We start from the raw sequence: 144,179 nt of genomic DNA, 5'->3' as shown, positions 1-144,179 counted from the left end.
GTAGTAAAAAAAAAATTCTAATTTTTTTTTTACTAATTTTCACCACCGCGACTCCGCCAACCACACGCCTGTAAAGTCGAAGCTGTAATGAAATAAATCTCAAGCACTCATCCCTTTTATACTATTTTGATATCACTTCAATATCCGCACCCCTAATAAACATCGAAATCGTGATTTTGAGGGGACTGAAACCTAGCAACGCCCTAGGCACCCTATTTTGATCCAGACAAGCCAGACATGTATTTATTATGTACCAAATTAAAATGTATATTTGAACGTAAGAACATAACCAGCGTACATAAGGGGGAAAGCAGGATGCTTTTTTGATGTTGCAATAATAGGATTAGTTCGGACACAGTGCATTGTACGTACCTGAAATAAAATTTTACAAAAGATGTAATTACTTTTGTTAAAAACTTTAAGGGGATCAAGCAAACATGATATGACTGTTTACTACATATTACATTGTAGATGAAAGTGGAAAGGAAAGCAAACAAAAGGGGTAAATAATACTAAGTTTACGTCTTTTCCACCGACTTCAAAAAAAGAGGAGGTTATTAATTTGCCTGTATTTTTTTTTAATAAGGGATTTTTTTTAACTTTTTATATATTTTAGACAAGAGTATTTTATGTTCTATTTTTTTATCTATATCTAAGTGGATTTAAATGTAAGTGATATCATATGACACTTTTTTTTTATGTCACAAGAATTATATTGTAACGTTTATTTCAATAGTTTTTTTAAAGTTTTTATTTATAAATCATCATAGAAGAATGTGGTGAATAACGACATATAAATAAAATATATCTATAGATTCGCTATTGCCACGAAAATTTAATATAGAGAGAGGTCCAATAATAAGGTTATTACAGATGAGAGTAAATGTTGTCCAGAGCTGCTGGGTCTCCAAGCCCACAACTGAAACTTATTCGTATTAACAGCTCCAGGGTAATCCCATTTGAGAGGGTGATTTGCACAGCAGTAAGTAAAATCTTACTTAGAATGAAAATAATTCACTGAAATCGGATTTTTAAATTTGAATCATTTATAAAAATCTTTACAGAAACAGAGATCCTAGATAAGAAATAAAAATTTAAAAAAAGCGAAGAATCCGAAAAACTTACTTCCATTTAAATATTATTCGTAGACGAGGTATTATGAACAACAATTTTATAACATATAAATAAAAAAATTACCACCGTAAATTAAACTATAGTCTAAGAAGAGTTTGTCCATATGCCAATAAGATCCATAAATACATATCCCAAGGACTGAAATTTTATTAGTTATTTTAAACTTTTTAAATCTCTTCAAAAACAAAAACTATTATAATATTTATTTATTTTCACACTCAAAACACTAAATGAATTTTAATATGTTTTGAAAATTATTGTCCACGGTATTTGTTTTATTTCCCTACCGTATATTCATATAATAAATTTAACATAGAATTGTTACAGCCGGTGACAGAACCAATAGTTCTACATTTTACATTGTTAGAAGGGCATGACTCAAATACTATTAAATAAATAATATAATCCTATGTATCACTTAATGATATACTGAAGTGGAGGGCTGCAACGCTTCAGTTTCTTTATTGCGGCACACCACGTGTGTTTGACACATGGTCGTTCCTTTGTATCAGGAAATAATGTAACGAGGGGAAGCATTGCCGGATAATGCCAGTGTAGTTGCCATGTATCGGTCATTTCATTTTAGTGAATGCTTAAAAAATACGCTTGACGATATTTATTTACTCAATGCTGTTATAAATGTCTGTATGTATTTTAAGAAAATAAAAATAAACGAAATATACTAAGTCTTTTTTTAAAACTTCAATGGACGATTCACAGTGATACGGAAGATAGATATAAGAAAAAAAACACTCATTTTATTATAACTCGTTTAGAATCCTGCAGCTCAAACGTTTGCCAAGCACACAGATGGAAAAAGAGTAACAAAAATGTTTTACTAGACTTAAATATCATTGAATATTGTATAAAGAAAATATGAAACTTGCTATTTGTACATTTTTTATCCTAGTGGCATGTTAGGAAGCGCAACTTTTAAAATAAACCTTTAATCACTTTATGGTTTAAAATAGCAGCTAAGTTTCTTTAAAAATATTCTACTATAAGACTTTGAATATAAAATGTTATTTTTTAATAAAGAAATATACCAGATTTTTTTAAAACGAAATTATTTCTTGTAGGTACTTTGAATTGAAGATTGGTCTTAAAGGTACTGTTATTTCTACAGTACGAGTTTTATTAAATAATAGTATCAGCTTTCATTCATCCGTTGCTCTTTTAAGATATCCATTTGATTACTAACTAAACTGACGTTTTATGCCATTATCCTTAAACCGGTATAAAGTATTACATATGTTATTTCTATACATCAAAGAAAAAGAACTGGTTTTAAAATAGGCTATATAAATATGGTATGCTCTTTGAATTGAATGAATTAAAAGTATTCTAAGCTCAAAATATTATAATATAAATATGTATAAACGATGCTTGAAAAGCTGTTTTTGTTCAGCAGAAATCTTTTGTATCGTGCGGACATGTGAGGAACGTTGCTTATACCATCTAACACGTGTGAATACTGACAAGATATTATTCACAAAAACGTAAAAAATTTAGAGCTTTTATTTATTCTCTTTCCCTCTGAAACTATTAAAACTCGATCAGTTTTATTGAGGAACGTGTCGAATGGTAATTTTATAACATCACGTTTGAATATAAATGTTTTTGAAATCTGAATTCCAAAGTTTAAAATAAAAAAGCAGTCTATCAGACTGACTTTTATTCTTGTCGGTAAAAAAAACTTTAGAAAGTTATAAGCTCATCAAGATTTGTAAGGATTCTTTGCTTATATTACAATTGAAATTATAGCTGGAAAACAAATAATTTTATTCGAATCATAAAACATTGTTTTGTTTGTGGTAATTTTTCAGAAAATAATTTTGGAACTGGCTTCACAGTGATTCTCAAATGTTGGATTTAAGAAAATTTTAAATTGATTAATTTTTTAAATTTCTACATTCTGATATTTGTTTTCACAGCTTTAAACGTAACCAGTCCCAATATTACTGTTGCCACCTAAAATATTATATTATTTACTACTTTTATATTAAATAGTGACGTCTTAAAAAAACATTTTTTTTTCGATATTCATCCTATTATATCTTGGAAATTTAGAAAAACCATAATTTAAACACCCGATGGCGATACTAGAAAGAAAAAAATATTCGTTAAAAAAAATTATAGTTGGACGTAAACACCTTATATATTCCTGAAAACAGAGCCATTTTAGGAGCTTAGTTACTCATATAACCGTCTGCTTCAATTATCGTGACCCTACTGCTTTTATAAGTTTTATGTCTAAGAGAAAATTAATAAAACCAGGATCTTTTAATGTTTAACGTCAAATTGGATGATCATGGAAATATTAATTTGGTGACTGTTGCCTTGCTAACAGTTTCTACTTGTATTAAATTATATAAATAGAGCGGAATGTACTAGTGTATGCCTCAAGTATTGAGTTATAAACAACATTTTGTTGTGTTTTATGTATATTGTATTATTTATTGTGGCCAGTATCACCAATATGTAATACAGCTTATGTAACTAATTTGCTATGTATTATTGTTAGACGATTACGATTTAAGTGTGTTCAAGAAAGATATCGCCATAAAATATTGGACTCGATAGAACAACAGTTCTATTGAGTTCTATAATCATACAGGATTAGTCACCAAGCTGCCGTTACTTTTGCATGGCCGTTATAAGCAATATTTTACTCAAGTAACTGAAAAAGCATACATCAGTATTCTAAAAAATTTTACCTGACCGTTAATTATATCTTTTAAACTAACCGGTTTCCTCATAACAGAGTAAGAATTAATTGATTTCCTATTACATAAAAGCTATTTGAATTTCAAGATTCAAAGTTTTATTACGTCATCAACTACCTCTCGATAACTTAATTCACATCCATAAATGTGAAATGCGATAAGTGTCAATAATTTTTTTGATACCTTTTTACATTCACTCATTACATTTGCGTAGTCGAATCGATAAATTGTTAAAGCCTTAAAAGATACAACTATTTTCTTAATTATTTTTCTTTTAGGGCCTGCAAAATTTTATTACTTTTTTTGACCTACTTTATGCTAAATAACGTTTTTGTTATATATTTAACGATAAAATTATGTCAAAAATGTTGTAAACCGTTCAGAATGATAATAAATTATTGTTTTAAAAACGTGGAAACTCTTTAAATTGAAAATATGTAGAAGAATGTACAATTTTTTTTAATGAAATATAAAAAGATGATATGAAACACTTTCTGTATTTGTACTATATTTTGTCATTAACAGCTTATCCGGAATAATCAAGGTTCTGAATTATTGAATTTAGAATGACGTCATTTAGCGTGAATATTCAGCTTGACTAAACGTATCAAAGGTTAGCTCAGAGAGTTGAATGTGACTGTTTTAATTTCAATTACGAGACAGGGAGACTGATAAACCAAATTCTGGTTATGAATCACATATAATGAATATTTTGTTCTCATTAAGTTAACTTCTCACATTAACGTTTGCACATTTTTATTGTTTTCTCTGTCTCCCTCTCTTTTACTCAATCTCGTTGCATATTCGTTTCGAATATAAAGAATAGAAAATAACTATCTCTAAGTGTTTAAGTCTTTTTAGAGTTCAAATAGATTCTAAGTAAAAGGTTTTTATGTCACTTCTTAACATCGATGATGCTAAGAAATAAAACTATGACCTCACAGATTTATAACGAAATAATTACAAAAAGTGAATAAGTATAAAAAAAATTAAAGGCATTGTTTTCCCAAAATTCCACCATATGACCTATGACATCGTTTAAACATTAAATAGCCTCTTTTGATTTCGTCTCCACGTTCATTACTTCTGGACTTAAACATTCCACGGGCCAGCATCAGTACGCTTAGCAAAAAGGCCACTTACGACTACATGTTTTTTGGGTAAACTGATAATATCACAGTTATAAAGTACTATCTATCCAACTTGATAGCTTGACAACTTGATAACTTGACCAAGCTGGGATCAGATTGAGTTGGAGAGAGAAACCATGGTAAATCTTTAATTAGGCTTTCGTTAAACACTGTTATAATTATTGTTATACATTTTTACTTACAACTATTTTTGCAACCCTTTCTATAATGAATCACAATTTTATAAAATGCTCAACCAGGATTTTTTTGCTAAATTTATGCTTTAAATTTTGTGATTTGAAATAAATCATTATGATTTGTTATAAATCATTAAATAGACAATAAAAAGTTAAGTCATATAAATCAAAACATGTAACAAAATTCTGCAGGTCGTGAGGAAGAATGAAATAATATACCAAGTTACTTATTTAGCCATGATGTAAACAGTGATTTAATGCATTTTTCTTATTCATGAAGCAGATTTACATGTTAAATCTTAAACAGTTTATCATTTAGATTTAGAAAGTATATTAACAAAAGGAGATAAAATAATAATTTCATATTCAACCAAGTATGGTAACAGTAGTTACTAGCAGTCTATTTCTACATTGGACTCTAGTGAAACATAATGATGTCTGAGATTTTCGCTAGTACACGTAAAAAATTAAACTATTTTTTTACGGATATGACGGCGATCCCGCTTGCTGTAAAATTATAGAATCGTCAGGAAAATAAAATAATTAATTATATCGCGTAATCATATCCGAAAAACCTAACTTCATTTTAAACACGGGTGAGAACAAAAATTTAAGCCGATTTTTAGTTATCTCACAGCGGTGACCAGGTCAGGACTTGATTATATCAGATATATTGGCGATGTGGTTCTTCTTTGGTATCCTCCATCGGAGCCGATTGCTTAGACTTTCTGATGACAATAGCCTTATAAATAACTGAACAGTGTACAGGCTATGCCTCATTTATTTTTATAGCTAGCAATACCCGCTGTTTGAAAACTGAAACGTTTCCTAGAATTTAACCAAAACCTCAGCGTTTCTTTTCAGATATTTTAGCACCTTGATGTTTGCAGTTAACAAGAAATTGATTAAGAGTCCAACACAGTTATATAGTAGTAAACCAATATCGAAACCGGACGAGTTTTCAAAAATTGTTCATCGAGTTTTTAAAAAATTGACTTGAAAAATGTTATCATAAAAAGAGAGCAGAATTATTGAACCAATTTGATCTAAGAATAAGAATACTTTTCTATTACTACCTCGTTATCGTTATCATAGACAAATGCTCATTGAAAATGATTCTTTTAAAACACTAATGACAAGACGGGCAATTTATACGTTATTCTTTATTTATTTTATATTACTCTAAAAGACTATTGCTTGCTTATTGAGTACTTGTTACTAGATAGCAAGGCGAACATGCCTTTTTTATTTTTGTTACAAAATAAAAAAAATATAGCTTTATTTAAATAAACGCTAAAATAGCTAAGTTTTGAAATGTAATCTGGAACGACAAATAAATAAAGTAAATATGACAAAATATTCTTAAAACGTGCATCTTGCAAGCTTATTTTTAAACATCATACTTTAGTGAAAGATGAGGAGAAAACAAAAACAAATTTCGTACTACAGCAAACGCTAGAGGGAATCCTGCCGTCACAACAACCCCTTTTCATTTGAAGATAGAAATTTAAAAATAATAATGTGCCATCCCCTACGTGCTCAAAGCTTCATATTTACTGTACATTGTGAGTACTTAGGTAGATAGATATTAACGCTGGAAGCCTTATTGTTTCAGTGCCTTATCAAAGAAATGAAGAACAGCGTCTCAAAAGAATTAGCTACTCGTTTGTGTATGTCTCATTTGTCTTATTATTGTATTTTTTTTTTAAACAAAATTTTTAATATATGAAAAGTATTACTTTTATGCAACACTATAATATGTTATAACATACTATGCTGGACATTAGAAATTTTTTACAGCAAAAACCAGAACTTTCAATACAATAATTTTTAAATAGTTCTTATAATTAAAATAAACATATTTTAATATTTATATCTGTGCCATATATTAGTAAAAATAAAGTTTGATTATTAAAATGTATTTTGAAATTTATTTTTTTTTTTATTTGTGATAGGATTACTATTTTGTGCGAGGAACTTTATTGCAGATTTCTTTTATAGGGAATAAATATAAAAGAATGCTCATGATATTTAAAATAGATCTGTATTTTTTTGGTTCTTACAAAGCTTAAGATAAAAGATGTAGCTAAAAAAAATAACACTTTGGACTCATAACTTTTGCAACGTGATTACCTATGATTGGGCTCTGATCTGTTTTGGTTTTGATAAAGTTTTACGAGTATTTGGAACATTCATTTCTTATTACTATCTAAAAAAACAAATACCCTCAATTTCGCGAGGTGCTCATTCGCTCAAATACACTACTATACGCTCAAAAACAGTGTCACTACTAATATCATGCATGAAATTTTAATTGAAAAGCTTACGTAGAAATACAACATGACCTACTATGTAATGATAAAATACAAATCAAACAATACTATATTACATCCAATTCTGTCGAAAAAAGACACTTCATGCGAATGAACCAGAAGTTTGGTGTTTTCGCATAGTAATTTATAGTACAAGATAGTCTTTCGATAAATTACAAAAAATTCAAACAAATTTGCCAAAAAAATACGTTTTTTAGTGTGATACTAGAAACAATAAGAGATTGAGTTATTGTGTAGCCATCAATAAAAGAGACTTGGTTATGAAATTAATAGCCCTAAATAGATTATTATTACTAACAAAAATAGAAAAGACCATATAAATCTGGCTTATCCAAGACAAAACATTTATTTGAGTGAAACCATTAAACACCTGTCATGAGCACACAAAGGCAGTTGTAATATCCGCTCAGCCACAAGTGACAACCTTATGTGCATCAAACGCACTACTCAAAATTGATACCTTTCCATAGTGTTACAAGTCTCACTTGAAAATAAACTATTAAATTGAAAATTAATCTCGTATTATAGAAAGTGCTTAACGTTTTTTAGTAACTCAATCTTGTAAAATTTATCGAACGAATTTGAATAAAATTTTGCATTGATAATTTTAAGACCTTGCAATGAGCTGAATTTTAATATTAATGGGAAATCAATTACATAAAATGAAAATGAATAAAACAAGAAGAAATTTACAAATTTTATAAAAATTTAATTAACAATATATTTACATACGATAAATTTATTAATGATTTAAAATAATTTAACAAATGTTAAACATTAAAGATTTATTTGATACCACGTGCTCATTACTAATTACAAACCGATTACAATACAATAACAAACACTATGGTCCAACACAATTAGTCGGGCTAATATTTAATTATATGAATAATTTACCGACACACGCAAATATATACCTTTAAAAATATATTTCAGACTATCAGTTTTATACTAGTAGTTACTCTAAAGACTAAAAATAAAAATATTTGAATTAAAGGGAGCATTTTAAATATATACACGGTCGTACTATTCTTATGATTATTAGTTATAAGTATGTTTTACCTTTCGCTTTGACTTTCCTTTGTTGGTTTATAAATAATAACCTGAAACAGTAATACGACGAAGAATTTGTCTGTACCAGACAGACATTTAAAACATAGTCGCTCTTAAACCTCACAATGACAGAAATAGTCACAATGTCCAGTATCTAGAGAAATAAATACAAAACGTTGTTTATTATATTTTATAAAACTCCAATTTGAGGGAGACATTTTACTTTACCTCAGTCAATTGCCTTACTCTATTCAGTTTTCATCTTATTTATAAAATAAATTCACACTATTTGTAGTTTTTTATTTTAAAATCTTACAATACTGAACGAAAGTACAACATTTTTTGCTTAGATACACAGAAATAAACTTATAATATGAGTATTTAATAAAATTTATCCCTACAAAACTGAGTTCTACCCTTAATCACATATGTCTGTCTGCGAAAAAGGATATTGTCTTTAAATTTTCTATATGAAGAGATTGAGATTTAAAAGAAAGGGATTTAATATCCGTTAGACTCTTCTTAATCCAAACAAACTTGGAATTAAATCACCTAAATTGTTAAATGTCTAAGGTAAGAATTTTATTTATACTTATAAATAAATTACAAAAATATGATAAAAAGGTTTGCATAAATTTTAAAAGTCAGTTTAATTTATATTCAAAAAAAAATTCTTGAGATCACAACCAAATATTAAAGGAATGAAAAGACTCAGAAAAAGGTGATGTTAAAAATACTGACAAAAAATAATTTAAATTAACACGAAAACATTTTTTACGTTTATATAGTTTTGAGATATAGGCATAATGCATGGATAAAAAAATATTCTTTTGCCAGTGAGTATCCATTATAGTTGTATGTCTTTGCGATAAGTATAAAAAAAAATCTATGCATAGCTCTTTAGCTATGCATAGAATAATATAAGAATCTTTGTTCTTATAACGTCTTCATATATTAACATCCTCCTGATTGAAACATAATAAAAATAATTATAAATTTACAGAATCTTATATTAAAGGATGATTATTTTTTTATAAATCAAACTTAATCTTTCTTCCTATAAAACGACGCATGTTTTTTTAATATTACGAATAATGCTTGGAATTGACAACGCTTACATACTCGTATTATACAAATATTACGAAACAAGAAAAATTTTCTATATGTATATAAAAAAAAAATTATCCGTAATATTTAAACTCTGCCGTAAATTAAAGCCAAATTTATTAATATATGTATAATCTACATGTGTTTACAAATTCCTAATATTAACTGATTTTATTTTTCGAACCTATTTTTGGACTTCGGCAGACTGATTTCAATTTGTATTCCATCGTAACACAGTCACTTGCATATTAATTTACAACAGCCAATTGTTCAATCAATGTTAATGAGGAATCCTTATGGCCATGTGGACCTCAGAGACTAATGCTGTGGTTCACTCAACATACTGTCTACCTCATAAGTATCTTTTAACAATGTGTATCTGGGTCGAGGCCAGAACACGTTTTTATTTCACAGAATGTAATTATTATGAGAACGAATACCTACAATTATAAATGGACTTGATTGTTTTATAACACCATATCATTGTAGCAACTTTTTATATTATATATTTATATATTTACACTATAATCACCCCTCATCAAACATTAAAAAAAGATGACAGTTCAGACTTTTAGTTTAGCTTTTCACGCAACTTACAAATTTTAGACATTTAATGAAATATTAATCGTTTTGTTTAAATACATATATTAATCTTGTATTATACGTCTTTTTGACATTAAAATGGAAAACACCAATATTTTTGTTTTTAATAAAATATAAGTAGTTTATTTGTAAATATCGGCTGTATTAAATATACCATAATTTTAGTCTAGAATAACCTGTGGCAGTTTATAATTTTAACCTTTAATGAATATTTACCCTCAAGTAAAATTTCATTTACTTAGGCCTCCTATTCATTTAAAGTAACGTCCTCACATTAATATGTTTAATTAAAATTATGTACCCTTTTACATATGGTAACATAAATTAGTCTCAAATTATTTAAGAAATTTAAATTTCTCTTTTTTCTATAGTAAAACTTAACGAAAACAATTAAATTGAGACAAAACCCCCAAATAAAGATAATTATTATTTAAAAGGCAATACAATATCTTACCAAAACTTGTTTTTTTTATTTCCTACATTGTATCTACAAACAATATAGTCGTATTCTTTGGGATCTTGCACGTCCTGCAACAGCAGACACCGCAATTTGAAAGCCGTTCGTCCACCAATTTCCAGCTTCAAAGTAATAAAATTTCAAACACTTATTCAAAAATTCAGACATTCCCTTAACGAGCAATCGCTTGAGGTATATACATTGGACAATAGTTTAATTAAGAATGACAATTTGTAACTTAAATAATATAACTCTTATTCAATAAAACCTTTTAAATTTGATGGAATGTATGAAAGGGAATTTCTTTAATTTGTTTTCATAAATAATACTTTTTGCTTCTTTAATTTACGCAAATAATTACAACAAATACATTATTGAAATTAGCAAACGGGGACGTTTACGTTACGATGATTGATTAGATTTGAGTTCGCACGCAACAAGAAATTCTTAAAAGCGTTTCGATCTATTTTAATGGTAGCTTGAAAGGAAATCTACTTTAGTAAGGGGAAATATAAGAAACTATCTAATGACTTCCATGAAAATATAAAAGCAAACGAACACAAAATCAAATTTGCAATACCGGACGGGAAAACACTCATTAAGTTGAGATCGAGTTTGTAGCAATTTACTTCAAACTAAATAAGTTTTAAAATGCTGTTGAATATTGTTTATGAGTACAAAAAAAGGAAAATAATTTTTAATATCTGATGTATTTTTTAAGCACCACATAACTATGAAAAGTTAATATAATTCGTGCTTCTTTAAATTGGCCAATTCTTTTGCGAAAAACTTTTATTTTAAAGACGCGATATCTCTTTATACTGATTATTTTATCCGATAAAGTTCCAAACGAGCGAGTATAACAAGCATCTTGTGGTAAATTGTTCCCGTTGCCCATAGACATCTCCACAAAAGGAGAATAATTATTTTTCACTTCTAAACAGATTGTTATTATTACGGATATTGCTTTTGCAGGAGAATTTTGCAGGATTGTCAATGATTCAAATTACCTGACGTTGTACTGAGTCAAGTGGATGTAGTTGTGGGAATTGAGAACAGAGATGAGAACAGTACTCTTCCACTTTTTAAGCACAATCGTGGGAACACCGACTGTAGTGATAGATTTCTTGACCTCAAGAGAAACCAAACCGAACACACAGCACATATTATGATCTTTGGCAACGCAACTTTGGTAGGTAGTTTACCCTTGTCGTCAAGTGTTAGTTGGTCTCTAAAAAAATCACAGAAATTTTGTGGATGTGATCGTTCTTTGATCCAACTATTTGTGTCCTATCAAAGCTGGAGGCGGCGTATTAACCTTTCTCAAGGCCAGATGCGTCTAAATCTTTCACAGTAAGAGACACTGACCACTTTGTCTGGTGGAAGCATCCAAGTGGTCGGCGAGGCCTAGTGTGAACTAACAGCGCCTCGAAGTTAACAAACAAATGAATAGACAACCCAAATGATCAACGTATTAATAGTTAGCAGAAGATCCAGCAAAGAGTGAGAATGGTCAAAAACGTCAGGGATCCTGGAAAACACCAAAACCACTTGAGACAGGCCATAGTCTAAAGCAACGTTATAAATGGTTCTCCATGAGTAATATATGGCACGTGATCAAAGATATAGTCATAATGATTGTCGTTGAAGTTGCTTAGATCATTACCTAAAATCTGTAGTCTCCTGAAGGTATCTCAAGATGTTCATATTGACATTAACCTTTATGTATTTTGTATATGGAGAAAGCGTCGGACGTCCACCAACGAGATGGACGGACGATTTATTCAAGGCCGCGGGTTCACGGTGGATGCAGGCCTCTTACGACGGAACCTTGGAAGACGATGAGGGAGGCCTATGTCCAGCAGTGGATCTCACATGGCTGAAGTAGTAGTAGTAGTAAATGGAGAAAGGAGGAAGAAGGATGTTACTACCATAGAGAACTTTCTGTTTAAGCATGTCAACCTTAGTTTAAACTGAATGTCGAGATTTATATGTTCCTGACGAAGGGTACGGAAGGAACCCGATCCAACTAACAATAGCAAGCTGCTTTCATCTTCGGTTTCTTACTTCAGCATAGTATAAAATTACAGGGCTTTTTTTGTTGGTAGTAGATCAGCTTCCTAAACAGCAAAGGTCCAGATTCAGGGTCTTTAGACGAGTATCGTATATTGTTTCATTGGAACTCCCTAGACTCCATGTTAGTTAAACACGCTTAACAGCTTTGAACTAATTTAGGCTGATACAAGACAAAAAAATACTATCGCCTACAACAATATACGGGGAGAGAAAGAGTAGGATAAAAGCTATTTTGTCCTGATCTTCTGTGGGAGGGTGATAGTTGAAACAGTCAAAATATAAAACTGGCATCTACTGACTACAGCTAGGTTGTCCCAGCAATAATATAAAACGATATCTTATATAAAGTTTAAAATAAAAATTAATCATTAATTTAAATCATAAACTCCAATTAGATAATATTAGTAAATATTTGTTTTATAATATATGCTTTCAATTTTATGTCAAATATTTCAAATAAGAGTTAAATATTCTCATTACTAAAATCAATTGTAGAGTACTTTGTTTGCATCCTATGATATCGAATATTTCGCTTTTAATGTTTTCTTACATTTGATCCCGATTGTTTTAGACAGAGGAGCCATATTTGATGAACGGCAATTTGACGCTTTGTCAGCGTTAAAATAAGCGAGGACTTTGTACCCTCCAATTGAAACCTCTTGAGATTTGTTTGTAATTTAATTTAGATTTATTTATTAGATGGAACGTCTCCTTGAAATTGTTTTTGAAGCGTTCTCTAAGATGCCGTGTATACGTATGTATATTTAAATGACCTTAGCCTCCAACGACAATATTTCTAAAACAAAATAGTATCATAAATCAATAATGATGACATTTATTTAAAATATAATAGAATAGAATAGATTTCTGTGTTATAAAATTGCCTTAATGAAACTTGCAATCTTTAAGGAGAAAATTATATTTATAAATATTTGAAAATGAATGGTAACGTGAAAAATATTTTTCATAACTAAGATAAAATGTTGGAAACGCAAGTAGGATTAGTTGAAAACTAAAACAATTAAAGCATTTCACTACATTTAAGACGTTAGTGTACGATGATATATAGTTTCATGGACATTTTGGAAAATGTGTTTTACTTGTAATCATTTATTACTAAAATATTTAAGAGTTTTATCTTAACATATTCTTAGATCATTTCGAAACTTTTAAATTTTCCATGTTTTATTATCAAGATGAAGATTTCTCCCAAACAGTTTTCATTTCAAAATATCTTCGGACTTAAATAAATACATTAAATGATTTAATCCCGATATAAAGGAACCCGTCACCCTCCTTCTTAAATCTTTCCTTGAAAATAATACAGCGCTACTAAACTTTATCGCCAAACGTCCGTTTTGCTAGTTATCCATTGTAGCCATTCATGACCCTTCTAAATAGTTACGTCATGCGAACAGACTTATTAACTATCCCGTCGGCATCGGAATAATCTTTAGACTACGAATGGAGGCCGACTGCAATTAATGGGAAACGATTGGAAACCAGCTATTCGAGCAAAAGCGTCTCCGAAATGTATTGACAGACGAAGTAGCATATTTGCGATTGATGACCAAAGGAAATGTTTCTAAGATATTAAATTATTATATAACTATTTTCAGACTATATCTTTTTTTATTTTCAGTATATAAAGCTTGAAAGTGCAAGTCATTTAATAAATCAACGAGCCGCAAAATATGTTTATTTTTTGTTGAAAATTGTCCCGTAGCTGGAATGAAAAAATGTCCTGTTGGCTAGATACAGTTAAATCACCGATGTTTATAAGCGTTGCATAACTTGGGCTTGGCTACTTTAATGGTGTTTCATATAATCTGAAAAAAGCCCATAGACCTTCTAGTTCTTTCTCTTTCAAAGTCTCAGACCTATTGTGCTGTGTCTCCTTTTCTAAATTTGAACTGTCTCAAAGAGCTGAAAACTGATTATACTCCCGTGGGCATGACCCGTTATATGGATTTCAGTAGGCACTCAGCTCTTTATATGTTACAACCTTTATATCTTTAAAACATTGCTTCGTGAATAAAAGACTGAAAAGAGTAGTAAGGAAATGTTATTTTTTGTAATCAAGTGAAAACCAACATAGTGTCATTTTATTATTTCAACAATTAAATTATAATTATGTAAATAAAAATATGATTTGACGAATATAAGATATTTCCGTATGTAGCGTTTAAACATTTGTAAACGATTTTGTAAATTTGTATAATGTTTTGTTTTTAAATATGACGAACAAAACATTATTATTGTTCCATTTATAAATGTTGCTGATATACATTATCTATAATTGTATTACCTTTTAATAATGCATCAATAAATCCAAGAAGTTTCAAGAGGTTATAAGTTATATTAATCCAAAATATTATAATAACACGATACAGGATAACTATTGTTATATAATTCTCTGCCGCACAGTATTAATAGACGACGCTGACGAGACAGAAGAGTAACTATGTTCTGATATTGGACGAATTTCAAAATTGTATTTTTTTTTATCGGCGTAATTTTACATTTTAAACTATTTCATTATAACATTAACACATAAAAATATTTATCATAGACGAAACTATATTCCATGCACTTTCAGGCTAAAGTGATAAAGATCTGCTGTCGGCCATTTAGAGAATAATTTTTTTTTTCTTGCAATTATTTCAAGAGTTATTATATTTTAAAGCTCATTATAATAATATTGTTAAACTTACTACTGAAGAGAAACATAGATTACAATTTGTTTTACTTAAGTTCAGATTAATTTGAGTATAGCATTCATGAAATCCTGAAAACGCATCTGTTTCCTTGCTCTCTAAATAGCCTAATGGTTTTATTTTTATCTTGCATTATTTGATACAATTTTATACTTTTGGCTCATTTTAATGTACTTAAAAGTTTTGTAACATATGTATTTTAATTCTCAAAATATCAATAGTGACAAACTACAGCCCCTAGGGTGCCTTTATTAACTTCCATAGTAATTATTTAAACTTAGACGCAGTATCAATCCAGCGTAATACTGGGTATATGATATTTAAGGATGTCACTTGGGCTTTGAAGCCTGACAAAACTAATATATCACAGCCTCCTTTGTGTACCAAGTACCTCTTTAAAACGACGCCAATATTGTTAAAATAAATTTCGCGAATTTATTACCTGTTCAGTCAAGTTTTAATATAATTTAATTTAGAACAACTTTATAAAACCCAATTTAACTTAAACCTTTCTTTGTTAGAATCATCCATTTTTTTATGAAACCTATTCAAGATTTATAATTCTTAATTTAAATCAAGAAACCCTTGCAGGACATTTTTCAAGCCTTAGAAACTTCGAGTTCTTAGGGATCTTTATTTTGTTTACTTTTTATAGTTTAATGAAATCTAAGACTTTCGCGAGTTTTATTCATTTAAATGAAACTTATGTATTTCGGATATACTACGCGGATTTTATTATTTTAAAACTACATAATCCCGACGTTTCGGTTACCTTTCAGCAACCATGATCACGGGCAGACGGTTGCTGAAAATCATTGGTTGCTGAAAAGTAACCGAAACGTCGGGATTATGTAGTTTTAAAATAATAAAATCCGCGTAGTATATCCGAAATATATTAGTTTTTATAGTTTCCTCATCAAATATACGTCATCAGTTTGTAATAATTACTTATCTTAAGAATCTTGTGACTACTAACTAACATTTGACAAGAACAACCGATATAATATTAATACACTGTTTTTATAAGAACTTGGTTTGAAAATTTCTATAAATCTCTAAAATATTTAAAAAATTACGGGAATATTAATACAATTTCACGTTTAATCATTATAAAGAAATGAGAAAAACGCAAAGAAGATGGTTATTCAATTATAAAACAGAAGTGGTTGTGCTCCAAAGACTTTGTACTTTAACCGTGTTATAAAATTTATTATTGCTATATTTAATATAATGGAACATAGCAATTTTATAAGATTGTACTAGATGGCTAGAGTTCAAGTAGATATTTACAATATATGAATGTAATAAGAATTTGCTTATGAAACAATTTATGACATACTTGCAAATATTTTCAAACATTTTATTGTCATTTCCGTCATAAAAATCTACTACATACATTTATTGCAAATTCTTCAGATGAATAAAAATATGTAAAATCCTTTCGCAAGCGATTATTGCGTAGAATAATTAAAATAGAACGTTGTTATATAAAAAAAGATTTAATAAAACAAGTTGAAGATGAAAGTCACAAATGATACAAGCGTACTCAAAGCTACTAAAGATAATATAAAGAGCTCTAAGCATGCGTTATGAAGTTAAAAGCTAACACTGAAGCTTGTGTCCAAAGAGTACACAGACATAGACCGTGTTTTTTTTTTTATTTGAACAAGAAAAAACATTAAAAGACTATCCTATCATAACTGCTGTAGCAGTCAGCACGTTACTTAGCAATAGAAGGTAGATGCTCGGAATGTGATTTTTAGGTGACTTCAAAAAGTAATTAATAAATTGTATAGATTTCGTTTGTCAGGTATTAAATTAGATTATTGGATAGTAAAATAAAATAGTTTTCGTTTATCTATATTGGGTATTTTGTCGATTTTTGTGCAGAAATTTTCGAAAAATGTGAAGAAAGACTTTATGGAATGCGCATTTACAAAAAATAATTGATTTCTTTAGATTTTAGAGAATCTCACTACAATTATCTGACTTGATGACCGGGATAATGCAATCATTTATATAAAAAAGAATTTCTTAAATCGTTCCAGGAGTATTCAAGGAATATTGGACTGGGTAAAACTAAGAGATTTAGTGAAACTGTTGGGTAGTTCAAAAAGTTCTCGTGAGCTGCCTTTTGGGGTCTTGTGAGCCACATAACTATTTTCATTTTAATATAAATTAGGTGTGAAGTAATAAAGTACAGATATAAAAACATCTCTTGTTTTTCTTTTATTGGCCTTACTCTGATTTATGAAAAATGTGGATCTAGTTACAGTGACAGTGTAAAATCTTCATAAACTAAAACTTATTTCACAATTTATTTTTTCACAGCTTCGAGGTCAAAAATCAGAATACGGTCAAAAATGCTTATAAAAATAGTGATTATCGTTACTATTAACCTGCTACATATCGGACTTAACTAACTAACTAAATTAAGTAGTAGATTGTTCTTTTGTTGTATTCATTTCCTTCAAAACTAATTTAGCACGGCCTTGCATATTTTATAGAATATTTAGAAGAAATATATACTAAGGAGTTATTCATAAAGTGATAAAAAAATACAATTAACTATAAATATTGAGAACAAATTTAAAAGTAAACTAATAAATTAAAAATTCAATTAAATCAAACCCATCAAAACATTATTTAAAATTTATTGAATGCAGAGTGCTAACTTTATCGCTGTATATATTGCTTTATTTTTAGTTTTAGTTAAAATATTTGTTTTCCATGGAATAATATCCAAATGCAGTAACATGAGGATTGAAGTCTTGTTTATGAAAAAATAAATCCCTATTTGTGATTTTACACAAAGGAAGTAATCGAATTCACAAAGAATTTTTCGTCTTTCGGAATTAACTTGTCTATGAACTAACGATATATTTTTCTCGAACTAGACATGGATATTAAATCGCATCTCAGTATTTTTATCGCAATTCTGGAATTTACAGTATATCCTTCCTTCTTATAATAATAATAATATCAGACTTCTTTCAAAAAATTTTGCAGAACCGACTTTTTTTTTCTAGACATTCAAATGTTTCAAATTAGAACAGTGTATCTTAAAGTGTGAATCAGTAAAAAACTTTATAGGAAACTTGCAAGAGGTCTAAATACAAAATTAATAAAAAAATAAGATTATTAATATAAGTAGTAAGTTTCCACACATAATTATTATTCATATCAACAGCTAAAAATAATTAACAAATAAATCTCGATAACAGCTCAATTATATTGATCAAACTAACAGAAAAAATAGGTCTCTAAATATTTTTTCATATTAAAGAAGTCGTCTCATGTAAAAAGCTAAAAAACACTGAATTGGGGAAACACAGAAGATCTGCCTTTAAGCACCAACAGTAATTTTATTTTAGTATTGGTGATAATATACGGTTAAGGTTGAAAATACCTTTTTTTTTCAAATATATCACTTAATATTTTTTGCACTAGAGAGCGATACCCCTGTCTGTGAAGTAATAAGATAAAAATTCGTCCCGTAGAGCTGTAACGTCATTGTCGGACTGCAGACTGCTCAAAGAGTGTTTGTTTAAGCAACATACACTTGGTCAATGTTCACTAAGTATAGATTGCTTTAGAAGTGTACTACCAGTATTGCCAATGGTGAGTTTATTATAATTAATTCTAAATGAGACTATATGCACTTTTTAAGTTAATGCTAAGTACTAAAAAAATTAAAAAGTTATGATCTGTGTATGTCTATAATGCTTCAGATGAAATTCCGTCTATGATAATATCTTATTTAAAATACAGCTACAACAAATTTGGACGAGATATTTACGACCTAAGCATAAGACAAACTATATTACTATTATTTTTATACTTTTCAGTGTGGAATATTCCGAAATCAAGGGAAAACCTACGATCATTTTTCATCTGCAAGCAAATTCCGTTTGAAAATTGTTCTTTTGTAAGGAATTTCCTAAAAATCAGTAAAGAGATGAAGAAAAGAGTGAATTAGACAGGTTTAAAAGATTGAACGAATTAGTCGTTGTGGGGCGGAGTTGATGTTTTATATGCGAAACCCAGAAAGACTGATGAGGCGGTGAATTTTTGAATTTACATTTAAAATTCCGGTCCAATCTAACGCAATCTGTATTTATAACAACAAAAAAAAATAATCAAAATTCCATTCTCTCTAGTTTTTGATTATTACAATCTAAACAAGACTATAAAAATTCAAATTAATTTAAAGCAGATTTTTTTTTAACACAAACCTTATTTTGATTGAACTTGAACCAATTTTGACGTACGAATGTAATTTGCAACTTTTTGATCGACTAAGAAAAGGAGAAATTTAAAAACTATTTTGTTTCTTTTTCAAATGAGTATCTTTATACAGCTCGAGCAAAACTTAATTTTTTGGAGGATTCATTATAATATTATTTCTTTTTTTCCAAATAAAAACAAATTCATGAAAACGTTTTCTGCGAAATCGTATTAAAAAAGATAAATCGAATTTTTTATTAATATAATTAGACAAAGATAAATTGATTTTCATAATTATATATCACTTATTTCTTACAACACCTTCCAGTTCAAGATAAGTTCACATATTTTTGTAACTTTTAGGCTGTTTACTTAATCCTGACTGAATTGGCTTTTTGACTTTGATTCATTTGTCATTGAATCAAAAGTATCTCTATTAACTCGTTTCAATTAAGCGCTTCTGGTCTATACAAATATAGCATACATATAATTATCTATTCATTTGTCATTTAATCAAAAATATCTCTATTAACTTGTTTCAATTAAGCACTTCTGACCTACACAAATATAGCATATAATTACCTAGAATTTCCATAGAAGTAAATTCCGTATTTTTTTGATGATATTAATGTGACATTTCGGGAATACATTTTAAAAATATATTTATGTTAAAGCTATTAATTTATTACATATTATATTATTTATAATTCTGACCGAGATCGTGAAATATTCAACATCATGCCACGTATACAAGACTATGTTTAATTTATGATTCCGTAGCACTTTAAATAACATACAACAAACTGTTGTTTAACAAACTAATATATTGTTTTTAAAACATGTTACAATATTTTTATCTAACTTAAAAAATCTACTTATTTTCGAAATAGTTTTATATATATTATACATCTATTGCAAAATAAAAAAATAAATACGTTAATTATATAATAAAACATTTATTAGAACAAAATGTAGTTTACTAGATCCCAATATCTGAAAATGAGTCTATTACTCATATTACCTAACGTGCCGTAAGTATATAAACACTAATAAGTAAACAACTGTATGCTTCAATAATAGAAAATTGGATTTAATAATAAATGCTGCACGTAACAACAATAACTTAAGACAGTAAAATCCAATGGCCAATGGGGTCTGCAGATAAATAACTTCATTCTATCAAACAGATTTAGTTCTGCATATGCCATTAAAAAGATAATACCGCTGAATGTTATTCAAACCGCTAAGGTGTTCTGATATCATATATAGGGATATTTATACTCGTAAAATAGAGCACTTAAAACCTTATAAGAATAATTAATTTGTTAGTATGATGAAAATGCTCACACAGTATCATATGACGGGCCAGATACAAATTTCTTTTATAATTTCCTCCCTAATGATTACTTATAAAGTACCTCAGGAAGTGGTACTGTAAAGTTTCATTTATTTCAGGTGCGATACCCTACGTATGCCTCCCACGCATTTGAGCTAATAATAATCATTTTTATTGTATTCTTCGTTTAATATTTTACCTAACATTTTGGATTAAAATGTAAAATAGGTGGAAGTGGCAAATAATAGGTCAAGTAGTTACTCGAAAACGATATGTTATTATATTATTCATATTATACTGTGCAAATATATGTATCATAACGGTAGTCAACTGCGCTCAAGCGTGTAACGTAAAACCCAGACAAGCATCTATCGGCTATTTGAATGAACAAGCTAACGAATTTTCCGTCGGCATATTGCTTTATGATTATTTTGGTAATTTACAGAATCATATTAAATATCAGCGTACTGATTCTTATGCATGAGCAAATTTTTTTTTAACGCCTAATCGTGTATAAAGACGGGGTAATATATGAATAAGTGTCAGATCTAAAGCATTTTATATGCTCATTATATACATAAGTCTAAGCATATAGTCACCAGCTTTCGTCGGGGTAACTTGTGTAATCGTTTCATTTTAAAATAGCGTTGATAACTTGTTTACAAAAAGTTTAACAATTCCAGTCACCTCAACCAACAAACGTTGACAACATGACAACTCATATAGTAATGATACTTTTTGTCACGTTATATAAAATACTAAAACTTACATTTTGAAGGCGAATACAAAGTAAAAAGTAACGTACAGAGTTATATAGGTATTTACAGTGTAATTTAAAACGTGTCATTAAAAGTCTAAGGAGGCCCGTTTTCCAAAATGAATAGTTTTAAGGAAGTTATCAGGTGTTTCATTTAATTATAAAAGCCATCAGATAGCAGTGAAGACATTAATTATCAACATAAAACGGCTGAATAGCTAAACGAACAGCCTCGAGGTGGTATTGTTAGAAAAAACATAAATATTTTTAAATTAAGAACTTCTCGTCTGTCCGTGATCACGGTTGCTGGAAAGTAGCTCAAACGTCAGGAGTTTGTAGTTTTTTAAAATAATAAATTAGGTGGATTATAATCCAAAAAAATAGTTTCATTTGCATTTAAATAAAAACTATAATTTTCGGATATATTATTTGTTTTTTATCCTGACGTTCCGGTTATTTTAAACGTGTTCTCGGGCAGACAAGATGTGTTAAGTGGCTTTTTGAAAAATCAATTGAAACGTCATTTGATAAAAAAATATAAAGAAAATTACGATATTATTATATTAATACAGATGCAATATCATGAGACAATTATAATGTAAATAGACAGTAATCAATGCAAAAGGTTAAATTTACTACCCTACATAAAAGAGTGTATAAGGTCTGTACCTAGAAAATTAACATTCAGTGCATTCATTACTTAACCGTTAAGTTGCTCGCCATCTGGATAATATAATAAAATGAAAAAAACACGATTTACTCTTAATTTTAATCTGAAATTTCATTCTTTCTAATTTCCATTATAGAAAGTGACATGTTTAATATATGTATAACATATATTGCAAAAATATTAAGTTTTAAAGTATGATTATTTTCCCACCACAAAATCTGAGTCGGAACTAATCATTTGTCATTTAATATATTTAGAAAACCCTTTTTCTCCAAGAAACTATATATCCGATTTGTATAGGACCTTCAATCAATGACAAGTATCTATTAAATCACTCCTAATAACTTTTTCTTTAATTAAATGGCAATAGTTGAAAATCACCTTTGCATACATATTTTTCTTAAGCACCATTTTTTTCTTTTTGATAGGACAGATTAACAAACACAAAATGAAATGAATAACTTTTGCCCTTAATCAATGTTTCTACACGCAAGTATCACTGACTAAGTTAGATGAAGACATCCTTCCTTTTTGAATTCATATTATCTTCCTAAAATATCACAATTCTATAAATACCTAAACTTAGAAAATTTATATCTGGAGTTGCCTCTAAAAACACGTCTTTTGTTATTGTAAAGTGTAGATAGGTAATCTAGGCACCAAGCTCTTTATCATGCTGAGCTCGTTAACTCCAAATCTTGTTTGCTTTTAACTTTGTCTAACGTATAGAGTCGAAAGCCTAACTCAGTTTCAAAAAGCTAAGGATTCTGACCTGCCCACATGTTGTTTTTGACCGAAACAGGTTCTCGGTTTGTAACAAACAGCCGTCCGATCATGTATGGAGTATTGTTCTCAACCAACAACAATTCCCATTGTTATCTCAACTAGTCGTAACTAGCATATTCAGCCGTCCGTTATGCAATTTCGTATACATCCCCCTTTCAATTCAAAAGTATAATTATTCTCAAGTACATTAAGAACAATCATAAAAGCAAGCAAAACTACAATGTAAACATTAATTGATATTTGTACATACTTTTTAAATTTTAAGGATATCAATCAGATTTCGATGTAGATTAGAGGGGCAGCGGTATTATTCTGTGACTCGGTAATGTTCTAAAATTAGTCTGTTTCAGATGCAATGCAAATGCAATGTGCATTTCACGGCACGATACTGCCATCCACTGGGACAAATGAAATAACCTGTGGGAAATATCTCGGCTTATAGTCTTCGGAAAGCATCTTGATTGCGAAAGAAGGACAGCGTAGAGTTTTTGGTTATATACCGGTCACTCTGGCAGATATGTCTCATTCAATCTACCCGATTCTCGAAGCGAGGGTATGAGTACCGCCATTTCCTGCTTTTAGAAGGAAAAGAGAACTCCCATACTGGAAAATGTATTATGACTACTATAATTCTTAAATTGAAACTCACCGCGGTGATAACTTAAGCGGACTTCAACTCCGAAGACTTGTGCATAATTAAATTTTCCTAGTCTCGTTGTATTACAACTAGTAAACATAATGAATAATGCCATCTAACCTTGATACTTGTCAACAAACCCAGTCATTAACTTTACTATGGACGATACCATAATAAGAAACTGACCAGGATAAAATCATTGAATAAACTTATAAAATTGGACCCGTCTTTTAACTCATTACACAATGTTTTCCCTTGCCAAAACCTGAACAATTTTGGCAAACAAAAAGAGGTATACTAACTAATCAGTTATGACGGATAAGCCTTTAATCACAAAAAAAACTTCACTTGAAAGAAGTAGCCTCTTACAGGGTAAAGCTTAACAGAACACCTGTTTACTTCTACTTAAAGTATTCTGGAACGTTCAATCAGAACTGTAAATTGTATACGTTTAACCACAATTGAGGACTTTAATTATAAATAAATATTTATTGATAATGCACAAAGTGTGAAGACACTGCCAAATACCCACTTTCATATTTGCTTCGAAATCATATTAATTTACTCAGTATAGTCTGCATAATGTTTAAGAAAAATAAATATTTAGGTCATGAAAGATAATATGTTATATAATCTCTTTTTTTATGACTCATTTTAAATTTACAGCGACATCAATATCCTTTGATAAAATATTACAGGAAAAAAAAAGATTTTTAAATTGCTTCATTTACACTATGCTCATAAATTAAAAAAGATAAAAATCAACAGCCATTACAAATAAAAATCGCATAATAAAGCGTTAGTAACATTATATAATTTTAAATTACTTAAACCAATTTTAATTTATGTTTAAGTTAAATGTTTACTTAGGTCTTCTATTCATTTAACATAACGTCATTAAATATGCTTGGGATAAATTATTTGTCCTTCTTGATAGCCCTGTTGAAAGTGTTGTGAAATTTTAATAATTTACCTCTAATATTATTTTATATATACATATATATATATATATATATATATATATATATATATATATATATATATATATATTAGCAGCATATACCATTCTATAACAACGCTTTAAAAATTGTTTTCAAACACGAGGAAAAATTTTCCGAATTAGAAAATAAGGAAATCCGCTACAGTATTGAGGTTGTAATTAGAAGCCTGGCGTTGAAGTGATGGAGCTGGGTGGTTTTCTGATTTGCATTTGAATCGATGTCGCGCCATGTTGCCGACAAAGACAGCGCGTAATTTACATTAATACTCTAAACAACGCACGATGTATATAAAAGTGTTCACTTCTAAATCTATCATTCCGTCTTCGTCGTTTTTTCGTTAAAAAAAGTTAAATAAGGCATATATACATACAGACACATATATACTATTAATTTCTTTCTACATGAGTAATTACTTTTAATAAAAAATTTACTCTGTCTCTAATTTATATAAATATAAACGTTTTATAAATTTCATATCTTAAAACAATGTCCCGATATTGAAATATCTTGTTTCCTAACCGCTTAAAATTCTCTGATAGCTTCTTCGACGAACTTCATATTATTCTTCCAATTAAATACAAAATCTTTTGGTTGAAACTCCAGCACTATGATGGCAGACCAAAACGTTATGAAAAATATTTCGTTTTGGTCTTTGATAAAATCCATTCTTTTAAGAAATCATATAGCCTTTCTTTGTATTCGAAGTTGGTGGATTTTCGTCTTTGAATTGATCAAATAAACATTATTGTTTTATCAGTTTGATAATGCAAGTCTGAAAGTAAGTTAAGGATAAAGCATTTTAAATCTAAAATCCTCACGTAAAAACTAGTTAGTATCTCGGATACGTTCTTGGACGGGTCGATGTATTTCATTTCTGAAGTTACTGTGAAAACGTGTACGTTTCCTCACTATATTTCCTTTTAAATTTTTGTTCGACGTGATTGTAGCTGTTAGCCCTATCTTATTTGACAGCGTCACCGATGGGAGTTTTAAGGATTTATACATTTCTCATATCTTATTTTCTTGTCCAAAAAACACTTATCCCTTATATGAGGTTCTTCTTAATAATATTGCCAACTCAATTATTGCGGAGTATTTTTAAAATTTGATAATAGTCCTGGTTTTTGTATAAATTTTTTAAATCTAATAAGTTAAAACTCTAGTTGTTTTTAATAGTAAATAGTAAATACTATTATTACTATACAGTAATAGTAAATACTATTACTGACTAAGATCTTTGGATTATTGTTTCTATATTTTTTGTTTATATAAGTGTTGGTGAAGATATACTAAAATTCTTTAAAGAAAAAACAAATAGTAATAAAAAAACGCGTTTATTCCAATCGAACAAATCCTTCGTGTTTTCTCCAAACAGTACTCAAGATAAAAATCGGTCTAACAAATAAAAACGTTGAAATTGGCAAAATATTCCAAGATTCCACTACGAATGAACCCATAGCATTAAAAAAGGTGTTATATCTATCCCCCATTGGTGAAATCAATTGGTTTTTAAGATCTTGGCCACTTTTTAACATCGAGTCATAGCCCTATATGAATTATAAACTGCGGTACCAAACTCAAAAACGCAAGATTAGTTTATATTTTAGGCACCAGGGTATCGCTTGTGAATAACGAATATAGAAATTCCACATCGAAGAAAAATGTGCATCTTAAAAGAGGATGTCTACTAAGTAGTCCCGTAGTGGTATGATCCATAAACTACACTTGTTCATTTCCTTTTACAGACAACATCTGTATAAGTATATGAATCCATCATACATATTTTTCATACCCATGAGCCAAAAATTATATAAGCGTAATGTCGTACTAACGCAAAAAAAAGGTTAAGGTTAAGGCAAAACATCGTTCATGTCAATTCAGTGGTAACATATAGCACTATATAGTATTGATTTAAAATTACATATTTCATAAACGTTATTAAATCTTTCCATAGTAATAAAGCATCTGATGTCTAGACGTAAAATTTAATGGCAATCTAAATCCGTTTCATTCCAACTTCATATTCAATCTGCTTTATTATTCAAAGGTAACTCAATGTAGGTATAATGAAATAAATTATTTTTTAATTATAATACATTTGTCTCAATTAAACCAAGGAATTGTATAGCTCGATCCTACGATGAAAGACTGAAAAATTCAATAACTTTGTGGGTGTAAAAAAAGACAAAATAAATATAGAATGTGCAATAAAACTAAGTTTATATTGTTTTAATTATTTATAATAAAGAAATATTTATACATGCTTATTCTATATTATATACGTTAAAATTTATTTAATTAAGGCCCAATAACAATTTTTCTGGTCTTTGCTATAGAATTAAATCACAATTATATAATACATTTATGGTGATTCATGTGTTTTAATAGAATATTCGCAAATTAATATACATAATAAAAATCTAAAACGAGAATTCTAAGTTAATTCAACAAGATTTACAATTATGAGTATAAAAATTTTGAAAATTTTACGAATATATTATAATAACCAAAAAAATATTAATAAATACCTTTCAATTCATATCAAAATTGAGTATACGAATACGTTAATCTGTTTCCCTACTTCCACGATAATAGTGAGACTCATGCAGGATTATAGATTGTCTTAACTAAAATATAACTTATATATTAAAAAAAAATCATAATATCGGCATATAATTGAAGGAGTAATAGTGTAAAAACCAGAGAGTCGAACTGGAAATTTCGTCATTTTTTATCAGTTAGAAAGCAGCCTAAGTCAATTGTACCCATACAGCCTCATAACATTACCAACCTGAGAATTAGAATTCCGTCGAAATCGGTCAAACATATTAAACATTGCTTTTTTGATGTAGGCACTGTATATGCTTTTATAAATCTTAAATAAAAATCTGTTTATTTGAAGTTGTAACCTCTAATAACTCATCCTTTAAATCAACTTAGCCCTTCGCGGTTCAGAAAAAATATCTGAACTAACAGTCTAATAAACGAGCACAAAGTGAATAAGAATTCCTTTTCCCTTTGATGTACCGAAATCTTAGTCACTAATAGATATCCCAGGGATCATTTTAATTAAATTATACAACAATAAGAATACAAAACATTTAAATGAATTCATTATATAATTTAATATAAAGATAAAGCTTAATCAAAAGTTGTATATTATTTTTCTTTAAAAACAAAAATAAATTGTTTCACAGTAATCATACATTGTTTTAGTTGATATATGTTTATTATTAAAATAATATTCAATCTGATATGAATAGAAAACAAAAATAGTTGAAAACAAGTATAAATAGAATGAAGGATATGTAAAAAATATTAGTTCAGAGTAATTGCATTGTTGGCAGCCCTGTTGCTGAAAGCAAGGCAAGTTCGCCAAGTGAATATAAATCAGAATTTAGCGCTTTACTGATAAGCGATGTTCACCCGCCTGTACCAAAATAAAACGACCTTTGTGGTTCATACTTTTTCTTACATCAAAATTGCTTCCTAAATTTCTCTTTATTTTACTTATTTATAGCTAGGTATTATCTAGAATTTCGTTTGTATTTAATGAGTTTTATAATCATTTTAAAGTTAGTATTTAAATTATAAAGTTGCACGCTTTTGCAGACAGACTTTATACATATAAGGATAGATAGATATTGTTTTTATTTTCATAAATTATTCTAGAAATTCGAGATTATTGAATAAATTTTATAGGTGGTAGAGTCTAGCTGTGGTCAAGTAAATACAGATCGAACATAGACTGACTCGACCAGGGAAGTACCACCCTCTCACAGAAGATCTGCGTGAAGTAGTCTTAAATGGCTGGGTTTCGTCCCTTGAGTGAGAGAGCCGGTTGTCCTTTTCTTATTCCCACCCCTCTTCCTAAATAACCAAGGTTGGCAACGCATCCGCAACAGAGATGTCAATGGGCGACTGTGATTACTGCCCATCAAGTAGGCCGTCTGCTCGCTTGCCACCTTTCACATAAAAAAAAAGAATAGCTATAGAATATTATGATTGATTTTTATTTAATAGTATTTCATGAATATAAAACTAAATGAACATGAAATCAAAGTTTAATACCGGACGGGAAAACACTTATTAAGTTGAGATCGAGTTTGTATAGTAACTTACTCGAAACTAAATAACTTGTTAAATGTTGTTGAGCAATGTTCATATGCTCAAACATATTTTAAACTATTTTGAAAGTTCATTTAATCTAATTAAAGATATTTGATATACAGTTTTAATAGGATATTGATTAAATTTATGGTTCGTTTTATTGTTACAAGAAATCATTGGAAGCCGGCATATTATTACGGAATACTCTTAGTATTTAAAATTATCCGAACAAAATTTTCTTACATCTAAACATTAATTGTTTTAGTAAGAAGTGCCGTACTTGATGAAAGGCAATTTGACGCTTTGTCAACGTTAAAACAAGCAAGGGTTTTGTACCCAAAAGATTTCAATTTTGATTTGTTTAAAAAAACTAATTCAGAATTTATTGAGTATACTATCTTCTCCGAATTTTCTTTCCAAAAAACTTTATCATTGATATATAACATAATGACACATAATGATATTAAATAATCTTTTGAATAAAATCTTATAAAAAAGAAATATATATTTTTTAAGAAAATTTTATGTGTGTATATGAGTTTTAATAATGTTTTAGATGTTGGACCTTAGACTCTAGACGTTCAGTATTGCAAAAATGTTGGACTATCAAAAACAGTGATTTGCTAATGGTAGATAAATAGCTAGAATGGTGATGTAATGCTCATTGGGAATCGTATACGTGAGTATGTATGTGTTGGTTTTCTAAAAACAATAATTCAACAGTATGTCTGAAAGAAGTATCAGGATTGCTAGTAAGAAGCATATCGAGAAGCGAACGAAATGGTTACCCTCCAATTATGAACACAATTCAAAATTAATATTTACAGTATATTGATATTGAATTCGTCAGTGGTATCTAGAGACCCGCCTCTAGTGGTGGCTAAAGGCCCGCATCTAGTGCATGAGAGTGTGGGTTGGAAACCTGGTAAGTAACAATATGATTTTTCTGAGTCATATGTACTTTCTAAGAGTTTAGACACCACTGACAGGTGGTAAATGAAAACGTCGTGAGGAAACCTGGACTTGTAATTTAAAATAATAAGTTTGGAATCGCCAATGCACCATCTCGGTATGTAAAGAGGCCTTTGCTCAGCGGTGGGCTCCGATAGTTACACATAACAACGAAGTCTCCATTAGAGAGAAGGGCTTACGCCTCGATGTCTTCCATGCACATACGAGTATATGTATGTCAGCGACAACTGATAAGACTAGGAAATAAATTGCAACTTCAGAAACTTGTATCTTAAATTTATCTTTAATTCTTCAACAATGGGCAAACTTGTAAAAAGCTACTTACATCGAAACTGATTGAAAGGTTTTCTTTGAAAATTCTAATGTTTAATGTGATCATCAAAGTGGTAGATAAACTTAACATATGATTTTGCATATCCCCGGAATGGTGATATATGTTTGTAATAAAATGGGGCAGTTTATATGTTGATGTATCAATCTATTTTAAGCATCGGCAAAGGTTTTATACCTACCTACATCTCTGCTGGAGGGAAAAGGAGAGTGTTTTTGTGGAATTCGCTAGCCCTAGTAACCAGCGTAACCACAAAGACTTAGGAATGACTCTCGTAATCTTAATGACATCTTTAAGGTGGCCCACACAATTTGGACGCCTTGAACATAATAGTTAATCAGAGCTTTAAATATATTTATTAGGCAAAATTCTTACTTCTTCATTGATCCATTTTTTACATCCACATATTCACGAGAATTTCTATTACCTTCTAATTATAATCAGACTTATCTACATTACAAAGCTTACGTTGCTCTTATTGGCAAGGAGAATAAATGATACTTATAAAATAGTCTGATTACTTTTTTCAAAAACGGTACTTTAATAGTTTTTAGTACATTATTATTTCTCCTCACTTTTGAATGATTAATGGTGATCAATTTATTTAGCAGACAGTCGATCGTATGATATTACACTGTGCATAATGTATAAGTATATGAATAGAGCTTTATTTTATTTTCATTCATTCGGCTATTTACCTGTTCATCTTAAATGGTACTGCACTCAGCTGAAAACATAATGTTAAACTGAAACTATAATCATTACATTCGTTTTCAAAAAGTAGTTATTATATAAATCTATTTAAAACCATTTGAAATTGTACTAGTCAATATTGTATTTAATCTGGTTAAACAAACATTAAAACAACCTATATAAATACTTTTTTAAATAATAAATTAAATAAAACTTTGGCTACGTTAAGAATTAACATTTTTATTATATTATATTAAATGACGTCTCATGACTACGATACATCTTATTGTAATCCATAATCACATTTTATAAAATATATATATATTTAGTTGTACAAAATTATTGGAGGATTAACAATAAATTTTAAAAACGTTTACAAAAGTAGTGTCTATGCCAGAGCATTTTTATTGTACAATGTATATTTTTGCGAGAATTATCAACTCACCGGTCCGCGAACTCGCTAACGAGAAAAAAAAATAACGAATGTTCATAATTGTTATTAAGTTTTAAAAGTATTTTCAGACATACATGTAAATTTTATGTTTAATATGAGGGCAGAAAAGTGTAATGTATACTATTTAAACCAGCGTCTGATTTCTCCTTCTTAGGAATAAATATTCCATGTCGTTACATTTATTCTGCATGCTTTAACTCTAATTATTTTCAATGCGATCATGTGTATCTGTGAGAAAATTTATTCTTATTTACAGGTTATAAATCTGGAAAACAATTTAATGCCTTACTTATCGCTTGATTATCTAAAGATATGACAATTTTTGTAATCAATATTAATTTGTATATGATATCTAGAATATTGTAAAAGATTCTCCGTTACATAGTTGCCTCGAGCCTGTCTTTGTACAATATCTCTTTTATTAGTTTAATGTTTCGAATAAACCAGAAATAAAACTTCTTGATATAAAATACAAGAAATATTTTCAAATATTAAAGAGGACGTCGCTGCCGTACTGAGCTATGGACCATTCGCGTATATTTGACTAGTGAAATTAAAAATTATATCATTTTATTTTTTTAAATCTTGAAAGAATGAGCTTTTAAATTGTGTGGACCCGTAATAAGCGAGTAACTTTAAGCGAGTAACTTTAGACGGATTTACACGGAGTTCATTAAAAGTTGTAATCAAGAAGGGAATCGCACTATCTGCAATACTTTTCATACACGAGCATTACAACTACAATATTTATAATTCACAACAAATTTTGTAACGAAGAAGATTTTTATTTAATCCATTTTTATATCTCAACAAACTTTCCGATATTAGTCTCTCAGTTTCAATGTCAACTATTTAAAGGTTGATTATAAACCAGCCCACCATACAAGCAGGCTGATGGATTGAGGTAGTTAAGTTGGAACGTTTTATTCATTGCCAAATTAAGTAATGTAGTTACTTTCAACGAAATCAACACTACAGATAGTTTTGACATTTAATGGATACGAATCTATAGGAAGATAATATGTGCCTAACCAGATCATAGCGTGCCTTAATATAGTATTTAGAAAACTGCACGCAATGGAATCAGGGATAATTTAATTGTAACTAACAAAATTATTTTAATACACATTATTTAAGCGCTCATCGTATTTTGTGAATGTAAATCGCGGCCCCATTTTCTAAAAAGTACACGATAACCAGTACGTTTTATTGAGATGTAGTCGAAGTTTGCCGGAGGCTCTGTCAGGTCTGGGTCAGTTAAATATAAAACGAGAAAAAGCTATAAATGAAGAATTTATTGATTTGGATTTTGAAACATTTCTAGCTTGTCTAAGATTATACAATCTATCTATCTGACGGTTGTAGGTCGTCGAGGTGACATCACTCAAGAATTTTAAGTGTTAATATTGTGTGAACAATTAGTTTTAAGGAAATTTTAAGGATATTACTCTATAAGAAGTTTATTTGTTATTTTACTGGTTCTTGCAGGTTATTATTTTGTTCCTTAATTTACCTTTTAAAATTATTGATTTAAATAAAAATCTCATTTTCAAATGTCATATTGTTATTTTCTTTTTAAAAATTCGCACGAAATTCCTAAATATATACACATATATATATGTGTGTGTGTGTGAGTGTTATGAGTATTTTATACAATAAATTCTCATACACTTATAGTACATCGGTTTATAAAATGGGTATTTCTTCAAAAAGTTTTTCGTATTGTTTCTCTGATAAATTATTTTAATTGTGAAGACCTGATGTTTTCTTTATCCGTCTCCATATCTAGCATTTTAGCTACTATTTTTAAAATGATATACCTAAAAGATATTATCAATTAGCCGCCTTCGGGAGGAAAATGATGAAAATATATATATATTTCGTAGTGTAACATATTACCCTAATTACAACTCATACTCATATTACCCTAATTACACATCATATGTAGGAATACGTATTGCATATCTACAGTAACGTAATACATACCCGCAAACAAACGTCATCAACCTTCATAGGCATTGTATTAATTGAAAACTAAGCAGCCTATATGTTGAAATGTTAATATATATAGCAATGTTACATTTCAACAATATTAAATTACAACAGCAAAGTTCCCTTAAATGCTTAGCTCAACAAGTAAATTAACTAATTGATTAAAACATAAATAATACTAATAATAAATAAATAAATAAAGATTGTTTTGTAAGTTATTGCTTACACTCTAAATGTTTTTATTTAGACATATTTGCCGGAAATCAGAGCTTTTTTTTTATTAAAAACTGCATAACTTAGTCTGTTGTGGTCTTAGTTTTCTAAATGATAAGATTATAGACAGACAGACCAAATTTTTAATACATCACTGTCTCTTAGATCTTAACCGATTACTTATAAAATAAAAATTCTTAATTGATGGCACAATTATTTCTTTTAACGTAATACTATAATAAAGTTAATTCAAAAGTAACGTACTATTATATAATAATAAACTATTTTTGTAATGACTTAAAATTAAGCAATGTATAGATTTTGTCCAAGATTTTCTGAAAACAAAGACTAAAAACATATTTGTTGTTATTTAAAAGAATTTAAGTAATCATTTTATTACCTTCTCATTTGATATTGTTAAAAAAAAATATGTTAAAAATAGTCTTATCTATATCATTATAATATTTTGTTATATGAGAATGAATATTTAATTTGTTCTATCTAAAATATTTTCAATTTTGTAAAATAAAAAGTATACTCATACTTTTCCACAGATGCCCGTGCTAAAAAAATTTAAGTTTATAGAAAAAAATATGAATTCTCTTGTAAATTCTCTCGCAAAGATATCCAAGTAAAATAATAGTATCGAAGTTATCCAAGAAATGCTACGTTACCAGAATGACAGTTGCAGTTTTCAAATACAAAACGAATGCCAGCAGTTGCTCATAAGATTAAGTTATCGAGAACGTCTAGAAGTTAGAATTCGTTGACAATTCAAAGGTTCCAATGTTGAATACAATCAATTACCTGGATCGTTATGAGTTGTACTTTATACTTATAGAGAAACTTAAACGGTAAAAACAGGTATACTATCGTTGTAAAACACCTACATACTCGCTTAGAACTAGAACTTTCTAGACACAAACTTAGTTTTCATATCCAACAAATGCCATCTTTCTGGTAGTAACATGATTCTAAGTTTATATAATTTTTGATCTTAGCTATCAAAACCCTGACCTAGGTGATTTTTGACGAATTCATTTGAGGTAAATATTTTTTCGACCAAAAAATGTTGTAGTGTCCGGAACAAATAGTAATCCGAAGGCAATAGATCTGAAGAATATGGTGGGTGGAAAAGTGTATCTCATTCAAGGTGTAAAAGCTTTTGGCGAGTGACTAAACTTGCATGAGGTCTCGCACTATCTTGGTGGTAACTATACCTTTTCCGTTCATTGACACTTGCCTTTTTTTCGTTGAAGTGCATCATGAAGTTTATCCACCTGATGTCAGCAAACTTCCTAATTAATTGTTCTTTTATCCAGTAAAAGTTAAAAAAAAACTAATTACTTCAAAATCCCGCCAAATAGATAGCGTCATAGCATCAGTAGATATTAGCTTTGCCATTATGTTTCCAAACTGGGCCATTTACGTATCATTTCCGGAGCGAATCACAGATGTTAACTCAAATTCAAGTTTCTCTACATCCAATCCATATATGAAGCTATAAATAGACATCTAGGTTATCATAAACAATTGAATTGGATAAATTAAACCTCTCAATGATCTCACTGTTGTTATTGATCTTTTTGCATCAAGTAATATTTTTATACTTTCTTTATCATCTTCAAGCCGTCATCCAGAATGCAGTGCATTATCGGCATCAAAATTGCGGAATCGATATTTTGTTCTTCCATTTGTTTATTGTCAACAGATCTCCTCCACACACATTGATTAATTTAATTCTGGCTTGAACTGCATTTTTAGCTATTCTGTAGTAAAAATGTTAACCATCACGAAAACGCTGCTTATTATTCTCTATATTTAATAAGGGCAGCAACCGAAAACTAAGTAACCACGACTTAAATGCGAAGCTGGCTTCAAAAACTACAATTACATACTCTGCCAAAAAAAAAATGAAGTTACTTTTCGCACAATATGTTTATAGGTAACTTCGAGTGAACTGAATCTAGTGCTGTATATTGTAGTAGGAGGACAGTTTTGCTGAATTAATTTAGTGTTATTGCCAGACAAAATGATAAACTCTCATTTTCATTTATCAGCATACTTCAGAACAAAAATACTTCCTGGAGCAAAAACACTAACACAATACTCTATTTATGAGATTTTCAGAATAGACTAATAAGTAAAGTTTTATCTTAAAGTTTTTGTTTGATGCGGCACTTAGATGGCCTGTCCAAATACTCAAAGATTGCAATGCATCGTATTAAGTTCATTAATTCATTTAAAATAAACAACACTGCTAGTTACAGTATGGTGTTATGAAAGATGTAAAAAAAAACTCAATCGCATAATGAGATCTAAGACTTTCGCGAGATTTATTCATTTAAACGAAACAAATATATTTCGGATATACTACGCGTGCTTTATTTTTGTAAAAGACTACACAATGACGACGTTTCGGTTACTTTTCAGCAACCGTGATCACAAGCAGACGAGATGTGTCTCGTCTCAAATCAATCGTATGTTGTTCTAAAATGAAAAATATTCAAGAAATTGGGAAACATTATTGGATTTTTCATAAACAAAATAAAGTAAAGAAGACTAGTTATATATAAATTATTTTGGTTTACGGAGTGAAAAAAAAGTTCAGTGTCATGGAAAACAAAGGGATGGGAAATGAAGCTTCAGAGATCGTGAAACTTTAAGCAATTTAATTAATTTGCTCTGGTGTATGACAGTGTTATTTTGATGAACTCGGAAATGTCACGAAATGATATCTTCTAAATGTTTTTTTTTTATAAACAGTTGTATTTTAGGCTTTTGTAAATTTTTCATTTCGTCAATACATAGATCGACATAACTTAATTGTCTTTGAAATGACTATATAGGTCCTCTGTCCTACTTTCTTTTGTAACAGTTTCCAATCACACACAGTCACATTCAACTGGTCCCTTGCTCCCTAAAGCGCATAGAATTTACATTTGCTATTGGATCTACAAATACATTAAATATAAATTGTAATACGATATCATTCTGAGTAGCCAAAATGTAAGTTGTTTAATAATAATATTTGACTGTCCGAACTAATAACAATGTTCTTAGTAGATTCTAAGGGCACTTAAGTTATTTAAAATATGTGTATTAGACACATCCCGTGGGCTTGACTTTGGAGTTCCGCAGTAAAATTTGCCTTAAATCTATATATCTTTGGCGTTGGGATTTTATTGAGAAAAGGGCATAGATATTAAGTTGACATGACAAAGATTTGAAATATACAAAGGAGTTTATTATGTATTCAATTTTTATTACTCATCGATCATTTTTAAAAGCATATATGATTTCACCTACACAATATATTAATTGATGAGTTAGTGAGTTGTTTAGAAGTTTTTAGAAGTCAAATTAATTATTATATTTTGCCTTATACATCTGAGGAATTTTTTTTTAATAGGTTTACAAAATAATCCCTTTAAATAAAATTAGTATGGTTTTTAAAAATTCTTTTTTTAAATGATTCATCACATTTTAAACGTAAAACAAAATAACTATGAATAGGTAATCAAATATAAAAACCGCTGCTTTTAAAATTATATTAAAGTAGGTAAAAAAATGTCAATATTTTATAAATTTATCTGAGGATAGACTTAGTGAAAATATTATGAGATAATATTCGCCAATAGATATTCAATGTGTATAAATAAAGCAACAATAAATATATTATTTAAATTTAAACAAAAAGAGAATGCGGAAGACCTCATTGACTTCTAACTCTTAGAGATGATGGAAACACTAGAAACTTCAGAAGGAATCTTGACCAAAGATAAAGCTAAAATTAATTTACAGGTTCATAAACTTGAGTTGTAATTAAGTTGCCGGCTATCAGCCAGTTAAACAAGTTGTCGTGAACTTAACAAAATTAATGGTTCTTGGTGGAACTCAAGTCGTAGTACTAAGCGCTCTTGAAAGTTAAATCTGAAAGCGAACTCATTGGCATAACTAACATTGCATAAGTAACAAAATCGTAATCTACATAAAATATGTGCAAAAAATATTATAATTTTATGAACTTAGCCAAAAAAAGGACCAATGAAACAATTTTTCCCTCGATTGGGTGACTAATACTCTATTATTAACCGTAGTTATTATTTATATTAACCTAATAGATGAATTCTATTTGCAAAATAAATTAATTAAGCCAATTTTTTCTGTTTATTTTATTTCTTTGTATTTAATTTTAACAGCTATAAAGGAATGTTTATCTTTATTACCTGATTACAAACATTCGACCCAAGAAAAAAATTGAAATTTAATAAAAGATTCACGTTCTCACATATAACTTTGCGATCCCTTTGTTTATATAACACTGACCATTTTTTCCGGAAGTCAGCCCCTGGGATATCTGACGGGAATTCAAAAACGTGATTTCAAATTAAAAGTCTGTCCGTGACTCCTAGCAACACCGCAGTGATGAAGATTAATTAACAGACCAAAATAAGACAGTTTTTATTGAACGTCCTTGATAGATGGTAACAGAATATAATAAAATGACGTTTGTGACAATAAAATATAATTAATAATTCACTTATATTCTCTCTCTCCCGCTGTCACGTGTATCTGACATCTAAAAAAGAAATCTGTTTTTGACGCGGGTAATCAAGAAATAAAATTGTGCTGTATTCAACAAAGTCTTCGAGATCAGAGGATAATCAAATATATTTCACATAAAAGTCAGATGTAAATATTCCGATATATTTTTTGTATGTTATGATCAACAACATTGTTTTTAACAAAAGCAATGAATTATGAAATACACATCACAAGCGCGAATCTAAATTGGCGTAATGTTTTTTTAATTATCATATATATTCGAAGATTTTACAAAAAGTTATTTTTAAAAATGAAAACACTGTCCGATTACTTTTAAAGTAAAAAAGGGTTAAAATGTATGAGGTTTAGTTTTAAAATTCTCCTACTAAGTTGTCTCATTTATGGCTATGATTTAAATCACCTGTTAAGTTCAATTTACGATATAAAGTTTAACACATCAAAATCCCAAACGACAATTTCAAACCCAAACCCAGTCAATATCCTTTCTTCGAAGCGTTGTCTATTTGTTCGTCTTCAGATTATTCAATTTATCGACAAACATCTCGTCAAAAAACAAAGTTGCCTGGATAAAGGACGTTTTCATTCAGAATTTCTATATATCAAATAATTTTATTAAATTGGTCTATTTATTGGAACAAATATACACCAGTGTACCAAAAATATATTAAAAAGCACTCCTAATTGTAATTTAAACCTACAAATATTACATGTCACATCATAATTAATCCCGGGGCTACATGGAGCCTAATATATATATATATATATGTGTGTGAGTGTGTGTATAGGCTCCATTAGATTGAAAGTACAAGTATAGTGACGCTTAGCCAACAAAAGTAAATAAGTACAAAAACTATAAAAGATCTCTAAAAACGGCGAGTTTTAGGTCTTTTCAAAAGTAAACTCAAAATGTGTCTATTGCTATATTGTAGCAAGTCGAAGGCTAATATTTACTCCAGTATGCAATAGCTGTGCACACAGGTGCGTTTAAATAGTAGCAATGCAACAAATTGATTTAGATAGAATTGTTTATTCATTGACCTACACAAATACTAGAAAGTTAATGAAATAATTTGATGTCGTATTTACCGATCACGTACGTGTTTAATCCAATTGGTGAAACGATCATTGTTCACAATACTAATTCCACGGAATTATGTTAATGCAAATTCCGTGCTGAAGACAATACATACACAAATTGTTATTTTCATTCACTTTGATACAGAGAAACAAATATAATATACAACGAAAATGATATGCTCGACCGCTACTTAATATCATTGAAATTCAATGTTGTAATTGAAAATTATTTGAAAAATTATAAACCTAACTGCTTAGTTATGTAAAAGAAATAAATGAAATTGATAATTTGTATGTAATTTCAAATTAAAAGCTTTCTATTAAACTCAAATGAAACTATTTCACGAAGCTACATGACAAATTATATTTTTTTCTGACATTAGCCAAAAGCTTTATCTTTTTAAGGGATTTCTCTTAAATGGCTGGACCAATTCCTAGAGGACTTTCACTCGCAGGTAGGTAATGGCATAAGTAGTAATGTGCAAAACAAAACAAGCCAAACAGTTTTAAATTATTAAGAAAATAATGAATGTAACGCCATAAAAGCGACTTTAAAAATAAAGAAAACTTATATAAGATTAATAAAATGTTATATGTATATTTCCCAAGGATCATTATACAATACTATTAGATCATAAAAAAAAAATAGTTTCTATTTATAATTATATACCTATATATTTTCTATTTTAATAAGCAATAATAATATCCATTTTCCAACTTTAGAAATTCATTAAAAATGTTTTTCATGTTTACTACAATTATGCAAAAATTAAAGTCACCAACACTCAATTTAAATGACTGTGGAGATATTATCAATGCACAAAGACGATGTTTCTGTAGCTATGAAGCAACGCAAAAGCCTCAGTTGCCTCATTATATTACACAGAGGGTGTTGTTAGCCCTATAAACACTTATGAAATTGAATGCACGTCTAACATGACATTAAAAATTTCAGAAATAAGCACAGTACATTGTACAATAATAATTCAGTATAATAGTGTTAGCGACAACTGGTAACAACATGTACATACCGTGCCTACGTTAATTTATTTATTATAAGCATATTAAATTTCTATTACATATTAATGTTATACTTAACAAATGTGTGGTGATAATACTGCTTTGAACAATTAGTTGAAATAGTTGTATAGATTATTTTGATTAGCAAATATTATGAGGGTTGATGTTGCATATTCGTTCGTAGTTTGATGATTATGAAAAGGTTAGATAAACATTGGCTAATGGGTTTTGGGAAAGTTCTCTTTGTGAGTACGTTAGTGCGAGTAATGACGCTATGCAGCTCTAAAAAGGACCATCAATTAATTATCTACGAAGCATAAGTGACTGTTATTATTGGTAAAGAATCTAAATATCTCGATTAAATACTTCATACCCTACAAAGCAGTTTTTAACTACGAGGTATATGTTAAGAAAGCAAATGTTGTATTATATTGATACAAAAAAAAATGTCTCATTTCATTTTTAATACTTAAGCCATGGTTCATATGGTGATGAAACTTTTTCAAAGGAATGTTTTTCTTCACGCAAAAAATGTCCGGTTTACGTAAAAGTAATTATCGTCATGATCTGCACAATATGAAAGATATCTCTAATAGCATTTTTGCAGTGTCCGTGCCCGAATGAAACTAATGCTAAACCGATAGTTGAAGTTCCAGACATTTTAACTTAATTAAAAAAAAAATTAAAGAACAATTTACTTAATTTCGGTCATTAAAACGATTTTTTTCACATACATTTATTTTGTCTTACATGTTACATCTCGTTTTGAGAATTTTAAAAAATAAGTCAAGTTTAGCTTCACATTCCAAATATCTGTCTTTATTATGGGACATTTGATTACGGTACAAAAAATGGATCCAATTGTTACAAAACTAACTGTAATATATTGAAAAATATATAAATTAAAAAAAATAACAAACCGTTATAAGAATAATAAATTTGTCACGCTTGACCACGTAATTAAATTTGCTATTAGTTTCAAGCAAGTTATGTAGTGAAATGGAAATTTTGTGTTTTAGCGGTTTTCCTTATCATTTAAACTTTCATTGTAATTTTCATAGACAAAAAGCAGTTTACAAAGAATAAGTCAAATTGTAAATATATAATGGTCTAACAAGTTTCTGTCCGCTATTTTATTCGCGTACTCTTCGAATTTGTAAATGTAGAGGCTATTAAAACAAAAGGTATGGTAACCGGCACTGACTTCTAAAAGTTTGTGTAACATAACTTCATACAAAAAAAAACCAGCAAAATACAATTGTTATAGATACCTTGATTCCGCGGGAATTATATTGAGTTTGGAGATAAATTGTAACCCGTCTTATTTTTGTGACTATAGTTTCAAATATACATATCATGTGAGTATAGTCCTGAAGGACTTTATTTTCATATCGGCAGGCAAAACAGTCCTACTACCAATCAGAATAACAATTTTATGTGATGATATATATTCTGTGTAATTCTTTTTATTATTATTTTTATCTTCAAATAAATGACATCTTTAATATAATTTGGAATCAAACGGTTTCAGCTAAATAATACTTCTGTTCATAAAATTTTCCGCACTACCAGTAGATGTCGTGACTCAACTTAGTAAAAGTCAATATAGTGTAGGAAAATAATGAAACAACAATTTCTACCAGTTTATATAAAATAAAATTAAAATATTACATTATAACATATTTAGGAAATAAACTTTAATACTTTAAATTTCTGAACGTACATATGACATATTTCAAGTGTGTATAGCACATACAAGTTTTTGTTTAGTCTGTGCTCTGTGTCTTGTATTCACAATTCTGCCAGCTGGGCGGTTCCTAATTTTTAATATTTATATTTAATTTAAGCATTTTTAAAATAATTGCCATTGTGTGCCTCAACAACCAAATGTAAGTATTTTAAATTGCCTTCTGGATAAATTTTATTTGCTGTACAAATACATTTTTAATCTTATTACATATTGTTACTAACTTTGTTGCGAAACTATTAGTAGGAATATGTTTTTTCTGACGCTTGTTAACGTGTTAGATTTTGAGCATTTAATTGTTTTGAAACAAAAACTCGTAAAAGATTTCTCTTCCTAAAAAATTGCATAAAAATATAATAGAAATGTTTATTTCTCTTCACATTACATAAAAACAAATATATCTAACTAGTTTTGAAAGGTATTGTAAACATAGTTCCCTATTTGATTTTAGCTTTTTGAAACATTGTTATTCCTCTTTAACTAGGTATAGATAGATTGATTATAACTTTGACTGAACTTTCATTAACTTGAAAACCATATTTTTAGTAAAAGTTATTATTTGTACTTCAGATCTAAATATTTTATAGGTGAAAAATTAGTTAGAATCCTCTATCACTTTAATCAGTTTTCATAAGTTACCAAAATAAAAAAATATTCATAATCAAAATTAACGGCTAATATTAGTTTGTATTTGTCACAGATCTTAAAAATGTTTATAGATTTAGGCTGCCTAATAACTAAATGGTTTTATATGAAAGGATTGATACTATATTGTAACAAGATATTATATTTTATTACTAGAAAATTTAAATAATTATATATAAACACAAAAGCACTGAAAATCACTTAACTTAAAAAAGTTACATGTAATTAGTTTTTAATGTTGGATTTTTATGTTAACCGTATTTGTAATTTTTTTATTCTTCAAAATAGCTTAAGAACAATAGAGAATAAATAAATATATTTCAATATCATTAATAAATCCATATTCAAGATAAAAGTGACACAAATGGAACATGTTAAATTTTGTTCTTAATGTATTTTGCTATACATTGCTTTTTTCTAATCTCTCTTCCCTGTAATGAGCCATCTCACTTAAATGTTTTGCTGTTTCTTATGCCAGAGCATTATACAATAATGCTATGCAAGAATACATCCTTAACAAAATGCCATTGAAGACCTCGCTATAATTATATGCCCCTGGAATCTTCAACCAGGTTCGAGACATTTCGGGATCCATTTTATATACTTTTGGTTAAACAATATATGAGTATTTATTAATATTTATCTTAGCAAGGTATAATAATAAGATGAAGTTTTTTTAATAATTTCAAATCTTTCAATTGGGTCAACAAAAGAAGTATTCCCTGAATATTTTGGTTATATATTTTATTAGCGGCTTTATTGTTTACATAATTAAATTTCTCAAGCATTAAATTTGTTTTGAAAATCTTTATCATACCTAATATTTTTATTAAAATAGAAAAAATTTGGAAACAAAAGAACATGCTTACTGTTGAATAAGCATTGTTCATATTATTAATTTTTGTTTTCTTATGCATTCAAACCAACAAGAACTGTGTCTACGCTGGAGACCTTTTACGGCGGCTCATTGATTCCGTTAACGTCACTAGTAAAAGATTGCGTGTACTCTAGCAACGAATAACAGTGGCAACCGTGCGGAAATACGTATCAGAGAAAAAGTTATATGCCACACGAAAAATTAATTGGTTAGAGCGAGATGGTTATACATTTTGCAGGCGAGTGTGAACGGAACAGATTGTGTTGCAGGTCGATGTACCCGCGCTGTTATGACGACGATCTCTCTATAGCTGATCGAGATATGGCATTAACACAAGCGCTTGAGAAAATTAGGTCTTGTGCGAACGGCTTAAAAATGCCGCCTCTTAACGGCATATCAATAAACACACTTCTTATAGGACAGTACCAACTATAGTTTTTCAAATCGACTTGAAAATAAAGTTGTCAGCTCTACCTATACCTATATAATATATTACATTTAATCTAAGCTATTTATTATTCGTCTGGACAACAACTTTCTTTACAAAGAATGTCAAAAAGATATAAATTTTACAAGCAACACATCATCTTTAAAGCCACATATGATATTTTTTCCACGTATCGTCAAATTCATCTTTTTTATATTAACTTTACTTTTATTTATTTATTTTTCAATTTTAACACATGCATCGAATGACTATGAATACATTTAAATTGTCATAAAATATAAAATAAATTTACGCTTTATCTATAATAAATATTAATGTTTTTAGAAATTTAAAACTAAATCCTATGTGCTATATAAAACATATGAAATCCTAATAAATCAAAATATCAGTGAAAATTTAATTTGCTATTACTAATTATTAATTCAATAATTCTCAATTAAATTGCTTGATCAAAGAATTTAACAAATTGATTTTTATCACCTTCTCACTTTCATTTCGACGTTTTTCATTAAAATTGACTATCTAAATAATTTACTTTCATTTATTGTTCCTGCAATGCGATATTATTAATTATTATATAATATAATAATGCTGTTATCACACTGCGAATGATTTTCTTGTTTTGTGATAAGGACATAGCAAGAGTTATATATTACCTTCGTTGCGAAACACATGTCATACATTGTTTTTATAAAATAAAATAAAAACCATGCGAATGAAGTCAAAGTATTCTATGTTAATTAATATTAGGTAACAGTAAACTAATTATTTATAACACTTTATACGTAGGCGACACTTGCCGTAATATCTTACGTAATTGTGTTTTTAAACGTTTTTAGTTTCTGTATACAGACTTGATGACATAAAATAATAAAATATGTTTAGTATGTGTCAATCTTTACATCTATATGTATGGAATAGATATGTATGTAATTTGAGAGAGGATCAATAAAATTTTCTTACAATCTATTGCTTATCCGATCATAAGACACCTTACAGAATGAAATAGAAATTTTCTTCCGAACAGCGATTCATTGGAAACTTTAAAACATCTCTCGTTTCAAACCTTTGTTGTTAGCAAGAAAAGAATCAATTTCAAATAACTGCAAGTTTTGAATCATCTTACTATCATATTTTTTTTTTCAATACTGCCAACGCTTTGTATCAATAGACGTTATAATTTCACCGGTTTATCTTTCGACGAGGTTCAGAGAAAACTTGGTATATATAAATGCTTTAATATTTTTTTTATCGCATCTAACATTATCTGATTATTGATAAAATGCGAAGAGAACGTAAATCAGATGTTGATATATATATAAAGTAACACCAAACACTATGTGTTTACTAAAATAATTAAAGTAAAGATAAGTAAAACATATACAACCTAATTTTTATTTTTTACAAAATAACAAGTAATGTTAGCTGTGGTCATTTTTTATTGGTGATTCACGACATTACCTGCTCTTTTATGTGTGATTCATTATACGGCTTTCATCATCCAACTAGCAGGACAGTATAATTTACATAACCAAGGCCATCTATTTGTTTCGAAGGGATAAATAGTATTTTATTAACTATGATGTATGTATGCTTTGCAACTTTGTAAGTCAATGTAAATGAAGATTGTAGGTCATTAAAGGAAAATACTATTGAATTAGTTAAATCGAAGACATTGTTTTGTCCACCCTCAAAAATGCTAAAAAGCTTTATATTAGAAATATCTAAAAGGTATATGTTTTAATAATCCGGTTCGTGTGATGCAAGGCCAACAAGTGAGCCCTGCTTGGTCGCTTTGATGGAAACGAGTTAGCAAATGACTCATTCTTCCCACGTGCTCGGTTAAGCACAAAAACATCATTTGTAGATCTGACCACCTTTTACAACTGTTTTTGTCACTTGAACGGACGATGTTTGATGTTGAACTGAACTGAGATGAGATTGGAGACTGGATCGTTTTTCAATTATAATATGATAAAGACTTGGAATGAGAAGTATTAAAGTTTACTATATTAATTTAAAATACAGCTGAAGTAATAAAAAGCAATGTTTAAACATTGTTCTTTTATTTATATATATTCTATTAAAAAGAAGATTTTTTACAATCTCACTATTTGTTTTTATTCTACCAAATTTTATTTATTCCAAAATTATCGGTATTAAGGTTAAATGCAAAAACTTACTATGCCCAAAAAATATATATTATTCGTTTTTGCAACTGGAAAGTTATTTTAAGATTTTATTATTATTATATTTTTCAAACATTGACTTATAAGTCCAAAAAAGAAAACAATAAAATAATTATACCCAGGAAATAATTACCGTGTATAAAATATTTTAAATACTCAGTACTAAGTGTCATTTGTATCATTATTCATTACGGACATATTTTAATTGAAAATTATTTTATATGGACAAATAAATATTCTTATAATATAGAGAGCGTAATTTATTCATTTTCATGTTCGAATAGGGAGGTACTATTTTTTACATATATGTATATTAAGATACTATCCAAGGAATGTAAACAGTTTCGTGTAATTCAACTGTAATTTAGGTTTGTCCTTCAGAACGATTTCTACTACTCCGGCTCTTATACTTCATTTGATGTAGACTGAACATTCTAAAATTGAAATAAAATGAATGCAACGCAATGTTGTATTCTATTCAATAATTTTTTCTTAACGTTTGCATTTAAAATACAAAACCGAAACAAGATTTTTTTAAGTTACTTTATTTTATATACTCACAAAAGAAGTGTAACAATTATATAGACGAAACCTAATACATATATATAATAGCGCTCGGAATTATAGGTTTTTAAAATAAAGAGGATAGGTTTGTTTTGTTTTGTAAAATTGTAGGTAGTTATCAAACATGCCAAATCGGATATAACTCTCGGACAATTCGATGAATTGCAATTTTATTTCCTTATAGATATTTAAAATAACAATTTTACATATGTATGTCAAATTGTTTTTTTTTTTTATTGCAGTTAATGTTTGAGTCAGTGCCAGACGCGGCGTGTACATCAACCTTTACACTAATTCAAGGTAAGTTGTAAGAATTTAAACTCATCAAATACAAGAAAATATATATACATAATGACCAAATTGTTAACTTATATTTATCAAATATGTTGGAACGTTTTCCCTTAATAATTTTAAAAAACGTATTTTTTTTATTTTACTTAACACTTAAGCGTTATATATAAACGAGTTCCCTGAAAAACTTATAACCTACTAAAGCATGACTAAAGCAGCTGTTATGACAATTAAATTTAAATAATAGATTTCCTATTTCTAAGTTGTCAATAAATTTATACTGACTGTCAAAAAAATTGATATAAAAAAATTAGAATTTTTTCTCTTCTCTTCGTCTTTATTTGCAATATTTCATTATAAGTGTTAGCAGAAACCAGATTTAATCAACATGGGACTGTCTTCCTACACTACATTTAAAAGGAATCTTTAGGATCTGACGAGAATGTCTTTGTTACCAGCTTTTAAAATGTAAATTTCTTTTTAAATTGTATGTGAGTGTGATTTACAGTAATGTCCGTTTCTATCATATAATCTCAAAAGATTTGATCAATATCAAACCAAATAATTAGCCATACAATAACGTATATAGACAAATAATTAAATATAGTGAAGTGATATATTGCTTTTATCTTATGTCGATTATTTCATTTAAACACGTTCTTTATTTGATAAAATAATAGTACTTTTTTTTGGTTTCGCTTAAGTAAACCACAGGAATTCACGAGAATTACTACCTTGAAATGTATCACTATTTTAACAGTTTATAAATAACACTGTAGATTCTATTACAAAGGTTGAAATAAGTTATTTAATTATTTCTTTGTAGGCAATAAAATGTATGTCAGGTAATTTATTTGCTTATGAAGTTATGTATGCCTAACGAATTGTCATAAATGTTTTTTTTATAACTTTCGTAATATTTAAAGCCATTGACTTATAAGAACTTATATATGTATGTACATAAGATTCCCAGTGCAAATTTCGTATCTATTAATTTGGCATACAGCATTATGTACAAAGCGTCAGGTCGTAAACAGCTACATATATTGGGTATGAGTATATATATATATATATACACATACATTTGTAGCCGCAACCTTAACTTACATTGTTAACCTCAAATACATAGCTTCCAGTATTTCATTGTTACAGCTGGGTTGAAATTGTCTGTCTTTAGTTTAATGATGCAAATGATGGTAAGATTGTGCTCTATATTTAAGTAATACCTACCAACTTTAAATGTGATTTGCCAATTTGGTCCCTGAAAAAAGTTTGCGATCTTGGAAAATGTAGTATGAATTTTCTTCAAATATATCAAAACATTATTCTGTATAAGCGTACTTGAAATAAAATATAAATACGTACCTGAAATGTCAAATAGATTTTTTTTTCTTAACAGTTTTCTGTATTAAAAAAAAATAACAAGCAATTTCTCTCCTTTATCTCATATAACGTATCTAGTCCATAATCACATATTAGAGTGACAATAATATATTAGCATCAATAAAATTTATTATGTAATAATTCATAATTTATAACCAACGCTTGTAAAAGTTTGTAGAAAACGCTGCGTGTCATTTTTAATATGAAAAGAAAGTTTATGCATATCAATATTTTATTCATAAACTGTTATTTATATAATTTAACTATTAAATAACCATTTTTCGTGATAGATCTGTTTTGTATTAAAGTTTTATACTTATTTTAACATTTCCAGTTTGACTGCAAATAAATATCAATAAAACAGAAAAGTTTGTATTTGGAAATCACTGGTTTTTTTTTTTGGGTACGTACTTTATTGGTAAAAGTGACAATGAAACCTAATTAAATCTGAAGTTATAAATTGTTAGGAAGCTTCAAGGTAATACAGATTATAATGTTTTAAAACTGCATCGGATCCCAACTTTTCATTCTTTATATCTCGTTAACGTCGAGCTAAGTTGTACAAATGAATACTTGAGTGGAGTACGTATTGAATAACTGTTGCAATGCGCTAGAATTTCCAAAGAGAGCGAACTATTTATGTTGTCGGCAAATTCTTTGCACTTTTACTATTGTACAAGATATCTTAAATACCGTTTGAAAGAAGATACCGTCAAGCAATTCCGTTCAATTACACTTTTCTTAACAGATTTAAACTTGTTTGGTCTGCGCTACTTTAAATAGAATCTTCATTGAAATACGATTGTAACTAATGCTTTTAAACAACTTGTAATATATACCGGATGCTCTCAAGAATATCCAGATGTCTTCACAGTTGAGATATGAAAAAACACCTCCGATTCAATTATGAATCAAAAATCTCTTAAAAGTTTAAGTCTCGTAAACCGAGATACTTTACTTTACTTTAAAAAGAAACATCTCGTCAATCTTTATTTTCCATGTTTTAATAAATATTAACGCTGAAGAATAATTTATTCAGAAATATTAAAAATAATTCATTATTTTATTAGTGTAATGTGAGTTTCTAGAATGAAAGAAAGGAATAAACTATTTATATAAATGTGTAGTTGATTAAATACTGTGTAATTTTAATTTATCTACATAAATATTTTTAAAACCCCAAATATGGAAAATAATTAATTTTATTTAATTAGAAAAAAAAGCTTAATATAATAACACGAGAATAAAGCGATTGTACTAAATAATATATAATACAAGAAATCATTCAAATTTTAATGATAAAATTGTTAAATTTATCATCCATTGTAAAATTTAAAAATTGTATTACGTCCCAACAGACGTTCCTAGATATTTGCATGATTGTTTTAAGAACTTCATACTCGCCAGACTAGACATGCTCGTGAATATTTTATGCAAAATATGCCATAAGATCAACCACATTATACCGCAAGCAATAATCACTGCTAAGGGAACGTTTGTGGCAGAACCATTATTTCAAGAGACCACAACAAAAGCTACCGGATACGTCGAGAAATTGAAAGCAAAGCTTCAGCATAAACTCAGTTCAAACTAATATTAAACAAATGGAATAAAAGACGACTGAAGCTGAGCAGTAAAAACCATATATATATTTATCATAATATAATATTGTTTAACTTATCGTTTCCCCGGACACAGCGCACTAGACATTTCCAAAAGGAAAACAATAAATCATCTTCATACTATTTGCAACAGAAAATCAAATTTGTTTAACTTCCTTTCACCGACAGATGACTTCCACGGTGAATGTCGGTCTATAAATAAGCTTGGAGAGACACATTTCCTCCGGGGTTTTAAAGAGACAACTGTATATTAGCAAATCTCTGTCAACTTCATTTTATAAAATGCTCTCATATAAAAAAATATTCGAGATATTTAATGAAATAACTTATTTTGTATCAGATCAATTTTACCTTTAATTTCCTGTTGTTATTGAGTAAAGATTGTAATCTAATATTTTGGGGTACATATACATAGAGAATGTAAAAAAAAAAATTAAAATTCATGTGAAATGACAACTTTTGGAATAACAGCGAAACACTATTCGCTTGATATTAAATATGATAATGATATTAAAATTCAAAGTATGATATTTATATGTAACCATTTCATGATTTTACTATTCTACTTCTTTTTTATAATAAAAAAAGCTATTATTATTTTTAAGTTAAGTAGTTTAAAATAGATAGACTCAAAAAAATAATTGATAAAATCAGGGAGGTTAATACTTCGCTTTAATATAAATTTTATTATCCATCTTGCTTAAATCCCTAGGTAAGCCTTAATGAAATTTTTACTGAACTTTTCAATATAGACTTTATGATTTTTTTTTCATTTTACGTAAACCGTTCCTTTTGAGATGTTTTATTGCCCTTGTTCTCACTTTTTAATCATCTCTCACTATATGTTAGCGGTGAGACGAAACAGGACCCTGCTGAGATGTCCATGTTTTGACGCACACGAGGAAAAATGAAATCTCAAATCTACTTAGAATTCTTCTTAATCAATATAATAAGGATAATTTGATATAATCTTATTTCACCTCATTTTGGAATATTGCTCTTACACTGCCGAATAGCCAAACATACCTAAACCCCAACGCAAGGAAACTGGCGTTCAAATGAAAAAAACCCGTCAAACTTATAATATTCTTCATTTTGGGTTAAAAATTAAAACAGTCGTTCATCAATACAAAACTCGATCAGCAGGATGATATCTAAATAATATTATTTTGGATTTAAGAAAAAGGAATTGAAAAATCTAACAAAACTATGTTGTATTTTACAAAATTACAAACTTATGGTCTGTTTGTATAGAACCTTTTAAATAAAATACTTCATATATTTAATAAAAATATTTTGTCCTTGTATGTAAGTATTTAAAATGCAAAAGATCTTTGAATTTGACTTATTTTTATTTTTTTATATTTTGTTTTCAATTCATGTATGTGTTTCACTCACTTCTTGGCGCCTTTGTGCCTTTAAAAAATGCATTGTTTATAACAGTTTTTATTTGTTAGGGTAATTTATTGTCGGACCCATCTTTAGATATTTATATCTTGTGCGTTAGGCATAAGCTTGTCCGAACAATTGTGTTATTACAGAATGAGTTATATTGATATGTGTACCTCGCACGTCCCGCCGTTCATAGGTGGTGACTAGCTTTAGCGCGAGGACTCTTATAGGAAGTGTAATTTTCATCCATATTTATTATTTATAAACAGTAAATATTACATTAAAATAAATATATAATTTTCAAAAACGCATCCAATTGAATTTAACGAAAATGGAAACAGCTAAAAGAAGTACTAAAAGTTTCGGATTTTAAATAAAAACGTCAGCAACATCCTAGCTTGAAAGCAGTTACCACGTAATTACCACCCCTACAGGGAGTAACAGTCTGATGTTTAACTTTTTAAATAGCAAACTGAAAAACTTGTTTTCTTCTTTCAAGGTTTAAAAGGTTTAACTTTTTTACTTTGTCATTAAACAGCTTAATAGAAGCATTTTTTTTTTACAGATTTTCCTTTAATTAAACCTTGGTACCAAAGCTTAAAGAGTTTGAAATAAAATTGTAAGAACAATAATTGAGTGTTGGATTTAATTCGAACCGTTTTTTATTAAAAAATAACGATTTATTTGAAATGAAAATAAAAAATTGCCTTATTGAAAATACTACCCATCGCTTGCCACCACTTTTTCCCATTTTTCAGGTAAATGTCGAATACCCCGTCGAAAAAACTCTTCGTCCTTGGAGGCAATCCATGAATTGATCCAATTTTGGCAATCCTCTTTAGATGTTAAGTTTCCCTGATAAACCATGAACCATCGATCGAAACAGGTGGTAATCCGATATACGGCGGGTGGGTTAAAACCTCCCATTTCAATATTTTCAGGTATGTTTTCACTGGTTTCGCCACGTGAGGTCGAGCATTGTCGTGCAGTAAAATAACTTTATCGTGCCTTTTGCTCCATTCCGGACGTTTTTCCTTCAATGCATGACTCAAACGCATCAATTGTAACCGGTAGCGATCCCCAGTGATGGTTTCAATGGGTTTTAACAGTTCTTAACAAACCACACCTTGTTGAACCCACCAAATACAAAAGAAGGACATTAGATCCATGAATATTGCGTTTTGCCACTGATGATGATGGTTGTCCGGGCTTAACCCATGATCTTCTGCGTTTCGAATTGTTGTAATATATAAATTTTTCTTCGCCAGTAACAATACAATGTAGAAAACTTTATCTTTTGGACCCTGCAAGCAGTAGTTCACAGGTCATAAAACGTCTTTCAATGTCACTCGGTTCTAATTCATATGGCACCCAATTTCCTTCCTTTTGGATCATATCCAAAGCTTTAAGGCGTTTTCCTATCGTGGATGGATCAACTTCCAAAGATGTAGACAGCTCTTGAAGTGTTTGACATGAATTTTCTTCGAGTAAATGTTCTAATTCTTTATCTTCAAATTTTGTGGCTGTCCAAGTCGTTCCTGTAGTCTAAATCAAAATAACCACTCTTAAAACGCGCAAACCATTTTCGACGCGATTGGTCAGCTAAAGCATGTTCAGCGTAAACTTCTACTAAAATCGTAAACTTTCTTTCAATCTTTGCGATTTCGATGGTAAAGTGAACGGAAAAGATAACTAAATAAATTTATACTTTAATAGGTACATAAAAATGCTGTGAACTTTATACAAGTATTTAAAGTATGTCTTTATTTTAATTCCTTGTGTTTTGCAAAATTTTTTTTTTTACGTTTTGTAATTTTGCGACTGAGCGTTTTAAGTAATTCAGCTTAGTTTCTAATAGAACAGTGGCCTACTAACACCTAATAAATAGTGATACGCCCTGTCTGGTCGCACCCATAGCGATAGCCGCCACCCGCCACTCGCCCAAACTATTGACGAAAAACTAAATTGGAGTTTTAATCAAGACTGTTTCAAAAAAAAATTCAAAAGTCAAATAATTTTGACCATCTCATCAAAATATATTGTTAACTAAATTATATATATTTTATCATACGAACTACATTTTTAAAGCTTGTTTTAGCTTGCTTCAAACGAAGAAATTGAAAACAATTCTTTATCTTTTATGACGTTAATTTAAGTTTTTTCTCACTTTCATATATATGAGTGTGTACATCAAACTATAAAACTAAAACCACAATGTTAAGTATTTTATTTTTCTATTTTATACACAAGTCAACCAGGCACAATTTGCTTAGATACGCAATATAGTAGAGTTTCATTAATCATGAAACCTGTTCAGAATGCTATGACGAACGTATCGTATTTTTTTTTTCACCACAAATTACAAACCTGAAGGGCTCTTGAATCGTCTGTATTCCGAATGGCAAGTATACAACTTGATACATGTAACCGCTATTAAATGTATATCAAATTGCAGGTCGGATGAATGTGCAATCATACATTATTTATCATGCAGCGTTATCTCTAAATAACTTGTATATTGTAGCAGGTACAGTGTAAATATTGAAATAGCTATGAATGTTCACAGTTCATATTTGAGACAAAGTGAAGCCTTATTTATATACCACACTTCTTACCAAGTTTTGTATAAATCGCATTTCATTTTGAATAATTTGTGTGGCTCAACTGTCTGTCTAGGTAGACTCGTTCTGTCTGGAATTCTGAACTGTGGAGAGAGCCCTCCGCGTAATTGTATCAAATTCATATACTTTCCTGTATATAATTTTCATGGATTCTCTTGTACATTTTTATTATAAATCGCAATAAAATAAATTGTTTAAACAGCATCAACTATTTGTATTAAAATCAGTTTATTATTTTAAATGTTCAATAGAGGTTAAGTGGAACATTAAATTACTTCATTCTTATTAAATTAATTAACCGTCATTAAAAATTAAATTACTTTGACCGAGATTGTGTTTTCGCTGGTTTATTACAACGCTTCACAATTTTTCACATTAATACTAATATTGATTTAGCTTACCTCAATTAATTAACAAAGGAACAGAATTTTAACTAAACATTTCAAATGAAACTATTCCAGTAAATGGAGTTATTTTTAAACATTATTATAATAACTAATGAAATAGGAAGATATAATAGGTGATGCATGGTGCGCGCGCTTAACGGCCGCGGCCTTCATGCTTAGTGGTCTGCCGACCGTCGCGCATATCACCAACTTTCTCTCACGCTACTTAAAACTTGTACGATCTCATAATCTGAAGTTAAGTCTGTGGATATATTATTTTATAATAGTAATTACTTATTATAATGAAAGCATATTATTTGTATAATTGAAATCTTATTCCCTCTCGAGGCTCTCGAACTAATTAGCTCCAACTCTCCTACTGTGAGTATCCTTAATTGTATTAAAATTTATTTCATGAAATGTGATAATTAATCAGTTTTCATTTTGTAACATTTTTTAAAACTTGCGCCAAGAATAATTTTGTGAAACTCTTTTGATTTATAATTTATCTATTATCTTATGTATATTGTGTATGTTTGCCTTATCCTTTATCATGTCCATCAATATCCAAAAGCATGATTATACTAACGAATGCAATTTTGATACCATTAGGCAGTTAAAGTCGTTACTTCCAAGAAGACAGATAACAGAGACATTAGAAACACAATATGGGTGAACTATCTAAGTGTTCATTTAGTCTGTACTGCCCTCATATGAGTCATCCTGTTTTATTTGGATGACAAGTTTACCTTATCTCTTAACTAGTGGTATTTAAAATAAAAACTGGACAGAAGTCCAATAATCGCGTTGAATATTTTTTTTCTTATATTAGCTGATCTCTTTATGTATAAATAAGGGGTAAATAGTGCGACTAAGGGTCTGACTTAGTTGGGTTGGTACAGAGAGGCGAGCCGTGTGCACGCACTATATGGCAGAGGCTTCATCATGAAGGTGGACGCAGAAGCCAGGGAAGCAGTGCCGGCCTGCAACGTCACCCTGATTGCTAGTAATACAGAATCGCCAGTGTCATCCCTTGATGGTTTGTTTACTGACTAACATACTAATCTAAATGAGGATTTCGGTCTGTCTGACTAGTATGAACAAGGACTCGAGGGCGTCCCAGAGCAAATACAGATAACAGTGTGGAGAGCATTCTTTAAGGAACAGTGTTTAAATAAGAAAAGAAATATCCTATGTTAAATATGTTTTATCGTAAAAAGGAACTATTAGGAAAATATTCACCCTTTCCTTTGTTGCTAATGGAAACTGTAACATCGCTTTAAAAACATCATGTACACATAAAAAATCAAAAGTATTTTTTAATAAAGGAGTCACAATGTTTAATATAAAAGCTGTTTCATGTAACACAGACGCAGACAGAAATTCTCATCATACTCACAGTGCACTGTAAAAATATCCTGTAAGTTGTAACCGACAAACGCTTGAGCCTGCACCTGGCCCCTAATACAAATTAATATTATCTATCAGTAACGCTCAGTACTCTGTAGGAGTTCAAAATATATTGTAAGACAAAGAAAATGTCAGGTATTGGAATATATTATTTAGAAATGTCACATGTTTGTAGTCGTGTGGATGTTATTGTCTTGTTATTAGTTATTTGTAACTTTTAGTTGAGGGTCAATAAATATGGCGCAGACATCATATACATAGTTTTTTTTTGTTTGTATTATGAAAGCATTTATTAACAACTCTTAGGTGAAATGTAAATTGTCAAATACAATAACATTATGGCTATAGTCAATGTTAATATTTAATTAGATGGTCCTGCATGAAGATTAAGTTAACTTCGTTGTGAATGCTGTGTGTTTTAGTTTTCCTCTAGGGAAGTAACTAATTAATCATGTTTGCATCCCAATAGACAGTCGGGCAATGAAAAAATATATTTCTGAAATTAAAGTCATGAATGCACTATCTGACGTGTGCCAACTTTGTTTCATGATATATTCAAACGTTCCATCCCAGAAATTAATGTTTTAATTAAAACTTTTTTTAATTTTCTTCTATATGTAGTACACTTATATAAACTTTAGAAAACCTAAAGACTCCATTCCAAGCAGCTCCCCATTTAAGACAATAGCAACAGTAGAAGAATCTTTTAATTTTAATCTAACAAATTAACTTTGCATTAACCATTTTAATAATCTAGTATTAATCGTAATCTATTTTTTTTAATAACTAGTCACTCCATATAATTATTATCATATTATATAAGACATACCTAGATCAGTTTTGGTTAATTATACGCAACATCATTATCAATACGTAATCATCGTCAACAGACTGCGGTGTGAGTGAGACAGAGGGTATACCGACACCTCAGAAGGCGCTACTTGCCAAGCTGGAGGAAGAAAATAGAAGAATCGAGGCGGACGCTAAGAGCCCCTCGCTCACAACTGTCCACAGCCGCAAGAGCTCGGACACATCACAAATATCACTGGCCTCTGGTAAGTCTAAAACCACTTTAATTACAACAACATTAAACGATTCCGAAAATATTACATCGCGAATCTTTATATATATTACCGGCTAAGGCTTGCGTCACTCACTTGATAGTGCATGGATTTACCTAATGTACATTTACTTTTGTGCGCAATTTTAAACTTTCATTACTGGCTATGACCAAATTCGGTCTGTCTATGAGCATGTTTTACTAAGCGTGGCATCTATCTTATCTCGTTTTGACAACTATATTGATACTGAAGATATATCATGTGCAACATCTTAAACTGTTTCATACGTCAGCAATGAGTGAAAACAGTGAAATATCTAGTTTAAATGTTATAGACTTTTATATAACCAGTATCATAGGAAATCTTCTAGGTACGTACAGTATTCGAAAGTATGTCCTATTTAAGATATAATGAGAAAACTAGTATAACAACGCTTGGGTGTAAGTGTAACTAAAGTTTTTGTTGCTAGATTTTTTTATTGTACTTCTTGCGATTGCTTATATATTTTTAGGTTATATTAAAAAATTACAAATGGCTAAAATAAAATTTTCTGTTAAAGTAACCATAGTGCATTTGAAGCACATTTTTAAATGACTCATACGCACATTAACAACAAATAGTATTTCCATATAGTGCTATGAGTGTGATTTAAAAAATATCTGAATTCAGAGAAGATAACTAATAATGAATATATATGTATAGTGCCTTAGAATAACTTAATAACCTTACCATTTTACGTAAGAAAATAAAATTTTCTTACAAATGAGTATAGTTAGTTTAAAAAAAAAATTATTTCCTCATCATTTACATGAAGTGTTGTGATATTTATAATTTAAGCAATAAGATCGTTTCATAACTTTAATGTAATAAATTTAACGTAATTAAGTGTTTTATAGTTAACGTTGTAAAAAATTATATTATGATAGCATATCGAGGCCAAACACGCCCAGCTCCTGCGATTGTAACTCGATTCAAATGCTGAAAACATTCACGTTTATTCTTGTATCGGTAATAAAATTGCGAAGGAATTATTTTGAAAATTTTGTTCTTGTTTTTTTTTTTAATTGGGCTATCATATACTTTTTACTTCTATTAATTTTTTTTATCTATTGGCCACTTTTTGAGTTCATAAAAACAAAAGTTTACAACTAGAATAGTTGTTAGAAGTGGAAGTTTTACATTTGGTTTAAATTTTATGTATAATGTACTCACATTTAAATATTTATGATGATATTACTGCAAAGAACTTCATTGCGACCGTCTATGAATATACCATAATTTTGTTTGCAATTAATTAGCAACGTGTTTTCCTACAACAACAAACAAACAAACAATACACAACAAACAGTACAACAACGAACAAACGACCTAATTCAATATCCCTACATGCAAGCGAACGAGTACATCTAATTTTGTTATATGTTATGTCTTATTTTGTGTGATTCATGTATAAGAATTGCGATCAAACAGAATAACTATAACAATCGTACCATAAAACTGATTCCAGCCACAAGTTCAAGTCATGAAGAGGCACGGGTTGCTACAAACGGAGAGGAGGATCTGTGGGGTTTGTGGGGCAGATTAGTCAGCAACTGGGAGAATGAATGGCGGAGGCGCAACCAGTTTGTGAGGGATCTGGTGAGGCAGGGAGTGCCTCATCATTTCAGAGGGATTGTATGGCAGCTGCTGGCTGGCGTCGATTCGTCGCCGGAGAAGAAGTTGTATGCGTCTTATATTAAGGTAGCTTTCAGTTATTTTTATTATGTTCAAAATAACTTCTACCATTCTTTAATGTATGCTTCTATAATTGTGTGTATTTTTAGGCCAAATCAGCTTGTGAAAAGGTGATTCGACGTGACATAGCCAGAACGTACCCAGAACACGATTTCTTTAAGGAAAAGGACGGATTGGGGCAAGAGTCGCTATTTAATGTGATGAAGGCGTATTCGCTACATGACAGAGAAGTTGGCTATTGTCAAGGATCTGGATTCATAGTAGGATTACTTTTAATGCAGGTATTTTATTTTTATTTTTTTGTATTCCTCGCCAATATTAAACATAAAATATGTTTTCCCATAGAAGTATACAGGAAATACTACTGAATAGAGTCAAAAAAACATTTTTGTATCACTGCAATCGGCTTGCAAATGTTTCATTTTTAAATCACTTCCCTTGACCTCTTCCAAGTGCTCTCATCCGAAACGGGTCACGTTGTTTGCATTTCATTTGAAATTTTTTTAATGTGATTGTATAACTCGTTACAATATTTGGGACATCTAGAAAATGCTAGATGTCTATCATATTTAGCACAACTCTATTAACAGATGCCAGAAGAAGAAGCCTTCGCGGTTTTGGTTAAGATAATGCAACAGCATCGCATGCGGGACATGTTCAAACCCAGTATGGCTGAACTCGGGCTGTGTATGTTTCAACTGGAGAATTTAGTTCAGGAACTGCTGCCAGACCTGCACGTTCATTTTCAATCACAGGTTAGTATGTGACCGCGGTTATAAACGCCATACTAGTTTACTGGCTGGGAAGTGTTATACAGTTTAAAGGATGAAGAATACGGAAATATAATTAACAGAAATAGCTTTTATAGTTTAACCACACATCAGACTGCTCTGTTGCGACGTCCATAGTTTCTTTTTTGTTGGGTGTGATATGCTATAAGTTTACTGCATTTTGTACTAAGTTTTTGGTGTTAGTGGCTAAGTTTATGTATATATAAAACATTTCCTTCACAGAGTTTCAGTACATCGATATACGCTAGCAGCTGGTTCCTGACTTTGTTCACCACGACGCTATCCCTACCGTTGGCGTGTCGCATCATGGACGTGTTCCTCTCGGAAGGTATCGAGATCGTTTTCAAGGTCGCACTAGCGATGCTCACACTCGGCAAGAACGATCTGCTATCGCTGGATATGGAAAGCATACTCAAGGTATATTTTTTTATTCTTATAATATTCCAAATGTATTCATTATTTTTTTAGAATTTCAAATCTCTATCGCAAAAATATGTTTTTATTAATATATATTTATATATATACGCGACTTTGATATTCCCTTTCCTTAAATAAAGTGTAGGTGTATCGACCTGGAATTAAAATGAAATGTTAGGAATAATACAAATTTATTATCAAATATTCACCCAAAAAAAGAAACTCTTTTACGGTTATGTCTATATAAACCTGAATATGTTAACTTTCTGTATTGAAAGAGTGTATTTGCATCACCACGATAAATATACCCAAAAACATTATATAGCACTCACAACTTCTTTTATTTTCATGATTAGTTTTTTTTTTATAATAATGAAGTATTATTGACAGATACTAAAAATTATATTCATAACAATATATATAAATACGAAAATATATGAAAATATGAATTTAAAGTATTTATTGAGATCTGTAATGTATGTATTTTAATCAATAACTAATGTATTGTATTCTATAAGTCATCATACTAATGTTAATTGTGAGCTGATCAAAATGTGAATTAAATTAATAATAATCTTATAAATTTTTTATACGTTTCATTTACAAATTATAATAAAAATTTATTTTAATGGTAATTAAATTTATCTTTAAATATGTTATCTCTGTGATATAGTGTTGCAGCGGTCAAATCTATACAGTTATTTTTCAACATACTATGTAATAATTACTTGTCTACTCACATCCATAGTAAATATGCGATAGAACTATTAATATATGTATGTATATATAATTTGTTTGTTTTTCAACAGTATATACAGAAGGAGTTACCAGCGAAGGCGGAGGCAGATCAAGATGGTTTCATGAATCTAGCGTATTCTATAAAAGTTAATCCAAAGAAAATGAAGAGATTGGAAAAAGAATACACTGTTATTAAGACAAAAGAGCAAGGGGACATCGCTGTCGTTAGGGTTAGTACCGTCTTTAATAGCATGCTCCCATTACATGAATCACAAACAATTTATTAATTTTAGTATTTAATTTTTTATTTATTTGTCACAAACATTGAAATACTTACGTAGTAAGCTATGTATAGAACGTTACTCTGTTCTTAAAATATTTCTCATCAATGAGATCAAAAATACCTGAACCATTCAAAGACACATGCTGACGAACTAGACCAATTGTACCGTAAAAAAGCTGGTTTAAATAGATTTTCACAGTATGAGTAAATATTGTGAAAACATAAGAAAAGGCTACTTGTAGCAACCAAACACAAAATTTGTATAGAATAGTTGATTTAATTGCTAAAATGAAGTTTACCGCTGAAACTCAATGTCTGTGTCATTCGTGGTACTAAATGCCTAAGCTAATTATTCTCGCTTATATTACTATCGTGGGTGATTTTAGCAAAAAAAGAATGTTATCAAACATAAACTAACTAATTAATTAATCTATTATTACCCTGTCTGATTAAAGATAAAATATCATATCATAATACATCAGATACCGTCTTTAAAAGATATAATGAGCATAAACAAAAAAATCTATATTTGACCAAACACATTGACTTAATTCAACATTAAAATATATTCAATAGGATGAACTAATTAACAAAATATTTTTTAAGCCATCAATTATTTTTTTTTGGCTGTATGACACCCAACAGTTTATCTATAGACAAGCATTTCAATCTATAATTTTAAAACGTATTTAATCTCTGTTTGCGACCGGAGATAATGTTTGATAAAAAAAATATTACCGAAATTCAATTCAGTTTGAATTACGTCGTCCCCGTTCGCTGAGTTTAACATGGAGGTCCTTAATATAAATCAAAATGTGTGACAATTAATTCCTTACGTGTCTATATAATATATTATTACAGTGCCTGCGTCAAGAGAATCGTATTCTGAAACAGCGTGTGGAGCTTTTGGAGAAGGAGAGCTCTGCGTTGGCTGAGCGTTTGGTTCAAGGTCAGGTGGACAGAGCCGAGGGTGAGGAAGAAACCTTCGCACTGGCGAGAGAAGTGCAAGCCTTGAGGAGGGCCAACGTTGACGCTCAACAAAGACTCGCCGTTGCCCAGGACGAGATACGATCGCTGGAGATGACTATTGCTGAGGTTTGTATATTAAATATAACACATTGTTTACAGGACATTAATATGTAATGAATATATCCTTCCTTAGTGAGTGATTAAAATTTTGTAGCACTGATTAATTTATTATAGACTGACTGATTAATTTACTATAGAATTATGCGTTTTTAAGTTTGGTTTACTTTTAATGAATTTGTTAAGTATACCATTAAATATTATATATTCAATATATGGGATTTAGTAAATATTGTAAATAAGAAGTATTTTTTATATAAGACAGAAATTTTATTGTACATTACAGAATAACTCAAGACAATCATCACTAGAAGGTACTGAGGGTAATAACGTTAAAGGTGAGGAGTTAGCTCGTTGTCTTCAAAGAGAGCTGGTGCGGGCCAGACTGGACGCGGCGGAGAGACAGGCTCAAGAAAGGGAACTGATCGCGAGGATCGCTGAACTTGAAAACGAAAATAAGACGCTGAGGAAACAAAGGGTTGACAATAATGTGGCACATTTACAGGTAAAACTTCATGGTGTATTTTTAATTATATTAACATAAGTATAAGTATTTATATAGGTGTTTATAATACCTATATAAATACTTATACATTTTGTGTTAAATATTCTAAACTCAATAGACTAACAGTTAACAATAAATTATACATATACCGCTTTTTTATTTATTCGCTAGGACGAGTTGATCGCCGTTAAACTAAGGGAGGCCGAAGCTAATTTATCCTTGAAAGATCTTCGGCAACGTGTTACAGAACTGTCGGAGGCTTGGCAGAGACATCTACAAGTAAGTTTAAAAATATCTCTCTATAAATATAATATTTTATCATATATTTTTCATATGTCATGTGTAAGCAAAGAGAAACTGTTAATAGTGACAATAATAACAGGAACATAGACAAGAAACTCCAACGCCTCCCGCCCAGTCCAACGTGGTCTCAGATATAATGGCCACCCCCAAGAAACTGTTGCGAGCGTGGGAGGGAAGATCCACTGATATGCAGAAAGTTGAGGAGGAACTTATGACTGTTAAAATACGTGAGATTGAGGCACTCACAGAATTGAAGGAGCTAAGGTTGAAGGTCAGTATTATACAACACCTTGGAAATCTCTCTCAGGCAACTAGAGATTAAATGTGTAATATAATTCTAAATTTGACTGTGTAAACTTCAAAGCACGAATTTTATTCATATTCAGTGGAATTATAGCATAAATAACATATAGAAACTAAAACATTTGTTCTAATTGAGAATTTTCTCCTTTTATTGGAGTGAAAATAAAACATAGTTTTGATCATTGGTCATGTATATGATACAGTCGAAGAAATTCATCTAATTAACGATAGTTTAAACCATCCAGGAGATGGAGCTGCGTACTCAAGTGCAGGTGTCGACGAACCAGCTGCGACGGCAGGACGAAGAGCTGCGACAGCTGCGTGAAGAGCTGGACGCAGCGCTACAGCGGGAACGAGCGCTGGTTACTAGACAGAGGGAGTTCCAGCATAAATACGCTGACCTTGAGAGCAAGGTGAGTGTGAGGAAATAACTTTTACTTTCATATGCTCAAAGATAGGTCTCAGGATTTTTTTCTGGTTGGGCTATGGAAGTATCCTAGGCGAATGAAATTGAGAGACAGAGTTGTAGTATATTTTTTGTTAGTATGAAAACTCGTGCTTTTTCTTACTAGACTATAAAGAAATTTCTACTTACAGGTACATTATACGCCATTTCTTAATTAATGTTTTGTTTAGATAATTATATTTAATTTCAAATATTTATCAATTAAGTTTGCTTTTTTTTTTTTGCAGGCTAAATACGAATCCATGCAAGCGAATATTAGAAATATGGAGGACGCCCAGAGAATAGCGGAGCTGGAAACAGAAGTCTCTGAATATAAATTAAAAGTAAGTAAATATAAAAAGACTAGTATAAATTAATAATTAAAGCCTAAAGATATAATTACCAATAGTATAGTCCTTGACCGGAGCCAAAATTTCAGTATTCTAAATATAAATAAGGAACGACATTGTCTAAAGTTTCAAAAGGACCATAGAAAAATATAAATCATTTAGCTTTGATTATCATAAAATTAACAAATAACTTTGTGAGTATGCAACTCAATGTATGTATTGTATGAATCATATTTTGTTTGCTATTCAGTATACAAGGATATTAAATAAAGATTGTTAAAATATTTTAATTTTATTTCTGAACTGATTTTATATAGAAGATTAAATAACCGATAAAGGTTTAAATTGCTTATTATACATACGTATATATGTACATGTAAAACATATATGAATATTTTTCAGAACGAGGTAATGGCTACAGAGGGTGAACTCCGCAGCAATATGGATGACTCGGAGAGAGTTCGGGAATTACAGGAACAGGTCGCTGAGCTGAAGGCTGAGGTAAATTACATACACACATAATGTACTAACAGAATGTTTGTATGAAAAATTTTTTTTTTTATGGGACTTTTATAATTGTGTCAAATTCTTTTGTTACTTTAAGTAAACAATTGTATATTTATTTTCTAGTTTAAGTTCTTGTTTTCTGTGATGTTATATATAAAATGTCTTTTATATAAATGAAACAGTTTTTATGTATACTATAAGGTAACAGCCATCGCACTAAAATGTTCTAACATGGTATAACATGTGCATCGCTTTGCTTAGAACCCCTCTACATTTAGTTGAACTTTTAGATATATTAATTTCAATTCCTATTAGTTTTAAGTTAAAGTAAACAGTGTCTTGTCTAAATTAATATTATATAAAAGAATTTTGTAAAGTACCTGTAATCAGTGGTCGTAGTGTGTTCCAATAAAATGTTTTAATCTTCAATGAAACATTGTCATGTAAATTATTCTTTGATGATATTCCATTCATAATATTGATAGTAATATTTTATAAGGTACAACTAAATGACAAAGGGTATACAACACGGGTGAACAAGCTTTGTATATAATTTATTTTAATAGCACCATTGTATCATTAATGGGGGCTTTAAGAATATGTGTTAAGTATTATTTCACATACAAAAAAATATATCTCTTCGCCGATGTTTTAAAATAAAGTGCACTATATTTTAATTTCCGAAGGTTATTAATGCTAAATAGAAATTTTCAATATGACACTGCCTCCAAAAAACTTCAAACAGTTAAATTATTGTTGTACACTATTTTTACTTTTATACTATATAAAATAAATTGTTAATTGACAGTTCGTGATCTAGTTTACGTTTAGAAATAAAATTTAATTGAAATCTATTTTATTTATAAAACACGAAATTACATAAAAGACTGCATAGTATAGGTGAAGTTGTTTGGAGGTGGTAATATTTTAGGAAGTCTCACAGGAATTACGGACAAAAGTTTTGAACTTTTTATTGTATATACATATAAAGAAATGTTTAAGACATTTGATTAATTAATTGAAAATTTTGTAATAAAAACTGTAGGAACCATTGGCTGTAATAGTTTTCTGAACTTGACTGAAATGAATTATGGATAAAAAATGTAAAAGGTTAAATTGTGCGTTCGGAAATCGAGGTTAGTTGGTATTTATTAATATTCTTTTTATTTTATTTACCTTAATATTATCCAAGTAAATGATTTTTTTATTCTATTTACTATTAAAATATTACAGACATCCTTCAGGATCGAATAAAGCGTCTGTATGTATTTTGCTTCATTATGTGTTGTTTTTTGGTTGAACCCGGTGACTCGATACAATTTTCTACAAATATACTTGAACGGCATTTGAGATATCGACTTATTTTAAACATGTTTTTTTTCTATAAATATACATATAGTTCTTTCAATTTATTATTTAAATACACCATAGTTTATTCCAAATGCCATAAAAGTATCATTTGTTGAATATATGGTAGCGGTGCTGTGTATTTATATTTTGCTTAATGTAACCAATCCGCACGTGTATGTAATGTTGATATGGGTGTCGGTTTGTTTTTTGCCACCATTAACACGTTTTCCACGCTTCATACATTATCAGCTTGGAACTATATGTCAATTTGTATATATTCGTCGTCTTGTTACATACATAAGTGCCAAATGTTTATACATAGTAATGTAACATGGTGACTTATTGCATGACAGTATCAGTAACTATGAGATATCAAGAGCCTCAACGTTGGATTGGAACTCCGGTAGACGATTTATTCTATAAAATTATAACGATTTACCTATATTGTTACATTAATGATGGTAAATATGAAATAAAATAGCATTACCAGTGCACTGTCTACCTGGGATCCAAGTTTTGTGAACCAACACGTTTAGATCCAGCAATTTCTAGCAGGTGATGAGGTTACAGGCGTGGCGTTCCCGAGTGTACGGGCAAAGTTTTAGCAGATCTGTCTCCTTAGAGGAAGACTTGGAGGACGATGAAAAACTCAAACTAACATTACGCAGGGAGTCAGCCGCTTCGCTCGACATGAAAAAGACGTAGCCACGCTTGTAGATAGTCCGTGTTCCAATTTTAAATCGACGTCAAGCCCGAATTGGTATTGGATTTCTTTTTTCTTCTTTTCAATGTGTTTTTTTTTTTATTGACTTGGATTTAAAATTGAACTGTGATACGGAAGGTATTTTTGAATTAGGCTATGTTTTGATGATCTTCATGAGTGTGCTTAATGAGTACGTTGTGTTATGATTTGAATGCAATTTATTATTATATTGTAGATATATGATGCTGCTATATTTATATAAATAATTTATGAAGATAAAGAATGTGATGTCAAGAAAGTTTTCTATACTCTGGCCAAGTTGAAGTATACTTAACAGAGATTACAGTCAATTTTAACAATTAATGAATATATAACGGAAAAAATGTATACAATATTGCCTCAAAAACTAACAGTCATATCTTGACAGGGATTGCGAAGTAGAATTTTTAAGTTTTGGCTATTTGACCAATTATGTTAAAAAACTAAAAAAAAACGGTCTATCTGAATATAAAAAGGTATGTCTGAGAGAAAATTGATAGAAATTGGCCGAAGTAAAGTACTGTATAAGAATGTGTTAGACTATATTTTAAGTATATTTTATATCAAACCACATATTATGTGGCACATAACGATCTACCCATTTCAACGTTACATAACATACATTATTGATTTTACTTCACATTAAACTTTTTGTAACTGAATTCATTCAATTCTTTAATACTTTTCTTCTTTTTCTTTGAAGACTATTCAAATGTAATGATTCTTTACATAATTCGCGCTAAACCCCTTTTCATCGCCTGTTTCTTTTGTTTTTTTTTTTTATTCTTTTTTCAAATTCTCGATTTCAACCAATGCTGATTTTTTATTAAATGCTATTGTATCACGTAACGTATTAACGGAATTGTTAACTTGTAATTTCATGGTGACAATATTATATTTGTCCAATTATGACCGAATTTTATAGTATGGCTGCTACGTCATAGAGTTTAAAACAGTGTATTATGGTTTTGCTTATATCCCGCACCATATATTTTAATGTGTTTTTTTTATTCTATTAACAACAATATATACTATATCGTCTATGGATTAATGTGTAAGACTAAAAAAATGTACCGAGTACCTCGAATGGCACTTGTAAAGTAACTTATTACAGGCGTTTTGTATATTTATATTAGAATTTAATAAAGTATTTAAGTGATTACATGTAGACCACACTTCCATGTAGATTTCTTGCTATTTACTTACTGTTTCAGACCGTATTATTTGTGTGCAACTTTATTATCACACAATTATAATAATAATCTATTAAAAAAAAATTAGTGTATTTTCTAGAAGATTTTTTTATTACTAGATCTACATCTGTATATATAATTTAAATACTAGCTTTAGTCACTCCATACAGTTCAATTCTTGATGCCAATTCCAAAATACAAATAATATCTACAATTATATTGGATGATTATTTTTGTATTATTTTTAATTGTTATAAAGCGTTTTATACAATAGTTTTAAATAAATTTAAAGCAATAGCGTTACAATGCTGTGAATGTTTTGCAATAAATTCGTAACTATAAACATTCAGAAATGTAAAAATTCATCTAATATTTTTCTTTTTTTTTTTATTTCGAAAACCAACCAGTACTAACAAATTTCATAAAATAACTTTACAAATTGATCTCAATTATTGTTTCTTATATATAAATCTATAAAGTGAAGTTTAAAAAAAAATATTAAACAACTAATATATACCTCTTCATAAAATCTATGAGATTCATAATAGTCTCTAGTTGGAGATAGTTTTTTTTTTGTTTTTTAATATATAGTTTACTGAAATAAATTTTAAATAATCTTATTACCAGTATTAAAGATATCAAAATTCGTAAATTTTTTTATTTTAAAAATGTACATATAATTTCTTATTTGTATTGTATTATTATAACTGACATTCCATTTAGTTTTTCTATATATTTAAATTGTTGCTGTTGTGTGAATTTTTTTTTTAGTATTATAAAATTAATATTGTTTTTCTAAACTGCATATGACAATAGAATAGGAATTGTAGAATATGAGCTTTAGATGTCTCAGGTTTTTCGTGAAAATCTTAACTATTTAAAAAAACGGTATCCTCGACCTTTGACTACAACTAAATTTATGAGTTTTTATTTGTACTTATTTAGAATAGATTTATTAGTATCTAAAGCGATAAGCTTATTTACTCAACATTTATAACGTCCCACAGTTTCAAATATTTCTTTGCAATTTCATAGTAACGGGATAAAATTTATCGAAGAACGTTCGTGCTCTCTAAATAAATTCGAATTGCGCAACCAAAAAAAACAATTAAACTATATTTGTCAATTATTACATAAGCACGAATTAATAAAACAGAATTTTATTTATAAAATTTATAATATGTCACATGTAAGATCTGTATTCACGGCTTCTCCAAACTTTCTGAATTAATTTCTTTTATATATTAATATAAATGAAAATGTTATGTTTTCAGTTTAAACAATTTTTAAATACATATATCGAATAACGTATGATTAATTGGCAGCTCATATTTATATATAGAATTTATTGATATTCTTATTTCAAATGTTACATACACCTACCTACAACAGTGAATTATTTTATCTGAACAAAAATTATTAAAAAAGTTTTTGCGTAATATATTTCAATTTGTGATATTTTATTATAGTTCCGTTTTAAAGATTTAGAATCGCCTACCATCTAATACATAAATAAAAAAATATATACAACGCAAAATAGTGCTGTTCAAACTTCAACGAAATGCTTTAACTTTTGTATTATTTTATTTTATATATTAAAACCTGATATTAATGAATCATCTTCTGTTCTTTTACGTCCTGTACCACTATTCTTATATAATTTATTGGACATTTCACAACAGTATTTGATAATCGAATGAATGTATTGAAAAACTTTTTTCATTCACTATCAACCATCCGTCATAAACAACTTCGGAAACTCAAGATATATTTAACCAATTTTAGAAGTAGGAAACACATAAAGATAACGATTTTTTTATACATTTAATATTTCAATTAAATATTCAACTATGGCAATCAGTCAGTGGATGGATTCTGCATTGTTTATAATTTTTAATTTAATCGTCTAGCTCGGGTCGTGCATAATAAAAGGAAATTAATTAAAAATTACTACATTTATGATATTGTATTGCCTACTATGTAGTTGTTTTGTATATTTTATAATAATAACATTATATTTGAAAAGAAGTTTTTCTTGATATTATTTAAAATTAATTATTATTTATGGCAACCCCTTATTTATACGAATCTTATTTTGAATTTTATAATATATCTTACTTTCTTTTTTATCCTGTTTGTGAATAATATGCTTACAGCGTAATATTTTTTTACATATTATAATGATTTTTGTATTGTATACTTATTAGTAACTGTAGATCTAACTGTAACCTTTATTCTTAATAAATTAATTTGTTTTGATTATCTCTTATTTATTACCCCTTTGCTGCAAGGTCGTTAAAAGCAGAGTAACTTTATTATAAATTTTACGCTTTTCCGAAAGTAAATCATATAAATGTGACCTTCAAATTCAAGATACGATAGACATAGGTGCAAAATATTAGTGTGTCATCTGATATATGAGGTATTAATTTCAGCACCTATTTAATAAAAAATAATTAAAGTCAAATTATAATTTTAAATAAAACTCAAGTTTTAGTTAATAAGTATATTATTTTTTGTTTACATAACAAGACTAGACCTACATAGTTTAAGTACATATAATACGTGTTTTTCTTTAAATCAGTTATTCATTTAAACAATATAGATTATATGATCCTTATATTAGAAACGTTGGTGAAAATCTGATATTTTTTCATCGTACTAATTGTAATTGTAATACTAATTGTAATATTAACTACTGTGTAATTGAATGTTACTGCATTTCAACTTGTGGTTCATTTCTCTCTGCCGTTATTTATAATACATAGTTATTAAAACTTTTAATAATATTACATCCATATATTATTGGAAATCAATTTTTTGATTATCTAGTGGAGTCCTAATTACCTAATACTATAAAACTTGATAAATATACAAAAGGAAATGAAACGACCAGCAATATTCATATTATTTAATATATTGATTAAGGCACGTTAATTTGTTAATAAATTAATAGAATTTGTTAGTTGATTACTAATTAAGTAAGCAATTCAATTTTTAATACATATATAGAATTATTAATTATGAACATTGAACACAATGATAGTCGCAGATTAGGGCTGGTTCTTGTATTTCGTGAAAAGATTGTACAGCACACGCAGTGTAGATTTAAGATCAAGGTTCACAATATCTGAAAAAAAAATATTATGAGATGTGTGAAAATATTCATCAATACATCGTTGAGAGCCTGTTTTGAAAGCTTATGAAAAAAAATGATTAATATAATATTATTAAATTAAAATTTACAAGTGGATAAAAAATATATATAACGGAAAAACAGTTTTCAGACCATACTCATCCAGTTCAGTACAAACAAATGGATTTTATAAAAACTTTCTTCACAGCTAAACAATTAATTATCGTTAAAGGCCTGATATATTTTTTTAAATATATTAAGTAAACTACGCCATGTATAATTAAAAACTTACCCTCAGATCTAGCCTTGGGTTTGGCCAACCCAGCATCTTGCATCAACTCAAATGCCAGGGAAACATTATGTACTTTCTGATCAAAGTCTTGTGGAGTCAGGTGGAAGTCAAAAAGTGGCACAAAATATCCCTCCAGTAGGCCCATAAGCAATACAAGGTACACACCATCGTGGAATTGACTATCGAGATCCATAACTTCGAGATTCACTTTACTGAGGTGTTTATTAACGAATGTGATTAGTGACTGAAAGTAATCAAACGTTTTTCACATATAATATTCACTTTAAATAATCAAGCAACAAAGGGCTAACTTACTACTCATTATTCAATACACTTACTTTTTTAACAACTTGCAGTTTGTCGGGGGCGTGGTCAAATAGTGCGTCGAAAGCATCCCTCTCGCACTTCATACCAAGGTCATCGTAAGTGGTCGTTATATCTTCAATATAAGTCCTGTGCAAAGAGAATAAATACGCATTATTCAATGATAATTGTTCATGTGATTAGCTCTTTTAAGATACTCGACGGAATCCTAATTTGATACAAAAGTAATCTTCATACATAAAATTAAAATATATAGATACCTATGGGAGAGCTGGTTGGGCGCATCCTTCTTCACAACAACCACGTTGACACTAACGTTTTCTGGCAGACGGACCGGTGCGCGGAAATAGCGAGCAAGCGCTACCAACAAATGCAAAATGGACACAACATTCTTTGAATGAATCGAATCCACACTCCACTTCTGTACTGGCTTTGAAGTTCCATAGATGACCTGTGCAATGCATATTCTTTTAGATTGGCATAGACAAACGTAATATTTGTTTTAAAACATATAATAAGAACATATTTTTAAAGATCATAAACTCACATGTAAATAATAAAAACGAATAAATCTATGTAATAATAATAACATCACCAACATGTCAATTCTATACAAGCATTAATTTTAAACTTTCATTTAGACTGTGTACTTTAATTGAGCATAACTTAAATAATACGAAAATGTTTAATATTTTTACATATAGTTTTGAGACCTCATAATCTTATTTAATTGAATTATTTCATCCATAATAAATTCATTTAAGTCTCAAAAATTTTCTCACTAATTTTATATTCATAATAAACATGTAAGAACATTATTATATTTCAGATTGTTGTCAACCACATTCACAGATTTAGTTAAATTTTATTTACACACCCTATTGACAGCTCTCAGAACTATAGCGAGCTTTTGACGCTGGCCCTCTTCAGATTGTGTAACTTCTGGGACATCCAACTTCGTCTCTGTCAGTTTTTCCAACAGCTTCTGTAACACCTGACCGTCGTAGAGATCCTCACTAATGTCTTTCACAATAATTCTCTGTGCAGCTAATTCATCATTGATCCAGTCAATCAAGACCTGAATTAAGTCTTTCACTCTTGGGTCTTCAAGAGAGCGGGGCTCAATGATCGCTCTTTCTTCATTGTCCACTATAAGAAATATATAAATATTGCATTGTACACAAAAAGGTTAAACATTTTGTCAGAGTGTGGTATTAGTTTAGATCGAGATGGAAGTTTTATTATTCCAAATCATAAGTCTACCATTGCAATAACTGATTAGGATTAGCACGTCATTTCCTAAACATTCATAGTTACAAACAAAACATTGTAAATTAAAGATACAGAACATATAAAAAAAAAGGCATGACACAAGCAAATTTTTGGCTTCCTATAATGATGACATTTCAAAGGCCTGAACTAAGTATAGATATACTACTTGCTTGCTGATTACATGGATACTTTTTTCATATGACAACAATCACTTATTTTGTTTAGTAAACAAAGTATATTTTATAATAAAAATTTAAAGATTTTTGGGATTTTAGTGCAATTTTAATAGAGATATAATTTAAATCTCATTGTAGTCTTGAAAGAATAAGAAAAATGGAGTCATAAAATATAGAGAAACAAATACTTACACAGGCTGTACTCCTCAGGAGGAATTTCTGGAGCTGTAGGACTTCCAGGTGAATCAATAGCATATTTGCCTTCTGCTTGAACTTCCTGAACTAGAAAGTTAATTATACAAAACTAAATCAACAATTTCACACCCACATAATTTAAGGGGAGTGGTTCACATGATGGAAAATAATAATTCTACCAACCCACACAATTACATTGAACATACCTTCCTTTATGCGCTTTTTACGACCAATTGTGCCGATTTTATCCCAAAATGATTCCTCTTTATCCTCTTTTTTAGGTAAAACCGGGGTTCTGGGAGATTTAGGGCGCGGTGAAGACATAATTCTTATTTCTGGAGAGGAAAATAAGGCAATATGAATCACAGCTTGTCCTTTTTTATAACTCGATACTACACTTCTAATAATAAACACAAAAAAAAACTTAAAATGGCTTTAAAAAAGAAGATCTACTAATACGCTTCTATATTTAATTCATACCTAATGCAATTAATAAAACAAACAATTGTTTAGAAAAGAAAGATTCCTTATCTATTCTCTTTTAACTATTATTAGTGGATGACGAACGAAAGGGCTTGAAGGCTAAGATATGATGACATACATCAAAACTTAGTGATGTAGAGAAAAACGCAAGTTTAAAATAATATCGATAGTTAGCAGCAGATTGAATGTCACGACTTAAAATTAATAATTACTTCTTTACCACCACAGGTCATAAATGCAAACAATACATTTATAGTGTAAACTAAATTTCTTTGACGTGAATGATTTTTAATGTTTATTGAAAGTGTCAACATTTAAATTTCATTTTTCGTTAGCCACTTAGTTAAAGTCATTAAATTTTTACAGCTATCTGTGGTGTATAATTTTGTGTAAAGTGTGAGTTCGTTTGTTACGAAGTCTTATAAATATAATTGTTAAATAAAAAAATAAATAAGTGTGATTCTTCTTAGACAAGACAGTTGTTATAAATATAACTGTGTTAGTATACTTACATGTTTAATTCATTATACATCAATCAAAACTTGGACGATTTAAGCAAATCTTAATGAACATCTGCGTTTTGTTGGTTGATGGAATCATTCCTATAAATAGCAAAAGAGATTGTATTGCATCATATGAGATTTTACAACCTGTGTGTCAATAGCTTCAAGTGGTTGTTTACATAGTTTTTTTTTGTTGTGTTCTTAAGGCGAAAATGGAGAAATCTGGTAACCCGCCGCCGTATGTGTGGGGAAATGCCCACACCATGCAGCCTCCCCCGGCAGCCCCGCCGAGCTATTCCCAAGCTGTGGGTGGTGTTGGTCCTTCCAGCCCCTACACCCCTCTTTACCCACCCAGTAAGTATAAATCCACAAATCAGTATACTGTTTCAAAATGACCTCATTGTTATTTCCAGACATTACTAATGTGTCCTTGTATCCAATGAAATATTTGGTTATTCAGGAAATTCTTGCATAACGATGATATCACTCATTAACTGGTTTATTTTGACATAAAAACTATAATACACAATAATTATATAAAGAAAAATGTAGAAAGATTATTTATAAAAATCAATTATTTTTATGCAGCAAGTATGATATTTTATGTTAATTGAGAGTACTCACCTAATCCTAGCTAACTAAACATATTTCTGTATAACTATCACAAAAGAGTTGACTTGTCAAATATGAAAAAAATGAAAATGAATGTATTTTATTATTTGTAATAATTAATTACAATATATAGCATAACCAAGTTAGGCACATACAGTAACAGTATGCTCTCCACAAATTGCTTTTTGTAAGAGTGTTAATTTTGCCTTTCTTTGTTATCCTTTAGACGTACTAGAAGAAACATTTTCATAGTAGCTTTAAAGCAATTTTTTTTTTTCCTCCAACTTGATATTAGTTATATTACGATGCCACAATCAGTCTTTTTCCTATTTCTTGAATCAGCGAATTAGTATGTGTAGTATGTCTATGTCTTTTATATAATTGCTTTTCCAAATGACATTTGTCATCAAAGGACATAAGAGACTCTTGTTGTACTTTATTGTCCCAAATTTCACTCAACATATAATTACTTTGCCGTAACTGTGGTCAAATTCAGACTAGATGAAAGTACAAAGTTTTTATTATTGGCAACCGATCATCAATTAGGGAACTGTATGAAACCGAAGGGACTGTACTCGAAGTAAACAGTCAAAAGTAAACAAAGACATTATTGTAAACATAAAAAAATTATGAGATAGTGAAAGGTATAATCTTTATTTACTGTCTAGATAAATAAACCTTCTCTGTAGTTTGTACTTAAATAACTTAAAAAACTTTTATAAAACATTATATAATTTAAGTAAAAATTTAAACAACACTTTTTATTTAAATTTTAAAACCAGCCCTACATGCATAAAATCATTAAGGATCCGTTTTAGAATTATGATATGAATAATATTATCAACTAAGTAATAACAAACAATTGACAAATTGATAGATTAGATCATTATGTATTGCAGCTTCTGGACCAGCCATTGTCACAACAGTAGTACCAGTGGGTCCTCAACCTACGCATATGATCTGCCCCAGTTGTCATTCTGAGATGAACACAGACACTCAAACGAAACCAGGGCTCATTGCATATGTGTGCGGAGCTATCATATTTGCTCTGGGGTAAATGCTACATACCATACAGATTTTAATTCTGCTTCAATTGCTAATTCCATAATTCAGTATCATTTATATCTATGAATTTTATTCATCATAATATTATACTTTTTGTTTATTTACTCTCAGTGGTACTACTATTTTATTAAATTAATTTTATCCTATCACAAATTTTCTAGGAGGCAATCAATCTATTAGCAATTTTTACGAGAATTTGACTGTAATATATTTTACAATTTGTTAATATGATATAAAATAACTAAAAAATATAGATACTCAAAATTTTTATTAATGATGATGATTTATTGTTATTATTTATTTCAGTGGATTCTTAGGTTGCTGTTTGATTCCCTGCTGTATAGACAGTTGTATGGATGTTCATCACAAGTGCCCCAACTGTGGAGCCTATCTCGGACGCTATCGACGATAAATTTTATCAAAATTGTTTCATCTACATGGAAAACGTGAATCTCTTTGTTGTAAAATCTGAAAAAATCTCTGTATGTGTTAAAATACTCTCATCACATTTATAAAAATCCAGTTCATTATTTTTACTGCCATCTAGACTGAATAAGTGTAAATCTTCCTTTAAAATCTTTCCATTATAGATGTTTAATATGAAACAAACTTCTTTTGCTATATCACTACAAATGAGACGTGAATAGCATTTCCGTGCTAACTTTTGCAACATTATTGTTGAAAATTGTTTTAGTCCCTAATCGAAAACCGCTATCATGTAGCCATGAACAAACTGTGAATAGTGTTAAGTGTAGAATATTTCTGTTGTAACTAATACACAAATGTTGTGACATTCGAAGATAAAACTTCTATAGACAACTTTAATTTTACTAGACTTTTATGTTTTATCAGAAATTCATATATGTGTTACATATTCCTTATTTAACGTTGTTTAAAACAAGGGATAGTGTTTTTTTTAATATGTTCAAAAGCCTAGTTGTTTAAGTGGTTCTTGATTTATTATAATTTTTTTAGGTATAAGCTATATAATTTTTAAATATATTTAAAAATGATTTGTTGTATGATGATTGCTGACAGTAACTGCATGAAATATTTACAATATTATGTTATAGTAACTGAATATAATGATAGCCGTGATGAACGAGAATGCTTTGAGAAATTAACTGTAAGGTTTTTGACTAATGAATTCAATTACAAATTTGACAGAATCGATTTTAGATGATCATGTGTTGGCGCTTGTTATTTTTATAAAAATGGCAATTGTCTTACAGCAATATATTTCTTTAATATTGCTTGTGTTATATATGACCTAACTTAAAAGTACTGCAATAATGTCTTCTGTCCATTATTCTGAGTTTATATTTTTACTATGTTGTTATTAACTTTTACATTTTAATAACAAATATATAAAACAATAATTTATTGTTATTGATAAAAATAAGTGTATTATAATAAAATAAATATTTAATAAACATCTTTTGGTTTGATTTTCATGTTTAAGTGGTTTTAAATATTTATCAGCAAATCTAACAGGCATTACATACGTAAAAGGGCAGAAATATTATGAATTCGACTCTCTTAAGCAATCTTAAAAAGTTGAACTGTTATTGTAATAGACTAGTTTTTGCATGTGATTTCGTCTGCTTGAACATCGAAATGAAGAGCATAAAGAAAGGTCCTATTCATGAAATTTACTATACTAATAGCTATGGTTACCCTCAGTAACATTTATAGCATGTGTTTCGGGATTTAATATATAATTCCTATATTATGCCGTGATTCTATGTCTGTTCTATGAATCTCTGTTTCATTTTGATGTCGAAGATTTTTATTACTTTAAAGCTTTATTAAAATCTATCATAAGGTTTTACGCGAAAGTCGACAAACGTCCATACCTTCTCACAAACTTTCGTAGTTGTACGTGTAAGTTATTCTTTTTTAACACGCTTTTTTTTATTACACAAGGTTACCTCAAGTGGCTGTTATTATTACATGATACTAATGAATGAAATAAGTTCCGGTATCATAAATAATAATCATTCATAGTAAAGTATAATTAATTTTAAGTATTATGAAATTAAAATATTTTCTAAAGCTTTATGCTTATAATTTAATAGCCTATCACTAAACATTAAGTTTTCAAATTTCGTTAATCGTTAATATATTTATATTTTTATTTACAGCACATTTTAGGATATCTTAAAAAATGTAAGAAGGTTGCAGTGAGCAAAAACGGTGGTCCCCGTTGGTCACGTGATTATCTAGCATATTCATTTCTCCGTTCAAATCATTGAAAATAGAAAAAATATATAATTTTAGCAAATAGTATTTAAGGTTCAACAAAGCTTATTTAAAAAATTATAGCTCCTTAAAATTGTGCAGAATTCGAAGTGCTAAATCATAATCCGAGAAGTTTATGATCTTAACACAATTATTAATTTTAATTTTTTTTTTAAATTCTATTAAATTCAACATACCGACATCATCAAAAATAAATATAGATATACATTTTGTCTTTCAATTATACCTAATACATATAAAAGTTCTTAAATTTATCACAGACTAAAAATATTCTATTCTCTGTGAATGTACTGACTGCTGTCTTAAATCAATAGACTTGGATTCAGTCCGTCGGTGTGCTGCGGTTACATTGAAAATAGTTCAAAAATAATTTCAAATAATAGTTTCATGACTAAAACTTTTATATTTTAGTCATGTCTTGGTTATTTGGATATAGTCGGCCTCAGCAGCCCCCTTCTGATGAACCTCCAGCTAATGGAGGAGAGCCTGCGGCGGCTGCTCCAGTTAACCTTAGTAAAGCCGAGAAGAAGGCAATGGAAGCCTACAGATTTGATTCCAGTGCTTTGGAAAGAGCTGCTCAAGCTGCCCGAGAATTAGAAAGATCAAGTATGACTTATACTTATTTAGTCACATTTTAAAGTATTGCATAATGCGACCGCATAACCTACAAATGAGGTCCAATAAGTTTCATGGCCTTTGGTTTTGCTATAAAATGTCTTTCATTATAGCTGATATATCTTTTCCAAGTACACATTTTTGGGACATACCATTTACAGAATATGTAATTTATTATTTACAGTATAATGTAATTACTTATTTTAGGTACAAAGTTTAATTTTGTGCCACTGTTCTTATTTATATATTTTACAATAAAATAGAATGTATAAATTTTTATGTTCAAATGTTTGCTTTGCAAGATTAAGAAAGTCTTGTAACATTTACATTTTCCTGGTAAAAATTTTTGGAAAAATAGATGTCCTTGTGCCAGCACAGCTGATGTTAGTTCATTTAATTAATTTCTGCAGATTAAGGTATTCAGATTCACCTCACTCAGAAAAAAAAGTATTATTTTTTATTTCAGTAATAATTCTATTATAATAAATTTATTAGCAAAAAATTTTAAATATATATTTTGTTACTTATTTATAAAATATACTTAATTAAGGGCTACAAAAAACACTAAAATTGTCTTGTAAAATTTAAAATGTGATTAAAGGTATCATAAAGCAATAAAGTATTAATTTATTTTTGATTATATTAACGTAATTAAGTTAGCTTTTTTTATTATAACATAACTCTTAAACAATTCTTTTTCAAAAGTAAATATGTTTAAGGTGAAAATTTGTATTATATCTTTATTTGTTTTAATAAAAAAAAAAAACCTACAATATAATCAATATATCATGTATTTTTGAAGAAGCCATATATTTGGGAGTAAAATACCTTAAAATAATGAATTTGTGTAGAACAAAAAGTGGAAATTCTAATTTATGTAAACCGATCATTGTTCAACAATTATAAAAAAGTTTCAAATGTAATTAAAAAGAAAATTATTAAAGATTTTTATTTATTAATTCTGATTTTTGTAGGACATGCAAAAGATGCTTTGGAGATAAGTAAGTTACAAGAGACAACTCGGCAACAAGAGCAAATGGCTAAGATCAAAGAATATGAAGCTGCTATTGAACAAGCCAAAGTTGAACAAAAGAGAGTTGATTATGAAGAAAGACGTAAGACATTACAGGTGCAAAAAATATACATAAAACTCATACCCTTAGCAAACAGTAATAATCTATTAAAGTTTATCAATAATTTTGTTTGCAGGAAGAAACAAAGCAACACCAAATGAGAGCCCAGTATCAAGATCAGCTGGCAAAAACCCGTTATGAAGAGCAATTGCTACAACATCAAAAGTCTCAAGATGAAATATTAAGAAAGTAATAAATAACAAATATTTTTTCTTTATATTTACCTAATTTTAACAATTTGTTTGTTAACAGCAATCCTTAAAATCACATAAATTTAGAAAATTAAATTTCAACAAAAAATGTTTATAGACAAGAAGAGAGTGTTGCTAAGCAAGAAGCATTAAGACGAGCCACCATCGAGCATGAAATGGAGTTACGTGAGAAAAATAAGCTGAAGGCAATAGAAGCTGAAGCGAGAGCTAAAGCCAAGGCGGACCGAGAGAATAGAGATATAACTCTCGAACAAATAAAACTGAAAGCTGCAGAAAATAGAACCACTATATTGGAGAGTATACAGTAAGGCCCGTTTTAAAGTACTGACTTTTAATTTGTTAAAATTTTAATTTTGTCTCTCTTAATGATGGTATAATCCCTTTGTGGTATCATTAAATAATAAAATATTATTCATACCTTTTTTCTCACAGAACAGCAGGTAGTGTGATTGGGACGGGTTTAAATGCACTCGTCACAGACTGGGACAAGACCCTCGCCGCTGCTGGTGGTTTGTCTCTACTTGCCTTAGGTGTCTACTCCGCTAAAGGTGCTACATCTGTAGCTGCTAGATTCCTTGAGGCTAGGATTGGTAAGTTATTTGTGTTAACTTATTCAAATTCCCATGAAAGGTAATCATGACGTAAACTATTAAATGAATATTTTTCTTTAAGGTAAACCCACGTTAGTCAATGAGACATCTAGATTTTCTCTCCTTGAAGCTGTTAAGCATCCAATCCTCACAATATCGCGTGCTGTATCAAATTTCAAGAAACCCACTGATGCTTTGGGTGGTGTAGTATTAGCTCCAAATTTAGAAAGACGCCTAAGAGATATAGCAATAGCCACTAAGAACACTAGGATGAATAAAGGTTTCTATAGAAATCTGCTCATGTATGGACCTCCCGGTACTGGAAAAACTTTGTTCTCAAAGGTTAGTATCTTTTATAAAGAATGATGGGAAATATGAGTTGACTGTTATATGTGAAACATTTTTGTCTGAGGTCCTAATGCCTGGGATGGTCTGAGCACTTCCTACTGAAGTTTCAGCGCCGTTATCTGATTTGAAAATCGAATTACGAATCCAATATTATGTTTTGAAGAAGTATATTTTATATACAATACGTTTTATTTTAGAAATTGGCTAAACATTCTGGTATGGAGTATGCTATAATGACTGGTGGTGATGTAGCCCCTATGGGCAAGCATGCTGTTGCAGCTATACATAAAATGTTCGACTGGGCCAACACCAGCCGTAAAGGTATGTAGCAAATCCTGACCACCATTTGTAGTACAGTATTTATATTGATAAATATATTAATATGGTTTTTAATCCTTCTGCCATGGTGTATAAACAAATGGGTTTGTTTCCATTGCATCATAAATATGTTTTATTTCGTAGGTGTGCTGCTCTTCATTGATGAAGCGGACGCATTCCTCCGCAAACGGTCTTCGGAACATATTAGTGAGGACCTTCGTGCTGCTCTTAATGCATTCCTCTATAGAACCTCAGATCAAAGTAGCCGTATTATGCTTGTGTTGGCATCAAACACTCCACAACAGTTTGATTCTGCCATAAACGACCGTCTGGATAAGATGATTGAGTTTGGTCTACCAGGACTGGAGGAGAGGGAACGCTTGATCAGATTGTACTTTGATAAGTTCGTGCTTCAACCTGCTTCACAGGGTAAAAGGTAAATTGAAGACAACATTGCAATATTAGAATAATATTTGGCTTTATAGATATGGTGTTTTCTTTATTTACTTCTATCCTCAGACGTCTCAATGTGGATCAGTTTGACTACAGTCTTCTCTGTACTAAGCTAGCTGAACGTACAGCGGGTATGTCTGGCCGAGCACTCTCTAAGTTAGGGGTGGCTTGGCAGGCGGCTGCATATGCTTCTGACGATGGAAGACTAACTGAACAGATGTGTATTGACATCTGCGATGATGCTGTGCAGGACCACAGGCAGAAGGTAAACTTATACATTACCTATTACTTCTAGCATCGGAATTACAAAAGTTATTATTAAGCAATACCTTCCATTCCCATATAATTTATTAATTAATTAATATATTTTTAGATGGAATGGTTGTCTGTTGAAGAGAAGTCAAGGACGATGATACCCTATTTATTGGACTTGCCGCCCTTAGACAAAGTAACAGATGCCAAAAAGGCTACCATCACTGAACTTCCAGAGACCAAAGAGGAACGCAAAACCAAAAAGAAAACAAAAGAAGTGGAATTAGAAAAGTGACACATCATTAACCCGAGCAGCCCTCAGCCTGAAACTTGTTCCGCACACAAAATAGACTGTGATAGAAAGTGTATCTATGACTTTAGTATTTCAAAATTAAAAACATCCATAGTGTTAACAGATTCTACAATTGCCATTTTACGTGAATTGTCAATGAGAATTAAGAAATAATAAAGACTTATGATTGCATTTTACTATTAAAAGTAAGCAAAATTAATCTGTGTCTACATGTTGTTATGACTGTTAAGCAAGATAGGAACACATTCATAGTTATATAATATATCAGACTTGTATAAATTATATCTATATCTTGCTTTGGAACAAATTTACTGTCTATATTACTACTTTTGTATAAAAACATCTTTATATTTACAGATTAGTTATAAAACTGAAGCTTTACAATTCTTCACAAATTCAACAGTTTAAAAGAAGCCAAAATTAATTGTAAAAATATTGGGATATGTTTTAAAAATATATATATTGTAAGCTATCCTAATTTTAGGTTATTTGTAGTTGACAGATGTTGAGTCTAGTTTCTTTCGTGTAGGTGGTTTAGTTAATAAAGAAAAAGTAAAGTAAATCATTGTCTTCTAATAATATCCAGTCAGATTTCTTAGACAAATTGCCATGTGTCTTAATGAAAATTAAATAATGCATAAAAAAAATATCACCTTTTAAAAGTTGAATTTGAAAGCGAAGGGGCTTGTAGACATAATAATATAGCGTGGTAATTTTAACAGCGTTACTGTTTTTATTTTGGAATTCTATTAATTAAATTCCGTTGGAACAAGTATGTTGTCACTTAACAAAATCATTTTATTTGCATTTATTGCATGATATTGTCATACGGAAGTATGATTTGAGATAAATGTTATCTTTCACATTTACATTATGTATATTATATTGTAGGAATTTATTTTGGATATTAATAAACCATTGTTAAAAACTTAGAAGGAATTGAAGGTGGTTAAATTATTTTTAAGGTAATACAAGTTGCTATGTGAATTTTATGTGTCGCTTTGTCCTGAATGTAGTTATGTTAATAGATGTTATACATAATATGGTTGGTTTAATTTCTTTACTGAGATAAACTATATAAGGTAATGAAGTTTTGAATTAATAAGATTGATCTTATTTGAAGATATGGGATTAGCATAGCTGTGTGTAAAAAATTACACTGGCCGAGTAATAGAAATCTGTCATTATCCAAAAGTTTGAATATAGGTACAATCAAGTAAATATTGATAAAAAATATGAGGATAATGGACCAAAATTTTTGAGATGAATTGCCAAAATAGAAATATAATTGTTGATTTATCTCAACATTAATCTATACTTCATATTTTTTTCAAACAACAAAACCGCATCCTACTTCCTCGTATAATATATAAGATTTCATTTTATTTCTTATTTCAGCTTAAGTTGTATTATATTTTTAGTTAACTTTGTTGCACAAGTATTTTTAAATAGTTATTTGATTATGATAACTATTTATAACACGGAATTGAATTATTCTACTTTGACAGGTACGTTGTCACTTGTTAGTTATAAAAAAACCGATTTCAGTTTTACACTGTTTAAATTATAATTATATTGATGTCTTTTGCATTATACTAATATATTCACACTTATCCAGTAAAAAATATATATGAATATATGTATAGGTGCGTCAAGGGCGGACCAATTTTATTGCTTATTGGTTATTACGTAATCTGTGTAGGTGGTATAAGGTAACATTAAACATCACATAATTATTAAAAAAATTGTTACCGGTACATTGCATGTTAAAAATATTTTTAAGTTTATCTTACATATTATTGATTGAGATTGTTTGAGTCAAATTTTTACGAAATAAGGTTAATCGTTGTGGTTTTATTTAGTAACTTGTGTAGAAGTTTCATTCACATTAAAATAAATTTAATTGCGATTAAAGGAAAGAAACCATAAACAATTCAGAGGACATTATATGAAACAAGTGCATTTATTCAAAATTTTAACAATAAACGAGGCCAATAATTCAAGTGTTTTAAATTCGTGAACTAATTTAATCTTTCAGAGAATAGTATAATCGTAATTCATAGAGAACAAAAACTTAAATGTCATATTTATTTTAAGCAGTTCTCAAATAACATATTTATAATAATACAGTAAATATAAATAAGGTTTTGTTCATATCAAATGTATATTACTACAAGAATTTCTATCAATATTACTAATAAACAATTAGATTCTGTATTAATTTTTTATAAAGCCAAGTGATATATATTACAGTTACAGTAAGGAAATGGTAAATATACGTACACATTCATTAAAAACTTCATAATTTACATGAACACATATATTTTTTTAACCAATCGAAAAATTTTAATTTATTGTAGGCACAGTTGCAAGATATATTGACGAAATAAACAAAAGTTCAGTCACGCCTTTGAACATGTAGAATATATGAAACAATGTCACTGGCATTACTTGACAGTTAAAATTTTAAGGAATAAGAAAAATCTTGTTCATGAAACACCTTACAATAGGTTTTTTTAATATTTATTATAGACGAAAGAATATACTTATATGTTAAATTATATAATTCAAGGAATGTAATACTTAAATTTTTAGCTATCGCTTTTAATAAATACAGTATAGCAATGGTTTACGTAAAATGCATGTCTAATCAATTTCAAGGACAAATTTTTCCATACCATTTCCATTCAAGTCTGCCTCCATGCAATGTAAATAGGAGAATATTGAAAATAGTGACTATATCCTGTAACGAATTTTTCATTTATCATAATATAAAACTTTTTTGTGACAAATTAAAAAGTTATGTAATGAAGTTTGTTTAATATGACAGTATGACCTTATCATTACAAAACACTCCTGAATTCTTGTACAATACATTTACAATTCATAATATTTTAGATTCCCAATAATAGAAACAATCTCAATAAAAAACAAAACAATAGATTTTATAGATCAAACTATGTTAAAACAACGCTTCAGTCAAAATAACAGCCCTTTGTTAGACATTAAAAGTTATTTGAAATATTTAAAAATAGATTACTTTATCATATATATATATAAGTAATTAATATAATTCAAAATCATTGTGATACATTCTAGCGATAGATACTAATAAAATATTAATAATTATAACAAATATTCTCATGAATAGTCTGATGAATACAATATATAAATATAGAATTAGCCTAAGTTCTATATAAATTTTGCTAGTTGTGATTAAATGATATCACTTATTTGCACATGTATAAAATGATAAAGTAATCAGACCAGATATGAGACGGGCTCAAAATGGTTTACATATTTTGAAGTTATTCGAGCCCCAGGAGACTAAAGTTTGACTTAGACAATGCTTTTATCAATATAGTATTTTAGTTCCTAATTCCTGAGCAGCAAGAAGACTGCTGTGGGGCTTCATCTTCGACAACCAGAACCCTGGACGTCCTTGACACATCGGCTTGAGAATTTTGTTCAAATCTTTCCGTCATCTCCCTCGTCAGTTCAAGGAATAACTCCTCAACACCTTGATTCATTTTAGCTGATGTATTAAAATGCCTCGCACCTACCATTACCGCATAACTGTAACATCAAAGTAGAATTACTTTCATTCTGTCAATGTTATAAATGCGAGTGTGTATTTTTCTATAGGTATCTTTTACTCTTACATAAAGTTGAGTAAATTTTTAATTTTTACAACAATAATTTAGTTTATATTATAGCAAAAAAATTTACGGCTGTGTAAAGATATAGTTTAACATAAGTGTGTTAGTAATCAAAGGAGTACTGGATTTATTGAAATATAATAAAAATAGTGTAATATTAATGATATTATAATAACATATTGTTAAAAGATTTCAATTATTATTATGATTTTCATATTTGTGTATGCTTTTACAAAATTTAAGTGGTTAATTGAAACAGCTGTCGATGATCACATTTATGTCATCAAACAAATATTAAATTTTCTGTAACTTATTGTTCTTGTGACTTAGCAATCATATATAATTTGAAGTAACAACTTTACCTCTCAGCTTCCTCCAACGGCACAGTCCTGTCCTGCTCCAAATCAATTTTATTGCCTGCAATTACCAACACAATGTCGGAGCCGAGCATCTTTCTTAACTCCTTAACCCAATTCTTTACCTACAAGCATATCGAGTTTCTTTTATTCAATATAGCGATTTTAATTGAAAAACTTTATGCATTAGTCAGAATTTGTAAGTTATTTGCTTTATATAATATCATTAGAATTAACAATAGTGTGAGGAATATATACAATATATTTATTTGATTTAATTAAATTTTTTTAATATTACTTTTCCAAAAGAATCCTCGTCAGTTATATCATAAACAAGTATGGCGCCATTCGAGTTCCGATAGTAAATTGGTCCAAGGGCATGAAATTTCTCCTGTCCGGCTGTGTCCCAAATAGAGAGGTTTATGCGTTTTCCATTTATGTTCAATTTCTTGTTGAGAAAGGTTGCCTAAACGAAAGGCAGCATTCTTAAATAATCAACATAAGTCCACTAGGTTTAAAGAAACATATAAGTGAAATTAGATTAGCTATGTACTAGTCACAGCAATAACAGACAACTACGCAGCTAATACTATTGCATTGCGTTGACTTACATCTTTACTTAGCAATATCATAATTAATGTTGATTAAAAAAAATAAAAAAAAATCGCAAGCCTAAATTTTTTAAATAGTGGTTTTTTTTTGTTTTTAATTAACAATGATAACTTCACAAATAACTTATAAAGCAGGTTTTGAGGCATATAAAATTTATTTATATATTTTATGTATATAGCAATTGTCAATTCAATAATAAAATATTCATATGGAGGATTTATGTAAATTTCTACGATACTTTTTAATTGGAACATTCTTATTTTAAATTACAAAAAATATTTGTATATGTAATTATAGATATTTTATTTTCGATGATTTAAAATGAATATTCACAAAACAAGCAATTACAATCGTGTCATTTGGTAATTGGTGTCCACGAAGTTGTGCAACATTTTTATTAAGAAATATTTCGTATTAACAATGCAGTGAAGGTTTCTTTATTTCTTAAATTTTAAAAGTTTCGGCAGTGTATAATGAAACCACCTGAGAATTATATTTAATTAAATTATCCTAGGTTTCACTTACTTGGAGCGTCGTAAGATGTTTGTCATTATATTTGTCTTCAATATATCGCAGTAATAAAGATGTTTTTCCGACGCAGCCTTCTCCTAACAAAACTACTTTAAAATTGTGTGTACCACTTTGGACTGTGGTCATTGTTATATTGGGATTATACGTGTAATTCAATACTTTTAATAACTTCCTTCTGTTACCACTTACTTTTAATTTAACATACTATACCTAGTATTTGATTTGTAGAACATTGCTAGATTTTCTGACTTTAAATTTTAATTTTAGGTTATTGTTAATAACACGAGAATGAAAATAAGATACTATTTCAAATAACTTGAACAGTTTTATATATTTCGTAACAAACAAGTCAAAACTGCGTTAGCAGTCAATAATGTTTAATCATTTATGACAGATTGCTAAAGGCAAAAATTATTTTTTCGACGGGTAATACAGTTTTGGATTCCAAGAATTTTGGATTCATATTGTACTTTTTTACTTCAAAATATATGATTATGTAACATCGTTGGTTTGGGTAGCATAAATTTCTTATTTTTAAAAAGGAGATACATTCATGGAGCCTTTACAATTAAAAAAAAAACTTACTTAAACTCAGTTAAATGAAAGCGACGCTAGCACGAATGGCGTCGCAACAGAATGTATGTTTTTGAAAACTGCGCAAGTTTCCAACTCTTTCTCTCTGCGCAAAATGAATGGTTTTCATGTTATTGATTATCGAACTGAAGGCTAATCAATCGAGATATAATATGTAATCAAAATTAGAATTTGCAACATTTTTCTGCTCCAACTGCTGCAGAATAATTATAATTCAATATTTCTACCAATGTAGAAAATACTAAATAGATCTTAAGATTTCTATGAATGGTACATATTGCATAGCAATTGAACCGTATGCTTAAAATGTAAAAAATACTAATTTACATATATAATCAAATTCTTAATATGTAGATTCATTTAAATAAACATATCTACAATGTAATTATTATTTCTGAGATTGGAATATAAAATTATTTTCAAAACACGACTTTATTTTATGCACATTCAAAAAGTTTTTTTAAGATTGTTTTTCCTGTTATGTACATAGCGGCTTTGTTTTTAATGTTTGGAAGGATAGATATTATTACAAAGGGAGTGTTAGTGATAAAATGAACTAAATATGTCAAGAAATATACAATAATACGAGGAACCAGTTTATTTGTTATTTGAAAATACTAAGTACACCAAATTGTATTGACTCGTGCTTATAGTTGGGTCATTGGAGCTATATTGGTTTTTGACGTTCTAGTTTTCAGTTAAAGTGTTCGGATAAACTTACCATTAAAATATTGTAGTAGAAATTGTTGTATCAATAATTTAATTCCCTCTTAATTAAAATATTAGATACTATTATTAATTATTATCAATTTAAAAAAATACTACTATTTTGTTTTTCTTTTAAGGAGAGAATTGAAGAGTTTTTGTTAATCTATATATATATACATAAATTTTAATATTATAGTATATATCGGCGCAAGCAGCTTCAATGACGGATGCAACATGGAAATAACTGGCATCAATTATTATAACAACTTATTGGTCGTCGTTACTATTGTTAAAAGTAAAACGAAATCAAAGAGAATAGAACTATGTTTGAATTCTGGTTTAAATATGACGTCTGGACGAACGACAAGGGACTGTAGAGTTCAGCGAGTGCGGATCATAAAGAATGTGATTATGAAGAACCTTCGAGAAATACAAGAACATTTAGAAGAATTGAAGTTTCATTCTAAAATATCTGGAACTTTCTGAAACAAGTGACATTAGAGACGTCAGCGAGGCTGGCGTCCTGTCTTTAAAATAATGAATTTGTAATAAAATCCGATATATATATTACCCAACTTTAACATTTTCAGAAAGCTCTTATACATATCTGAATGTGATATATTTTGAAATTAGTTGAAAATAAATTAAATTCATTTAAACGTAAATTTTTTTGACAGTCTTGTTACATTTTTCATTGAATTTCTAAAATATAACGATCAATATCTTTTTGTAAGAGTGTTATTTGCACCTAATAACTTTAAACAAAGAATATTTTACAATTAAGGGACGACTTTTTGCTACGTGACAACCATTTTTATTGATATTTTATGTTTTCGTTTAAGGTCTTATTTTTTGTCACTTATGGCCGACGGACAGTTCCTTGAAAATTTATTGCCCGGAATACATTCTGTATGGGTTCTTTACAATATTTATTTAAAATGCAACATATGCCTAAACGAATGCAACTAAGTGCTGACATTACATTTTATAAATATTCCTGTTCACATTGAAAATTTATTTGTGATTAAGATATGTATGTACCTAAAGGTAAGAAGGCAAACCTTTAATTTTCTTTTAATACTTTTTATATTAGTTTTAATATGACTCATTTTAAATAATAATAATAATATATTTTTTTAGTAAATCGTTGGATGACTATTGGTTATGGAATTATAAAACAAAGTTGATATAATAGCAAACTGTACTAAAGTCGTGTTAATTTATTGCGAGTTTGAAGCGTTAAAAAAAATACTTTCTTCTTCATTTTTTTCATTGTTTTTTAAATATAACTATAATTATATGGTAAGATCTATTTATAATAATATATATGGCGGTTTTGGTTTATCGGTACGAAATCAATGGAAAATAAATGTAAAGTAGATAAACATATATGACCATCTGCATTGGCTATGATGAAAGTTATCAAAAATACTGTGTTACTGAAAAAACAATGAATGTTATTACAACAATAATAACTACATTCATATAAAATGTAAAGGTAATTATTTATACATATGATACTATTTTGAAATTATAATTTTTTTCTTGATAATGTTCTACGTCTGGTAAATGTTATAGACGACAATACTTTAAGATAGTAGTAGGATTTCCAATAACTCGAAGAGTGAAAATTACTTATATTACTAATAACAATATTATTCTAATAAAAATCTCGAGATTTTCTTCATTTCCCTATCCTTCTTAAAGCAATTATAACTTCTGTATGATGTTTGTTTTTAAACTGTAGCTCATTATAAAAAAAAAAGTATTATGTGAGATCAATAAATTTAGTTTGTATTTTAGCAGGGGTCAAGATCAAGACCGTGCTTGATTTATTTGACATATTCTTGAGAACGTTTTTAAACCAATCCATTGCATTGGTTGGTTTCGTTTTTTGGCCCACCTCAGTGATACTAATCGTAGAAGTTGTTGTATGGGTTGTACCATTTTTGGGTTTCTTATTTACTCCAGTCACTGCTAGTGCTTTTATAGACGTTCGTTTTAAACTCACATCGTATACCTTCACCGTTGGCACTGTCGTTGTCTTAATCCTGTTATTTTTTTGTGTCGGCGTCTGTAATCTTAAATTTAAATGACTAGTTTTAGGTTTTGACGTAAATCTTTTTGATGTACGTTTTATATTGAAGTAAGTCTTCTTAGAATTTTGTATATTTCGTGAGGTGGATCTATTTTTCTTAACACTCTTCTTATTTTGTTTTTTAGTTATTTTTATTTTTTTTGCGAAATTATTGTCTATACTTTTGGGTCTTGTACAGTCTTTCCTCTTCCTCATACGTTTAATATTTTGTTTTGGTATTTTTTTATTGAACGCCAGAACTCTTTTCTTCACAATTTTCTTTTTATTTGCACTTTTTTTAATATTTTTTTTTGTGTCAACCCTTTTATTCTTTGTTTTGCTTCTAACATTACTTTTTCGGTTCTCTTGTTTCATTGCATTTTTTTTCTTTGCTACTATATTAGTTTTATAGCTATTTCTATTTATTTTTGATTTTGATGTTTTACCAGAGACAGAAAATTGCTTCGTTCTTGTCATAGTTTTTGTAGGTTTTTCAGAATTGATATTAATACTAGTTTTAACTTTTCGTAAAAATTTACGTCGATAATTCGATGTGAATAATTCACGTTTTCTTTTAATGTGTAATGGACTATCTAAAATGTATTTAATCCAATAACTTATCGGTTGGACTGCAATAAAAATTCTTTCAGAATATTGACAGCTTCTAAAATCTTGAACACCCATTATACCAATAAGAATATCATTTGAAATTAAAGGAGTTCCTTCGCGAATAAAGCAGTCTTCAAAATCCTTTTCACCAGCGCAGATGTAGTTGGGGTCTAAATAAGATGAATCTTGGTTACAAGTTTTTATTTCAGCGATTCTAAATTTTTTGTTTCCATCAAGTACTGGTATAAGAGCCGGCGAGCCAGTTAGCTTCGGGATATCCACTGACGATAATTTTATAAAAGTAATATATTTATTTTCAGTAAAATCCACCTCCACAAGAGCGATAGTATTTATTCCAATAAAAGAGTATCCCATAGTATAAGTCTTAGCGTTAGGGTATATATGATACTGCTTTATTTTATACATTTTGTTATTTATTTCAGTGAATTGACACATAGTAGCACAGTAATTAGTAGATATGATATATCTTGGTGAAAGAATCGTTCCAATGCAACATCCATTAGGTTTATAAATACAACCTTCGCATACAAAACGAACAATAATATTTAAATTAAAGCTTAAAATATTGGAACACAATAAACACATACATACAAACAAAATTATCATCTTACGCAATTGCCACAAAACTTATATTTTTTATGATTCAGAAAAGTGCAATAAAAGATAAGACCCAATCATATTTTAAAATGAAATTCAATTTAATATATACATATAGTATGTTGGTTAGATAATACCCAACTATGATTTAAAAGGATTGTAAAAGAACATTTATGTCATGGGAGTTGTTTAACGTTTTTCTTTACAATGATAAAGAAAAACTAGCCGAAAAGATTACCCCACATTGTTTTTATAAGAATATTGATGCATAAAATACAAATATACTTTTCTATTTTCATTAATGCGAGGTGATTACATATACTTTGTATAACATTAAGTTTAAATAAGACTCTGGAACTAAAATAAAACTAAAAATTTTGGGGAGGGACAAAAGATGATAAATGTCATTGAAATAAATTATTCTGTATGAGATGATATAATATTTTTCTAAGTGTACTCTAAGCCAATCAGAATATAATATTTTTTTGTATTTAAAAATGGAACAATAAAAAGTAAAAAAAAAAATTAAACAATATTAAATAAGTTAAGAAGAAGCCCAAAAAGGAAATATATTTGAATGTAAAGTAATTAATACATGTTGGTGTTGCTGTACCTATTCAATCAGATTATAGGCACTTATTCTGCTTCGTTAATCTTCGTAACAACGTAGTGCATGTTCAACTGTCACGGAGCGCTAGATCTAATTACAGACGATTGGATTAATATCATTTCTGGATATTCAAAATTATTATTCAGTGTCACTGTAAATAAGATAAAAAATATTTTTATATAAAGTAACACCTTTTTTTGCAAAAAGTTGGTAGTGAGGATGTTATAGGTAATAAATAAATACTTTTTTAAGAGTAGTGGTCAGTATGGATAAACCTTTACGTACTTGGCGCCGGCGCCGCTTGCGCATTCCACGCGATCTCGAGGAAAGTGCATCCGTGAATAACTACTAATAATCTCACATCAACATTAAAACATCACGCGCCACCGCCTCAAAATAGAATCATTTCATTCATAAACAATGCATATCAAGCAATTCTATCATATTCGACGCATTACCGTTAAATTAAACACTCGGAATTCGATATTCTGGCTTACAATTCCACCGGCAGCGTACTCGATAAATCAAGATAACGTCGGAATGCTATGCGGTTCAGCAGAACATTAAAATACCAATAATATGCCAACTTCAAATGCAATCAACTAATAGTTTTGTTCCGATACTAAATAATAAGGGACGGCGTAGCTCGTGCGTACAAGCAGCTCCGTTGTGCCAATGTCGGCATTTGAAATTATAACGTCATCCCTCTTATGAACATGATCGAATTCTGTTTGATGCGAAGTTTGTGATGTCATGGGTAAATTTGTTTACATTCGATTTAACAATTAATTGTATCTGACTGTTTTTTAAATACTATACGATTATCTAAAACGATAATTCACAATTTACCCTGACATTTTATTTTAAAAATCAATTGTGATTTGTTAATTTAGGATACGTTTTTGTTGTGAGGGTGACACTCTCAAAAATTTGGGCATATTACATTATATTTTATTTCTGATTTAAGTCTCAATAATAATAACTATATACTGTTCTATATGTTCTACATAATAAAAAAATAAAAAATTATGAGTGTCAGGACGTTAAAGAAAAAAATGTATATTTATTTTAATGAAATATATTTATTTCAATACAATTATTTCGTGATAAAATATTATGGATTTATTTAAAATAGATGCTTATCTAAAATACTTTGAATTTTGGTGGTCCGTATGTTTCGTGTGGGACGCCTTGACTTGTCGATAAAATGCTAGTTTCGTAGTTTATACCAGAAGATGAGACATCTTTGTTATAGTTAAACTTATTAGGGCGAGATCCAAAATTGGACGGACCTGAACCTACCGCACTTGACCCAAAAATACCAGAGTTTGTATTAACGTTAGAAACAGGTGAGAAAGTACTACTTGAAGCAAAGCTGCTGGAGCTGGAGCCAAGTTGACTTGAACTAGAAGCGGCGCTGCTAGAGCCTGACCCAACGGTGGAACCCAAACTAGCTAAATTTGTTCCAAAACTAGAAGTAGGGGATAAAGTGCTTACTGTACTAGGAGAAACTGTTGAACCAGCAGCATAACTACTTCCTAATCCTTGGCTACTAGAACCAAAGCTGAGATTGTTAGAGCCTGAGCCAAATTTATTATAGCCTACGTTGGAACCTTGGGACGGACTATTTTCAATCTTAGAAGAACCGTAGCCAAAACCATTGGATGCGGAATTCAAACCTGTGTTTGTATCTAAGATTGAAACAGGAGAATATGTGTTTGCAATACCAGGTGCAACAGTTGTGCTGCTTGCATAATTGTTACCTGATCCGTAGCTACTAGAGCTTGTGCTGAAACTGGAACCAAAACCACTGGAAGCTGACCCAACATTGGAACCTAGACTACCTGAATTAACACCAAAGTTTGAAGAAGGATACAAAGTGCTTACTGCGCTAGGCGAAACCGTTGAGCTAGCAGCATAACTATTAGCTGTTCCAAAACTACTAGCACCGGAGTTAACATGGTTACTTCCAGAACCAAGATTGGAGCTATGAGATTGACTGTTTGCAATGTTGGAGGAACTGTAGCCAAAGCTACTGGCACCTGAATTTAATGCTGTATTTACACCCAAATTTGACACAGGAGATGAGGTACTTGCAACGCTTGAGGGGGCAGTTGAACCTGCTGCTTGGCTGCTACCTGATCCAAACCTATTAGAGAATGCGTCGAAGTGGTTTGCACCAGAAGAAAAGCTGTTTGTACTTGAGTCATGACTACCAGAGCCTAAAACAGAACCATGCGAAAGATTATTTCCAGAATTAGAGGAACCAACTATTCCTAATCCTGATGAGGGTTTGATGTTTGTTTCCCCTGATGAAGTTGAATAACTTATACCCGAATTTTTGTTTGTAGTACTTGATCCAAGGGAAGAGATAGGCTTAGAAGAGTATTTATCTAGACCGCTGTTTGAGAAGACACTACTAGGGGATGAACCAGAAGCTGATGAAGAAGATCCGGAACCAAACTTGTTGCTCAGAGTAGATACGAATTTAGATGTAGATCCAAAAGAACTACTTGGTTTACTTCCAAAATTTGATTCATAGCTGCCTGAAGCGGACCCTCCCGAGACTTGACTGTTTCCATTACTTAAAGAAGAACTGCCTGCTACGTATGAGTTTTCAGATTGAACATAAGGTTTAATATTCGAAATTGAATCTAGGGAACCAGAAGATACTTTTTCAGATTCTTGATTGATTCCACCATTTAAAGAGGTCGTGTAAGTGTTCTGCGCTTTAATTCCTGGACCTGATACACCGGCACCAGAAAACGAAGCTGAAACTCCTCCTTTGTTGTAATCATTGACAATGTTATCGATTAAACTTTGAGAATCTTGTTTGTTGTTATATTTAATGAAAAATACTTCAGGTTTAGCGGGCGGTTTCTGTTCAAACTTCGGCAAAACGATGTTCTTGGCGTCTTCAGGTTTTTTAACCAATACGTAAACAATAGTTTTTTCTTCATTTTGTTGTGGAACGGGAATAATCTGTGGTGCTGCAGGCTGTTGTGAAGGAGCTTTAATAAAGATAACCTTGTAGTGTTTCTGTGGTGGCGGCAGTACAATAGGTTGACGTGGCTTTGGTGGCTCAGGGTCTTCTGGTGCAGCATGTACGTAAAAATGCTTAAATATTTGTGCTGGTTGTCTTTGTATTTGAGTGTAGTGATCTTGGTAGTTGTGAACTGCAGAGGATTGATATTGATTTGAAGAAATGAATTGGTTTGCAGCACTAGCACTCTGATAGTAGTTACCAATATTATCTAAGCCACTGGTATCGTCACTGTGGTAGGTTGTTTGATAACCGGCATTGTGGGCTGAATTTGAACCTTGGTTAAATCCTTGGTTACCTAAGATGTTATAATTGGATCCGCTTCCGGAACCATGATTATTATAATTCGATCCAGATACTCCGCTCGATGTACCGTAAACGTTTTGATTAGCCCCTGTGTTTGAAGAAGAGGCAAAATTAGAATGACTATAATCTTGGTTATTGTGGTTAGCAGTTGATCCGTAATATTTGGAGTTTGGTTCGGAATTAGAATTGCCGTGTAGATTGTAACTAGATTCAGAACCCAAACTACTTCCGATGGTAGTACCAATTATGTCGTAATTAGATCCTGAGCTTGAACCATTTTCTAAAGTTCCAATTACGTTATAATTGGAGGCGGAGTTTGTTCCGGCACCTGAATTTCCGATAGCGTTGTATTTAGAACTAGAAGCTGATCCTGCACCTATGCCATGTGTATTGTAATTAGAAGCAGAGTTAAAACTAGAAGAGCCAATCGAGTTTATTCCTTGGTAGTGGCCATTTGAAGGTACATTATTGTTGTGCCCAGAGCCTGAACTGGATCCAGAGTAAGCTGCATTGTAATTATGCTGGTGGCTTCCAAAGTTAGAAGGTAATCCATAAACTGTTGCTGGTTTTTTGTATTGGTATCCTAGACTGACGTCTGCTACAGCTACGCCAAAGGCGAGCGTTAACACCTGTAAGTAATAAAAACCAAAATTAATACTTTCGTCCTCAACAAACTGTAACAATTATTAATAAAATAACCTTAAAAAAACCGTCTTGAAGCTGACGTTGTATGTTTATAATTTCCAATATTATTTTCTAACCAAATAACTTTATATATAAACACGATAACGATTTTTTTAAATTAAGGTCTTTATTGATTTTAGTTACCAAAATGTACAATGCAATTACACACCTCAAAATGTGTAATTACGAAATAATATATTTTGTTTATCAATTTCTGATTTAAAGAAAGTGTACTGAAATGATAACAATATAATCCACTTAAATATAATTATGCCTCTCAACAACGTGTGACTAATATACGAGTTTCACTTTTGAACAAATCAATGACCCTATATGACTGGCGGATACGATTTAGGACAGGGTCGAACAATTTATAATAATTCAAAAAAATTTAATAGAAACCTTTTTTTTTTAATATTTAAGTTTAATAACAACAGATTTTCTTTTCTGCTCACGGCTGACAATTAAAGCTTCTAGTGAAAAAATTAAAATCCACTATGAATACTTTTATAAACACAATAATCGAAGCGGTTAAATTATAAAAAAACAAATCAACGAACTTTTAATAATAGGCTTCTTAATTATAAGTTTTGTTTTTAGATGTTTCATTTTTATGATATAAATAATCATGCTACCTGACTATATTACTGTAATAAAAAAGTTCCATTAAAAAAAAAATAGATTTGATTCAATATACGTCATATTGTAATTAAACATAAATAGTAATTTAATCCATTTTATATAAACGGTTAGATACGTTAATCTTTACCATTTATAAAATGTATCTGAACATATTGTAACGTTGCCGAGAGGTAAAAGTTATTGCTTAACAACTAACCAGAAACGGAGCTTTAAACTATTACGCAAGCAAGACCCTGACTTTGAAATAAGATCATTGAACTACATCACACGTATACAGAAGATTACATAAAATCTGTATGAATCAATAATATAAATTGGGTTTTCACTATAAGGTCATATAACCGGTTAAATGTTATTGCTCATTTAAAATCTTAGGTCATCTTATCGCCTTGATATTTATAGTTTTACAGATGTCAATAGCTTTGTACATGTTTGTTTAATTTAAATAAAATTTGTTAGGAATGCTTCATCTAAGATACGAACTTGTTCTTGAAGACGAGGAGTACCTTGAATTATATCATCTTCTGTATTTCATAATTTAGTTGCGACAAATATGTTTTTGATTATGTAATATTTTATAATGATGTGTTATAAATTATCTGATAATAATTATAAATTTTCTATGTGGTTAATGATATTATTATTTTAGAAAAAAAAAAACAATTAAAAATATATAGAATTTAGTAAATTAAAATGAAAAAGGAAACAAAACATAATAAAGTTAAAATTGGTCTTCCAAAAATAATTGAAATTTTGTCTAACTTCACTTGTGAGGTTTTCAAACCGCGTATTACATTGAAAATTATAATGCAAATAAATTCCTAATTACAACAAATGTAACAATTCATCTCATTGTCTTAATTTATTATTGATGTTTAAATTCCCAAAACATAAAAAGAATCAAGAATATTTCTGTATTTATTTTCAGTAAAAAAAGAGAGAAAGGAATTTAATTTTAAAGTTCAAAGGTATATTTAAATATAAATTTAAAAAAATCTTTGCTTTTTAATTGACAAATAAATTTATTTTCACGATATCCGGTCTATTGAGTTGTAAATAAATTACAATACAAGAAACTTAGTGTCATTATATAATTAATTAATAAGCTAATTAATAGTATTCTAAATTAAAATTCTTAAATATTTCCATAGACAATATGTAGAAGGTTTCATCTCGAGGTTCCATTTAAGGATATTTACAGTATTATGTCCATTTTATTTAAACTTGACATTTAGTTGGCTATGTATTAGTCGTTTTGTCTAAAAAAGTTCGCTTGCATATCTATCATATCTATCATACGAATACTATCAATACAGATATCCTATTCGACACATTAATTTTAATCCATCTTTCTATTTTTAAATTCGTTTCATCGTAGAAAACTAACCCAAATAAATGTACGTGTATATAAAACGATCTAAAATTATCTAACTCTGATGTCATTAATCAACAAGATATGAAAAAAAGAACAATATTTTACTGAATTTATATAAACGACCTTTGATAATTAAATGTTATAAAATATCTATTTCACAAATGTTTGGTGCACGTAAATATTGTAACTAGCACTTTGCTTTTTTTATTTACGATCGACCGTATCCGTCTGCATTTTGTTCGTCAATATCTTTATTTGGAAATGGACGTTTTAATTATTTCAAATATCTTTGATATGACCGTAAAAAATGCCAAAATTATACAGTTAAGGAACTATCTATACCATAGTGATACGATGTCGAACTGATTAACAGAAAATGTTAATGTATTCTTCATTTTATTTTAGGTGAAATTGATTATATGTGATTTAAGTATTTTCCAAAGCTTAGTAGCTGTATTGAGGCTTATTAATCAATGACAAATATTTTTCCGAATGGCAAAAGACCTTAACATTTCAGATTTCATGAGCTACATTATGGCTCGAGTAACGATTTGCAGTTCAAAATATTTAGTGAATTTTCAAACATTATATGATAATTTTAGTAAAAAAACAAATGCTGTTTTGTTAACAATAGAATTGCCTTAGAGTAGTTATATACAGTTATCTATTATTAAAGAAGTTAATATTTATTTGTAACTTATAAACATAGAGAGATGTTACGCGGACATGGGTATATGTACATATATTCCAAAAAGTTCATATCCAAATAGGAAAACACCGAGCCAGAGAAATATTTCATTGCCTGCTTTATTTGCTTAGCGTGAAGGTAACTTTACTGTTCGTAGTTACGATATAACTATTTCAAAACTAATTAATCATTGAAAAAAGTGATTTAAACAAATATATATATTTTTATTTTATTATTATTCGCTTTCAAAGATTGAATGAAATGAGTCACTAAGTACAAATGGCTCTGCTAATAGGGTTATGATCCAAATCACTACAATGTGTATCTTAAGCTGAGGCTACTGTCAAAAACTTAAATACGGAATTAAAGAAGAATGTTGTTAAAAATTCATTAACGATATATGTACATACTGGTGTTTGCTTTTAAAATTAACGTGTATGAGTTGCCTTAATGATAAAACAAAAATCCAAGATATACGCATCTACGGTCATATTAAAATTTAATAATTTTAATGATGTCCTTAATTATATAAAAAAAAATATTCATAAAAAATCTTTTATTGGAAATAAATAAAACGGTCATACAAAACACAAGTCACATATTTATGGCGTAATGACTGCCTTGAAAAGATACGTCGATAATGTAAATGAAACCGGATAATTATACTTTAGAACTTGAACTTTTGAACATTTTATTTATTTTGAGTTAGTTGTTTTCTTTAAAATATATACGAACCGTTATCATCATTGTTACCATCATCAAATTGAAACAAATTTTAAAAATTACGCATACAATGAATGTTAAATGTTGCCACTTCTTTTAAAATTATTATGGTAGTTTTAAAAAAATCGCAAAAGCAGATATAAAATACCATCCAATTTCCTAACGGAATTGTTATAATAATAAAAGGGTAATTTAGAAATAGGACAAATTTGTTAAATATAGAATAAAGGACAGTAGGATGAAAATGTATGACCAGAATTATACTGAAGCTAGATTCAAGCTAAATAAATAAAAGTTACGCACCCAAATAGTATACATAATAGACACGCTGGCCGCGAAGTCCTCTGCGACAAACTTGAGAGTGTGTGGTAACTTACAAAATCTCTCTTATATATGTGAAGTGACTTAAATGACCGATGCGCTCCAGTACAAGGCCAGAAAAACCGGTAACAAAAGCTCTATCAAAACAACGACAGCTCCAATCACTTAGTCAAATCTAATCTAAAAGAAAGCTCTTGATGATAACCTATATATAATATTTATTATTACAATTCATAATTATTTTTATCAATATTATTTATTGAATAATATTTTTTTTTCTATTGTGAAGTAATTATTTATTCCATACATTAACTAATAATTAAATGAATATACCACATACAATAGCGATGTAACATAATAGTCAATGAAATTAATCAAATTTTAATTAACGTTGAACATGTCAAGAAGATTGTTAATGAGACGAAAACTTCTCAGCATTTCATGGATACGGTGCCGATTTTGATGTCGGATCTATCGCATTGCGAGGAGAGAAGCTTTAAAAGTGGCTGGGACTTGCGACCTAGGTGTAGGTTTATCTAACGCGCGTAAAACACTCTCGTCCACCGTCCAAGCTCCTCTCTCTATTAACCAATTTTGAAACGAACAGTATTAGTAATAAAGCACTAAATATGAATATATCAATATTTTACCTCACTATATTAAATTTAACTTTAGCTTTTTTAACGGAAATTAATCCTCCCATTTGTAACTAACAGAAAATATCTCTAATGCCACAAAATCTAGAAATCAAGGTCATTGCCACGAAATAAATTAACACTGGATATTATAGTGTTAAATGTTGTAAGCTATAAAATATACTATACTCGTTGATAGGTCAGAAATCATACATTCGGAAATTTAATACAGTTTCAAAATTTGAGAAGTTCTACATATGTACGGGCTTGTATTTAAATATAATAAACTAAAAAAATACAACTCTCATGATATGCATGAGTTAAAACGTCGATCACGCCCTTCAAAATTAATTAATTTTAAGCTATAGAATAACGTTAAACACTTATGTGTATTACAAGTGTTATATTGAATAGTGGATTTAGACCGCGATTCCGTCGTCATCTAAGTCAACCATAACTTATTATTAATTTCGTATACAAATATGTATATAAGTAATTTTTATTCATAAGCTTGAAGTTATTGAGTTTTTTCTTGACAGTGTGATCATCATAAATACAACTAGGTACATATGAGACGAAACCTCTCAGCATTCCATGGATTCACCGTGCGGGTGCCGGGTCCATCGCGTTGCAGGGAGAGGAGCTTCAACAGTGCCTGGGACTTGCGACCCAGGTGTAGGTTTAAGGGGCCCCTATCTAACGCGCGTTAAACGCTCACCTCCACTGTCCAAGCTCCTCTCTCTACCTAACCAAATATGAAACGAACCTGCTAGGGCTGCCTTCGACTCACGTTCCAAGAATGAACTGATGTTAGTTCTTGGCAGGCCTAAGTCTTTTAGCAGGTTGTAGAGAGATTTGTCTGTTATACCCTCGCTCCTACTACTACCGCGTACAAATTTACAACGAACATATTCTTAGTGGGTTCGTCACTGAGCTCGTAATACTTGTTGACCTTGATGGCATGGTCTTTGGGGATGTTGGTCTCCCAAGGAACCGTGAGCTCTATTAGTATAGCGCGCTTTTAAATTCGCGAATATAAAAATATGTCCAGTCTGGAGGCCGACGCACGAATATCCTCTGGGATCTTATATTGCTTCTCTTACGTGTCCATCATTAAAGTCCAATCCGAAGACGCTTTATTAATAGAGTAAGGCTTGACGTTTGATTTTGTAGGCCTGGTGCCTTCTCTCACAAAACCTATTGATCGTTGGTTCGTGGTTATTTCTTTTTGCGCTCTTGCTACCGATAGACTAACCGCTTCACCAATGAGTTCTAAAACCCTATCGTGATGACGCGAGTTTTGACCGCTTTCCAGGAGTACCCTACATCCCACCAGCAAATGCTTATCAGTTCCAACTGCCTCCCCGCAGATGTAGCAAGTTTTTTCGGTACTTTTGTCCCATCTTGCTAAATTACTTTGATCTGGGAGAGTCATCTGGAACGCATTGAGGTAAAATTTTAGCAGTTCTGGCGACCAATCATGAATTAAAGTACGCCATTTTAGTGCTAATGGGATGCAAAAATCTCCTATATGTAGCCACTCATTCTGCATTTCTAAGCTCATTGCATGGATCTTGTATTTAGAATTCTCGTCTTGCTGAATAAAGGTCTTTAATACATCTGTATCTTTGGCCATTCTACTTAATCCTAACCCTACTCTATTACTTTGTGCTCCTATCATTGAAGTCTCGATTCTAGCTCTAGGGCATCATTGTCTTTTGGGAGTGATGTAATAACGTCATCTTGGGATTACCCCAGAATATGTCTCTTGGAAACTCTTAGGTGTTTATAGAGCTCCGATGGCCTTTTTAGATTCATCCCAAAATTATTTCGGTCCTTGAATAACGCTGACGAATCAGCCGATAGCGCGAGCCCGAGCCAAAACTTCAAAACCTTTACGACGCTTGCATCTAGTTTTGACAGAAGGGTCTTACTAAAATCATAGACGAGGAAAGGCCAATTCAAACGTGATATTAGATAATCGGTTGGTTATCGATCTTGTTAAGATCGTTCAAAAAGCTATCTACTATTCCTTCTCAAGATGGAGTACGACCTATATTATCAATTTTACGACCGAGAAATTTAAAAGGAGCATTTTCCGTAATAGTAGAAAAGAATTGTCCGCCTAACGATAATCCCGGATCGTATGAGGTATATTTTGTAATTCGCCTACCGAGACACAGACAGCGACATTTATTTGGTTTTGTCCTCAATCCATCCGTCCACTCACAGAATTGTGAATATATTCACGTTAAAAATTTCGTATTTTCGTCGAAAACTTGCTGAGAATTTCTACTTTATTTTATTTTCAGTACATTAATATTTCTGCCCAATCACAGGTATATAATATTTATAATTGAATTTTAAACAATGAGTATAATTCGAGCTTCTTTGTTAAAATAGACTTTCAAAACCTTTGATATATATTCAATAATACTATGTAATGAATAACTATTAAATTGATTTAAGAGTAATTGAAGTTTAAGTAATGGTTTACATTGATTATAATGGAACGACTAGAAGTAAATCTAAGCATGAGTATATCAAGCGCCCATACTCATTTTTGACGTCCCAATGTTCCAAGTGTGGATGTGTATTAATACAATCAGATTACATATAATAAAAATGTATAAAATAAAAAAATTATTAAAGCATCAGATACATTATCTGTACATACGTTTACATATTATAAACCGTGGGAAGAAATGGTCAGTAAAAATTAAGTCATCTATCATAGAAACTTAGTAAGATTGGAACGTGTATGACGAAAATAAAATTGTATCACCTGCTTTCACAATACCTACCCTCTGATTGATAACGTATGTGCAATACTTTGATTATATTTTCATTTAAATGAGGCTATAAAATAATTCTATGAATAAGTAATCATTTATTTCTAATGTTTTGTTCTAAGAAAATAGTATTACGGCGACCAAATCCTGATATTTATATTTTTAAATTTCTATTTCCAGCAACAGAGAAATCTGTTCCTGTAAAAAAATGAATTAGGAATATTGTTTAATACATAGGACGAAGCGATTGAATTCCCCAGTATATTTTTAAATAATCAAACGTAAATATAATGTAAATTTTTATTAAAACTAATATTTTTCGGATGTACTACGCGTATTTTATTATTTTAATAATAACGACGTTTCGGTTACTTTTCAGCAACCGTGATCACGGACAGACGAGATCACATTTGTTTTTTTTTTTCAATTCTCGAAGTTTTTTAAAATAATAAAATACGCTTAGTAAATCCGAAAAATATTAGTTTTATTTAAATGAATACCCGTGAAGGTTCTAGATTTCATTATATAACGTACATTTTTGTGAATCACAGGGAGATTAAAAATTGTAACAGGGCTTTTAAAATAATTATTTTATATATTTGTATTCGCAATATAGTTGCAGTCACTGTAAAACCCTTTAAGCCGTCCAACCAATCCTATTAGGGGTTCAGTTAATATTGTTAATCAGTCAGTCAGACTGGGTGGAGAGTCCGATATAATTCAGCTGAAGGCCGCCAGACAGCGTTGTGTTTGCTTTGACGCCCTCGTATGAAATTGGTTTTGCTGTTATAATAAACCCTCGAAATGCAACAGAAGCTTTTAGCAAACTCCTATATACATATATATATTCATTATTTTCTACACTTGACATGTTTTGTTGTTCGATATAAAAATTCCAATGAATAAAATAACAATTTCTAATTAATCAATATAAAAATGTATATTAAAATAAACATAAGAAAATAAAATTGAAACTAATTAAATTATAGCTCAAGTCTATAAGAAACGACAAGGGGATTCCAAAAGATTGTGAGCTAGTGTAATGCATGTTTAATTGGAATCCGCCCTGGGCTAAGAGTGTATTACCGTTCAGATAATAATAGGAGAGTGGAAATTAATATTGGCTGTTCTGTTTTGAACGATATTACCACCGTACTCTGAACGTAGGCGCTTTAAAATATAGGTTAACTCAATGTTAGATATAATTAATTTCAAGAATAAATTATACTTATTAAAAATATATATTTTTTCAAATTACTAATTCTGGTCGTAAAAATTGTTGAATTTTAATTGTCGAATTTGGTATCTGTTATTTTTATATTGTCTTTCATCGTGCTTGTTATTGTGCGACCAATATTGTAAATATTGTAAAATATTTATTTCATTCGCAATGATTGCATTACATAAAGTGGGTATGGAGCAAAATATTTTTTTTGTAATCCTCTTACCGTTTGAATTAATCAACTATTTTTTGGTAAAGGACCGTAAACAAATAATAAAATGCATTTTCAACGAATTTCTCTTACTGAAAAATGTGTGAATTGTACCTGTACGTGAATAGTATTTATACAATTTGGGTATATAAATATCATAGGTATTGCCCTCGTCGTAGTAAAATTTCTTAATATTTCAATGGAAATTAATAAAACAAATATTTACAACAAATAATATAGGAATTTTTGTCGCAATTCAATATTGATTATAATTATTAGACAAGTCCGAGTTTTGATCATTTTATTAAGGAGTTGTTTAACTTTAAACAAATATGAACTAGGATTTACTCTTGATTCTCCTCTACGCTCTTGGGAAGATGCTTGTTTTGGACACTACTTTTGTCTACAGTAGTCTGTGGTGAAGTCACTAAATTTCGTTAATAAAAATTAATAAACTTTAATTTAATAGTTATTAGTTTAAATCACTTATTAATTTAAATTACTTTACGCATTTTTACAGAAGAAATGTTCTAGGGTTTTCTCTTTTACACTTGTTTTCGCATGACAATACTTGTATGACAAGCAAAAACAAAACATCTGTTTAAAAACTGTGGGGAATAATAACAAGGGGAAATAAAATGTATTGTTAAGATAGCTTTCAAGCAGTTCGTACTGAAACAATGCTTCTTTAAAACAATCATCTTATGAGTCTTGAATAGTTGTAGACTAGCATGGAGTATCTGGATGTTGTTATTATAATATAAAATAAGCTAAATACATCCTTACATTGTACCTCATATTTTAAGAATATTTATAATCGAAACATTGAAATGAAAATAAAATATAATGACTAAGAGTTTTAATTATCTTGTTTGAGAATTCTAAGTATAAAGGGACTTAAACATTTTTTTACAGAAACTTTCATTTAACATATTTGGTACGGCCTACATTTTTCAATTATAAATCTTTACACATAACAGTTTTAACGTAGGTACTGAATGAGAAACGAGCAACGCTTCGTATAGTCTAACGACCCGCAGCAAAATTCTCCACGTACATTGCGCACATTTTTACATACGTGTATGAATATATTGTTATGGGGTGGACGAAATATTTATTATAAGAGAAATAAACGAAATTCTTCTTGGAATATTAATCAACATTAATTTATTAATTTAATATTATTTAAAACTTGCGACCTCTTTTGACTGGCTGAAGTGTTTTCAGTGTATTGTGTGTACACATAAGCGTATGTAAAATTTTATGTTTGACTCACTACGCAATGAACGCAGTGATATCGCTGCGGGATCTCGTACTAGTATGTATTCTAATGGTGCAATTTTAGGCTAAGTGTACTGAAATAATCGACACTTCATCCTTCTTTAAACATTTGAAGTTTGTTATGGTATCGAGTATTGAAACTGTTGATATCAAAAGTCTTCATTGTTCAGTATTTCGTATGCACGTTTAAATACTAGATTTTTGATATGTGGCGTTGTACTAAATTCTATATACTTAAAATATTTTTCACCTTAAAATAAAATCACTTCCAGATATTGTGAATGAATTTTTAGCCTATAACTATTATAAATTTTCTGTTTGATACGTAAAATTAGCTAGTCACTTTTGTGATGCCTTTGGAAATTTTCTGTTAATTCTGAAATCATTTCCAATCCCATGAGCTGCTTTAAAAATTAAGAAAATATGCTGTATTACGATTAATTCATTAAAGCAATTTCATAACCCTTGGTTTTAATAAAAACAACTATATATATATATATATATATATATATATATATATATATATATATATATATATATATATACAAACATATTGAAACAAATCGCAGTATAAAACCGTATTTTTCTGAGGCTTTACAAATATCTCGGTATGTTCACTTTGCATCACAGCAAAAGTAAATGCTGTAACTTTTCATAATTTAAACTGTATAGTAATGTATATGTTTAAAATATTATATAGATAATTAAGAGAGAAATTAAAATTACAATTTTTAGCGATATGAATATCGAATTACCTGTTCAAACATATTTCGCTCCCTGAAATCGTAATTTTTTTACTCTTTTACATAGATATGAACCGGAATTGATATGAATATTTATTTTTTATATAAATATCTAAAATATTTTAAAATTAAAAAGGTTCACCACCAAATGTAATTCGACCGAAGCTTTTAACTAAATTTTATAATGAAAATATCATTCACTAATAAATGTTAAATATAATGTTGGCATTTCAAATTTGGAAGCTTGTTCAATTCAATTTACAAAAATAATGGCGATTAGTAAAAAAAATAAACAAAACAAAATCGAACGTGAATATCCTATTAATTTATCACTGATACCTCACTCCAGCGTTAATTAAAATGATCAAATTTATGTTCCATGTTTTGGGATCATAATGAGGATCCTAGAGATAAGAGTTATCTACCTATTTCTGTGATGACGTCATAGAAATAGGTCCAAGTTCTAAGCATCATAACATCTCTTTTTAGAAACAACGTTGAATATTAATAAGCTTTTATATAAAATTATTAAAATCAACGTCATTTGGGACTGACTATTTGTTAGACCGGTTCTAAATCATAAATAATCGGATGGAGCACAATAAAACGTGAGATTTGTAGTTATCTAGTCTTAGTTTAACGAATATATTTTTTATTAATATGAGTTGGTATAACTCTTTAAAATATAACTATAAAAAATCCAGTAACAGGAAACATTCTCTGTTATTAAATTCTTAATTTTTGTTACCTGATGTTGTTACCTTACTGACATGCCAATTTAGAACAATGTAGAGTAATTGCGCAATGTCGCGCAAACTAAACAATAAACAATTAAACATGTATATAAAATATTCGTTCAAGCGCTGGAAAACATCCACTTCAAAATTTACATATATGTATATAATTAAATATATTATTGGTTAAATAAAAGTTTCATATAAAAATATATCTCATAAATATTCACTATAGTTTTTTGACTAAAAATTATGTATACTATGTAAAGATACATATTTTAATCTGGCTTTTTTTTACTGACCATTTTGTTGATTGTTTTAGAGTGTATAAAAATGGAGTATGAACAGATTATAAGGAAGTTTACAGACTAACTTATTAGTATAGATATTTCTTGTACACACCAGTTGTATGCTGTGAAAGTAGGTTCGGTCTAGTCAATAAACAACTTTTTGAATGTCTATTGTAAACTTGACTAAAATTTTATTAAACGGTAGGGCCATTTACGTTTACTATAGTTAATTTTAGTCTGTGTCTTCTATGGAATTGAAATTTTCAGTATTCTATTACTTATTTTTTTTATAATTCATTAGTATCTAAATTAACAAACAAAATTGATAAATAACATACATATTGATTCGAGCTAAGATATAAAAAAACTACTTCTGTGTATGAATTGATATTTTATTTATTTTATATTTATTGATAATTTAGTTAGAGTTAAAAATACAAAATGAAAAACAAAAACAATACAAAGTAAGTATTCTAACTCTATATTTAATTAATGCTCTCACATGTGTATAAATTCACAAGTATTTAAATTCTAGACTAATTTTATTTCCTTTTTTTATTGTACATTGACATTCATTTAATTTTTCTGTATTTTTAACATATTTTAAATTATCATAAATTAAACGAAAATGAGACTACGTCGAAAAAAAAACAAATATAATTCTTGTTATAATATCGTAATTCTTTGTGAATAAGTTTAGATTAAACAAAGCCTAAACTTGAAATTTGAAACTTCTTCTAAAAGTCTTTAAAATTAATTCTTAATTATTCAGAATGAACGTTATAAATGTTTGGTAGCTTCCAGTTCTTTTATTTCTTGCAAGGTTTCGTTTATGAATCACACTTTATTGGGATCCTGTTGTATATAGTTTTTGATCGATTACTTATAAACATTTATTCGTAGAATAGAAAAATATTTACTTGATACTATCAATAAGAAATTGTATCAATTAGAACAGCGTGGGAATTGTAACAATTTTAAACTTGTATTGGACAAAAAATAGAATAAATAATGCATGATTTTATGCTTCTCAAAAATTTGGATATTCCTTTCTTTTAAACGAATTGTGTTTTCATTTGAGGAAAAAATCCATATACAAATATTCAAACAAACAAAAGTTACTGTGGTGATTTAGACATACATATATATTTTTGAATATGTCTACTGCAGTGGAAAACACATTAACACTTGCTTTGTCTCAATTACGCAGAGGTAATGGGAGTAGAGCGTCGGGAAAAAACTGGTATCCAATTTTCAAACTCGAGCATCATTCAGGTAATATTATTAGCTTAGGGGCTAAATATACTGCGCTTTTAGATCCCGGAGCTTCTAACACAAGGAATTTTTTTTAATTTGAAGTATAACAGACCGGTTATTTCCTGCATCATCTAATATATTATGCATATTTAAATACTGCAGAAATATTTACCATATAAGCAGCTAACTCGATAAAACTCGTCATTCGTAGCAGTTGCCTTAATAAAACGAATAATCATTTGATAAAAAATCCAAACCAGACAAAATTTGACGTATATATACACAGGTTATTAATTTATCAGAGATTCGGGTATCAAAACGAATGTACACCGCAGATTCCCTTTGATATTGAAAATGGAACTGATATGAGCTCCGCTATAATCCCATATTCGATCAAAGCGAAATATATCCATTTTAATTAATGGAAGTCTGGATCAGACGACATTGAATTTGAGTTTCAATTTTCCCATTGCATTCACTGGACTTTTATCCTCGACGTTTATATATCTGATTAGCTTTGGTTTAGGCGTATACTGTTAGCCTTTATTAAGTAACAATATTTAATTCGTTAATATGTAAATAGTAAATTGATGTATATTTTCATAGTTCCTGTTATAATTAAATCACAAAATATTTTATAACAGACGCCATTATTTACAGCTAATGGTGATACAATTATAGTTCTATTCAGAATTCTTCCTAAACAGATTTATAGGTGCGAAACAATTCTATCCAAAGGAGTTTATATAATTGGATTCATTTGCCATTTGACGGATATCGAAACATGTTATGATATTATCTACATGTTGGCACTTGGCATTATATCCCGTCATATCATAGCTAGCTAATAAAGTGTCTGGTTTTTTCCACTATTCAATAAAACTTTAAATGGTTATATTACAATATTTTATAAGGCGAGTGAGTAATTTCGAATAGGTCCATACGCAACCTTATTGCAGCTATATTTACAATGATGTCTCAACTTTCTTTAATTCTAGTTTTATTTATTTTCTTTTGTTGAGATTGTAATAAAAAAAAAATAACCTGAACATTTTATGTGTGTTTCTGTTTTCATTTGTTTTTATATAAAGGATAAACACCTTTAATAAGAAATATTTTCAATACTAAACCTTGAGAACTTCATTCGAAATTTTTGTCGTAAAATAACCGGTTTTGGTGACAGAAAATAGCTACGGCAGATGTGTATACCTTTAATTTAATAAAGCAATGGTCCTTATAATTGATCTGCGAAACAAGTTTAGTGTCCGGGTGGACAAAGAGTTGGACATGAGTTAACGGAGAAACCATTTTTATAGTCAGCGATGTAATTTTTTTTTATATAAAATTCGCTACCTCCAAAATATGCAAAACTAACTCCATATTGCAGACGTGATCAGAAGGAATAAAACAATTAATGAAGCTTGGTCAAGGTTGTGACATATAATTGACATATTTTAAACTAATTATTTGATATTATTGGAAATAACGTTAATTTAATATGTATGTTTGTAAATGACTTCTAGAATGATTTTATTATTTTCGTTAATGTGAGCTCTATCTAACGTAAAAAACATTCGTGATGTATAAATGAAAATGTTATTCTTCCTTCGTTATTACAAATTCTTGGTTAGATTCATTAACTAGCTTTAAATATAAATTGTTGTTTAATAAACAAAGTAATTCTTATCATAAGCAGCATAGTTTTACCAGTTTAATTTGGTTCCCACCTAATTACAATGAGGTAAACTTAAGAGAAGCTATGTATGGAAATGAAATGTGTATTTAAATGTCATGTACTGACACGTAATGTCACCGGTGGATATTTCCTGTTAATATTTGTGTGAAAAGGGCTAACAATTAAATAGTGTTTATTTCGGAGAATTATTTAATTTATAAGCCACTAGATGAATATCAAATATATACTTTAGACATGGACCTGTTTCTAACAATATCGGATTGATAATTCCAATTACTGTGTTTTGCTTCTTTTTCGTATTTGGATTAAAGACAGGAAAATAATAATTGATATTTGAAAAATTCATAATATAATTACGTAGTTTTTAATAGGCATTAGGAACTGTGGTTTTATTGAGTTAAAAGGGGAGAATCGAGAGCTATGGATTTGTAAAAGGGTAAGCCTTTCCTGCACACACACATTTCAAACTGGCTGTTGAAAGCCGATTAAGCTTTTATAGGGGGGAGTAAAGTGTGGGTGGCGTCCACGCCGCCTGACTCGAACACACCGAACCACCCTAAACTAACTGTGTTGTATGCATTAACGTGCAAATTCATTTTCAAAGTTTCAAAAGCATTTACCCACAATAAACAGCTTTAATGAGATATGAGACTTTGGCGAGAATGGATTTATATAAAATTAATTTGTTTCATTTAAATAATCAGCTTTATTAACATAATGAAAGCCATTTTCATATGTTATATTTCATGTTTTTTTATTTTTTTAAGCAAGTTTCTTTCATTTAAAATACAATCAATAGAATGACTATTAATATTAAAGTAAAAAAACACGTATTAGTTTACAATTTTTTTCAACGCTAATATTTTTATTTATATTTTAAAAAGTTTCTTACTGATTACATCATATATAACCCTGTTTGTCCATTTTAATATCCGAATATCCTTTGTAGAAAGTGACAGCGGTTAATGATATTCTTATTCCTATTTCGAACTTGAAGAATGCTAGAGAATTTAAAAAAAAATTGACAAACGTCCTAAGATATTTAATGAGTAAATGTTTTTAAATAAAAACCTAAGACTATTATCTTTTATCTGATATAACTTTAACATCGTGTCGAAATATATGCTAATTTAAAAAAAATCAAACACGTCGGAGTTAGTATCGTTTGAGAGTGAAATATTATGTAGATAATTTTTTTTTTTTTATAAATAACTATACATAAAATTTAATTAAGTTTGCTGATTTTTATGGCTATTGTATACTTATATTACGACATCGAGTTCAACGTTCTCGCTATGGAAATGTATTTAATATAAATTATCGGAATAATAATATCTTGACAACACAGTACCTAAATTATAAAAGAATTGTAATATCATGGGAGTCAGGAATTTGACAATTAAATGTCATTGTGGTACAAATTATAAGCATTGCTTTATGTTTTAACCTGCATTTAAGTGAAAAGTAAGCCGTGATATTTTATAGACATTATTTTTTCTTTGTAGTAATTAATTACTGAACGATAAAAACTATTTCGCTGTAGCTAAATATTTTTACATATGTAAATAGGTTGAAATATCAAGTACGATACCACTGTTGTCATACATCATCAGAAACTATGAAGTTTTTTAAGTAATGTGTTATTAAGTTTGTACTAAACTAATTTAAAATTATATAAAAGCTGTGATGAATTAATGAGAAGAAAACGGGAATTTCATAAAAAAAAAATTATCCACTTCTTAACATTTCTGTTCTACTGATATTAATTTTATTTTTAATTATAGAAATCTTTTGAGTCATGGCTTTCTGTTTTTGTGACATAATCAATTTGATAAAAAAGAGACGTGTTTTATTTATTATATATCTGTTTACATTTACGTACATTGTCACCGCTTAGTAAAATTACTAATATATTTCTATATGGGTTTTAAAATAAATAAATTATGCTATCGAAAGTCGACATTACGACTAATAGATGTATAAAAATGTTCGTAGACGTTACTAACGATTTGAGATTTAATAGTTTGCTTTGAATAGGGGAATAATAAGATAAACTCATAGCTAAGTCAAAATGGTCATAGGAAAACTAACCGCCCAGCTGGTATGAGAAAGAACAAAAGAAGTAGAAGTTTTTCAATCCCTAGTTTTTGTTGCCGTGCATAAAATTGAAGGTATGTTATGGCTGGCGTAGATAATGGATACGGGAGTTTGCTGTGATTCCAACAACTATATCATTAGCCTTGGTTTTTCAGAGCACACAAATCTTTCAATATGAGATGCGTTATTTCAGTAGTGTTGGTGGACCATCTGTAATTACATATCTACTTTCTTATTTTATTGATTAGCTTTTGTCTGCGGATTTGTCCGGAAATTAAGTCTGCCTTTGAGAGAGGCATTATTGTCCTAATGAGGTTTCCTTCGATTCTTCCAGGATTCTTGTATCCTGTCTTAGTATCAATGGAAGTACCTCAGGTCATTACTCTTTTGATTAAAAAAAAAATTTTTGAAAATATGCCTTTAAGTGAAATAGTGAAAGGTATATTATATAGAATAGATAGTGAAACTGAAAACTTTTCCCTTTTTAGGGTCGTTTTAAAAATAGGTAAGTTTAGGTTATGTACTTGCGTATTTACAAATGTACGTACGTAATGAAATTTCAGTCAAACTTGTTACAGCCGCTTTAGAGATTAGGCGGAACAAACGGATAGATAGACAGATAAAACATTTTTGATGTAGGTATCGTATTTAAAAACATATATACTTTAATATGCGTTTGTTGAAAAGCTGTTTGTTATTTAGAAATTACAAACAGACTATAAATTTTTTTTATCAGTATTGATATGTACGAAAATTTAAGACATTTACATTATATATTTAGTTATATGTAATAGAAATTTTTTATGCAATTGTAATATGTAATATACACATTAATAGGATATATTTCAATGAGAATATATTTTATTTTCTACAGCCGGATGCTGATATAAAAAGAAGATTTTTATAAATTCACCTCTTAAGTATAAATCAATATTGTAGGTATGAGCAGTAGAAGGCAAACCGCAAAATTCAAGTTTTTTTTTATCCGCATCACTCAACAACCTATTGTGACCAAAAGTTTGGCAAAATTCCGTATATATATCCAAATTAAAAAAAATTAAATTGCAAAAATTTTATCTCAATACGTTCTAAATGACTCACCCTGATCACAGTAATTTAGGAAGATGAGGTAAAGGTACCGAAAAAACTTGCTATACCTGCAGAAAGGCAGTTGGAAATGCTAAGTATTTGCTGATACTGACTGACTGATTGACGCGAGTACTGACCGCTATTACCTTACAACCCGTAAGGAAATCATAGGGTTCTGGAAATCATACGTGAAGCGGTTAGTCTTTCGGTAGCCAGAGTACAAAGGGAAATAACTTCAAACGAATGACCAGTAGATTTTGGGAGAGAAGGCACTAGGGCTATAAAATCAAACGCCAAGCCTTGCTCTATTCTTAAAGCGGTTTGGAATTGGGCTATAATGACGGATACGTATGAGAAACAATACAAAATACCAAATGATATTTGTGCTTCGGCCTCCAGACTAGACATATTTATGTATCCGCGAATTTTAAAGCACTTCATGATAATAGAACTTACGGTTCCTTGGGATACCAACATCCCCAAGTCCATGCCATCAAGGTCAATAAATATTGCGAGCACACTAACGAACTCACTGGAAACACGTTCGTCGTGGATTTGTACGCGGTAGAAGTGGGAGCGAGAGGTATAACGGCTAAATTTCTCTACCATCTACTAAAAGACTTGGGCCTGTCCAGAATTAATATCATTCATTTTTGGAACGTACTTCGAAGGCTGCGCTAGAAGGTTCTTTTTAAATTTAAGCCTACACCTTGGTTGCAAGTCCCAAGCACTGTTGAAGCTCCTCTCTCTGCATGGGGATGGACACGGCATCTGCACGGTGCATCCATTTAATGCTACGAGGTTTCGTCTGTCATATAAACATTTAATGGTATCTTTACCTCTGATAATAACGTAGAGTCCTCACATATTTTCTAAGCAATTATATTTTATTTAATTTACCAAATCCAGGTTCACTACATGAAACTTACATGTAATTTATATTCAATCTATTCCTATTCCATTTAGTATCGTAGTTTAATCGAATCGAGTACATTTTGGTTCATTACAATTTGTACAACTACTAATTGAAATTCTAGTAAATGGGTGAGCTGCTGCACGTGTAGATAATTTTAAATACATAATGTTGTAGTTTTCAATCGCTAATGGACTGAGAAAAACTTCGGTAGAATATTCAATTTATTGTAAGCGGATTTCTCGGAAAATTAATTGCATGTAACCATGGCAACCATCGATCGGGCATTGCATCCGTTTGAGTGAGAAAAGTAATAAATATTATACAAAGGATGTTAGGTTATATGAAAGGGACTTACTTTTGAGGATTGATGGCAAAAGTTGGTAGGTGAATACCAATATATAATGTTTCAATAAACAGTCTTTTTTTGGGGCTATGAAGTTTTATAAACAAAAATGTTTAAAAGTTATTTTTGATAATTGTGTACAATTAAAAAATTGTACACAATTGATATGTAAAAATAAATTTATTTTATTTTTACATATCAAAAAAATCGGAGAATTGTTATTTTATATTAATAATTTTAACCACCTTTAATAAAAAAACGTCTTTTTATATCGAATAAATAACAATGAGACCCTATAAGTTCGTCTGTAGTGCTATGAAAGACAATACAAAGTTAGAAAACTTCAAACGTGAGATTCTTTTTAAATATTTGGTGTGAATCAACATTATAATACATAATATAATCGTATACACTAATTTAATACAATGTTATAGAACAACAGAGGTCAACATACCTAAAACTCAGGAGTCAGGAGTAAATTTGGCAAACAATAGATTGTTTCATATAATTAATTATCTCACTGATAATTCACAAAATCGTATTTTTAATGTTCAACAAAATAAAGTTCATAGTAAAAGGATCTTTAAAACAACGCTGACATGTCTATGAGAAAATACTCTAATCTTACCATAAATTTTTAATGCGAAAGTGACTTTGTAGCTGTCTAACGTTTTATTAACAAATCCCATCATCCTGAGATTGTGTATGTGTAGAGAAAAGTAAAGATGAGAAATGGTTATTTAAAAATTTAAGAACACATATCAGTTATTTAATAACACAAAGAAATATATATATAGGATAATGTCAATTCTGTTATTCGAGGGATATGCTTTTTATAGGGAACTATATTTTAACGTAATGTGGTAACAAATTTAAGAGTAATAATATACATTCAAAATTCGTAACTAATAACGCACTATTAATAAATCTTTATCTCAAGTTCCCTCGTATATAGATATATATATATTATAAATTACCAAAAATGCCGAAAGCATATATATAATACATAGCTAAATTAATTATAAGAGTAATACCCATAAATTTACTGTTTCTAAAAAAAAAATATTTTTTAAATTCTATATCAAAGGTAAAAATAAAATTTGCATAACTCAAAAAACTGTATCAAACCTCAGAACTGTCTTTGGGCCCTTTAATTTTAGTTAAATTATATGATCGCTGCTTTGCGCTTTCATATTTATAAAAATATAAGGTTCTCCAACCGCTTGAGTAATTTAAGCAAATATGTTTGTAAAAGTTTTATGAATATGTAAGTGTAGGCGCCTAGTGATTAGTGTTTGCCTTAGTTCTTAATTTAAATTTAAATTAAATTTTTAATAGCAATTACAACAAAATAGAAAAGATACATTTGTTAACAGTAAAAAGATTCAAAGCTTCCTCTGCGACTATGCGTTCAAAACCCACATCTATAAAAGGTAGTTAGCCCTTTAATTTCCACATAAAATTCCCATTCTTTTCGACTATATATTTTTTAAACAATTTACTATACACATTTTCTTAATAGATGCTTGATTTAAAACTATTTTCTTTTCGCTTTATTAAAAAAAAAACATCTTAAGAATTACTCACGTCTTTGTACCATAATTACGTGGGTTTACAAAAATCATTCATGTGTTATATTATCTTTTGTGCTCTCTTTTGTATATAAATATATATTATATACAACATTATTTTTAATTTCTGATTATTTTGAATTTGGAACATGTATATATTTTTAGATTTTGTGCCATGTCACATATTTTTCTGTATTCATTATTAAATAACAAAATGTAATGGGGTGTTAAGGAAAATAGTATTGCAGTGATCGCCATGCACAAAGTGGGTATGGGTCTGTCGATCGTACTCCAGACACTTCAAAAGCTTGATATCAACCGTATGTGCGTATACCGCACTATCAACAGATACAACTACAGTTCGTCTGTTGAAGACGAGAAAAGAGGGGGGACGGCCTTGTGCTGTCAGAATTACTATGGCTGATAATGCTCTTAAAGCTAAAACCCTCAAAAATCTCATTGGGAAGCAATAAATCTTATAGCGAGAAAAGAAGATTCTCGCTGGGACTCTTTCCTGGATTATAAACCAAGAACTGAAGCTCGATGCTTATCATATTTACAATTGGAGAGTAGATCGCTCAAAATGCTTTATTTCGCGATCGCAGTTGTAAGGCACAAAAATGTCTTTTTTATAGCTGAATTTTTTTTAATGATTCGATTCAATTTGCAAAATGATAAATTACAAGCTACACAGTTCTGAAGAAGCTGCCCAAATGGCCGGAAAGGTACGAAATGGTCATCATCCCTCTTTAGTGATTGGTTGGGTGGGACGTGTTTTATCAAGGAGTCAAAAAATATTTTTTTTTTGCGAAAAGAAGTGAGTAATTCAGCCAAAGCGAATCAATGTCTTGGATGATGTTGTGAAAACTCTCAGTGATACACTTTTTGAAAATATACAGCGGATTGCCCAGCAGGACTTTGCACCTAGTCGCAAGGCACTTCCCAAGCTTGGCTTGACCCAACGTTCCGTACTTTATAAGGGCTAAAGTTTGGCCTCATTTAACCCAGACCTCAACCCTTTACACTTTAAGTTGTGGTCGGTTTTAGAGGACATGGCCTGTTTTAAATGACACAGCAACCTTGAATCTCTTAAAAAATCTTTAAGCAAGTAATGGCTAAGTTTCACGTGGTAACAATACGCAATTAATGGCCAAACACATTAAAGACCTGTATCAAAGCTAAAGGTGGCTTTTTCGAATAAAAGGTTTTTTAATTTTTGCTGAGACTTTAACAAATATGTAGGTATAAAATTTTATAACATTACATTACTTCATTAACAAAAAATAACTTTCATGTGTAACAGAATTTATGGCTGGACTATGCCCATATAAAAACATAACTGGGGCTTGCCTTATTAAATTTGTAATGATCTAGCACCATATTTTCAAAACGAACTTTTTCTCGGGATATAACCTGTAGTCTAACTATAACTAATTGACGTCAATAGATTAACTGTTAGATAAACAAGTGCTTTTTCCAATTAATTATTAATTTTTGTAATGGAACTAATACATAATATTTTTTATGTTTTATTGGACTCACAGATGACGAATTATACGCAATTGTATGATAGTCAGTTTTGTTTTACGTTTTAAATAAAAACTTCCTTTAGTCGGAAAATTATAAACTGAAAGGAAATAATTGAAGTAGAATTCAATTATAACTTTCACCAAGTTCAACGACACAATTTTCTGAAGCGTTTCACAAATGAACTTTCGTGAAGATTTTGACATGCGAGAGGAGATGTGACATTTCTTTGCGTGTTACCCTAGGTGACAGGTTTGTTTCTATACAGGAGATCCGTCGACATGCACGGTTGTTATAGCTGATGTGATACGTCAAGCCATGGAATATTTTATTACCTGCACCGATGTACCCATTGATGACAAGTCTCACCCACAGGTAGTTCACAGCCAAATGTGATAAGGCTTTAGCCATATCACATAAGTATTTGGCTTATTTGTCATGGGTAGGTGCTCGGAACCCGAAACGCCGGATTTTATTTCCTTTAGCTAAGCTACTAAGTCCTGCACAAGAGAGTCAAAGAAGTCTTGTCTTGATCGTATAAATCATTATATCGTGAAACTCTCTGCTCAATCTTCCAGCAGTAGAGCTTTTTCCTCTCTAGCCAAAGTGGTCGAGATAAATTTCGGTCAGTCGCCACTACCTCTTCTGTCTAAACCTGATAATACTTTAACTCATACGGCAACGGAGAAAGCAACACTTCTCGCTTCTATTTTCGTCCAAAAGTAAAGGACTTATAATAGCAATCACACACCACGTCGCCTACCTGATTTCAGTTTCTTTATAACAAAGATACGCATTACTAACAATTAGCTACTGAAAACTCTGCTTAGTCTTTACTTGAATAAAGCTAGTGGCCCCTATGGTGTTTCAGACATCGTACTAAAACATGTGCACCTGAGTTGTCTCCTATTTTGACACGATTGTATTGTCTCTCTTTAATGACTCGCATAGTCAAAGAAGAAAGGAGGCCGTATAGATCCCGCTTATTATTATCTTCAATTTCAATTACCTTCATAATTTGTAACATTATGTAACATATATTGAATGGACGTCTCATAACATACATAGAAGACAATGATTTCCTCAGTGGCCGACACTAATGGTTTCGCCAAAATCGATCAACTGGGGAGCTTCTGGTACACGCCACACTTTAAGGGAGGAGAGCTCTAGAAAATAACGTTGAAGCTCTTGCATTTTCACTCGACATCTCGAAAGCTTTTGACAGGGTCTGGCATGATAGTCTTCTTGATAAGCTTTCCAATTATGCCATATTCCCTGGTCTAGTTATCTGGATTTCTGACTTTTCTGAGTGATCGTAAACTTCGAGTAGTTGTTAATGACAGCTCATCTGAGCCAATGGTGATCCACACTGGGGTGCCTCAGGGGTCTGTCCTTTCCGCAACTTCTTTTACCGGCTGTTTGGTTTCGCAGATGACAGCACAGTTGTGGAGCGGTATGAACCCAATCATACGGCCAGTCGGTATCAATTACAGTTAGAAAAAGAGGCAATGATAAAGCGTCTTAATTTCACACTTCAGCCAATCTCCGAATGGGACGATATCAATCTTGTGAATTTTCGTTACCAATCTTTCGTTATAGATCTTCCTCTAAACCGACGAAGCGACACGCACCCACCTTATTTATGCGCGCAACAAGGGACAATTTACTTCCGTCTGTTTTATCTTCATTAATAATTTGGGTGTGTTCAAAAAATGGGTGAATAGATCGATACTCTGATAGTGTGTTCACCACCTGCGACTTCATTTGCATCTTCCAATGGGTGAATGTCAGTCAAGCACTATCCAGTCGAAATAAAAAAAAAATACTTACAAGCAACTGAAAGCCAAAATATAATTGACCTTTTGTTTCACAGTTGATAAGTTATTGCTTGAATATTCGAAAAGGCGTTTATAAAGTAATATCTTTTGGATTTTAAATTTGGCAAATTTGAGTGCAAATTATGTTTAATTTGTACATCTATTTCAATTAATAGTTATCGCAATCTCCTCTTACATACAATTATAAAGAACCGTTTTATGAAAATAGTTATGACATTTGGACATTCTACTCATTTAGTTATACAAATTACATACTGGTCCTTTGTTATCGATTTACCTGGGAGGTGCAAGATATTATTTTAGCTAGTAATCGGAAGTGCTCTTTGGACCTTTCTTTTAAAGTCTCTATTATTCGCGACGCAAAAACTTCAGCGTCATGTTTATTTCCTCTTATAAAATTATTAAAAGGTTCTTTGATTCTTAGTTATAACGACAATTTAATAAAACATAATTTTCCATAAAAACATCGGTTTATTTAGATAAATCAAGGATTTAACTTGAATGTAGTTGCTAGCCGTATTAAACATTCTATTCTATGTTGTTAAGATTTAATAATTTTAGGTCATTTGTACATGACGGAATGTAATTTATTTGATTATACATACATATATTATAATACGTTAATAATGATATGATATGTTGATTTCTAAAGGTAAGGCATGCACAGATGATACAGGGTGCGTGGTTGAGGCGAGCGGTGGGCGCGGGTGCCTGTAAGTGTTAAAGCGGACAGCGCGCGCGCATCGGCAAACCGCAGTAGCGCGACTCGGCCCGAACGGCTCACACGATGTCCGCGCTCGTGATCGCCGCTGCCCTGCTTTGCGCGTTTGCCGGCCACCTTGGTGCCGGAGCTAGTCTTCACTGCGCTATGAGAAGAGAAATTTCACCATGTACATGCAGACGCGAGGATATTGGTACCGGTGCCATCCTTGTCATCTGTCAACGTATCAGCACCTATGAGGATATCGCGAAGGCCCTCACCAACAAGTTCAGTCCCGAGACCAAAATCGGTCTCGATATATCGAATTCGGAGCTACCCGATTTCGCTGACCACAGTTTTCGGGAGCTTGGACTCTCTATCACGAAGCTCAAACTCAACTTCGACAACTTAAGGCAAGTCGATTTTAAGTCTGCTACGATATCAAGCTAAAATTGACTATCGTATTGTGAAAGTTCTTTGTTGTGTAAAGAGGACAATAAAACGAGACGTGATATTATAAGATCAAAACAGTGCGTGAGTTGAAAAAGATACAACAGGTCTATGATAACAGCAACGACAACGATGCAGATCGGTTCGTTATCAAAGTGTGGGCGGTACCCTCTCGGGGATTCAAAACGATCCTATAAAAAAACAATACATTATTATAATTTCCCCATATACAGTTGAAACAATTTTGTAAAATATCCCTTCGGAATGGCTTTATTATTAAAACGATGTAGCTTATCAGCTTTAAAATGATTATTAATGTACAAGTAAACATAAGTATCAAAAGCGAACCAATCACAACAGGTCCAATGACATGACAGTCCGTATTTTTTGATGTTTTCTGTTTTTAAAGAAATACATTAAGAGGTCCTCGAGCTGTCGTTACAATCGTCGACAGCAATTGATTTTCCTAGGTATCGCTTGCCAGCAACGATAGTTTAAATTGCTCTTTAATTTAATCGATCCTAATTTCTGAGAAATAATGACTCACGGAAAATACTTATCTGTCCGACTCATTTCAGAGTTCATAAAAATATTATAAGCAAATTAAACAATTAACGGTAACTCGTGGTTATAAATTATCTATTTAAAATGGTATAAATTCCACTTGCGTATAGGGATCAGATCTAGGAGACGCAATGCGATAGTTCACCGGGTTATCTCAGGTCGCTTCTAAAGCAGTAAAATTGAATGATATCATATTGGTCGTGTATTCACTATATTTACTCAGTAATGGGTATACTAACAAATTACAGTGGTCCTTGTTTGTCGTTGTTATTTGACAAATGACTTAATCCTTTTAATCAAGAGTAAAATCTCTTTTTAAGTTATTTATATCTTATTATAAGTGTAAAGAACTTGAAGAAATTATATAATTGTAAGATAAAAAAATATATATAAGGTTTTGCACCAATATATTGAAATAAAATCTTAAAACTCTCAGTATGTATTTTTATGATGAAAAGATAAATTTTTAATTACATTAGATTTCCATTCTTTAGTTCTGAAAAGATGGATGCTTAAGTTGGCCATATAATAGGAACCCTTAGTAAAAGTGGTTGAAGTCAACTTAAAAACGATGGACGTTGAAAACATTCAAAGGAAGTCCGCTATGCACACTGGTCTATACATATATTAAAATAAAAAAAGTAATAAATTTTAAGCATTAACGCTTACTGACATAATTTCTACTTGACTTAAAATAAATACAAGGTAATGCGTTTTACGAACTAAATACGTTGCGGGTAATATTAATGTTTGCAGCTTTGAAAATGATTTTAATGTATCTTTAAGACACATTATATATAAATGTATATAAGTATGGTTATATAATAAGAAATATAAGTATGGTTCGGTGCCAGCTTGCATTTATTTACAATTAAACACCAGAAAGGTTCATTTTTACAGCGATATACATTTTGTTAAGCTTACAATACCGTAACACACGTGATAGGAACTTTGTTGGTCGTTCAATAGTTTTTAAATTTAATGTTATTGTATTTTGTATTAATTACTTGCGTTTACCTGTATTAAAACCTTATTTAAATTGTACGATAGCTATTGAAAGGGAATACTTAATTTTTTTGTTTTTCATTATTAAGAAACCAGTAAAATAAGATACGTCGAAATTAGTAGTATTAAAAGAGGTGTTTTAAATTTGTTTAGAATAGAAAGTTAAAAATATATAAATCTGCCTTATTATATATTATTTACATATTTTTTTACGATCACAAAGTATTTGACGTAAACTTCTGGATATGGGATTTCATAATTTTTCTTTTGAATTCCTTGTATCGAAATGCTTGTTCAACGTAATGTAGCACACTTATTTATATATTTATTTAAAATAGAATTTGTTATTATTGTTTGCAAGTATACCGTCTATGTACCTATTAGTATAAATAGCTTAGTGTTAGAGGTTATAAAATGTTATTATAAACAAGGTTTTATCATCTTATATTCATCTTCCTATTATTGTAGACTTTAGTAGTATAAATCCAAGCACATAATTAAAAAAAAAAAGGTTTTTGTTTAGACACAGATATTGCATTCAAACTCGGTCGTAGAGAATAATGTACAGGAACACAAGTAATTTACTTAAATTTACAAAAATTTACTAAATGAATGAATTTTCGCAACAGTTCTAAGAAATGAAACTTACATAAAAATTAAATTTACCTAAGTAGTAAGATTGGGATAATGTAATATAACCGGGTCGCAATGTATGTCTAGGAGATATACATAGTTGAGTTTATATTTATTAGTTTGGAATATTTAAATATATATATATATATATATATATATCAAGGTCTTATTTTCTACGGTAGGTTTTTCACGCGACCTTCGACGTGAAAGATGGAAGAAACGGAATCTCTACGGGCTAAGTACAATTAGGTTCTTTTAGATACATTATACTGTAATGGGTAAAAGAGAAACTTTACGTCGGATAAAATTAGCAAGTCTTATAGTCTTATTACGTACACTCAGTAAACTACACTTGTGTAGTATTTTTTGTGCTTTCTAACATGTTTAAATAAATATCCCTTTTTCATAAAATTTTCATCAGTATTTCACCTTTTCACAGTATCATGGACTTTAATATACTAGTCTTCCTAAAAAAAGGGTTGTATTATAAATAATATTCGAACTAGAAAAGTCTCAGATTAGTTCTACCAAACAAAAAAAATCTCTTTAATTTTATAAGTATTTATTGTTTTTTGTTTATTTTTGAATGTTTATCGAATTGGTACACAGTCATGTTATTTTCCCTGACATATATAGATAGTGGACAATTCATATAAATATACTTAGTGAGGAAGAAATTTGTACCTTACACTGATTCTATTTTTAATTTTATCGGATTATTTAAAAATGTAAATGGTTTTAAAGTAAAACGACACACGATAATATTTTATATCTCAAATTAATGACCCAATGAAAAGGTATAATGTTTAAATAAAGCAAAATTATTCATAAATACACATATAACATTACACAACGGGATCATAACAAAAAATTATAAAATATATATGCAAAAATATTTATTACATAATTAAACACATAATAGCAATTCTAAAGTTGGTCTCAAAACACAAAAGTTTACATTAGTTGTCGAGTGTGTGATACGTTAAAATAGGTCAAGAGTAAATCTATAATATAGTTCTCCCGGTGAATTCTATTTCAAATCAGTGTTTGTTAAACAAATATAGTGCATAATTATTGTTCAATTAATTCATTAGAGGGAATAATAGATGGCATCGCTATTTCATAGTGATTTCGATAAAATATTTGCTAAAAGCTTTGAATAGAGGAGAGATAGTTCGACCGCAATACTGTAACTGGAATACCTATATATACCTTTCAATAATTTTAAATCTCCAAATCGTCGTATACAAAAGAATTATAGATATACGTTTCAATTGATTTATTTTGATCATTCATTTACATTTGAATACGTTTTAAATCTTTCAAAAACAGTTGAAAAAAAATTGGGTTTGAATTTTATTCGTTATCACGTGTATTTAATGTAATAAAATTTGTCAGTATGCTCTTAAGTTGTTGATAAAAGTATAAATCATATAGCTATACCATATAATACAATCTACGATTACTATTATTCTAACACAAAACATTTCCATCGCTGTTGTTTTTTTTATATTGGTTGTCTCAGAATCACGCCGGTTGAAACGAGCCTAGCTCGTCATATAATTGGTCCCGTTTTGTAATTTAATTACCCTTTGGCCCAGCCAGAACGACAATTATGAATCGTTCGACCCGACCAATGCTACTTGCTCCATAATCTCTTTGTATTCAATTTTTAAAATTTAATTCTATAACCATAAAAAAAAAAACGGTATCCAAAATCTCAGATGCTAGTTAAATAAATATAACTACGTCACGAGACTAATAATAATATTATATTTACTAAATATTAAAGTCTATCTTGTGAAACAATACTCTTAAATGTATTGCAAAATTACAAACACGTCCTAATATTATTTGCGACATTTGTCCTGCAAGATCGTTATTTACTTTGAATTTTAAGAAAGTTGATAATGATGAATACTTACTAGTTACTAATACTTCAATCCAAGGGCAATTTATTGGCAAGACGTATCATGTTTATTGGGCTCTAAACGAAAATATAAAATAATTCATCATTTATTTTTGGATCCACTTAAGTAATACCTTCAGTACAAATTAACTCTACCAAAGTTTTATTCTAATATAATTATTATCTTAATAACTTATATTTAAATTAAATAAAGAAGAATATCTCTTTTATAAAGCGTTTAAAAGCAATTAGAAATAATTATAAGGATATTGTTACTTATGTTTCAATTCTGTGAATATAATATAAAATAATAACATAATTACTATTAAATACCTATGTATATACCAAACAGGTACTAGATGTAATTTTGATTTCGAGGTTATCCTCCTTTGTCGTATTATAGGTAATTTTTTTTAATGACAGCTTTCCTACTTTTGTTTTATTATGAAATGCCATCTTATGGATGAAAAATTAACTGGCTGGATTTAAAAAATTAGTCTTGACTTTAATATTTGTTTTTTATTAAACTTGGATTTTATTCACCCTATCAGCAATATACAAGGATGACAATCATATCGTTCGTTTCTCCTAAATTGTTAATTTTCCAGCAAATGATAACAAAAAGCTGATATACTTCTCAGAAAAAATATATTTTAGGTTTAAAAGAACATTTTGAAAATGTTATTTAACTATTTTGAAGAATGTAACAACACGTGAGTTTTACTGCAAATAAGGTTTCATTCGACGGTTAATTGAAACGTTGGCGTATCTGACGTAAGAAAAAAATATTATTTTTTAAAATGTTATGCTCATTGGGCTTAGAAATTCTTTGATTGTTGCTGCAACAATTTTTGTTGTGTAATGTTTTTGGTTTTAAAGTAACAAGGGTAAATTAATAATTTAAAAAAAAACTTGGATCAATGATGAAGTTTTTGGATTGACACTAAAACATATCGATGTCGATAAGACGTAATAATTTGCATCGTCGTATACCACTGTAACAGAAATTAAAGAAATGATACCCTCGTCCATACCAGCCTTCCCCTTTTACACCCGAAAAAACATGTAATATCACATAGAACAACTACAGATTGACTACAAGGAAGATTATTATTATTAAAAAACTAACTTGAGTACATCTCTATATAGCAGTCTCATTCCAATATTTTAAATCTGAAAGTGCTTAAATGCGCGTAAACTGATAATGCAGAAAAAAAAGGATATACAAATTTATCGAAAGACATTATATTAGAGATGACCTGAATTCATAAGGGCGGAGTACCCCAAAAAGCATAACATAGCATCTGTATACTATTGTACTTGTCGTTTTTACTAAGAAATCAAGGAAAGACATTTAGTATTGAAACAAGAAAGTAGTGTCTTAAGTTCCCTTGTTTTTTAACTTGATATGGCAACGTGTTACTTTCATTTGATTTCTAACTTAAAAAAAAAGGTCAAATGAAGAAATGAAGAGGAGGTTTTGGCCTTAGTTTTGGAAACCGGCTTTATATTTTTTTAAACGATGTAAAAGATTATAAACCAGATGCAAGATATATTAGGCGTAGACGTACAAATACAAATATATATATATATATATATATATATATATATTTATTTATATTTGTATTTGTCTCTATTATTCTATTTTTTTGTTAAAAAAAAAATCCAATTATTCCTCCTACTTTATATTCCAGATGTTTCAATCAGTACAATGATTTTGAAATAAAACAAAATAATATATATTTCATGATCTACAAAGTTCAGCACCATTTTTTTGGTATGATATTTGTATTTTTTAGAGGTATAATATAAAGTAAGAAATTGTATGTAATTTTAATGTATGTCAGCTTCGTATTTAAATAAAAATTAAAAAAGTTCAGATCACAAAGATTTCTATCTATCTATTTTTATTACTCGAACGCTTTTGTTTAAATTTAAAATGACAGCTTAGGAGTAATATAAGGTCAAGGCTGAGATATTTAAACATAGAATAAAGATAAGTTTATTTTAAATACATTCACAGCGAAATAAATGTGCCAGAACTTAATAAAAAAAACAAAAACAGCTATTGGATGCAAGCTAAAAATCTGCTAAAAAAATACAAAATTTAATATACCATTACTATAAATATAAATATAAATATGTATTAACAGTTATTACTTCAAATTTATTAAATCTTGGATGGCTAATCGTTCAATCGCTTCATTATTTACATGGAAATATCTTATCGCCATCCTTGTAACACTTATCATTGAGGAATTCCGTTCCATTTCAGCAAAATCATACTCTGAAGGCATATCCGAATGCAAATATTTGGCCAGTATGAGGAAACAGCCTTAACATAGATTCAGGTATTCCCCATATTCCTTTTGTAAACCATGGATTTTGCTGATATAAGAGCGACATCCAAGCTCTGAAACGATTTTTTAAAATATTAGGTCATCAATAATTCGAAAATAATTCCATATATCTACGGTTGTGGAATATGTGTCCGTGATTTATTACATATAATTTAAGATTGAGGTAGGTATAAAAAAAATTCCTGTTATCTCAAATGAGATAAAGTGTTATAGTGAGCATTATAGAAGCTCAGTGTAAAAACATCATTTCCGCGAATTTTTGTACTTACAAACATAATGTTAGTTACGAACCATGCGACCGTTTGGCGCCGCCCCTTTAACTGATAACCCCCGGCTCGTTGACCTCTCATTTGTGTTTACTGACTTATACACTCTAAATTCTTAAATACTGCCTGCACCTGGATCTCTGACTAACACTCGTCAGATTGATATGACAGTGTGAAATAGTCAAATTACTTTAAAGAATTTTTCGTTACTAACTGGTCGCATTTTATTTAATTTTATCGTTATTTTATATATTTATCGTTGAAGATAAATAGAAATTGAATAAAGAATGAATTTAGTTTAGTAGTGGACGGCAATGTTCGAGATCATCTATTTACTATATTAGACAAAACAACATTTTGTTTGTAATTCTGATATACTGTAAATATTTGTACGTACCTATTATAGTCATGATTCATTTCTTTTGAAATCGGTAGAGAATGTGCTAAATAATGTATTATTAGATTTTGTATAACGTTTTTTTGCGAAATATAGTAATTTTGTAAACAATATACACAGAAAGTTTGTTTCTATTGTTTTCTTCACTTTTTCTTTTATATGTTTATAAATAAAATGAAATGAGAATGATTTTCCATATTATTTCGTATTTTTTAAATAACAATATATTTTATGTGCTGAATAAAACTCATTGTAAAGTAAATTTCACCGTATAACAACAGTTCGAACACGTTATTGCGCTTTCATAACCAATCACATGAAGCATCACAAAATTTTGACAACTTTTTCGTACCCAATCTATGCAAAATTTAAATCAGAAAATGATAAGGTTGTATAAATATATCATTTAAAAATAGTTTTCAATTTTGACGGAGTCGATGTTTCATATACAAAATCGTCTGTCCTTCAACCCGCCTTATCTCATTGTTATGTCAATATACGACGCTTTCCCAGCTTATTTAGTTTAACGATGTTAATTACGTCTGTGAAAGACGTACATTTGCTTCGCAGCTTAACATAAACTTAGAATATACAAGAGTATTTGTTGTAACTATTCAACATTTATCGCTTGTGTCATTTAATTAATTTAATCTCTTTGGAATTACAGTGTGTTTAAAAACATAGTCTGATTAGGAAAAGAGTTCTTAGTTCGAAAGGCCACCTCTTTGGACTATCTTCCTTATGTTATAAATAAATGAATCTAAGACGTATGCACATCGAACAGTGTCATTGGTTGAAAACCAGACCAGTGTTGTTACTTTACATGAAATAGACAAAAACTATGTTTTTAATACAATTGCTTCCCATATCAGGGCCACTATGATATGGTGTCATTTTCAGGAAACATTTTGTTAGCTTCACAATTTCACCTCTTTGATCCACCTCTTATGCTCTACTTCTCCGGTATCCCCCCTCTACTTCTTGGATCACAATCCACATATAAGAACAGATTATGAATAGTATTAGTTATTATTAAGATAGACTAACTTAACTTTAATATAATATAAAACTTTAAAACGAGACATATAAAGACGGAAGTTAACTTATAGAGAAGCTCAAAGAATAGAAAATAAGGGAGTATTTTATAAGTCTAATTTAATTTAGGAGTTTTTACGTATTTGGGAAGAATGTGAATTTGTGCTTGATGATTATAACTTATTGAGAGGAGCTTTCACGCTAAGTTCGGGTTCACATGTTCGACAGATCAGATAGTTTGGATATTTTTTAAGAAGATATAAATGTAATTTATGAGGTGATTTTGACCTGGTGTAGCTATTTGCCATATCCAGTCTGGATTCTGGCCCCGAGCTGCTGTACAAGTAAAGTTGTGTCGTTTATTAAAGTAATATAATTAGTTGAGATTTAAAAAATGTTAAATCTAAAGTGGTTAAAAAAATTAAATCTGTCCTTTTTAAAGCTCTTCTCATAAACACAATATATATAAAAGTCATATAATAGTATTGTACCTGAAAAAAAGTTCCTATCAATACTTCTGTATACGTACTTGTATTTAATCGTATCTTTTATATAAATTCAATTGTATACAATAACTCAGTATGTCCACAATTTTTTTTTCGCTTTATAGTGTAACAATGGATTCGTTGAGGAAAACATTAATTACGAGATATATTTTAGTAAAATTATTATAAAAATAATTATTGTTGAGATAACATGGACTGGTAAAAATAACAAAAGATTACATTTATTGTTTTACTGTGAAAGCCCTGTAGCATCTAAAACGATAATTCGATATTTTATTTTTTTGTAACACATTTCATGATAATTTTTTTTATATGAACGAGATTTATTTTTACCCTTCGTTTGCCTGATAACTGCGATTGTCAATGACTTACTATAGTGTTTGTGATTATTTTCAATAATACCTTTATCTTTTTACTACGATCGCCTCAAATATAAAAATACATTAACGCTTTATATACTCCACACATGAAAGGAAAACAAATGTTAACATATAATGCAATAATATATTTTTTCTACTTTGTTTCAGTGAATTAAAAGAAAGTGCATTTACTAAGTTGGATCTAGTTGACTACTTCAGCTTGGCCGATAATTCGTTGTCTGAGATGCCGCGACATGTTCTCAGACATCTTCCTCATGTCAAGACAGTCGACTTATGCAGGAACAAGATAACTAAGTTGACGGAAGAAGATTTTAAAGTGAGATTATAATATACTATAGTTATTAATCTAGTATATGTCTATATATTAACAAATTACACAATGTTGATTGATTGTATGTAATCCAAGTTTTGATTATGTTTTGTTATTTAAAGGACATTCAAGAAGTGGAACACTTGCTTGTTGCTGATAATCAGATATCAAAGATTGAAAGACATGCAATACCTAAACGGTTAAAGCACGCTCATCTTGGTGTCAACAAACTAAACTCTTTAAACGGAGCTCTGCGTGATTTAGATAGTTTGGATTGGATATTTATAAACGCTAATCATTTAAAGTCCATTGATAACGAACTTCCTGTGGTAAGTGAAAATAAATAAGTTTTATATTTGTTCTTGAACAGAAACATGTTTTTTATTTTCTATAATTTTCTTATAATGTCATACAGAAGGCTAAAAAGATTGTTCTCATACACGCTGCACACAACGAGCTTACGAACTTACCAAAAGATCTTCGACAAATGCCGTCCCTGGAGTCTTTGTACTTTTACGATAACAATATAAAGTCACTTGATGGTGCTTTACAAAAATCGAGAAGATTAAAGACAATAAGTTTATCTTTCAATAAGATTGAATCAGTAAGTAATTGAATATGTTATCAGGTCGTATTCTTATAAAATAATTTATGGATTTCCTCAGACCAATCTGAAATTGTTTTTTATAGCTAGCTGAAGATGAGTTTTCTGAAGCAGAAATGTTAGCAGATTTAGATATCGGCTATAATCAGTTAAGATCTTTAAATGGCTCCTTAAGAGCCTTAAGATCACTTCGATATCTGAACTTGACTCACAATTTTCTTACTGAATTTTCTTTACAAGAAATCAAAGGCTTAAGGGGATTAGCCGTTATTGACCTTTCTCATAATAAAATAACAAAAATTTCCGGCAGTATAGAGGTACCTAACTATATATATTGTTTAATTTTGTATTTCATATAATTATATTTATAAATTGTTGTGCAATCCTTGTAATGCGTGACTTTTCAGAATTTGGTGGACGTTGAAACACGCGTAATGGAATTGCGGTTGAATCATAATCACATACTTAATTTAGGCGGTGCTTTAATGGGCTTACGAGGGCTCTTGAGACTTAATTTAAGTCATAACCAATTACAAAAAATATCGTCTGATGATCTCATTGGTTTAGAAGACCTTAGATTACTTGATGTGTCTTACAATCATATAACGACAATGGCGGATACCTCAAAGGTTTGTTTACTATACCGGTGACTGTTAATTTTCATTGTTATGCTTGCGCGCTTTGCGATTTTCATTCTATGCTCAAGCCCTACTTCTTTTTTAAAAATACTAAGAGACTATATACACTTTTCAGGCATTTTTACCGTCACTTGAAGAACTCATTGCTCATCACAATAATGTAACAACTTTGGATAAGGATTTCCACGGCTTTCCATCGCTCTGTATCGCAGATCTTTCTTATAATGAAATTCAGTCTGTTAACTATGAAGTTGTGTCGAAATCGAGATGTACAATTAATGGAGTTCCCAGTATTTTGAAAATTTATCTTCAAGGTTAGTTCACGCAGTGCTTTGGTTTTACAGATATATTTAATACGTAAGCAAAATTGTTTTATGTTGTTATGAAATATTATAAATATTGTTCCGCCATAGCGATTTTGTAAAATGAAATTTATATATTGTGCTTATGCGAATTTAAAAATAAAATTAATATGTGCTTGTGTGAACTTTTAATAATAGCGATTTGAAATTATGTATTTCAGTATATTTTTACTTTCAATTGTGTTTTTTTTTACACGTATATACGAACAATTATCAGTTTCAGTTTTACCTTTCAGGGAACCCTGTTCTCTGCGATGAGCGCCTGTACGAGTTAGTAGCTTTATTGGAGAATCTAAATGCACGTGTCAGCGGCGTTTCAACCTGCGTGGCAGCTCAGACTTCAGCCCCAGTTTTAATGCGTGCCCTTAATGATATAGTACCAGATGCGCCAGTAATCGTTGTCACACACATGGGGACCGGGCTTCGAGTTTTGCAAAGAGAAATGCAACAGTCACAGCTTCCGTCAGCTTATCGCCGCGTGGGGGCGCTCATTGGACACGTTTTACCGGAGAGAGAAGGTGGATTGCCTGTCCTGGTTGAGCCACCAGTCACGCTCCCACCGTCTAACACCAATGTGGTAGTTAAATGGCCGGATGTCAAGCGGGAACAGCCACACCCTCTTGCCGATCACCTTCGCCTTCGTGACCTAAACTCTTCACCGCAGTGAACTCGGCTAGGCCCGGAGCCGCGCACTGACGGCAAAGAACTGAGTGCTTGGCCTTAGAAAATATAGTGCCTTTGTTCTACCGGGTAAAAGGCCTTGTATTAGTCGGGTGCACAGTTTAATTTTTTGTAAGCTCTCATGGTGTATATATACAGTCATAATAATAGAATCATAGTTCATTTTTTGTTCATACGAATGAGAAGCGGCCTCTGGCAATATGCACTTTAACAAGTGTAGATGTCTTGATGTGTAGATAACTAAATCTCATCGATAGCGGATGAGTGTGTATCCGACCTTACAGTTTGTTATGCATTCGAACAGTCTTATATTAGAACAATTAATACCAAAAATTATTGTTGTATTTTTTAAAGTATAAAAATATCGCACTCCGAGCAACAACCCATGTGTGTAAACATTGAAGTAGTACCTAAAATAATTTATGTAACGTAATATTATTAATTTTAGAGAAATAGGTGTTAATTTATATTTGTGATTAACTATATTTAGAGGCAACACAATATTTATAAAGCGTTCGTACAATATGTCTCGTCTGTTCCCTTCCTTCTAGAACTGTTACAGAATCTCTTGCTGTTTAACTCTTCTATTTGAACTTTGTTTGCTTTAATGTTATAGCTTAGAATCCTTCCCATTTTAATTTCATATACCTACTTATAACGTAGTAATTTTCACATTTAATCGATCTTCCGGTGGGACGTTCGATGTTTCTAGCTGTAATTGCCACTATATGGTGATAAAATAACGAATGTAGTTGTTGTTTGAAATAAATAATACATAATAAACATGTCGTTATTTAACCTTTGAACCTTTATCTTTAAAATGACAGACAACATGCAGTCGAACGTATTGTGCAACAGAACGGGTACGAGGCTGATATAAATCTTTTTTAATCATTTTTATTTTAATTAAAATCCATACGTTCTATTATTTTATTTCATAAATATGATATGTCAACACTTACTTATCATAAAAACCATTGGAATACTCTTTTAAATAAAAATTATAAATAAATTAAAAATAATAAAATCCATGATAGGAACATATGATAATAAATTAATTAATTACCTAATTGGGTTACTCAGATAACACGAAATTCTTTCGAGTTGCTTGTAGATATATTTCAGTAATATTTATAGCCGACATTATTGTGTTTGTATTCTGTTGCTAATATACTCTTATTCAGTAATTGTAATACGATCGATTATTTATTTTACTTTAATATTATATTATTGTTTATCCTAACATTTTTATAGTTCGTTTCGTCTATATCTTAAGAATATAAATTACTTTTTTTAAATTAATTACGTGGATTTTCATTGTTTTTATTTTTTGCATCTATTTAAATTTTTATCTTAATTTCTCAGATTATGTTAACATTTTACAATTCTCGAATTCCACACATTTGAACTGTTGAAAATGTAAAACAAGATGTATTCTCCATCATCCTATTATTAAAATAACTTCGGAATACGTGAAGGAATTTGAATTTGAGTTGAACTGGCCAGAGATTCCAATATGGTAAATTGAAATTGTGAAGACCTGTGGCTGAGACGGTAAGGTATTTCGTTACATTGTATATCTCTACTTCGAATTTTCATTATGAAATTGTATGAGCTTCTCCTTAATAAAATACATTATACAATCGCATCATCAAACAATACTAAATGAAATAGATTTTATTAAATAGTATTATGTTTCTGCGAACAATTATGGTTGAGCTCAAGCAGGGTCCTTACATTGTTTTATAAAGCATCGCAAAGGTTTTTTGAAAGATTTATTGTAAATATTTTTACAAAAAAAATAATCTTAAATTGGAATAAGCAATAGACAGTTCTAAATGGGAATAATGTTTTCATTTTATCTCTTCAAACAGACTAACAATAGTCACGTAGCCTGAACATTTTGGTCCAAAAAACCTTGACAATTGTGTTTAAATGATTTTAAATCTTGCTGATCACCCACTCTACTAATTTTCGATGAATTCATATTTTAAATAAAGAGGGGAAAAAAATACGAAATTATCGTTAATAATTTTTTTTATTTTTGAAACAATTTCATCCTCATTTTTTTAAAATAGTTTAAGTTATATTTTTTATAGTTACTAGTTCAGTTGTCAAGTTGTCAAAGACGTAGCAAGACGTAAACGTAACTCTCTTACTTTTTAATTGTGTTAAGTTCCTTCATTCGTACCACTCTTAAACTCAAATTATATAATACATCGTCATTAATATAACGACCTTGTTTGACAATACTAGTGTTTAAAATGCAGTACTATACAAAATTAAAAGTGATTTGACTCAAAGAGGTGAGTGGTAAATGACTCGGAACGGTAATGTGATTACCCCATTTATACAAAAACAGACGACGAACGTTGCTAGCTGAAGCCAGAGGTTTAATACAACCAGTGGCTCATTGGCGTAGTGCATTGGATAAGCTGATAAGTTAATTCCTCAGTTCCGGAGTTCTAATCTCATCAATGTTTATAAAAAATTCTTTTAGTTTTAATGATTGTTTTTATTTTTCTTTATTATTATTATTATTATCATTATTATTTAAAAACACAATTTTCTGGAAATATTAAAAAAATGTGTTACACATGTAAAGTATGCTTAGCAAACATTGCCGTTTCCCAAAAACGTATTAAATGCATAGTTTGGGGGTATTATTACCACATTGAATGCGTTAATATTGATAAGGGATTAAAAACCTCCGCTCTCAATGAAAATGCATATCATGTGATGATGTCCAACAGAAATATAATCATGCCAAACCCAATAAAAATGTAAAGCTCCATTCACATAAATCCCAAGCTTCCGCTAGCGATGAACATTCCCTGGTAACTGATCCCAGGGAGAGACGGAAACTATGACAAGGCATCTGAATTATTACATAATTTCGAATCTTTTATTTATAGTAAATTAAAACCTATAGTAGGGAAAGTTTTCAATGACCTAAAATTTTCCTTGTTAGCTCAAATACGAAAGACGATAGCATCTGACTTAAAATCTCTGGAGGACACTCAAACCAACTTTTGACGGAATATACTGAAGAGAACCAAAGAGCTGGCTTTAGCAAAGGGTTATAAATTTGTATGGGTAAGAAATTGTAATATTATTTTTTAAAGAGACGAAGAATCCCTAACTTTGTCTATAGCTTCCGAAAAAAGTCTTTTAAAAATACAAAGTTTGTTTCTTTTTATCAAATACCCTGGTGGTTAATTGTTTTTTATTTATGTTTGGAAAAATTTATTTTGTAAAGAACGTTCATCATTTCACCCATTACATTTATTATTCATTACACATTACACACTCACATCCAAATATTTACAATTCGTAATCACCTATAATTTTTCCACATTTTCAATCGTTTGTTAACTAAACGTACTTTTTAAATACAATATATACTTTTTATATTTTTAACGTAATTAATAATGACTAATTCACTTTTATTATTTTACCAAAATGTACGTCATCTTCGCACTAAGACAGAAGAATTACATCGAAATATTTTGGCTAATGAATATGATATAATATTAGTGACAGAAAGTAGGCTAAATTAAAGTTTTTAAAAGCGCAAGAAAGGACCGACTGGACTTGTGTAGGGGTTGAAGTTATTTGGGTTACAATACTGTCTCGAGTATTCCATGGCTATGGTGATCTTCATATTGAAGTTTTTACATTCCTCCTGACGCTCTACACGAAAAACGTATTGAAGCAGCAGAAAGGTCCCGTAATAATTTTCTTAAATTAAAACCTTTTGACAACTTTATTATATCAGGCGATTTCAGCCTATCCAACTTTCAATGGAATGATTCGACTCCTGTACAAAATAGCCAGAGAATTGTTCTTCTGCAAAAGACTACATCAAAATTCCTCAGCTTTTGCAGTCTGAACAATTTAATACAATATAATGGAGTAAGAAATGACACTGGGAAAACATTAGATTTAATGTTTAGTACCATACCTATTCTTGTTAAGCGTTCTCACGATGACCACGATAACCACATTGTGGTTAATGAAGCATTGGCACATATACAGTAGCTTACTATTTGAAACAGAGATTCGATAGACAATGTTGTTTATAATTTTTATAAAAAAATAAATACCCTAATAAAAACTTGTATATCACAGATTAAAGTTCCTAATACACTACGATATCATATATGGTACAGTAGACCTTTTTAATTAATATAATTAAAAACAAAATCCAGCTCATAAAAATTGGAAAAAGAGACTATGATGAGTTTTATCATTTACGTCACCGACAGAAAATCTTACAATCTCAATGCTTAATTTCGTATAAGGAAAAAATTCAAGACTCAATCAAGAAAAACTCAAATATTTTTGGTGGTACCACAGGTATTTTAGGTGGTCTACGCGATAAAAGAGGAGAATATCTTAATACTATGATCCTATCAGGGACATAGTTTAGCAATATTCACGACATTTGTTTTGGATTTAGTAAATTTTTCAAACGCACCTTTTCTAAGCCTGCAGCAAAATACGATAGTGTCAACTCATCCGCGTCTGAATCTGAACGAATGAAATAAAAGAATTAAGGTGGTTCAGAAAAGCAGATGTTTTATTTTAATTTATTATTGTGAAGGTGTCATCTACATAAAGTTTATGTACAAAAGGTTTTATTGGAGGGGAGCAAGGAGGAGCCTATCCAGTTAACTACCGTTGGCAAATCTTTGTTATAGAGAGCCCAACTCCTTTGTGACGCTGACCATCTAGAGGCCGAGAAGCAGCATGTAAAACATACTCTCACAACCTTCCCGTGCCTCGCCAGCATCGCAAGAACCACTTGAACGACACCCCAGTTGAACGACAACCTACGATATTACCATATGTGACGGGAGTAACTGACAGAATACGCAAAATCTTGAAGAAGGTTTCGATCAAAACTATATACAAACCACACAAGAAAGTGTGCTAATTGTTGAGACCTACCAAGAGTACCAATCCTTTACAACAAGCAGGCGTATGCAAACTCGATGGTGGCTTGTCATACATTGGACAGATAAAGAGGAGCATCGATATAAGGATGAAGGATCTCAGACATCAAAAATATCAGACAAGCCAGGCCATTACATTCGGTTTGATAAACCACTAATCCTCGCTCATGAAGACAGGTATATACCGAGGTTAATCCGAGAGGCTATTGAAATTAAAGAACATCCCAAATTCAATAGAGAAGAGGGCTGGAATCTATCCAACTCCTAGAGGCAGGCATTTAAAATATGCAGAAGAACAGCTTTAAGGCCTCCCTTCGACGATCCTCCAAAAAAAGGAGACTCTTTTGATTTCTATACTTGTTACATGTAAGAATGGGGACAACCTTATGTTAGAGTGAAGACGACCTTATTAATTAAAAAAGTTATCTAAACTTTATTGTTCACTGTCACCATGCTCGTATATTGTTATACTTCCTGTTATGTCTGTGTGAATATGATCATTTTTGCCAGATTCTGTTTTAAATTCTGTTTTAGCTAATCTTCTGAGTGATGGACTGGCGCAATCAGCATAGAACGTCTGCATGTCTTATACTACCTTTATTTTATGAGTTAACATCAAAATTTTTGTAAATAAAAATAACTAAAAGTTACATGGTTAGATGGCTCACTGCACCTCCCCTTTCTACCAAATTGCATTGTCCTTTTTTACCTGAATACGAGGAGCTGGGTGCCATTCTGTAAATAGTGCTTCAAGAAGAAGACACTTAATCTGAACAAATCCAATCAAATATAAATCCAATATAATTTAAATAAGCAATGAAGTATGGTATTAGAGGTAAACTACTATTTAACAAAAAAAAAACAAACAAAAACAAAACCAACAAACAAACAAAATCTACTTGCATTTAGCTTACATACTCTCTATAGTATTTTTCAAATAAAATATTACTTTTGAATCACATAGTTGTTTACCAATATTTATTTTTCATACATTTCTTAAAAAGTTCTACGTGTTAATAGTTATTAAACGATTGTACGGACAGAAGTGTTGCACTTTATCGAGTTATCATAAGCCAAAAACGTCTTTCAACTTATTAGAATAGAGCTGATACTTTCTACTGCTTGACCGATACTAACCAAACATATCTAAGTACTACTACAAAAAAAAGCTAAAAAGAAGCTTTCAATTTGAAAAAGCGGTATTGGTTACTGTGTGACGATTGATTCGTTTTACGTCAGGGGTTGAATAAAGGACGGACGTATTTATATAATGTGTTTAGTGGTTGTATTTATATAATGCGTAGTTCAAAATAAACACCTCTATAATTTCCAAAGTGTGACGTGCTACAATAAATATACTTATATATATTTTTAAAGTACCAAATCCGGTTTTATAACATAAGTTTCAATGCTCGACCAAATAAAATAATTTCTAAACTAGCTATAAAAATTATTGCTCGTTGATGGCTTTATGCACGTAAAGGAATTATAGATTTTTTAAAATCTGGATACAATTAATCGAGTGCTTAATTATTATTTTACGTTTCAAGTAAATCACAGGCAGCAATTAAACTAACTCGATAGACATGAACAAATAAAACGTATTTTGGAAGAATAATGTTAATACATAAAAAACTAACATAAAACGGCTTGCTTTTATTAATCTAGCCGTTTAGATAAAAAAAAAGGAATCAAAGTATGCATTTTTTTTACATATTGAGCACTAAATCACTAATGATAACACCTCATTCCTCTTAGCACTATAAATGAACACACTGCTATCTTAATATAAGCTAGAAGTTTTATAATTTTTGATCAATTTATCGAAGCGTAAATTTAAATCTAATCAGTTCTTAAAAGCACAATTTTTTATAATTCAATTTACGTTAATGATCTTTTTAAATTGTTTACAACCTACTCAAATTTTATGCACGGCGAAGGGTTTAAAAATAGATTTTACTGAAATATAATGGTTTATTATTAGAGAACCAATTCCTTAGACTGCCTCTTACATAATGACTTAATATTGATACAATATTATAATGTTACCACTAATCCTACCCGAGAGGGTCTTCTTATTACAACAATGCTTGCTTATTTTAATTATTAGAAAGACGGCCACCGACAAGGGTGTCGTGTACAATTTTTTAGAATGGAATATGGACCTGAGAACAAGTCTAGGTGCCGAGTCAGCGGTGTCCAATAATGACTCCCTCATTTGGCCCGATATAACTACTTTCTACTTCCTCAGTCGAAACATCCTTATTCAAAATTATTATTTTAAACCTTTTAAAATTTATACATTTTTAAAGAAATAATATTACAAAACGATTTTCTCGACAATTGGATCTCTAAGAAGAAATGAGTAAGTGATTCTATGAGACGAAACCTCTTAGCATTCAATGGATTCGCCGTACAGGTTCCGGGTCCATCGGGTTGCAGGAGGAGGAGTTTCAACAGTGCCTGGGACTTGCGACCCAGGTGAAGGTTTAAGGGGCCCCTATCTAACGCGCGTTAAACACTCACGTCCACAGTCAAAGCTCCTCTCTCTACCTAACTAAATTTGAAAAGAACCTACTGGGGCTGCCTTCGAAGTACGTTCCAACAATGAATTTATATTAAATCTGGACATGCCCAAGACTTTTAATAGCTTGTAGAGAGATTTTGCCCTTACAATTCTCATTCCCACTTCTACCGCGTGCAAATCAACGACGAACCTATTTCGAGTGAGTTCGTTTGTGAGCTCGTAATATTCATTGTCCTAAGCTCTATTATGACAACGCGCTTTAGAATTTGCAAATACATAAATATGTCTGGTCTAGAGGACGACACACAAATATCCTCTGGGATTTTATATTGTTTCTCATACGTATCCATCATTATAGTCCAATCCGAAGCCGCTTTAATGATAGAGTAAGGCTTGACGTTTGATTTTGTAGCCCTAGTGCCTTCTCTCACAAAACCTATTGATCGCTTGTTTGCGGTTATTTCCCTTTGCACTCTGGCTACTGAAAGACTAACCGCTTCACCTATGATTTCCAGGACCCTATCATGATGATGCGAGTACTGACCGCTATAACCTTACATCCCACCAACAAATACTTAGCAGTTTCAACTTCTAAGTTTCTAATGGGATGCAAAAATCTCCTATGTCTAACCAGTCATTCTGCATCTCTAAACTCATTGCATGGATCTTATATCTATCATTCTTGTCTTGCCGAATAAAAGACTTAAATATATATGTACTTGAGCCCTCTTACTTGATCCTAACCCTACATTGTTATTTTGTGCTCCTATGATAAACTGCTTATGAAATTGAAGTAGCGAATCTAGCTCTGGGGCATCTTTATATTTTGGAAAAGATGTAACGACTTCATCATGGGATTTACTCAGGATATGTCTCTTGGAAACTCTTAGGTGCTTATAGAGCTCCGATGGCCTTTTTAGACTCATCCCAAAACTATTGTGATCCCTGAATAAAGCCGATGAATTTGCCGTTAGCGCGAGCCCGAGCCACAACTTCAACATATTTATCACGCCTGCATCTAACTTTGACAAAAGGGTTTTATTAAAATCATAGACGAGGAAATGCCAATTTAAACGTGAAGTCAGGTATTTATCGTAGATTCAAGCTTTTTTAACGTTACTGATTTGTGGGCTATCTACCTTGTTGAGATCGTTTAAAAAGCTATCTACTATTCCTTCTAAAGATGGAGTACGACCTACATTATCAATCTTACGACCGAGAAATTTAAAATTATTTCTATAAAATAATCTTACGAAATTTTTGAAACAAACATTTTTAAATGTTTTCAGTTTCTCTAGAGCGCCTGAAGCAAATATAAATGCTAAAATAATTTTAAAGACTTATTTTTATAACTTTTATTTATATGTAGATAGCAAAGCGCCTGGAGCGAAATATTGACTTCATTTATAATAAAAACGGAATTAAAAATATATATTAATTATTATTTGATTATGAATGATTTTTTGTGAAAAAAAAACTATATATTTACTTTCAATATGAGCCAAAAACGATGTCAAAGTTATAAGGTCATTGAGAATAGATCTTTGTTACATACAGGCTTGATATCGTATGTTCTTATAAAAGCGTAGCCGGCCAATTAATTAAACTAGCTTCTACTGCCTAAAGTACTTGATGTTTTTGAAAAACATTGGCTCCATTGTTCAAGTAAACAAAACTTATAATCTGTTTGTTATCCGCATTTATTATTTTTTTTTGTGAAAAGGATATTAAGTTTCATCCATTTTACTTCTCTAAAAAGATATTAATTGGTTACGAGATTATTAAAAAGTTTCATTTATATGGAAGTGTCACAGTTAAATTTTCTGAAGTGTTTCTGGTCATGCTTAAAAAATTATGTTATACATATATCTATACCTGTAAGGAAAAGTGACAAAAGTTATAAATCAATTCATGTACTTACCTACATACATATATATAATATTTTCAACTGTGAATCATGAACCTTTTATAGTTTATTAATGGTTAATTATTTAAAAAAGTCAGTTAATCAATTTCAATAGATAAAAATTACTCAACCACTAAATATTTAAGATTGTATTTACATATAAAAATTATAAGGTATTTTTATTACCCTTTGTAGAATCATGCAGAAAGAAAGAAAAAGAAAACTTGTTTAAAAGAGGTGTACTACACGTGAATGGTTAGAGATTTTTTAATTAGGTACTTTTCTTACGTTATATAAACCGATACATTAAACTGTAGAAACTCTATAATACAATACGTATTGTCTTTTGATATGGTTACCATATAAGTTGAAAAGGCTTATATTTATGTTATTCAAGTCACTTATTATAAATATCACAGTTGAATGAATATAAATATGAATTGTGTAAACAAAGTTTTACATACAGAAACCTACAAAAGACGATTCCATTCAAAGAAAAACAGAACAATTTGTTAAAAGAATGTGAAAAGTTTACGGCTCAAAAGTCTATTATGTATTCAACTTTTTTATAAATATTCATTATTCCTTTGAAATTTCTTTTTTGTTTTTAAGTTTTATTTCGCTTAATTCGTTTTATTTTTCTTACGAACCGCACCTTTTAAAATTAAAAAATAAGTATCTTATTTAAAATTGGTTTTGTATTCTCCGTTTTTTCGACTTAAATTAAAAATACTATTCGAGGTTTTACTTATGCGTCGTATATTTAAGAAATCTTAAGTAGTCATCTTTTAGTAATCATGTGGATAATACATTATGGATCGCTAGATTTTTAATGCAATCAATCAAGTTATTATGAGCCAATATTTTAAGGCATTTTTTTAGTGCAAAGATGTACAATGTTGCCATAACGAATGTACTGAAACGAGTTCAAAATTATTGATCCAATTGTGCTCGGAGCAATGTTGCCAGTTAATAGGTTTTCTCGATTTTGGAAGAAATTACCTCGATGATTGATACAATGAATTGTGTCTGTCAGTGATTACCTAATATTTTAAAAACTCCAAACAAAATCGAATTTTTAAATAAAGGGTACACAGAAATTATCTTTATAATTCAAAACAAAAGTTTAGGATTTGATATTTGTATTTAATACATTATGAATCCCGTGCCTAAATTAAATATTATTTATCTATTTGCATTAATTAGTATTACTTTATATTTTACGAAATATAAAACACACTCAGTAAACACTTACGTTTTTGATATTTATGAAGT

At 29.9% G+C, this 144,179-nt stretch overlaps 8 protein-coding genes across 13 annotated transcripts; 4 read left to right on the top strand and 4 right to left on the bottom strand.

Moving 5' to 3' along the window:
* Positions 1-42,157: 42,157 nt before the first annotated feature.
* Positions 42,158-70,020, top strand: LOC116777395 (ecotropic viral integration site 5 ortholog). 5 transcript variants are annotated; one of them, XM_032670920.2, is made up of 17 exons: positions 42,167-42,267; positions 47,091-47,148; positions 55,446-55,549; positions 56,844-57,008; positions 58,522-58,754; positions 58,838-59,029; positions 59,339-59,503; positions 59,762-59,956; positions 60,766-60,924; positions 61,839-62,072; positions 62,350-62,568; positions 62,740-62,847; positions 62,951-63,142; positions 63,420-63,587; positions 63,868-63,963; positions 64,372-64,470; positions 66,379-70,020. In XM_032670920.2, exons 3-17 carry the CDS (start codon positions 55,489-55,491, stop codon positions 66,529-66,531), a joined length of 2,439 nt encoding a protein of 812 aa, XP_032526811.1. In that variant the 5' UTR covers positions 42,167-42,267; positions 47,091-47,148; positions 55,446-55,488; the 3' UTR covers positions 66,532-70,020. The 5 variants fall into 5 exon arrangements, with proteins under 5 accessions (XP_032526812.1, XP_032526811.1, XP_032526810.1 ...); XM_032670919.2 differs by having other exon boundaries at positions 55,446-55,582; positions 66,382-70,020; XM_032670916.2 differs by having other exon boundaries at positions 55,446-55,582.
* Positions 70,021-70,658: 638 nt separating this feature from the next.
* On the bottom strand, positions 70,659-74,172 carry LOC116777437 (beta-parvin). 2 transcript variants are annotated; one of them, XM_032670976.2, is made up of 8 exons: positions 74,152-74,172; positions 73,363-73,491; positions 73,154-73,243; positions 72,391-72,662; positions 71,774-71,964; positions 71,528-71,642; positions 71,190-71,433; positions 70,659-70,891 (listed from the first exon to the last, which is right to left on the bottom strand). In XM_032670976.2, the coding sequence occupies exons 2-8, from the start codon at positions 73,478-73,480 to the stop codon at positions 70,815-70,817; spliced, it is 1,107 nt and encodes a 368-aa protein (XP_032526867.2). In that variant the 5' UTR covers positions 73,481-73,491; positions 74,152-74,172; the 3' UTR covers positions 70,659-70,814. The 2 variants fall into 2 exon arrangements, with proteins under 2 accessions (XP_032526867.2, XP_032526866.2); XM_032670975.2 differs by lacking the exon at positions 74,152-74,172 and adding an exon at positions 73,637-73,795.
* On the top strand, positions 73,982-77,254 carry LOC116777438 (LITAF domain-containing protein). Its single transcript, XM_032670977.2, has 4 exons — positions 73,982-74,137; positions 74,349-74,496; positions 75,654-75,807; positions 76,126-77,254. The coding sequence occupies exons 2-4, from the start codon at positions 74,355-74,357 to the stop codon at positions 76,229-76,231; spliced, it is 402 nt and encodes a 133-aa protein (XP_032526868.1). The 5' UTR covers positions 73,982-74,137; positions 74,349-74,354; the 3' UTR covers positions 76,232-77,254.
* A 1,129-nt stretch (positions 77,255-78,383) lies between these two features.
* Positions 78,384-83,356, top strand: LOC116777445 (ATPase family AAA domain-containing protein 3A homolog). The gene is made up of 10 exons (XM_032670991.2): positions 78,384-78,687; positions 79,671-79,825; positions 79,906-80,018; positions 80,139-80,345; positions 80,474-80,631; positions 80,714-80,973; positions 81,177-81,300; positions 81,442-81,733; positions 81,817-82,015; positions 82,124-83,356. The coding sequence occupies exons 1-10, from the start codon at positions 78,495-78,497 to the stop codon at positions 82,295-82,297; spliced, it is 1,875 nt and encodes a 624-aa protein (XP_032526882.1). The 5' UTR covers positions 78,384-78,494; the 3' UTR covers positions 82,298-83,356.
* Positions 83,357-84,255: 899 nt separating this feature from the next.
* Positions 84,256-87,847, bottom strand: LOC116777764 (ras-related protein Rab-21-like). Its single transcript, XM_032671472.2, has 4 exons — positions 87,468-87,847; positions 86,629-86,796; positions 86,337-86,455; positions 84,256-85,891 (listed from the first exon to the last, which is right to left on the bottom strand). Exons 1-4 carry the CDS (start codon positions 87,597-87,599, stop codon positions 85,684-85,686), a joined length of 627 nt encoding a protein of 208 aa, XP_032527363.1. The 5' UTR covers positions 87,600-87,847; the 3' UTR covers positions 84,256-85,683.
* A 1,861-nt stretch (positions 87,848-89,708) lies between these two features.
* LOC116777633 (uncharacterized) lies at positions 89,709-93,603 on the bottom strand. The gene is made up of 2 exons (XM_061526390.1): positions 92,975-93,603; positions 89,709-92,840 (listed from the first exon to the last, which is right to left on the bottom strand). The coding sequence occupies exon 2, from the start codon at positions 92,086-92,088 to the stop codon at positions 90,544-90,546; it is 1,545 nt and encodes a 514-aa protein (XP_061382374.1). The 5' UTR covers positions 92,089-92,840; positions 92,975-93,603; the 3' UTR covers positions 89,709-90,543.
* A 148-nt stretch (positions 93,604-93,751) lies between these two features.
* LOC116777924 (autotransporter adhesin BpaC-like) lies at positions 93,752-100,575 on the bottom strand. The gene is made up of 2 exons (XM_032671729.2): positions 100,454-100,575; positions 93,752-96,667 (listed from the first exon to the last, which is right to left on the bottom strand). The coding sequence occupies exons 1-2, from the start codon at positions 100,466-100,468 to the stop codon at positions 93,833-93,835; spliced, it is 2,850 nt and encodes a 949-aa protein (XP_032527620.2). The 5' UTR covers positions 100,469-100,575; the 3' UTR covers positions 93,752-93,832.
* A 20,876-nt stretch (positions 100,576-121,451) lies between these two features.
* Positions 121,452-134,296, top strand: LOC116777556 (insulin-like growth factor-binding protein complex acid labile subunit). Its single transcript, XM_032671175.2, has 8 exons — positions 121,452-121,826; positions 131,066-131,234; positions 131,351-131,557; positions 131,644-131,832; positions 131,919-132,149; positions 132,240-132,461; positions 132,586-132,784; positions 133,069-134,296. The coding sequence occupies exons 1-8, from the start codon at positions 121,501-121,503 to the stop codon at positions 133,497-133,499; spliced, it is 1,974 nt and encodes a 657-aa protein (XP_032527066.1). The 5' UTR covers positions 121,452-121,500; the 3' UTR covers positions 133,500-134,296.
* Positions 134,297-144,179: the final 9,883 nt, after the last annotated feature.

The sequence above is a fragment of the Danaus plexippus genome, chromosome Z (assembly GCF_018135715.1).
Source record: "Danaus plexippus chromosome Z, MEX_DaPlex, whole genome shotgun sequence".
NCBI lineage: Eukaryota > Metazoa > Arthropoda > Insecta > Lepidoptera > Nymphalidae > Danaus > Danaus plexippus.
The sequence above is the reverse complement of the archived record's forward strand: the minus strand, read 5'-3'. Positions and strand labels throughout refer to the sequence as shown.

What these genes read in the sequence shown, in the direction of transcription:
- LOC116777395 (XM_032670916.2), top strand. Translation starts at nt 55,489, where the DNA reads ATGAAGGTGGACGCAGAAGCCAGGGAAGCAGTGCCGGCCTGCAACGTC. An exon ending in ACGTTCATTTTCAATCACAG is followed by an intron (nt 59,504 to 59,761) that starts GTTAGTATGTGA and finishes TTTCCTTCACAG; the next exon opens with AGTTTCAGTACATCGATATA. An exon ending in TCTCTGAATATAAATTAAAA is followed by an intron (nt 63,964 to 64,371) that starts GTAAGTAAATAT and finishes AATATTTTTCAG; the next exon opens with AACGAGGTAATGGCTACAGA.
- LOC116777437 (XM_032670976.2), bottom strand. Translation starts at nt 73,480, where the DNA reads ATGTCTTCACCGCGCCCTAAATCTCCCAGAACCCCGGTTTTACCTAAA. An exon ending in TAAAAAGCGCATAAAGGAAG is followed by an intron (nt 73,244 to 73,362) that starts GTATGTTCAATG and finishes TTAACTTTCTAG; the next exon opens with TTCAGGAAGTTCAAGCAGAA. An exon ending in AACTGCAAGTTGTTAAAAAA is followed by an intron (nt 71,434 to 71,527) that starts GTAAGTGTATTG and finishes GATTACTTTCAG; the next exon opens with TCACTAATCACATTCGTTAA.
- LOC116777438 (XM_032670977.2), top strand. Translation starts at nt 74,355, where the DNA reads ATGGAGAAATCTGGTAACCCGCCGCCGTATGTGTGGGGAAATGCCCAC. An exon ending in CACCCCTCTTTACCCACCCA is followed by an intron (nt 74,497 to 75,653) that starts GTAAGTATAAAT and finishes TATGTATTGCAG; the next exon opens with CTTCTGGACCAGCCATTGTC. An exon ending in GCTATCATATTTGCTCTGGG is followed by an intron (nt 75,808 to 76,125) that starts GTAAATGCTACA and finishes TATTTATTTCAG; the next exon opens with TGGATTCTTAGGTTGCTGTT.
- LOC116777445 (XM_032670991.2), top strand. Translation starts at nt 78,495, where the DNA reads ATGTCTTGGTTATTTGGATATAGTCGGCCTCAGCAGCCCCCTTCTGAT. An exon ending in ATTCCTTGAGGCTAGGATTG is followed by an intron (nt 80,632 to 80,713) that starts GTAAGTTATTTG and finishes TTTTTCTTTAAG; the next exon opens with GTAAACCCACGTTAGTCAAT. An exon ending in CCTGCTTCACAGGGTAAAAG is followed by an intron (nt 81,734 to 81,816) that starts GTAAATTGAAGA and finishes TTCTATCCTCAG; the next exon opens with ACGTCTCAATGTGGATCAGT.
- LOC116777764 (XM_032671472.2), bottom strand. Translation starts at nt 87,599, where the DNA reads ATGACCACAGTCCAAAGTGGTACACACAATTTTAAAGTAGTTTTGTTA. An exon ending in ACGAGGATTCTTTTGGAAAA is followed by an intron (nt 86,456 to 86,628) that starts GTAATATTAAAA and finishes ATATGCTTGTAG; the next exon opens with GTAAAGAATTGGGTTAAGGA. An exon ending in CCGTTGGAGGAAGCTGAGAG is followed by an intron (nt 85,892 to 86,336) that starts GTAAAGTTGTTA and finishes TTGATGTTACAG; the next exon opens with TTATGCGGTAATGGTAGGTG.
- LOC116777633 (XM_061526390.1), bottom strand. Translation starts at nt 92,088, where the DNA reads ATGATAATTTTGTTTGTATGTATGTGTTTATTGTGTTCCAATATTTTA.
- LOC116777556 (XM_032671175.2), top strand. Translation starts at nt 121,501, where the DNA reads ATGTCCGCGCTCGTGATCGCCGCTGCCCTGCTTTGCGCGTTTGCCGGC. An exon ending in TGACGGAAGAAGATTTTAAA is followed by an intron (nt 131,235 to 131,350) that starts GTGAGATTATAA and finishes TGTTATTTAAAG; the next exon opens with GACATTCAAGAAGTGGAACA. An exon ending in AAATTTCCGGCAGTATAGAG is followed by an intron (nt 132,150 to 132,239) that starts GTACCTAACTAT and finishes GTGACTTTTCAG; the next exon opens with AATTTGGTGGACGTTGAAAC.